Source organism: Podarcis muralis, chromosome 5 (assembly GCF_964188315.1).
Source record: "Podarcis muralis chromosome 5, rPodMur119.hap1.1, whole genome shotgun sequence".
NCBI lineage: Eukaryota > Metazoa > Chordata > Lepidosauria > Squamata > Lacertidae > Podarcis > Podarcis muralis.
In genome coordinates, this window is record NC_135659.1 from 93,797,971 (window position 1) to 93,942,149 (window position 144,179).

Consider the following 144,179-nt stretch of genomic DNA (forward strand, 5'->3'; position numbering starts at 1 on the left):
ATTACATGTGAGAAATGGGGGTTACGTATGATCATTTATTATCGGTGGATTAAAGGCTGGGAATCGGCTGGGAATCGAAGGTAGAACTAGACAGGCATGAAGCCTCCTAATTAAATTGTAATGATGGATCATGGCATGAAACAATATAACAATCAAGTTCTGTAGATGTGGTCAGCTAGGCATGAAGAGCGGGTCATGTTGTTTTCCATGAGCTTAGGATGACTGAACAAGGAAAAGAATGTCCTGGTGTTTAGAACAGATCTGTACAGTGTGTGCAAAAGCAGGGAGAAGATTATAAGCAAGACTTCCCAAAATGCAAGAGAAAAGGTGCAAGACTTCCCCAAAATGCAGCAGTTTTGTGCAGAAGGAGAACTAGCAGTTATATGCAGAAAGCCCCCCTCATGTGGAATAACGACTCACGACAACGTGCTATGGGATTAAATTGGCCACAACTTTATTATGTTTCAGATGTGGGTAGACCTTGGCTCAGGCATTGGGTGTTTATCCCTCCCAGTCCCCTGGCGGGGACCTAGGGAACATCAGAGTTATCCAGTGGGGGGGGGGGATGGGCCAGCTCTGGAGAACATATGTTCAAGCAGAGAAAGCCACCCCCGTTACACCGCCATCGCAGGGGAGAGCAATGACGACCTCTCAGCGTACGGTCAAAGCCTCTCCTCAGAAACCCCTTTAACGGGGAACCCTGGTATCGCTGCTGCAAAGAGAAAGGAGGCATGGGTCACCACTGCACCCCCCCCCCATTCAGGAAGATAGACTACCCAAGGCCTGATACCGCCAAAGTTGTGATGTTTTGCTACGGGAAAGGCAAAACCTGCCAATGCAGGGGAATTCTTTTCCAGCCCTTCAACAGCGACCTTGTCGTAGCAGTGCCCGCGTACCTGTGGAGAAAAGGTTAACCTGCAAAAGAAGTCTTAACTTGAGGGTGGGTAGGGTGGGAGAAGCTCTGGAGCCAACTGACGATTCCCAGGTAAGATCCTCCCTCTATTGTGTGGGCAGGTGGTCCCTCCCCCTACATGGCCTGGTCACCTTGGCAACGCCTCCCCAGGTGGGATTGGACAACTGACTGAGGTAGGCGGAGACCTCCAGGTATCCCACCTGGGGAAGGCGAAGCCAAGCCTGTGCTGATGGAGCCGCACCGGATCCAGGGGCTGCCCGCGTCTACACAAAGGGCGCCCCCCGTTTAATGCGGGGAACGGTCATTCCAGCTTGGCCAGAAGAGGCCTGTCAGGGCTGTGGAAGAATCAGTTAGTTCTTCCTGCAGCCCTCATAGGATTTCTCTGCCTGGAAACCCCTTTTGTAGCTTTGCAGTAGATCACTTGGTGCGATCCAGCCTTCTTAAGTTGGCTTCATTCCATTGGCTATCACGGGGAATGGAGTACAGGTCCTGTTTGCACTCTAACACTCTTGCGGTCAAAGAGGAAAACCAATTGTGCAGATTGCCTAATGGTTCCCCTGATCAGCACCCCACTCTGGCAATTACACTTTCTCAAAAAGCTCCCATTGACACTAATGGAAGCTTTTAAAAGTCTAATTGAGGCATGGGGTGGTTTCCAGGGAAGTCACAACATGCAGGGAAGAAATGTTTAGCCCTCCCACCTTCCCCTTCTCCAGCATCAGGTCCCACCAAGGCAATTGGGCCTTGAAAAAGGTTTCCATTGTCCCCGCTGTGTTGAGTGTGGGGCAGAGTTGAGAAACCAAAGGCTGGATGGTGAGCCATCCCATCATGGCCCAGAAGAGATTGCTGCCCTCTCTGTGGACCACATGCGATGTTGTATCTTTCAGGCAAGAAGTGGGATGGGGGTGGGGAAGTGTCCCCAAATATAGGTAGCAAGAAGTTGCAGGAACCCACGTAACTGAGATGGTCTCATATATTTTTTCCCTATTATTATGCATCTCGACTTATGTAAGTATATGAGTACAGAATGCAATTTATGAAATAACTATTTACAAAAGCTAATTCTCCATTATGTAAGAAGCAATGAAGCTCTCCCCCATGCTTTTTAACATCTATATGAAGCCGCTGGGAGAGATCATCAGGGGGTTTGGGCTGGGTGTTCATCAGTATGCGGATGATACCCAGCTCTCTTTTAAATCAGAACCAGTGAAGGTGGTGAAGGTCCTGTGTGAGTGTCTGGAAGCGGTTGGAGGATGGATGGCGGCTAACAGATTGAGGTTGAATTCTGACAAGACAGAAGTACTGTTTTGGGGGGACAGGAGGCGAGTGAGTGTGAAGGACTCCCTGGTACTGAATGGGGTAACTGCACTTCTGAAGGACCAGGTGCTTAGCCTGGGAGTCATTTTGGACTCACAGCTGTCCATGGAGGCTCAGGTCAATTCTGTGTCCAGGGCAGCTGTTTATCAGCTCCATCTGGTACGCAGACTGAGACCCTACCTGCTTGCAGACTGTCTTGCCAGAGTGGTGCATGCTCTAGTTATCTCCCGCTTGGACTACTGCAATGCACTCTATGTGGGGCTACCTTTGAAGGTGACCCGGAAACTGCAATTAATGCAGAATGTGGCAGCTAGACTGGTGGCTGTGAGTGGCTGCCAAGACCATATTACACTGGTCCTGAAAGATCAACATTGGCTCCCAGTACATTTCCAAGCTCAATTTAAAGTGTTGGAGCTGACCTTTAAAGCCCTAAACAGCCTCGGTCCAGTATACCTGAAGGTGTGTCTCCACCCCCAGCTCTGAGGGCCTTCTGGTGGTTCCCTCCCTGCGAGAATTGAAGTTACAGGGAACCAGGCAGAGGGCCTTCTTGGTAGTGGTGCCCGCCCTGTGGAACACCCTCCCATCAGATATCAATGAAATATACAACTACTGACTTTCAGAAGATATCTGAAGGCAGCCCTGTTTAGGAAAGTTTTAATGTTTGAAGTTTTATTCTGTTTTAGTGTTCTGTTGGAAGACGCCCAGAGTGACTGGGGAAACACAGCCAGATGGGCGGGGTACAAATAATAAAATTATTTTTATTATTATCATTATTATCATTATCATTGATGATATCTGAGTTGGAATACTCTCCCCAGGAAGGCTTGCCTGGAACCATCATTGCATATCTTGGGGGGGGGGGGATTTTTCATCAGGCCATTGGCTTTTATCTATAGGGCCTTTCTGTGTGGGTGGGTGGGGTGTTTTTATGTGTGTGTGTTTTTTAAAAAAATACTGGTTTCAAAGTATCTATTTTGTTTGAATATATTTTTCTTAAAATATTGTAAGTTGCTTTGAGTTGCCATGGCAGAAAAAAGCAACTAATAAATCTGATAAATAACAGTGACTATAACTTGTTCCATGCTTCTTCAGAAACAAATTGGAATACTACTCCCATTGAGGAACTTCATTCTTTCTTATATAGTGGCTATAGTCTGGAGAATTTGTTCTTGTAAAAATAATTGCTGTATTTACTCGAATCTAATGCTCACCTTTTTTGGCCAAATTGGGTTGCGAAAATTAAGGTGCACATTAGATTTAATGGCACATTTACATTCGCCAGAAGAAGAAGAAGAAGAGTTTGGATTTGATATCCCGCCTTTCACTCCCCTTCAGGAGTCTCAAAGCGGCTAACATTCTCCTTTCCCTTCCTCCCCCACAACAAACACTCTGTGAAGTGAGTGCCAGCAAATACTCCCCCCCCAAGGTTCTGAAAATTGAGGTGCGCATTAAACTCGAGTAAATACGGTATGTGCTTACATATGTTCACATGTATAGCAATAATTACTATTATTTTTGTACCATTTAATTGTCCCTTGAATTCCTGTGGCATTGGCTTGCATGCATACATGGGCCCCTTAGTGAACTGCACATGTTTTTTAACCTTTTTTAAACCTCCCTGCCTGACCCGATGTGCCAGTTTTGTTTAAAAAAACACCACTGGGGCTTCACTCTTGGAATCCGATCTTTTATAAGCTGATAATTCCAAAGCAATTACTGGCGAGCGCTTAGAGTATAAACACAGGGCTGGACCAGTGCAAGTTGGCTGAGCAGAAAATAACTGCCCATGATTACTGTAAAAGGTGCTGAGCTGTCTGTGCTAATAGCTTGGCAATCTGGTGCTGATAGAGGCAGGGGATTCCAGCCAATACAATTAAATTGTCATGTGATAACAGAGGCTTGCTTATCGGAGAGTTAAAATTGAGCAGATTCGTGCTACTGTCTTGAAGGCAGGAAAGGAAAGTGCTGGTGTCCTCACGAAAGATAAAGATTAGGAGGAGGAGGAGGGCAGGATGGTTATCTGGCTCTTCACCTGTCAATGCAGGGTCAAATTATAATTTTTAGCATTTTGACACTTTTTTGATCTACATAGTTAAAGCAAGTTCTAAGACTGGAAGACAGGGGACGCAGGTGGCGCGGTGGGTTAAACGACAGAGCCTAGGACTTGCCGATCAGAAGGTCAGCAGTTCGAATCCCCGTGATGGGGTGAGCTCCCGTTGCTCCCTGCTCCTTCCCACCTAGCAGTTTGAAAGCACGTCAAAGTGCAAATAGATAAATAGGTACCACTCTGGTGGGAAGGTAAACGGCATTTCCGTGCGCTGCTCTGGTTCACCAGAAGTGGCTTAGTCATGCTGGCCACATGACCCGGATGCTGTACGCCGGCTCCCTCGGCCAATAAAGCGAGATGAACGCCGCAACCCCAGAGTCGGTCACAACTGGACCTAATGGTCAGGGGTCCCTTTACCTTTACCTTTAAGACTGGAAGAAGGCGAAATTTCACAGGAGTGTTCAATATGCTACTTCTAGAATGAGTGAATCTCTCAGTTTCAGTTTCTCTCAGTTTTTCATTTTTCCAGTTTTAAGTTTTGGACTCCACATTTCCAAATAAGTTTGCAATATATATATCTTTATCTATCTATCATCTATCAATCTATCCTAATGAATATTCATCAGCATCTTAAAACCTATTTCTCCTTTTATACACTTTTTAATGCAACTTTGCCTAATACACACATATTTGCAAGCAATTTCCCCCACGTTACTTGGCTGGAGAACTGCATTTCAAAATTCAGAGAAGTGTGAATTTGGCAGGACAGCTGTGTTTCAGTTCACATATTGTTTCAGGAAATGTGAAGTGAACTGGATTCCTCTCCATCCCTCAGTACTTCATGGTATTAATTTTACAATTGACTGTAATATGCCTCTTCCTACTTGTTATGCTGCACCACTTCTTAGTAATGAGAGCTTGCCAAGTATAAAATATCCAGAGGCAAAAGTAGAACAGGATTTTAAATAGCATAAACCTTGTCCTATTACTGCCTAACATGAAGAGTGGCCCTTTGTTTTTCCTGGACATTTCTCCACCTAGCTGCATCCCATAATAATGGGGAATCACTTTACAAAGCATGTCACTGGTCAAGAAAGGAGGCGATTTGAAGCTTTATCTATTTTTGATAAGACAAAGAATAGCGGTTGGAATTAAGGGTGGGGAGAAAATGAGTTCAGTTTGCCTTCTAAAGCAAAACCTACTTAATTTGCAACCCCTGATCCAATAAGCAAATTGGAAAAAAACCCAATCTTTTTGTTCACACACTTTGTCAGGTCCATGGCATTCAGAAGGGCTTGCTTCCTAGAAGGTGTGCAGAGGCTTGTAGCCTTATTTCTGGAGTGGCAAATCCATGGGTCAGATCCTTATCAGGACCAGCCTTGTGGGCCAGCTCTGACAGTTGAGCGGGCCTGCCCCCCTGTCAATCACGTGGCATGACATTGACATCATGTGCAAACAAACTGCTTTGAAGTCCTGAAGTTGGGACTTTGCAGCTGCTTACAAGACACTGCTGAAAAGGTCGCTTTCTTCCACTGTATTATCAGGGCCCTCTGCTAAAATGATATTTTAAAACCCATCTGTTTTAGCAGGAGAATGTTACCACCCCAGCCCTGGAGCATGTTAAGAGGGCATTCACCCATTCCCACATAACCACAACCTGTCTCGACTCACTCAGAATTAAAGAACAGCTATCTATCATCTATCTATCTATCTATCATCTATCTATCTATCTATCTTTCATCTATCATCTATCATCTATCATCTATCATCTATCATCTATCATCTATCTATCTATCTATCATCTATCTATCTATCTATCATCTATCATCTATCATCTATCTATCTATCTATCATCTATCTATCTATCATCTATCTATCTATCTATCATCTATCATCTATCTATCTATTATCTATCATCTATCTATCATCTATCATCTATTTATCATCTATCTGGGACGTGGGTGGCACTGTGGGTTAAACCACAGAGCCTAGGGCTTGCCGATCAGAAGGTCGGCGGTTCAAATCCCCACAATGTTGTGAGCTCCTGTTGCTTGGTCCCTGCTCCTGCCAACCTAGCAGTTCGAAAGCATGTCAAAGTGCAAGTAGATAAATAGGTACCGCTCTGGTGGGAAGGTAAACGGCGTTTCTGTGCGCTGCTCTGGTTTGCCAGAAGCGGCTTAGTCATGCTGGCCACATGACCCGGAAGCTATACACCGGCTCCCTCAGCCAATAAAGCGAGATGAGTGCTGCAATCCCAGAGTGGGCCACGACTCTATCTATGTATCTATCTATCTATCATCTATCTATCTATCTATTCAACTATCTATCTATCTATCTATCATCTATCTATCTATCTATCTATCTATTCAACTATCTATCTATCATCTATCTATCATCTATCTATCTATCTCTCTATCATCTATCTATCTATCTATCATCATCTATCATCTATCTATCTATCTATCTATCTATCTATCATCTATCTATCTATCTATTCAACTATCTATCTATCTATCATCTATCTATCTATCATCTATCTATCTATCTATCTATCTATCTATCTATCTATCTATTCAACTATCTATCTATCTATCTATCTATCTATCTATCTATCTATCATCTATCTATCTATCTATCTATCATCTATCTATCTATCTATCTATCTATCTATCTATCTATCTATCTATCTATCATCTATCTATCATCTATCTATCTATATCTATATCTATCTATCTATCTATCATCTATCATCATCATCATCATCTATCATCTCTTCACATCAAGCACTGCCCAAATTCATGCCTCTGCCACAAAAGCAGCAACAATAGTCAAAATTCCTTCGAACACCCTGACAAGTTTTAAAAGCTTCTTGGAATGGAAGACACCCTTGGCCTTGCGATAATAAGTTTCATCCGTTTCTCATGTCATCCTCTTCACGTTGTTGCCATCGTGGTCTCAAGCTGACAATTTGCCCAGGAAATGAATCAGTCCCCATTCTCTGAAGTGTCGGTGGAAGAATGTGAGGGTATTTTGTGAACTCTTCTCCCCACACCCACTGTTACATCTTTGGCATCACAGGACCCGAGAACAAGGTTAATTGCATTCCTGTGTTTTGAGCTATTCCAAGTTCCCTGGAATGTATCGTACCAATTTGTAGTCACTGCACTGGTGGTTTCTGGGCCACGTTACAATTTTCCGGGATGATTCTGTTCCATGTGAAGTAGAGCAAGTGGAGATTCCTGCATTGCGGGGGGTTGGACAAGATGACCGTTGGGTCCCTTCCAGCTCTGAGATTCTACGATTCTACCTCACGGTCAGAGGCATATTGACTCAGAATGCCCGTTGCTGGGAATCACAGGTGGGCAGAGTGCTTTTGAGCTTGAATCCTGCTAGCAGGTTTCCCATGGGCATCTGGTCAGCCTGTGATGGGCTGGGACTCGGGCTCAGACTTGGAACCAGAGGAGTCTCAGTCTGCACTGGATCTTCTGCCTCAGGCGGAACCTGAACCAAGACTGGGGCCTGATCCTGAAGAGTCCCAGTCTGCACAGGTTCCCCTGCAACAAGCACCAGCTGGGTTGAGTCAGGGGCAGGAGCCTGCCCTGGCTCCAGATACAGGGATTACCTTATTGCCGTCAGCTGGATCATCACTTACAGCTGCTCCACTACCAGTTTGGTGAGGGGAGGCTGAGGCGGCCCCTGGATCTAGTAACCCACCGACGTCTCCCTAGCTGCAGAGACTAAGGTCTGAGAGGAGAGACCTGAGTACAGTGGTACCTTCGGTTACATACGCTTCAGGTTACATACGCTTCAGGTTACAGACTCCACTAACCCAGAAAGAGTGCTTCAGGTTAAGAACTTTGCTTCAGAATGAGAACAGAAATTGTGCTCCGGCGGTGCGGCAGCAGCAGGAGGCCCCATTAGCTAAAGTGGTGCTTCAGGTTAAGAACAGTTTCAGGTTAAGTACGGACCTCCGGAATGAATTAAGTACTTAACCCGAGGTACCACTGTACTCGCAGGAGGAGTGCTCGCCTTTAGGCAAAACAGGGAGGTGAGTCACCAGGGGATCAGGACCGGCCGTTACCCCAACAGAGATAAAAGGCTGTCAGACCCCGCCCCAGGTTGCGGGAGCAACATTGCTGTTTGCTAGAACCTGCCTGTGACCCTGTGCCTGACCTAGCCTAGTTTCCTGCCTTGACCCTGTCAGACTGACTCTTCACAGAACCCTTGGATTTGGGACCGGACCTGGACTGCGTTGCTTGGGTTTACCCTCAGGCCCAGCACACAGCCACTGTGAGGACAGGCTGTTGGACTAGATGGGCCATTGGCCAGATCCAGCACACTCTTTTTATGTCCTTATGGAGGGCAGCCTGCCAGGTGCTTGCAAAAACTAGGAAGCTTTATTGAGCTGCTAGTGGAACACCTTCTGTAGTTACTGGGCTGAGTTTAGTTTGGTGGGATGGTGAGTTGTACAGAGTTGCCTTACAGCAATACCATGAACGACATGAGTGCTGTTCTTCCCATTTTTCAGGTGGAAAGCTCAGGATGGGGACAAAGTAGCATGCCTAAGACTGCTGAGTGAGGCTGTGGCTGAGGTTTTTAGCCAACGGCCTTCCAAGCTCTCGGTCTTAGCCTCTGCTGTAATGTCCTCTCCTGCCCCATCATCATTCATCCTGGAATTATTTTAGAGCTGATTGTTAATCTAAAACGTTCTCCTCTCAGCTGTGGACAGATCCACACCGTACATTTATACGAACATCCCATGCACCTTTAAAGCACATGCTTTGCTCCGAAGAACCCTGAGAACTGTAGTTAATAATAATAATTTTATTATTTATACCCTGCCCATCTGGTTGGGTTTCCCCAAACACTCTGGGCAGCTTTCAGCATATATAAAATGACGTAAAACATCAAACATTAAAAACTATCCGATGCAGGGCTGCCTTCAGATGTCTTCTATGTATCTAAAAATTCTTTATCTCCTTGACTACCGAAGGGAGGGTGCCACTACCGAGAAGGCCTTCTGCCTGGTTCCCTGTAACTTTGCTTCTTGCAGTGAGGGAACCAGCAGAAGACCCTCAGAAGAGGACCTCAGCGTCCGGACTGAACAATGGGAGTGGAGATACTCTTTCACAGAACTACAGTTCCCGCCCACCCCAAACAAACCATAGTATCCAGGATTCTTTGGTGGGAGTCATATGCTTCAAATGTGCATTCTGTGTGTGTTATAGGCATGTGGTAGATGTGCGGCAAGCTCAGTTGAACTGTTAGGTGCTGGTGCCCATTTTTATCCAGAATCCCAAGTGGTGACACTCAGCCTTTGCTATCGCCACCACCTCCATGTGTTCTGGAGGAAGGGAGAGAGGAGGACCCCTAAGGACATTACTGCTCATACGACACATTTATTTACATTTGAAGGCACAAGAGCCATCTTCCCTCTTATGAGGAACTGGTGTCCCTGACCCCTTTTGGATGAGTCCTCTGCACCATAAGGTGGAGTTCCCTCTCCTCTTTCATGCATATTTCATCCGGGAGCTCGAGAGGTTCGAAGCCACAGGAGGAACAAGTGTGGCGGAGGGGAGTCACTGTTTGCTTTTGATGTCGGCTTCCCCTGGTGGGAAGGCAAACGAACAACCTCTGATCCAACCGTGTTGGGCTTTCTTGTGGAGTTCAGCAGCGTGCCAAAGCAAGCGTTAAGCGCACACAAAACACAGCCTTCCACATAAATATATTCATACAGCTGTACAGGCATTATGCAACTATTGCAACAGTCACAGAATATGAGCAGACTCTGGCTCCTGCTAACAAAAGTCTGCTCCGTTGTCATACATGGCTGAGCCAGTCAGCATCACCCAGCCAGACCTACCTTACAGGACTATTGTGAAAGAGAGAGGAAGGGGGAGGCAAGGAATGCATGTGTAACTCAACAACAAAGGGGCTATCTTGGAAGGTGACCCGGAAACTACAACTAATCCAGAATGCAGCAGCTAGACTGGTGACTGGGAGTGGCCACCGAGACAACATTACACCAATCTTGAAAGACCTACACTGGCTCCCAGTATGTTTCCGATCACAATTCAAAGTGTTGGTGCTGACCTTTAAAGCCCTAAACAGCCTCGGTCCTGTATACCTGAAGGAGCGTCTCCACCCCCATCATTCTACCTGGACACTGAGGTCCAGTGCTGAGGGCCTTCTGGTGGTTCCCTCACTGCGAGAAGCCAAGTTACAGGGAACCAGGCAGAGGGCCTTCTCGGTAGTGGCACCTGCCCTGTGGAATGCCCTCCCACCAGATGTCAAAGAGAAAAACAACTACCAGACTTTTAGAAGACATCTGAAGGCAGCCCTGTTTAGGGAAGCTTTTAATGTTTAATAGGTTTTTGTATTTTAGTGTTTTGTTGGAAGCCGCCCAGAGTGGCTGGGGAAACCCAGCCAGATGGGCGGGGTATAAATAAATTATTATTATTATTATTATTATTATTATTATTATTATTATTATTATTATCATCATCATCATCATCATTATCATCATCATCATCATCATCATCATCATCATCATTAAGAGCTACTACACTTTCTAGTGCAATTCCTAGCACCAGGAATTTGGTTCATGTTGAGGCAGATCAGCTAAAGCAGAACAGAGCAATTGTTTCTAGGTGGGCTGGGTATTGCCAGCAATTTCCAGAGCGGCATGTGGGGCAGAGGGAGGACACTGGATGGTGGTCCTGCTGCTCTCAACCCATCACACTGATGGAACTATAAAGAGTTTTGCAGGAGTCCTCTTGGCTTAGCTCTGTGACCTCTTTTTACTGGCAGGCCTTACATCTGTTCACACAGCAATGCGATGCTGGCATGGGGGTGTGAGAGTGTTCAGCGGAGCAGCGCTCTGGCTGCAGAATAACATCAAGCTCTCCTGCTGCTGCCCTTGTATTTTACTCCTGTAGTCTCTCCAAGCCCCCAGAGATGCCTGTATTTTTAGATTTTCCTCTTTTTGCTCACACGCTACAGCAGCTGTTTATGCTCGCTGAATCTAGGAGATTTCTTTGGATAATGGAGAGCTCAACACTCAGCGGTGGATGCCAGAAATATCTGGGGGAGACAGAGACAGAATCCCAGTTTCCCTGTGTCAAAGTTCTTTTTCTCCACTCCTCCGATCGGAGACGGCAGGACGCAATAAGCTTAAGGCAGTCTTGTCAATTAGTTCGCAGGAAGTTATTGGCCTGCAATAATATCGCAGCTTGCTTGAAGCTGGCACATCAGGGAACTCCATCCTCTTGCAGTGCCCATGGCACTTCTGAGCTGGGTGCAAAGGAGGTAGCTTTTCTGGGTTTCTCTACGTTGGGTGTGGAGGAGGGATTGAGAGCTCTGCCCCTACTCTGCCAACATACTCACCAGTCGCATAAGAAGAGCCTGCTGGATCAGGCCAATGGTCCATCAAGTCCAGCATCCTGCTCTCGTGGTGGCCAACCAGATGTCCATCACAGCCTAGGACCCTTGTACCTATGGGACCGCTTCTCCCGGTATGCCCCGCAGAGGACCTTAAGGTCCACAAATGACAACACCCTAGAGGTCCCGGGCCCTAAGGAAGTCAAATTAGCCTCAACTAGAGCCAGGGCCTTTTCAACACTGGCTCCAGCCTGGTGGAACACTCTGTCTCATGAGACCAGGGCCCTGCAGGATCTGTTTTCTTTACAGACCAGGGCCTGTAAGACAGAGTTGTTCCGCCTGGCCTTTGGCTTGGAATCAACTTGATCCTCTCCCCCTCTTTCCTTTTTCCTTTCTCCTTCTGTGATGGAACTCCTATTTGGGGACTTCCCTGGCTTTTTTCTGGCCCACGTTAGACCGGTCTAGATAGTTGGCCTTGGTGAAGACTTGACGTTTTCATCCCCAAAATGTTTTTGAGTTTCTGCTGAAATGAGGCTGAATTGTAATGATGTTCTAAATCTTGTTTTTAAGTTGTATTTTAATCAATTGTTTTTACCTGGTGTTAGCCGCCCTGAGCCCGGTCTTGACTGGGGAGGGTGGGGTATAGATAAATTAATAATAATTATAATAATAGGGAGGAAGAAATTCCCACTTGCTTGGATGGGAGCTTTCCCTGCCCCGGGGCCATGTAGACTCCAGATCAGGACCAGATCGTTACCATCCCACACTGGCAATTAGTCTCCAAACGGCGCGAACTTGAAGCCACAACTAACATAATGCTCCATTAGCGTGGACCTAAGAAGGGATTCATTTCTTCCCGATTGCAATTTTCATTTCGGGTTGAGTTCCTGAGCCGAGCTCATCCATATTCATCAGGTTCCTTTCTGCTGCTTCTCTTCCACTGCCTTTTCTGGCAGGAACCGCTGGCTCAGCATCGGCACACTTTGCTGGGTTTGTCTCTTATGTGACACTGAGCTAATATTTGCAATTTCCCCTGGCCCCTTTGAACAAGCTCATAAAAACAGGGCTGGGGGGGGGGGTAAAGGAAAGCGCTCTAAAAATCCCAGTAGATCCCAAGGGAAGCCCTGCCACACAAGGAGCCTACAAGCCCTGCTTAGTAGATCTCTGTCCTCTCTGCTTCCAAACTGCGGTGATCCCAGGTTGTGATTGATGCCATCGCTGCACCAGTCAAGCACCCCGGTTGAGACTCCTGCCGTGAGTGGGAATGACTCAAAATGAGCAAGGGTCAAACTAAATCGGAGAGTTAATATAGTGTTGTGCAGGTGTGGGGAACCTCAGTTCTGGAGAGCAAATGCAGCCCTCCGTGTCTCTCTAATCTGGCCTTTGGGACTTTTCCTAGGTCACACCTTTGCACCCTCTGCCACTGTTTTTGCTTGGCTGGAAACTGCCATTGAATTCTGATGTACAGTGGTACCTCGGGTTACATACGCTTCAGGTTACAGACTCCACAAACTCAGAAATAGTGCTTCAGGTTAAGAAAATTGCTTCAGGATGAGAACAGAAATCGTGCTCTGGCGGTGTGGCGGCAGCAGGAGGCCCCATTAGCTAAAGTGGTGTTTCAGGTTAAGAACAGTTTCAGGTTAAGAACGGACCTCCGGAACGAATTAAGTACTTAAGCTGAGGTACTACTGTACTTTCCAACATGTCCCAGAGGAAAACTGGGGAGTGCATCTTTCTGGGCCTTGCTCCTGCACGAGTCACATGACCTGTGCAATAGCACGCCTCCCCAGCACACATGTTGTAGGTCCATGATCTCACGGGAGCCAGGTGACTCACACAAGAGCATGGCCCCTCAAAATGGCACATCCCAATTAAATCAGGACAGTTGAAGGGTACACTCTAATAATGCTTCTTAGTTACCTAGATGAAAGAGAGAGAGGAGTTGGCGAGTCTACCTAGGCCATTGCACAAAAGTAAACATTTGCATTTAATGCTCTGCCCAATATTACCTCTGGCCCTGCCCACCAGAACGGCAACTCACACAGAGGCACAGAGGGTGGACTCCTCTGAGGTGAGCAGAGTTTTTCCTGTTTTTTCCAGGGTCCAGAGTTGCATGTGTTTCCCATTTTAATTTAGGAACAAAAACACATTCCCCAGCTCTCAGGCTTGCAATTCTTTGGTGTAAGCTGGTGCAGCCTTTCTTCAGCAGTGATTATTCATGCTCTGTTTCTTGACCCGCAAGCTTTATTCTGAAACTTGGAGCTTGCCATTATGCGCTTGTGACAGCATCTCATCCCCTGGTAGATGTGAAATTTGGGGCTTCATTATCTTCCCTCAAATGAATGCAGCAGCTTCAAGAGGATGCATCTTCTTTCATCCAAAGAGACACCCAGGTTAAAGGGTTGGTTTTAATTAGTCGCTAATGACTCCAATCTTAGCATCTAATGGAAGAACAATTGGGTGTAGGTCTGAGACTTGAAGCCATGTATAGATGTCTGTCCAACCTTCAGATGCAGCTTGAAACAAAAAAGTTGCAAAAGATTATCCGGGGGAGGGCGGAATAAAATTAATAAGTGCCAAGCAAAGTTGGTCATCTTGGCTAGAACAAAATCTTGACACAGAAGTAAACTTTTGGGCAAATTTGCACAGCACATCTGTCAACCATAAAACACCAGATCAACCGTATATTTTCACCCACTCAGATTTTCCCCTTTGCACGAAGGCATCAAACCAAAACTGGACATGCAGAACCTTGTCAAATAAGTCCGCTTACCATTTAACTGGCAGTGCAGCATTGAGGCATGGAGTGAGCCCGTTGCCATTTCTGTAGGATGTGGAACACAGAGCAGTCAAATACAACATTCCTAGAGTGGACGTAAAAAGGGGATGTCTGGACCAGCCAGTCGGAACTTCCTGTTGCCTCCTAGGCTGGGACAAACTTCCTCTACATGTGACCAGAGGTGGACGTGACCTTACCTGTGCAGGTAACAAAAGCACAGGGCTGGCCACCACATCTCTCTCTCCTCCATCTTGCTTTCATCGTAGAAGCATCAGCTGCTTAGCCTGAGATGTTCACTTGGCCTCCAACCAAGAGAGGACAAAGGAACTATCCCCTTATGGGATAGATTCCAAGTGTATATATTTTGTAACTTAAGTCTGCCTTCTGGGATCCATCTGTGAACAGAATGTGTGAGTAAACTATTTTATACAAGACCTTGTCATGTCTATTCTTTTTTAGGAGGGGAAAAAGGGGAATTACCAGGAAACTTATTTTAGCGGTTAAAGCAAGCCTGGCAACAAGTTATCCGCTGTGTAAGTTTAAAAAGGGAATGTTACTCTGCTAAATTATAGAACGTGGTAACGCAAGTTGGGAAGGATATTATTAAACAATATATCCTCTCCTGCCTCCCTGAACATTCCCACAATTTCTGCCTCCCTGCTGGGTCCTCAGCTGCCAGGAGATATAACAGCCTCTCCCACCACCTGAGGAGCATTTGGGTTTGGTCTGGCTGCTAAACTGGCTAGTGACAGCTGGCCCAAAGGGTGGGCATGCTCAGTCCCTTCAGGTTTTTGCTGGGTCTCCCACCCCCTTGGGCTGTCTCCTACCCATCACAGAGGTAGGTTGTGTATCTGGCCTAGCTATGGATTATGATTGGCCACCATCTGGGGGGCTGAGGAGGCATTTGTCCTTCAGGTCAATTGACCAACCTGGGGGTTTCACCTACCTCATAGTAATCGTCACACAATCATCACAAAAGGCATTGGGTAAAAGCCTTAGTCTTGGTTGGAGGGGAGGTTTGAATATCCTGTTAAAGGGATCCTGCAGGGGCTACGCCCATAGCACCCCTCAAGGTGATCTGTGTGGGGTCGTTCCTATTTAATGTATGTCAAAGGTCAATCTTAACATGGGTTCAACCCCTTAGAGAATCGGACCACAAATTGGCTGGTCAATACCGGTTATACCCAGTGCCTAAGCCAAAGCCACTTATATCTGTAATCAATAAAGCTGTGGTCTAGCTTGAACCAAAGAATACTGTTAAGTGTGGTCATTTCATCTTGGGTTATGGCGGGGCAGAGGAAGCAACCGTTCATGGCACCTGGGCCCCAACTGCCAGTTGTACCAAATAGATGTGCACTAGGGAACGGGAGCACAGGATTAAATCCATGTCCCCTAAGCTGATCAGCTGGTCTGTACTATTACCATTTTATCAGATAAAGGCTGGGTACACAATGTTCCGACTGCTTTATTTGGCTGGGACATTGCATTGCAAACCCCTGTGCATTTTTTTACTTGCAAAGATATGTGTACCGGGCAAAATTGCATATAAACGTGTTAGGAGAAACGTGCTGGTTAATTTCTGTTACCCAGAATGAGTAGCTGATGTGGATGTGAGGGTTTTATGTGGCCTGGCATATCTTGGCTGACACAAGCTCAAACTGTTGGGGCAGTTGATGGTATTCTGGCTAAAACTGCAACCTAGAGGGCGCTCCTGATCTGTATCGGCTCACCCACCAGGTTTGATGAGGCAGCAGAGTCTTGGCACTGAGAACTGGAAGTCCTGGTTTTGAGAAATGCTCTGCTGTGTATCTTCCAAATGGGATCCTCATAACAGTGGGTCCTGGTTGTGCTTGGGACCTAAGAGCTCACCCAATAGGGTTTAAATGGGGGGGAGGAGCAGGAAGTCCTGGCCATTCCCCAGGGATCACGCCAGGCGGTTTTAGTCATTAGCCAGTAGGTGGCATGATCCCAGGGGCTTTAAAAATGGCAGCATGACGCAAGCAGGGACACTTGCTTCTCACTGCTGAACACCCACCCTCCCTCCCTAGTTTAGGTAGAGTCGCTTGGCCTTGCTTTGGTTTGGGTCGCCTGTTTTGGAACAAGGGCTGGGCAGGAATTTTTCCATTTGGCAGATTGGCTTCAGCCATTTGGTTTTTGCCTACCCCTTAGCAAATTGTCACAACTTGTAAGGTGGCGGTTAGGCATTGACTCGGTTGGATTGTGGGGAGGGAAGGTGCGACCATCACCTGCCCCTCCAGGAACTGGGTATTCCATTAAAGGAATCTGGGGGTACTGGATCTTGTCCGAAGTCCGCTTGAGGGGCTAGGGCCATGCCAGGACCACAGGAACCCCAGGGTGAGCTTTGGTTGGTCCTCATCGACCTTGCTCCCTCGTTTGGTTTACCCCATTGGATGATCATAACGAGAGGTGGAGTCAGTTATAATGGGGAGTCAATGCCTAAGCCAATACCGCTCACATGATTGTATTTCAATAAAGTTGTGGCCAAAAGTTGCCCCCAAACTTAAACTAATATAAGTGTCCGTGTGTATTTATTTTGGGGGTGGGTCTTGGGGCCTCAAGATGCAACAGGCCTGGCCTGGCCCAGCCCCTGGATGAAGTCTCCATCCTGGGCCCCATTCCTGTGCCTGACAACCCTCAGGCTAGGACCAGTTTGTCCTGGGTAATCAAGGTGAGCACATGGAGCTGAACATCATGAGATCCAAATGGCAGAAGAACTTCTGTGTCCAGGATGCAATTTCCATTTGTTTCAGCCCAGAAAATGTTTTGATCGTTTTCTCTGTCAGTCAGAAGGCAACATAATATGGAATTGTGGAAGGGAACAGAAAGAATGAGCCATTTCCCAAGCTGAAAACTAAGGCCTCTTCTGAAAACTGATATCTTGAAGCTCCTTTTTTAAGTAGTAAATTTAAAGGGCAAATGGTGATGATCAGGTTTACAAGTAATTTCTCCTAAAGCAATTCTAAAAAAGAGTTTTACAAGGCAGATGATTTCTTCCTAAGGTGTGAGGGAGAAGTATATTGCATGTAATTTATCATTCCATTTTATCCCATCTATGTCAAACACCCCTTTTCAAAATCTACCTTCTGTCACCTTCTTTTCCTCCAAATCTCCCAATTTTTGGGAAGAGCAGGAGCAGAGGTTGGATGGCCATCTGCTATGGATGCTTTAGCTGAGATTCCTGCATTGCAGGGAGTTGGACTAGATGACTCTTCCAACTCTACAATTATATGATTCTATGATTCCTTATACTGAGGCAGGACATTGGTCTACCTAACTAAATATTGTTGACACTGACTGGCAGTGGCTCTCCAAGATTTCAGGCAGAAGGTCTTCACAGCCCTCTCTAGAGATGCTCAGTACCTTCTGCGTTCAAAGCTCTGCTTCTGAGCTATGCTCTCCCCACCAGTTCCTGAAAGTCCAGTGCTTTGATAGAAGCCTTGTTGGGGCTACCAGTTCAAGTAAGACAACTCAAAGAATGACACAAGGCTACAGTTACTCGGAAATCCTTTATTTCAAGTCTGTTCATGAAGCTTCAACAATTGCTTCTCTTAATCGAGAAAGATTTGGCCCAGAATCACAGGGGAAAGTCTGGAGGAGTCATCCTCACATTCTTATCTCCCTTTCGAGGATTCTCTTCTCCGTCTTTGCTTTTGTCATCTGAAAAGTTTTAAGTGTTAACCTGAGTTCACACCGCCAGATAAAGACCAAGCAGGCATGGACTGAGCTTTGTTTGGGCAGGAAGTGTAGGACCCACATGATGCTCCGTCACAGAAGATCAAGCCACACATGTTAGCAGTGGAAATCCACCCCCCTTTTCCATCACTATAACCCTACTCATGTGCCAGCAGTGGTGAACAATGGATTATATGGGTGCATATGCCCCTTCCACCAGACCCACCCATCAAATATGGCTTGACCCAAGAGTTTAAGATGCAACTTCTATAGGGCTGGGCGATATATCAATCTATCACCCAAAACTGGTTTGAAGAGCATGTCGCGATATTGGTTCCATAGTTTTTGACCCAGCAATATATCACAAATCATGGGATGTGTGTTATGCAAAATCACAATGTGGGTAAAATTGTGAAGCCAGCATAGCTCCATCCTTATTTCAGATATTGTGATAATGTGTATCATTCTATCACAATGTTTGTCTGGTGATATATTGTGATTTTGAAACCCAACCCTAATCTTCATAGTGAAGGACTCTTAATAGATAGGTTTCCATTTCAATTCCTGATTGCATTTATTCTGCACTGGGGGCGGAGGGTGGAAATCCACATTGTGCACCTAGGAAATGTGATTTGTACTGGTGAAATGTATTATGCAAATTACACCTGACACTTTGGAAACAAATGGAAGGAACGGGGAGGAACAGATTAGATGCAATCTGTGGCACCTGGTGCCTTTGCTCCACTATGTTGGCAGAGTACAATGGTTTCTTGTCAAACAGGATTCCTTGCTGGCTACGAAGAAGGGATCTTAGCAATTCCAGTGCCTGCTCCTGCTCAAAGGTATTGTCAGTACCATTTTGGATCCCCCAAGTCTTTCTATGGAAGCAACACAGCAAATGTGTTTACAAGCAAAGTTATGGGATGCTGCTTCTAACTACTTTAGCTGCTCTCCCACAGAGCAGCCCATGCTGTGTAAGGAAGAAGGGGCTTCCCCATTCTTGGCATGACAGAGGAAAGCGCTCTGTGAACTTGTATAACTCCAGCTGACACTGCCAGAAACAGGGACCCTGTAGCTTTGTCGGTCTCTGAGCTTCAGCTTCCTCTCCCATTGACTTTATCTTTCCTTAGCTTCAGAGCCGCAAAGCTGATGCTTCCGATCTCAAGAGCAGCACACTGCAGCTTTTGCTTGTCTATTCCTTTTCACATTGCCAGCGGAGAATCCGAACATTCCTGCAGTGCAAACAAAGCTCCCTGCAAATACAAAAACTAAAAAGGCAGGAAGAAGAGTTCGAGCCAACTCTTCTTCCAGGCATGGTAGTTTAATAAGTGTGCAAAGATGGGATTCCCCCACTTGCAGCCTAATGTGGTTTGGCCCAGCAAAAGCTGTACCAGGTGTCTCTTCTGATCATATGGACCAGCCAAGATGTACAGTCCAGTGGTGGCCAGATGTGGTATGTCTTTCCTCCAGTTTGCTCAGTTTCATTACGAAACTGAACTCTGAAGATCAGGAGAACTTGAATTCATATTTTTCATTTCCACCAAGGCGTGCCTCCGACAAAAATCTATCCTCTTCACCTCCACCGCTCCTTGCCAGTTATTCAAACACTCCTCAACAAGACCCTTCACTCGGCCTTGTTTGGTTCTGAAGAGCTTCAGCTCATTACCCAGCCAGTGCTAAACTTCTCCAATGACTTGCCAGGAGGGACTAAGTCCATTATGTTAAGTGCCTCTATTTGCACTTTCTTTAAAGGAACACAGCTGTGTTCTCAGGAGTATATATGACAACAGATGCCGTCATGCTATGGATAAACTTTAATTGACCAGCCCCACCCCTCCCGCCCGCCCCCAAAGAGATATAGAAGATGAAGATGGCTTAGGCAAGTGATGCAACCTTGGAAGGCATCGTTGGAGCTCCCCAGGAATGGTTCATGCGCAGACATTACAGCAAACCGTTCGTAGCAGCCTTCTCCAGCATTCAGCTTTGCCCCTTCCAGGTGGATTGGAATCGGTTGAATGGGATGCGACGGATTCCTTTCCAGAGTTGTTTGGATCCTAGATCATTCCTGCCAGCCAAGGAGGTAGGAAAAGGCCCACAGTCCCCAGCAAGCAAACAATGATGAACATCCAGAGGAAAATTCTGTCAATGACCATCGCCACGTACTTCCAGTCCTCCTTCACCTGGAATGAGAGAGGGGAGAAGGAAGGACACTTACTGTACATTCAGAAAGCAGGAAGAAAGGCTGTAGGTGTTTGCCAGTTACTGGTTGGCCAAGAGGCACATAGACTTTTCTGTGTCTGTGATGGTGATGTCATCTAAGGCAGAGCTGCCACCAGAGTTGGCAGTGTGGGTAGGCAAACCCAAGGTTGGTTGGTTTTGGCCATGGGGAGCCTTGCCTTATATGACATCCTATTGATTGATTGATTGATTGATTGATTGATTTTCAAAACCACAGTTTATTCAAAAGAATCCAGGGATGGTTATCAATTAAAAAAACAACCCATTGAAAACCTTCGGACAAAAAAAGTATCAAATACAATCCATTTCTGCAAGTATGAGTGGGATGTGTGAGTTTGCATTTTGTCTGTAAGTTGCCCAGAGTGGCTGGGGAAACCCAACCAGATGGGCAGGGTATAAATGAAATCTATTATTATTATTATTATTATTATTATTATTATTATTATTATTATGACATCTTCTCTCCTATGAATCCGAGACAAGCCATAAGAGTCACTCAAAACAACTCCCTGTATAAGCACCTTTTGTTGAATGATTGCTGGATCTGCTGCCAGCTAGCAAACAGCAGCTGCCAAGTGTTGAAATATAAGACTCAAGCCTTTCTGAGATTTGGTTGCAAGTATCACCGCAGCATTATAATACACTAACAAAACAATGAGGTAAGAGGTATTCCTCCTACCACTTAAGGATTGAAATCAATAATTATTTGGAGCTTACTTATAAGGCCTGCAACCCACCTGGCACAGGGCTTTCTGAGCCACTGGTCACCCACAACTTGGGAAAATGCTTGTCAGGAGTGCGTGCAGGAGCCAGGCCCTGTGACCAGTAGGGCTTTGCAAGATTGGGGCCTTCCCAAGTTTGTTCTGGAGAGGCAAGGTGCGGCCGCACAGGTGAGGCCGCTTGGTAATTCACTGCACCTGGTAGCAAGAGCTTGGAAGTGATATAAGGTCAGCATTTCCCTTCAGCTCTTTGCCACAGCAACACGTTTCCTGCCCAGCTGCATTTGGCTCCTTGCTTCCTGATCCTTGGACCTCAGCTCCTTGACTCCTTGCCCCTCGGACCCTTGACTTTGTGACTCCCTGCTTCCTGACCCTCGGACCCCTGGCTTCTGGACTCTAGTTCCTGCTCCCACCCTGCCATCTTGCCCCCGGTCCCGAAGTCCTCAGCCGGGACTTCAATTGCCCATAGACCAGACCGTAACAATGCTGGTCTGTACACTCAACTCCAGGCCTTCAAAGAGTCTTTCCCAGGCCTACCTAGAGATGCTAGGTAGAACCTGTGACCTTCTGCATGCCAAGCAGGTGCTCTGCTCCTGAGATACCTCAAAGGTTATTCGCAAACGTTGACATGCCAGTCACCCACATTGGTGAACCTTCTGTCGCAGTGGAAAAAGTCGAGCTGTTATAGAACATATGTACCGTATTTTTCGCCCTATAGGATGCACTTTCCCCCCTCCAAAAATGAAGGGGAAATGTGTGTGTGTCCTATGGGGCGAATGCAGGCTTTCGCTGAAGCCTGGAGAGCGAGAGGGGTCGGTGCGCACTGACCCCTCTCACTCTCCAGGCTTCAGGAAGCTCTGCACAACCCTTGGGAGACCGGCGCGACTTCGAAGTCGCACCGGTCTCCCAAGGGTTGTGCAGAGCTGCCTGCATGCTGAAGCCTGGGGCGTGCTGAAGAGCGTGCCCCGAGCTTCATGCAGCTCTCTGCAACCCTAGGGAACCAGGCGCGACTTCCCACCGGGCTCCCTAGGCTTGCGGATAGCAGCCTGTTCTGGGGGCTGGGGTCAGGGGAAGCTCGGGCTTCCACCGCCCCAGCCCCGCGCCTGGGGGAAAAATAATTTTCCCCCTTTATTCCCCCCCCAAAAAAAACTAGGTGCGCTCTATGGGCCGGTGCGCCCTATGGGGCGAAAAATACGGTAATATATAACTGAATCATAGGATTATAGACTTGGAAAGAACCATGAGGGTCATTTAGTCCAACCCTCTGCAGTGTAGGAGTCTTGAACCCACAACCCTGTCTCAAGCGCTACAGAGAGAGAGAGAGAGAGAGAGAGAGAGAGAGAGAGAGAGAGAGAGAGAGATGATAGGTATAGAGATATTCCAGCCATGAAAAAGTGAAAGCATTTTTTAAAAAGAAAGAATAGTTCTACCTAGGGACATCCTGTCAGTTACATATTTCCCAGCTGTCCTTCTATACATTTAAGGAAATGCAAAAAGTTTGCAACATTGCTGTCAATCATTTAGTTCTATTGACCAAAAGTCTCTTCCCATCTAGCATTTGGTGCTTTGACTGAAGATGTTTGGCACCCCCTGGAGAATGGCCACTTCTTCCAAGCCTTCCTTACTCAAACTTGCTCAGATGTTTGTTCCAAGGAGGAACCTCAGTTCATCATCATCATTATTTTAAAAAATATTGTTTACTTATTGCATTTTTTAAAAAGATTAAAATAAAAAGCATACAGTTTAGGTTGTGCCTGAGGTAATGTGAAACTATGGCCAGTACTTCTTAATGACCATTTCTCTTTGGTGATTCAAAAGAAAGCAGATAGTTGCTATTAGCACAATAAGCCACAGATTCTGCCTATCATCGTTCAATATTGGGAGCTGCCTTTGTTTCCTAAATCTTTCTAATGAAATTTGGGAAGAGATCAGCAAGTTACTGGCTGAAATGCCTGTGTTCTATTTTTACGCACACCAAGCAGAAGAAGCGTGGGGCTTAATGGGATCTTATATCAGACAATTTTCTCAACTGCGGATACAACATTGCTCCAATAATGGAATCCTACCACATACAAGGGCGGGGGAAGCACTCATTGCCTTTTAACATTAACAACAAATACTGGGAATATTCCCATACATTCTCCATAATGTCACTGAACTATGATACTATCGACATAGATTTTCTTTCCAGCTAAGGTTTTGAGGAAACTCTCTGCAGATTTTAACATTTTATGTGGTTTTTATGGTATGATTATATGTGAAATAGTTGTAAATGGCTCTGGTAATTTTTGTGAATAGTGATACACACACACATCACCTGGGAAAGCCCAGTCGGTAGAGCATGAGACTCTTAATTTCAGGGTCATAAATTGCTCACTGAAAGGACAGGTCGTGAAGATGAGGCTCCAGTACTTTGGCCACCTCAGGAGAAGAGAAGACTCCCTGGAAAAGACCCTGATGTTGGGAAAGATGGAGGGGACAAGGAGAAGGGGACGGCAGAGGACGAGATGGTAAGACAGTGTTCTCAAAGCTACCAGCAGAGCTTTGACCAAACTGCGGGAGGCAGTGGAAGACAGGAGTGCCTGGCGTGCTCTGGTCCATGGGGTCACGAAGAGTCGGACACGACTAAACGACTAAACAACAACAACAAATTGGGCGAAAGATTCCTGCATTGCAGTGGTTTGAGCTAGATGATCCTAGTGGCTCCTTCCAACTCTACAAATAAAATCAATCAATATATCTATTGATAAATTGTGTTTGGCCTTTGGCTGTGACCTCTGTCCTGTTGGTACAGAACAAGACTTGGAATGGAGAAACCTGTAATTGCTCCAGGCTTTGTGGAGTCCTGGCTAGGCTCATGGGATGGAGCCATCATATCAACTTGGTTGAGGGCTGAGGTCAACTGCTCTGGTTCCCTGTACTATCATAAGGACACAAAGGACAGGGCCTTCTCTGTGGCGGCTTCAATGTGATAAAATGCCCTTCCAAGGGCAGTCCACCTGGCTTCATCTCAGCTCCTTTTTCCAGTGAGCAATTAAAACCTATTTTTTTTAGCATGCCTTTGAGGGTGCTGCATTTTAACAACAGTTTTCTGATGCTGCTTTTTAAAACTTTGATAACCAGTCCATGCTGTCAATTGCCTATCCAAGGAAGGTAAGGGCATCCATGGCTACAATTGATGATAGCTATATGCAACCTCCAGATTCAGGGGCAATATAGCACTGACTAGCAGCTGCTGAAGAATAACTGGGAGAGGGTTATTGACTTCATGACCTGATTGTGGGCATGTCAAATTGAGTATCTGCTGCTGGCCACTGTAGGGAACAGGACATTGGACTAAATAGATCACTGGTTTGATTGGTCAGGACTCTCTTTATATCAGTCTTCTTCTTAGTTTATTTTTAAAGTTTAGAAACATTGTGGTTGAATTGTATTTTCTACACCTCTTTAGAGTACGCCTTTGAAACCCAGAAGGGCTACAGCTCAGTGGTAGAACATCTGTCTGGCATGCATAATGTCCTAGCTTTAATCCCTTGCATCTTCAAGTAAGGCTGAGAGAGACCCAAGTCTGAATCCCTGGAGAGCCACTGCCAGCCAGAGCTTGATGAACCAGCCAAGCTTGGGATAAGGCAGTTTCCTATGTTCCCAAGTGAGACAGTAAATGGAAAGGTAAAGGGACCCCTGACCATTAGGCTGACTCTGGTGTTGCAGTGCTCATCTTGCTTTATTGGCCGAGGGAGCCGGCGTACAGCTTCCGGGTCACGTGGCCAGCATGACAAAGCCACTTCTGGCGAACCAAAGCAGTGCATGGAAACGCCATTTACCTTCCTGCCGGAGCAGTACCTATTTATCTAGTTGCACTTGACATGCTTTTGAACTGCTAGGTTGACAGGAGCAGGGACCGAGCAACGGGAGCTCACCCCGTCGCGGGGATTCGAACCGCTGACCTTCTGATCAGCAAGCCCTAGGCTCTGTGGTTTAACCCACAGTGCCACCCATGAGACAGTAAAGGATGCCCAAATTCTAAACTGGAAAGAGGGTTCAGAATTTCTTGAAACAGCTACCTGAGTTAAACTACTACGTCACCCTGGGAAGAGAGCACAAGCTATTTGTCCTCCTCTCACCCTTTAAGAAGCCCCCTCCCAAGCATTAGCCCCTGCTATCCACATAACCAGTCTTCTGATCTGTCATTCTGTCCAGCTTGACAGTTACCACAAAAGCGGCTGTGTAAAATCATCCGTCACCCTCACTTCCTACATTAATTATTACCATGCCACGGTGTTGCTGCTTCTTCAAATCTCAAAACGCCAGGAAAAATCATGTCACATCAAGATGGTGCTAACGTCCGAGTGAAGCATGTTGTGATTCTGCTATCAGCTCTTGGAATTATTTATGGCGCTTAAGTTATCTGGCAAATTCCCCTCTTTGCTCTGCTTGCAAATCGTTACCAAAAAACGTGCTCTGGTTTCTTATTTTAGGCTGTCAAGTTACAAGTGCAAAAATAGGGCAGCAGCTTAAGAACTGCCCCCTCCCCAAAGGACACAGATGAGCATAAACCCCATTTTCCAATACAGTAGTACCTTGGTTCTCAAAATCCCTTCCGGAAGTCCGTTCCAAAACCAAAGCGTTCCAAAACCAAGATGCGGTTTCCCATAGAAAGTAATGCAAAATGGATTAATCCATTCCAGACTTTCAAAAACAACCCCTAAAACAGCAATTTAACATGAATTTTACTATCTAACGAGACCATCGATCCATAAACTGAAAGCAATAAACAATGTACACAATCAATCAATCAGTAGCTGAACTGGGTTCCACACAGTCACAAAAACAAAACAAAGAAAGCCACAAAACCAATGTGAAAAAAATAGCAAAAACAGACAGACCTCAGTGTAACACTCAAAATGGAAGTATGGCACTCAAATCGGAAGCATAACACTCAAAATGGAGGACGTTCGGCTTCTGAAAAAAGTTTGCAAACCAGAACACTTACTTCCAGGTTTGCAGTGTTTGGGTTCCAAGTTGTTTTGAGTACCAAGGCATTTGAGAACCAAGGTGCCACTGTACGCAAGTTTAGAAGTGTATAATTCAAGTGAAATGCAACAGCTCTCACCGTAGTGAGGAAGACTGTGAGCAGGTGAGATTTGTGCTAGTCTCCTGCCCAGGTTCTAACTATGGATGGGCAACTTCACAGCTCTTCCAACCCTCTCTACTTGAGCTGGATAGCCCTTCTGATAAAGGACTGCCATCTATAAAGCAGGACAAAGGGCCACCCTAGTTCAAAACAATGAATTTCAGTAAGACCATATAAGCCATTCCATTCAAAGGCTCCATCACTATCACTAATACTAAGAGATCTTAAGTGGGTCCTAGTTTGTTTGAGAGTCCACTTCAAGGTCAGAACATAAGAAGAGCCTGTTGGATCAAGCCAATGAGGATATGATACCCATCTTCAAATATCTCAAGGGCTGTCACATGGAAGAGGGAACAAGCTTGTTTTCTCCTGCTCTGGAGGGTAGGACTCAAACCAATGGCTGCAAGTTACAAGAAAGGATATTCCGAATAAACATCAGGAAGATATCGCTGTGGGCCATCGATTGATAAAACTGAAGTGGTGGACTTGGCATGTCTATGACTCTAACGAGACCTGACTAAAATTTTGGCAGAATTTGGTTTCAGCTTCTTACATCCATGCTTATTTAACTTCATCAATGTCTGCATGTTTCCCCAAGAGTCAAATTAAATTAATATCAAGCCTACTAGACATGTTCTCTGGGGGGCAATTAACCCTCCCCCCGTACTTTTTAGGATGGAGAAATCAGTTCACAGAGGAGAAAAAGAGCTACTTATATTTCAAAAGAACAGCTTACAATTCAACTTGATTTGGAGGTCTGGAACTCGGCCCTTTATTCATTGTAATGAGACTTGGAGGAGCGGGGAACTGACCAGGATAAAAGTCTCTGCTTAGAAGAGAAGGAGTTTCAAAGGGTAGGTGCCACCACATTAAAGGCCTGTGAGTTTGGAATGCACCTCCTGATAAGATGGTACCTGCAGGATGCCCTTTCTGGCAGAGTGCAGTGATCAGTTGAGTATTTAAAGGGTGAGATCATCTTGGCCCCAGACTGTATGGGGCAGTGATGGCCAAACTTGGTCCACCAGCTGTTTTGGGACTACAACTCCCATCATCCCTAGCTAACAGGACCAGTGGTCAAGGATGATGGGAAGTATAGTCCCAAAACAGCTGGATGGCCAAGTTTGGCCATCAGTAGTATAGGGCTTTGCATACCAGTTCCAGCACTTTAAACATAGTTCAGTACCCAATTTGCAGCCAGTGTATCTCAACCATCTTTTACCAACAAACACTAGAACAAAAATACCTCCCTCAAGGGGTACTACATAGCGTCCTGTTGTATACATTTTTTTTCCAAATTGCTGTCCATTTCTCCGCTTCCTGTAGTTCTTTGTATAAGCAGCTTTGCACAAAATCTGGCATTCGGGAAGACTCCCCAACAAAATGGCAGATGAACAGTCTTGGTGGGCCATGGTCAGACATGCTAACAGGGGACCTGTCTTCTACATCTCAGGGGACCCCATGTTAGTTGGCATACGGAGCAGAGGGAAAGCATTTACTTTATTCGCAAGCAATTTCCTCCAAAGAAAACCCTCAATACTATTAGGAGCATAATGATGGGAGTGAGGACGGGTGGACTTGCCAGTTTCACTTTCTCATTTTTCCAGTCTCAAGTTTAATTCTCCACATTTCTATATCAGCTTGCTTTTTTATTATTATTATTCATCAGCATTTTGGTGCAAAATTCTCCTAATCTACACATTTTTTGTATGTGACGTTACCTAACAAACCCATTTTTGCAAGGCAAAGTTTTCTAATATGACGTATTTCACTATGTAATTTTCACCAATATATGCACCTATTTACAAATTTTACCCAAGCACGTGATTTTTTTGTACACTTGGCTGGAGAATTGCAAAATTCAGAAAAGTCCTGTTTTCAAAGTTTGGCTGATTTTCACTTTGTGTGTTTCAGAAAGCGTGACTTACACGTGTTCACCTTTAAATGTGAACTGAATCACTTCTCTCACCCATCTCTAGTTGAGAGTCACCAGGACTAGAACCAAGAACCTTTGGGCCTGGACTCTCCTCCAGTGAGACACAAGACTCCTGGGACAGTGATTTCCATCCACTCAGGTAACCCATTGGCCCTCCCCCACTTGGTAAGCCTATTCAAGTATCCAGGTCAAACATGAGCTTTGGGATGCTGGGTAGAGGCCATTTTGAATGAGAGACCAGAGGACCTTTAAGAGACACCAATTTATTCAGCCCAATGCGTTTTGATTACAGACTTCGTCAGGGGCAAAGCAACTCTGTATTTTCTATGTGCTCTATTGCAAAGTGATTCAGCAGAGCAAACAGAAAATAAACACTGACAAATGTTGCAATCCAAATGCAGCGGGCTGAATAAATGAGATTTTTTTGGGTGAAACTCAGAGGTCCTTTCCTGCTTCGTTACTGAACTGCTGACGTTCCCACCCTGCTCTTTCTCTGTCGTCTGGATTTCTCTCAAGCCCTTCAGCTAGGGAAGATGTTCCCCACATGTGGTTGGACTAAATCCGGATTAAGGGGTTTTCCCAGGACAGCGGAGGGTGTGTGTGCTGTGTCCCATTGGTGAAGTGGTGGTGACACTCTTTTCTGATAGGAAATGCTCTGGGGATTGGGACAAAAAATGGGGAGGGGGTCAAGGAGGGTCAGTTGCAAGGGGGGAGTGAGAAATGTCCCTATTTTCATCCGAGGAATGTTGGAGGGTATGCAGGAACAGACCCAAACAAACCCAGGTCACTAGTCCCTAGCAAATCTCAATTGCACAAGGCCATTTTTGGAACACCCTATTGCTTCCTGTCTTCTGGCTTTGTTTTTTCTTTTTAAAAACAAAAACAAAACACCTAACAACAACAAAAAACCTCAAGCACTTAATTAGAAGAACCACTTACTTTTAATACAACCACATTCCCCTTGTGGCAGTGAGGCTTCTGCGGAATACTGATCAGGAACTTAAAGACAGGCACATCCTGATAAGTGATGGCTTGTTAAATTCCCCCCTTTCAGACCAATCCTTCCTATGCATATTTATGTGAAAGTAAATCCCACTGAATTCACGGGGATTGAAAGTTAGATGAGATGAGATGATGGGAGATACGTGGCTGTATTTCCCATTTTTAAATGGAAGCTAAATGCAGCTGGGAGGGGCAGGAATTGGCTTGGATGCTCACTTAACACCTGCATACTTCCTCTTGTTGGGCAAATAGCAGTTTTGAGGCTCATTTTCTAAGGGGAAAGGGGAAACTTTCTAGGTTAAAGAAAAAATGTTAAAAACCAAGGGGAGTCCAGGTCCATGTTCACCCCATACATTCAGAGCACTGTGATACAACTTTAAACAGTCATGGCTTCCCCCAAATATTTTTGGGAGCTTAAAAGCTGTTAGGCGACCCCCATTAGTTGTTGGGGCCAAAAGGATGATCAGTTTTCACACATGCCAGTAATTAAAACGGAGAGGTGGACAGTAGCATTTATCTTGGCTCTGACATTGTTTTCTGGTTTTGACTGCAGACAAGCATCAAGGGCATCTAGGAAACTTTGGGTTGCAGCCAACTAAGTCCTACTCAAAGTAGACCTATAAAAATGAATGGAACTAAGCCAGTTATTAATGGACCTGTTCTGAGTACAACTGATATGTGGGATATAAAGCTGTTGGTCAAGTGCAACATCCCGAGAGAGGACTAACTGCCTCTATGTGGCAGGCAGTTTTGTCAGTTGAAGAAGAAGAAGAAGAAGAGTTTGGATTTGATATCCCACTTTATCTCTACTCTAAGGAGTCTCAAAGCGGTTAACAATCTCCTTTCCCTTCCTCCCCCTAAACAAACACTCTGTGAGGTGAGTGGGGCTGAGAGACTTCAGAGAAGTGTGGCTAGCCCAAGGTCACCCAGCAGCTGCATGTGGAGGAGCGGAGAGGCGAACCCGGTTCACCAGATTACAAGTCCACCGCTCTTAACCACTGCACCACACTGGCTCCACACTGGTTGGTCGGTGCTGCAAGGAGTGTTAACTGGTAACTGCTCGGATGCAGTCTTCTCATGACTCACTACTATCTAGTAAATAGTTTATCTGTTATGTAACCTAAGCCTGCCTTCAGGAACAACTCTGTAAACCTGAACCAAACTACAAGAAAGAAGATTCCACCTAAACATTAGGAAGAACTTCCTGACAGTAAGAGCTGTTCAACAGTGGAATTTGCTGCCAAGGAGTGTGGTGGAGTCTCCTTCTTTGGAGGTCTTTAAGCAGAGGCTTGACAAACATTTGTGAGGAGTGCTCTGATGGTGTTTCCTGCTTGGCAGGGGGTTGGACTCAATGGCCCTTGTGGTCTATTCCAACTCTATGATTCTATGATTCTATGAATCTGATAGTAAAGTAGTTTATGTTAATATGATTCAGATTCATGTGTGTTTTCTTTAAGAGGGACAGAAAGGGATTATCAACCAGGAAGGTATAGGACTCAAACAAGTTAGCAACCTGCTTGTCGCTGCATAGACTCAAACTGGGGATCGTTTAAACTCTGCTAAATTATATAAACATTTCCACATAATACTGGATGCTGTCTTTTTGTCCCAATAGCCTTTTGTATCCAGGCATTCTTCTTCTTTTGAAAAAGCCCAATAACCTTGCCTTTAAAGAGTCAGATGCCATCAGGCTGTTTTTATAAGGACGACATCATTTCCTGTAATGGGGGAGAAAAGCCATTTTGCAGCCAGTTAATTCTGGTGCTCAAGCATAATGGCTGCAAAGGTGCACAGGATGAATAAGCCAACTGTCCTATTTCCAGTTCAGACAAGAACATTTCATTTCCTCTCCAAATGATGGATTGCTTCCATTTATTATGCAGGACAAGACTAAACCCCCAACATTTCCAAGGGAGTTGGGAACTCAGGCTTAATGTCTGCCACTCAGATATTAGACAGGCTGTGTGTCCTCTTTGGTCCCAGTGAGCAAACACAGAGTTCAGCATCCTGAGAATCTTAGTTTTCCTTTTTTAAAAAAGAGAGAGAGACAGAGAGAAAGTTGTTTGTCCTTAAGATTGGGTCGGGAACTTGTGATCCTGCCTATGTTGCTAGACTAGACCCCACATCATTCTAGATCACTGGACATGCCAACTGGGGTTGATGGGCCACAGGTTCCCCAACACGCACCCATGCCCCAAGACAGAATGAACATAAAGTTAAGTGGTAAGTTTCATAAGCCAAGCATGTCTGGATGGGTGGTTACATGGTTTATTTATTCCTAAGAGCAGTTATGGTGTTGGAGGAGACTCTCAAGAGTCTCATGGACTGCAAGAAGATCAAACCTCTCCATTCTGAAGGAAATCAGCCCTGAGTGCTCACTGGAAGGACAGATCGTGAAGCTGAGGCTCCAGTACTTTGGCCACCTCATGAGAAGAGAAGACTCCCTGGAAAAGACCCTGATGTTGGGAAAGATGGAGGGCACAAGGAGAAGGGGACAACAGAGGATGAGATGGTTGGACAGTGTTCTTGAAGCTACCAACATGAGTTTGGCCAAACTGTGGGAGGCAATGGAAGACAGGAGAACCATGAGGACTAGATTCTTGCTTTATTTGCAGAAGAAGGGATGCAGCTCAGCAGCGGAGCACATGCTATAGGTTCTAGGTTCAATTCACGGCATCTCTAGGTAAAGTGGAGAAAGACATCTGTCTCCAGGTAATGGTAAAGGTAAAGGAAACCTGGATGGTTAAGTTTAGTCAAAGGCAACTATGGAATGTGGCACTCTTCTTGCTTTCAGGCCGAGGGAGCCAGTGTTTGTCCACAGACAGCTTTCCGGCTCATGTGGCCAGCATGACTAAAACACTACTGGCAGAACAGAACACCGTGACAGAAACCAAAGCACACGGAAATGCCGTTTACCTTTCCGCCACAGCGGTACCTATTTATCTACTTGCACTGGTGTGCTTTCGAACTGCTAGGTTGGCAGGATCTGGGACAGAGCAATGGGAGCTCACCCTGTCACGGGGATTCAAACTGCCGACCTTCTGATCAGCAAGTCCAAGAGGCTCGGTGCTTTAGACCACAACGCCACCCACATCCTCACACCTGTCTGTAACACTGGACAGCCACTGCAAAACAGAGTAGAAAACACTGAACGGTATAAACCGGCTTCTTATGTGCTTCCTAATTTGCACAATCCATACAAATTTCAGAATGTAGTTTTCTTGGGGTAAAATCTGAGTTGCATTGGTGCAAAGGGTTGACATTTTTTTGGGAGGGAAGGAAAGCATTGAGTTAATTCTGATGCAAAATATTTATACAAGCCAGCGCAGGCTTACCTGACAGAGTTCAAGTCACTTTTCTGGGGAAATTACTTTAGTCCCTGTGGCGTTGGAAGCTAGAGAAGCAATTTTCCCTTTTCAGAAGCAACCCAAGAACAAAATAAGCATTCTAATATTATAGATTCTCTCTCTTTCCCAAAATAAAGTTGATGGAAACTCAAGGCCACCGGTGGTAAGTTATTTCCCTCCAATTCGAGTCCTCACTCACACACTGGGTTGTTTGTTTGTTTGTTGTTGTTTATTCTGTTGTATTAATTGTGCAATGGGCCTGTCCTATGCAACACCAAGCGTCACGACGCGTCACACGAGGGAGAGGCATCGACAGGCTAGAAAAACAAGCACCTGAAATATTGCATTTTTCATCACCCAACCTTATGTTGCCAATTAAAGGCAGCGAAAAAAGAAGAAAGTGTGGGATCAGGGAAACAATAACAGCATAATGATTTCTTCAATAACGTTATGAAAGATATTTATGAGAAATGCGTGGCAAGATTTCCCCCAGCAAGCAAAAATTAAAAAAAAAAAACTGGAAAAGAAGAAAAATAAAAGATTGCTTCTTTTATGAGTAATCAGGGGGGAAGCAACGCAGAACAAATTCTATTGTGTGACTTCCAATGAATGGGACTAGTTCTATTATGATGATGTCTGCAAAGCGAGAACGGCAGTTGATGGATTTTCTGTTTCTTGGGTAGGAGGCTATTACTGTGTTCAGATCAAATCTGACTGGGCAGGTGGCGACTGGGCAGTTCAGGATTTCCTTAGATGAAGGGGAGCAAAGGTTTTTCATCTGAGGGTGGCATTCACCCTTGGCCAACCCCCCAGGGGTCTTATCCCTGTGGTGAGGGTTGGCAAAAGTGGTGGGGAGCCACACCCCACATACTCGCAGGCACACACACCTCACAGGGTTGTGCAAGCCACACAGACCCCAATCCTCACTCCCACTCATCGGATGATGGGGAAAGGGGAACTTTGCATCTCCATTGGGATACTGGGCTGATCAAGGACAGTGCCATGTCTACATTTTTTCTTCTACAGCCACCAAAATCAGTGGGGCCTTGGGGGACCGGGGGGGGGGGGAATCAACAGGGGAGGCCAGACCAGGCCCCCTGTCTGGTGGTTGGCCAGCCTTACCTTAAATGAAATTGTTATTCAGATGTTTGGTCAGTAAGTAGATTTCTGGTCAGTAAGTAGATTTCCCAGAGGGCTACTTTGAGAAGGGCTACCCTCTGTCTTAGGGACACGGGTGGCGCTGTGGGTTAAACCACAGAGCCTAGGACTTGCCGATCAGATGGTCGGTGGTTTGAATCCCCATGACGGGGTGAGCTCCCATTGCTCGGTCCCAGCTCAGCTCCTGCCAACCTAGCAGTTCCAAAGCACGTCAAAGTGCAAGTAGATCAATAGGTACCGCTCTGGCAGGAAGGCAAATGGCGTTTCCGTGCGCTGCTCTGGTTCTCCAGAAGCGGCTTACTCATGCTGGTCACATGACCCAGAAGCTGTACGCCAGCTCCCTTGGCCAATAAAGCAAGCTGAGCGTCGCAACCCCAGAGTCGGCCACGACTGGACCTAATGGTCAGGGGTCCCTTTACCTTTACACCCTCTGTCTTAAGGTCAAGATGCCACAGAAGTCACTTTTGCCAAACCTGTTGCTGCTGCTTCTTGACTGGCAAATGAAATGGAGCTAATAAGCATCTTTTAGTGGCCCGGATTTGGCCCAGGGACTTTCAGTTGCTAACCTGCAATTTATTTTGGCCTGGTTTAGATGATGGACTCTGCTTTCATATGCTAGTGAACATGCATGGATGGGAGGTGCAACTCTGTCAAATCTCTGTGACCCCACTATTTTAAAGGATGAAAAAGTGCAAGGTTTTAACCATTTGTTTTCTCAGTTTTGCTGAATGCTATATAGCACACTTTGGTTGTCTCGGAGTGGGGTTTACTTGCAAGTTGCTTCAAAAAAACTGAGACACAAGAAAGGAAAGGAGGGAGGAAGAACTCCTGCTTTGTGGCTGGCTGCACAACATGCACAGGATTGAATTCTCATAGCCTTTAAAAGTTTGGCCCTTTGCTATTTGTGGCAGCAATGAACCGCAGCTCACAGGGCCACATCATTCAAAGTCCACAAGGCATAGCTTTCTCCCAATTTCATTTACTGCAATCTTTGCAGCCTTCAGTGCAGTTCCAAGCAGCTCCTCACCACAGTGCTGGAAATTGTCCCAGAGTATGGTTTGAAGTGGATGTGAGGCTTTGGGTTTGGTCAGTTCCAGGATGGGTGACCACTTGGGAAACATATATAGGACTCCTTGATTTTCATGGAGGGAGAAAAGTAGGATATAAATATAAGAAGATAAAAATAGCTGGCTATATATATATACTTCATGGTCCTATCACTCACGAGGGAAGTTTGATTATTGACAGATATACAACAAAGTCCAATTTCAGTCCATATCACTTCTGCAAAAAATAAAATAAAAATCTGTGCTGCCCTGTTTCTGCATTGATCTGTGAATTCTTTTTTTAATTGGCACAAAAATATGCATTTGACTATGTATTTGAAAATGCATTTTCTCTCAAAATGTGCACTTCTGAATGTGTTTTCCCTCACAGCCTTCTCTCTCCCTCTCCCTTCCTGTATTCCTCTCTGCCTGTCAGTCATGCCATCGATCTGGACATTCAGGAGGCTTTTGAAATTAGGCCAGGGTCCCCATGCATCTCTGGGGCCAAAGGTTGCCCCCTCCACCCAAGCTCTGTTCTGAGAGGCGGAAGCTCTCCTCGATCTCTGGCAGAAGTTCTTCCCCCAGTCTCTCTGAAGCCCTTTCAACTGGAGATTGAGCCAGTTGGTTGTCTCCATACAAAGCATTTTCCCTAGCAGGGAGATCAGGGTTGGGGGAATCTCAGGTCCAGGTACTCTTCCCACACTGACTCTGCTCCACACTCACCTTGAGTGCTTTTGCCAGCCTGAGATGTATCCTTGCACTGTGATAAGGCCTCTTCTTTGCCTGGGTAGAGGATGGAGAGAGGTCTGTATGTATAGAACCCTCTGACTTTTCTGCAGTTACAACATAGCCTAGCCTACAAAGGTCAGAGTCGCATCTTTACTCCACCTGCTTCCCCCTCTGGCCCTGCCCTAAAGACAACCTGTCCTCTGACAGCTACTGTACATCCAAGCATGGGGGAAATCAACCAATAACCACCTTCTTCTGCCAGCCAAAGTCAGCTGTTTCTGATTAAGCCTGGAAATGTCCTACTCCAGCTACCGCCTCAGTGCAAAGGATGGCTTTGATAGTGCTGTGCCACTCACCTGACATCCTTTGGGCTGGAGAGGGCTGGAGAGGGGAAGGGGTTAGGCAGACACAAGGTAGGCATGGTGCAAACACATCAGCAGGATTACCAGCCCACAACCCTTGACAATGACAGACCTCAGCATATATATATTATAAACCCAAGCAACACAGGACTTCACCTCTCCTTGACGAACTTCTATCAAGGAGAATTGGGCAGTGTCAGTCATTAGCTGCTAGCCAGATTTTGGGGGGCAGTGAATGTAGCATTAAGGAGACTGCACAATCAGTGCTAGTGTTTCTGCTTCCCCGATGGAGCGATTTCCCCTCTCTTCCGCCTTGCACACTCTCCCAGGGGTGGTCCCAACCCTCCAAAGCAGAGGTGTGGGAGGCGTACGGGGAGAAAGCCCCATTGTACTAGCAAGGGGTCCTCCCACTGGCTTCCGCTAGCAGAACAGGGTAGCTGAATCCAGCCCTCCATTTCTTCTTGTTGACATCGGGCGGGAATCCGACTTTGACATTCCCAGTTTGGATCATCCCAATCAAGCAGAGAAACAATCAAGCTCAGCACAGTGTCTCAACCATCAATGGTAAGCAAGTCTGGGCGAGGTGATGGGAGCGGGGTGGTAGAGAAAGGTGGTGAAGCCCAAACTGAAATGTCATGCTCTGATTATAACTCTGTTTTGTTTTTTAGTTAGAGGAGGAGGGTTATCTTGCTATGAAGAGTGAAGATGGATTATGGAGAAGAAACCTGTACCAGTATTAGCCTGTAGAGCAGATGTTATGACGGACAGTGGTTATCACAGAGGTGGCTGTGGGAGGAGGCGTGAAGCAGCCCATAACTTTATTTAATTCCAGCATTTCTTTAAAGAATCTCCAACTTGTTTCACATTTGCTGCTACTGGTATTTTAAAATTAATATTTTTGTTAGCTTCTTAGAGGTTTGCTGTCGAGTAGGCAGTATATAAAGGGACGCGGGTGGCGCTGTGGGTTAAACCACAGAGCCTAGGGCTTGCCAATCAGAAGGTCAGTGGTTTGAATCCCTGTGACGGGGTGGGCTCCCGTTGCTCTGTCCCTGCTCCTGCCAACCTAGCAGTTTGAAAGCATGTCAAAGTGCAAGTAGATAAATAGATACCGCTCCGGCGGGAAGGTAAACGGCATTTCCGTGTGCTGCTCTGGTTCGCCAGAAGCAGCTTAGTCATGCTGGCCACATGGCCCGGAAGCTGTACGCTGGCTCCCTCGGCCAATAAAGCGAGATGAGCGCCGCAACCCCAGAGTCAGCCACGACTGGACCTAATGGTCAAGGGTCCCTTTACCTTTACCTTTAGGCAGTAAATAACATTGGTTAAATAGATACAACAAATAGCATTTTGAATAAAATTCCAAGAGTAGGTCACTGTTCTGACCCCTCCAGTACTCTTTTTAAAAAAACAAAACAAAAAAAAAACTATGCAGGGCATGGATTTGGCTAAAATTGGATTTGGCTAGATGTGGGGTAGAGTCTATGTATCTCGTTAACCTTCCCCGCCTTATAATCCAAAGCCTGGTCTGATGTATTTAAGGACGGGGGAGGGGGGAATTAGATGAATGTGTCTCCTGGAAAATCTGAAGGCCTCCTGGAAAAGCCAAGTGATCACCCCATTCTGATATAGTACTTTCTAGCAATGGGCAGGCAAAGAAGGACTCTGAGGACACTGTCGGGATTCACAGAATGCTGTGTGAGATAGTAAGTCTGCAGGCTTTGAGTTTGCTAGCTGATGGAACTGGCTGGTGCAATCAGCCTGCAATATTTTCTATGGAAGTGCTGGGTCAGAAAGACTCAGCAGTAATGTGCTGTCAGTTAATTGGCTGTCATCGGTTTAAAAGGGAAACCTGTCCAGCAGTAAGGGGGTGGTGTAGAAGAGTGTGGTCAGAGAGGGAGAGATAGAAAGATCTTCCTATTTGCCTTAAGGTGCAGCCAGGTACTCTGTTTGACTGTATGAACTGCTCGTGTATTTATAGCCTGTAGATTATTGTGTATATATAGCTCACAATAAGTATACTGTACTGCACTGAAGAACCAGGAACTCTAAGCATTTCTGCTAAAGTGTCGCGGAGAATTCACGACAGACACCAAGGCATTGTTCCAGACCCCCCTGGCTCTACTGTTCACATGTCTCTAGATCTCAACATGCCCCTGTGTTGATGTCATCAATGGTATGATGAGATTCTTGGAGACCTTGAAGTGTGCTCCACTCTTCTTACTGGGAAACTGAAGCGTAGTTTCCACCACAAAATAACTTAGCGCAGCCACTTAACTTTCTCCTAAGAACTGGACTGTGCTGCGTGGTGTTTCTTCCAAACTCAGTTGCCAGAGACACTTTTGTAAACAGTAGACAGGGGTGATAATAATCCCCTGTCTTGTTGGTGGCTTATCTATGAAGGCAAATACGGTCAAACTCAGCCTTTTCAGTTCTCTCTTTTGCCTTTTTTTTGGTTTTATCTGTTTCTTGCAAGGTGCAGGCTTTCTGTTCCCAGATAATAGCTTTAGGGATAATAGCTTTAGGGATGGCTTATTACGCTCAGCTATATTTTGGTGCTCAGTCCTACGAAAGAGTTGGGCGCCACCGATGGCCATTGAAAGCTCCTGTGCGTGGCCATTTCCAGTCATAGTGCTCAGCACTCGATGGGGCATTCCAGGTGAGCATCTGAGAACTGAGGTTTGCTCCCCCCACAATCTGATTTGCTTTCAATGGGTGTTGTCGTTCTGGCATCGCAGTCCGTTTTCCTCCTGGCCTTCTTAAAACAAAACAAAAAAACTCACGACAGCTACTGAAGCGATCACGACTAACTGCAGTGGGCTAAACATAGACATAAAGAAGCACAGAGGCAAGACCCAGCACCAGTTTCTCAGTGCTGGGGACTCTGCAGGGTCAGGCCCCAGCAGCTGGAAAGGCTGTAAATGACATGAAGCAGAAGAGGCAGGCAAGAGTGGAGTTCGTATGCCTGACAGGGAGCAAGAAGTCAGAGCTAGGGGTCATACAACTCAGAGCTGAGCAGGATACAGATGGGCTGGGCTGAGCTAGGCTGAGCAGGACAGGTGTGGGGGCAAAGCTGTCCGAGGAAGAATATGGTCCCTCGGGGGGGCATCCCAGTTGTTTTGTTAGTGGCAAGTGTCCCAGAATGAGAGAGTTCTGCAGGCCTTGGCTTGTAGCATACGCTCCAACATTTCTCCAATGAAAATAGGGACATCCCATTCCATAAGGATAATTTTACTATTAATACTCCACCTATCTTACAGGGTTGCCCCAGCTACTCTAGTTGCCTTCTAACATATAAAAAAGCATAATAAAACATTAAACATTTTTTTTTTAACGCTTCCCTACACACGATTGCCTTTAGAGGGCTTGGGGGTCAGATAACTCCATACCCTCCAACATTTCTCCAATGAAAATAGTGGCATCCTAAGGAAAAGAAGGCTGATCGCTGAAGAATCAATGCTTTTGAATTATGGTGCTGGAGGAAACTCTTGAGAGTCCCATGGACTGCAAGAAGATCAAACCTATCCATTCTGAAGGAAATCAGCCCTGAGTGCTCACTGGAAGGACAGATCCTGAAGCTGAGTCGCCAATACTTTGGCCACCTCGTGAGAAGAGAAGACTCCTTGGGAAAGACCCTGATGTTGGGAAAGATGGAGGGCACAAGGAGAAGGGGACAACAGAGGACGAGATGGTTGGACAGTGTTCTCAAAGCTACCAGCATGAGTTTGACCAAACTGCGGGAGGCAGTGGAAGACAGGAGTGCCTGGCGTACTCTGGTCCATGGGGTCACGAAGAGTCGGACACGACTAAATGACTAAACAACAACAACAAGGAAAAGTGGGACATTCCGGGATCAAATCAGAAACTGGGATGGCTTCTGTAAATCACGGATGTCCCTGGAAAATAGGGACACTTGGAGGGTCTGCCTTGGCTGTAGTTATGTGGCAGGTTACAGAATAGGAATGGCTCTTGTGAATCACCTGATCCAAGCCAGCCCCACAAGGGGTGACATGAGGCAGCAGCCTTGGGGAGTCGATTTTGTCTATCACGAAAGGGCAGCAAATTGCTCGTTATTTAATTTTGATCTTGTATTTTACCGATGAGGAGAGGAGCTGGTTAATATTTTCTGCCTCAGGTGCCAAAACAACTTCGCCAGCCTTGAGCGTCAAGTGCCTTAACTTGGGAGTGGGGCGATAAGGCGGCATATACCATTGTGCCTCAGGCAGCCAAATATCTTGAGCCAGCCCTGAACCTGCCTTTCAAGCCCAGGAAGATCCAGGTCCACAGTGTCTCTTGCCTGCCCCAAAATGCTTGCGGACCTCTCCTTTTCACCAGCATTCCTGCTGGTTCAGAAGGAGTGGGGCTCTGTATCTAATCTAAGGGGCTCTCTGTTTGAGCTCAGTGGTACTCAGCACCCAGCACTCAGTGAACAGCACAGTGTATTGCCAAGTTGAAAAAATCCAGTTGGTTAGAGTCTCAACTGAGCTACCAAAGTGAAAATGTAACATTATGGAGGTTGGGTATGAAGAGGTGAGTTTGAAGACATTCCTTTGAGATATTTCTGTTATTCCATCTCACCAGCCTTTTCAGGGACCTTATAAAAAGAGGACCCACATGACCGTGAATAAAACTCACGAATTACCCAAACTGTAAAAACCAGCCAACAGGTGAGTGAACCATTCGTGATTGATACCCACCAGGAATAATCAAATTTTGTATTTTCCTTTTGAAGGATGCAGACCCTATTGAACATCCTATTCAGAATAGAACTGACCCAGAATCTCCCCATGTGAGCATTCATGTGACCTTCATCCCAGATGAAAGTATTCAGGGAGAGAATTTCTGCAATTTTCAGGGAGCCTCTGTGAAACTTGTAACCATTTCAGGTCGCTTCCCCCTCAAAAAGCATTTTTCTTACTTGCAATATTGTGAAGTGATGTGTTCCCATGGGGCATTCCAGCCCACATTTTCATGGGAACATCAGCCCAGCTGCCAGACTTCAGTTGCAGTGGCAACTTGATGTCATTTTTAAGTGGAAGGAAAAGAAGAGGAAACCCCAATGACCTCATTAAAAAACAAAACTTTTATATTCCCCCACCTAAACGCTTGGACATCCCTCCCCATTCTTCCACAACCACTGGAATTCTGAGGGGGCAAAAAATTGGATCACAATCGGCTCAGATCTCTCCCACCAAACCCTGAGCTTTTGGAGTCTACCAGACATTGCCCACATGCTTTTAAGCACTTTCAAGTAGAAAGGGAAATGAGATAGTATTAGAGAAGGTTGAACTTCTGTATATGAAACACCCTGATGAAGGACCTGATAGATTTAAGCACCTTGGATATTAAACTTTCCCCCTTAATCCTTGCTTCCCCTCTCCCGCTACTCATAAGTTCAAGCAGGAAATAAGAACTGATTGCAATTTTTAAGCTATTCACTTAAGACCAAGGGTGCAGTTGGAAGTGTACAGTATGAATGAATGGGCCCATGTTATCATACTAATGTACTTGTAAGGGAGCTACGACTGACTCCATGTGTAAAGATTATGTGGTGCGAAGCCTCGGATGTTAATGATAGGAATTAGCTCTGTGCTGAAATGAAGGGGTGAGATTCCACAAAAAGCTTTGTCAGAAGCAGAAAGGAGCCCTTCGATGATTTTCCTGGGGCCACTGCAAAATAAACTGTTCAATACATAGAGTAAACCCTGAGAGGCTATAATCTACCGTGTGGCCATTACAGGACAAGCTCCCCCCCATAGGTCTTGTTTACTTGTAGCACCATCATACATATCAAACAGTGATCAGCTACGTGCTGCTATGATTTCATCTTCTAGAGCACCTAATCCCTGATTGGCTAGGATCACTTGCAAAGGAAACAAAATAGAGGGGGGAAATGATGTTGAAGAGGCAGCAAAGGAGGAAAATGACTGAGGAAAGATTGGTTGTGAACAGCTACAAAAATAATAATAATAATTGAATGAAAGCTGCAAGAGTGGGGACACACATAATCTAACATTATTACGATTAATGAAGGTGGAAAACATTCAGCTGCACACTAGTGGTACTAATAAATTGGATCCCGAGTCACATAACTTTGCAGCGAAAAGGTGCTGATGCAAACAAGTTACGGTTATTCTTTTACTTACTGAAAAATCTGCGTCTTCTGCTCTCAAGTGGTCTGCAATATAATGGACCCCCTCCACAGCCAACTTCAAGGCTGGCGACATCAGCAAAAGCTGCTGGTCTTTCGTGCCAAGAGTCTTGCTCCCTTGCCCTGAGGTGCTGGCTGACTCGGGTTTTTTACATTTGCATTTACAGTGAATGGGTTTGGCTTTGGGCTGCTCCTCGTTGAGATGGCAGCGCTGGGAAGCTGGGGACCCGCTGGATTGCCCATTGGTCTGGGACGACTCCTCTTGCAAGTAGCAATATTGGATGCTCCTCGACCGGCAACGTATGGTCCCTTCTTCTGCTTTCACTGGGCTGCTGTACATCTGCTGGACACTGAGCGACCTGCCTTTGGAGATTGAGCTGGACTGAGAGTCTCCCAGAGGGTGACAGGGAGGTTGGAGGGATGTACAACTGGCCCGAATCGGCTCCGGGTGCAACATGGAATACTGCCCAGATGGGGACTTGCACACCGGAGGTAGTTTTGCTTGGTCATCGAGATGGGCACAAAAAGAGGACGTGGGAGATTGCTCGTTGCTCTGAGGGCTGTTGGATGACGAGGTAGTGAAGTTGGGTTCTACTTCCGTCTCGGACCAAAAGCGTTGAGAGTTGGCTATCTTGTGCATGGACTCGATGAGCTTCTTGCAGTTGTCCTTCACTGTTGAAGGACGCTTCATGAAGAGAAGGCGTGGGACGACGTCAAGGAAAACCTTCCTCACCCAGTCCGGCATGGTGTGAGTGCGAGGGGAGCGGTGGTGGACATTGAGCACAAAGACAGTGATGATGATGGACAAGGTGACAAAGATCATAGTGAAGAGCAAGTACTCTCCAATCAAGGGGATGACCAATGAGGTGGAAGGAATGATCTCGGTGATAAGGAGGAGAAAGACAGTTAAAGACAGGAGGACTGAGATGCAAAGAGTGATCTTCTCCCCACATTCCGAAGGCAAATAGAAGACTAAGACAGTCAAGCAGGAGATCAGAAGGCAGGGGATGATCAAGTTGATGGTGTAGAAGAGAGGAAGGCGTCTGATGATGAAGGAATAGGTGATGTCAGGGTAGATCTCCGAGCAGCACTCATACTTCTTGATGTTATAGTTGCCCACAGCATTGATGATCACCCATTCTCCACTCTCCCAGTAGTCCAATTGGTCTACATGGCGGTGCATGCTCTCCAGATCTATCTTGGCCTTGTCGTAAGTCCACGAGCCAAACTTCATGGTGCAGTTTTGCTGGTCGAAGGGAAAGAAGGTGACGTCGATGCTGCAGGAGCTCTTGTAGATGGCTGGAGGCATCCATTTGATCCGCCCGTCATAGAACAGGTGGGCTTTGGTGAGGTGGGTGACTGCGAAATCCCCATCCGCACTGTGTTAGGAAAGGAGAATAAAACACAGGAAAGAAAAGGATAATCAGTAGAAGGCCTTCTCATGTATTTGTGTTAGCTCAGAAGGAGAGCACTTGCTTCGCACGCAAAAGGTCTCATGTGCAATCCCTGACATTTCCAGGTAGGATAGAGAGAGATTCCTGCCTGAAACCCTGGAAAAACACTTCCATTCAGCTTAGACTTATTTAGGTGGACTCGGTGCAAAGGGAGCTACAGAAGAGGTAAGCGTCTTCTGCAATGCTAGCCTCTAGGGTTGCCATATTTTGAAGAGCAAAAAGGAGGACACTATGACGAGTCTCATTTTAAATACCCCTACTGTATGTAGGCTATAGAAGCTGTGATATATTGGTGAGTGGGGCAGAAGAGAGAGAGTCTTCAGCCACCAGTTATGTCTATGTGTCATCCAGAAATTATAGCCAGAGACATTTTGGCAAATTTTAAAAATCCACCCAGACAAAAATGTTACCCCTGAAAAAGAGGACATGTCCTGGAAAAAGAGGACACATGGCAACTGTAAACTTGTTAGATCCTCAGGCACACAATCCTGGATAACATTTTGTTAAAATATAGATTTCCAGAATCTGTTAAATAGCAATTGCATGATGTAGGGTGGCTTGGTGTGTTCACAAAGCTACCTCTTGAAAGACCTACATTGGCTCCCAGTACGTTTCCGAGCACAATTCAGAGTTTGGTGCTGACCTTTGAAGCCCTAAACGGCCTCGGTCCAGTATACCTGAAGGAGCGTCTCCACCCCCATCGTTCTACCCGGACACTGAGGTCTAGCTCCGAGGGCCTTCTGGCGGTTCCCTCGCTGCGAGAAGCCAAGTTACAGGGAACCAGGCAGAGGGACTTCTCGGTAGTGGCACCCGTCCTGTGGAACGCCCTCCCACCAGATGTCAAAGAGAACAACAACTACCAGACCTTTAGAAGACATCTGAAGGCAGCCCTGTTTAGGGAAGCTTTTAATGTTTGATGTATTACAGTATTTTAATATTTTTTTGGAAGCAGCCCAGAGTGGCTGGGGAAGCCCAGCCAGATGGGCGGGGTATAAATAATATATTATTATTATTATTATTATTATTATTATTATTATTATTATTATTATTATTATCACCCTCTGCCCAAAATACATCTTATGATGACTGGTTGTGTGAACCAGACATAAAGAGCAAATAGTAGCAGTAGTAATGATTACTACTACTACTACTAATAATAATAATTGCATAAAGCATTTCACAGTTTTCAAAACATACATACACTACCAAACATACATTATCTCAACAATTCCCCCAACTGCCCAGTAAGGAAAGTCAATATGATGACCAGCACATTATACAAGGGAGAGGTCAGAGACTCAGCAAGATGTAAATGGGGATTTACTGATTCAGGGTCCATCCTCTCAGCTGCCACCATGCTGTACTACCATCAGGGTCCCCACAGGAACTGCTGGGTTGGAGAGCAAAATTTGTGCATGTCAAATGATGTCTTATTGATCGAAAGATTGCGATGGAATCTTAATGACCTCGCAATGTCGCACATTATGTCTGCATGCTGTGCAAGTTAATTATTCAGTCGGCTTGCAAGTAAATGAAATGTCTGTCTGGTCTCTTGTCTGGAAAAAATACCACGTCCCGTTCATAATTATAACAGCCAAACCCAAGCTCAGCTGCAAAGTCCCAACCACCATTCCCTTCTTAGTTGACCGTGTGCCTATTTTCATCTAACTCTTTGAACTTTTGTGCATGTAAGGTAAAGGAAAAGGGAACCCTGACCATTAGGTCCAGTCGTGGCCGACTCTGGGGTTGCGGCGTTCATCTCGCTTTATTGGCCAAGCGTACAGCTTCCGGGTCATGTGGCCAGCATGACTAAGCCGCTTCTGGCGAACCAGAGCAGTGCACGGAAATGGCGTTTACCTTCCCGCTGGAGCGGTACCTATTTATCTACTTGCACTTTGAGGTCCTTTCGACTACTAGGTTGGCAGGAGCAGGGACTGAGCAATGGGAGCTCACCCCATCGCGGAAATTCGAACCGCCAACCTTCTGATCGGCAAGTCCTAGGCTCTGTGTCAGCAGAGCGCCACCTGTGTCCCTTTTGTGCATATAACTTAGCACAAAACCATTGCACGTTACATTTGGAGAAACCTGATCCTCCATTTCTGCCAAGTTCTCCGTTCTGCCTTCAGATACCCAGAGAAATAATGTGATGCATCCCTGATACCATCCCCCCACCTGGAAAAAGCATACAGTGGTACCTCGGGTTAAGAACCTAATTCGTTCTGGAGGTCTGTTCTTAACCTGAAACTGTTCTTAACCTGAAGCACCACTTTAGCTAATGGGGCCTCCCGCTAACGCTGCCGCGCGATTTCTGTTCTCATCCTGAAGCAAAGTTCTTAACCCGAGGTACTATTTCTGGGTTAGCGGAGTCTGTAACCTGAAGCGTCTGTAACCCGAGGTACCACTGTACAACCGTAAGAATACCCCTGCTGGACCAGGCCAAAGCATCATCTCGCCCAATATCCTGTCTTCATAGTGGCCAACCAGATGCCCTTGGGAAACTTGAAAGCCGGACCTGAGGTCTACAGCACTCTCCCCATTTGTGATGCCCAGCAAGTGGTACGCACCAGCATACTGCCTGTGACACTGGAGGCAGAACATAGCCATCATGATTGCTAGCCACTGATAGTCTCATCCTCCATGACTTTGTCTACAGTGGATGCTCGGGTTGCGAACGTGATCCGTGTGGGATGCATGTTCGCAACCCACAGAGTGATCTGCGCACGCGAGGGGTTGTGATTCGGCGCTTCTGCGCATGCACAAAGCGCGATTTAGCCGCCAAGGTGTGCCCCTCTGCTGGCTCCTGAAACAGACAAATGCCAACAACATGATGATGATGATGACTCTACCTACAGGAAGGGCTAACCCTCCGGGTGCCAGCCTGTAGCAAATGTATCCTCTAATCTGGTCATCAGAATTGACCGCTCACCTACAGTGAAGGAAAGGAGACAATCTAACAGAACGAGCATGGATCAGGGCCCATCTCAATTTCTCAGAAAACCTTCCGTTCTCATCATCTTCTCCTGCTGCACCTCTCATGTGCACACACCAACCCACCCACCCACCCACCCACCCCACCTCTCCTCATTTTCTCTGTACCGAGAAACCACCCCACCCCACATAAAAGCAATCTAATCCTCATGTTGCAGCTGTCGCATTACATCTGTGCATTGAAGCAACCTGGCAGGGTTGGAAGGGAGGGCGGGGAGGCAGGAATCTGTACTTTTCACAAATGTAACATGGTTTCCCCTTGATGAGTTCTGTCTGGGGAGATGATGACTGGAAAAATGTGTGGCTTCTATGTGGAGCAGATTTAATAATTTATTTCAAGTTGAAGGCAGAAGCTCTCTTTTCTGCAGGCCTTTGCTTTCTGATGAGAGCTGTTGCTTCTGCAAAAGTCCCCTGTTCCACTGTGGGTTTGAGCAGGAAACCCAGTCATCAAACAACATTAACATCCCTTCTTCTTCTTCTTCACTCATAGCCGAAACCATAAACACGGTTTTAACAATGAGTCCGTAAGTGACTGTGGAGGCCAATTGTGGATCCACACGTCCTTCCACAGTGGGGACATTGGTTTCTGGGCAGGAGTGGATCAGCAGGAAATCCAGTCATCAAACAACATTAACATCCCTATCTGAATCTAATCCCTCTATTCAGGACAGATGCTCAGTTTGCTACAGCTTTACATTTCTTGAGTTCCTCCCATCTCCTCCTAGGGTGTTTTCCTCTGCTCTTAAAGTGTGGTATAAATATTCATGTTGGGCAAAATATTCCTGCATTGCAGGGGGTTGGACTAAATGACCCTTGTGGTACCTTCCAGTTCTACAGTTCTATGATTCTAAGAAGTACAAAGTTTGGTGGTTATCTAATTCCCCATCCACACACTCGTCTGAGAAGGGTGGACCAGGTATTTCATAAAGGAATTTGCAGGAGACACCATGTTCAACCCGCAGCACACAAAAATAAGGAGAGAAGGAATTAAAACATCTATCAAGAACATTGTAGTGCCAGATTTCCTGCAGTTGCTAGCAGCATGGGTGAGGGATACAGTCAGCCTGCTTTTTGCAGGAGACCTGCTGCACATAGTTGTCAACTTTTACCCTTTTCTTGCAAGGAATCCTATTCGGAATAAGGGAATTTATCTTTAAAAAAGGGAAACGTTGACAGCTATGCTGCTGCAGTGCTCCCAAACTCACTTGTAGAACTGATTGCAACAACTCCCAGATGGATTACATTTTTCTCGAGATTTGGTGTGCATTTTCCATGTGCAAAAAGCATGCACCAAAAAATGGGTATTTCATATAAGCAAAGGACGCATTAATGTAAGAAGGGCATGGCTTATATCAAAAGCATGTGCGCAATGTGTACAATGAAATGGCATGCAATGGGATGAAACAGACCTATCATTTGCCCGTGAGACTGAAATGGGACAGAATTAGCCGCTCGAAATATCCCTGCCACGTCAACACGGGGTTGGACTCGATGACCTTTGAGGTCACCCCAGCTTTATGATTCTGTGATCATATTTTCCATGTCAGAGGTTCAGGGAGGAGATGGAGGTGGAGGGAAGCAAATGAATGGAAGAAAGTGGCAGTTGCGGCAAACCGCGTTGCTCCAATTTTCTAATACTGGAAGCCATTATTACAAGGTTTCCTTGCTTTAATCTAATTTAATTTTTTTACATGTGGGGAAAGCATGGAACTGTGAAGAGCACAATGTGAGCAGGAGTGGGAGAGGGGAAACAGGGGGACGAAGGGAGCTTTCACTTTTCATGATCCAAATGAAAAATGACTGTTCCAGAGAACTTTACATAATTGCTTCCTAGTGTCTCACCACAGGAGGATAAAGGAATTCCTAAAGCAGGTCATTGCCTCCCTTGCATGCTCCCCAGCTGTCTTTTTCTGCTATTAATATCAGACCAGTACACAGAAGCCAGCATTAGAGGTGGTGTTGTCAAAAGCGATCTCCAATGTGCTTCTGGATTTCCACCAGGAGTGGAAAACAACCCTCTGCACCTCCATGGTTTGTAGCAGCAAGACAGAATGTGCAAGCGAAAGAGAAGGAAGGGGGAGAGGGGGAAATGAGACGTTTGACAGGCAACCAGTCACACTGAAAGATGAAGGAAGAAAAGAGCAAGTGTGGGCCTGTGGTTGGACTAGGAAGACCCAGATTCAAATCCTGACTCAGTACAGATGGGTGAATCCATCATTTTCAGTTTCTCCCAGGTTCCCCTTTTTCCATTCTTAAGTTCAATTCTCCACATTTCCGTGCCAGTGTGCAATCTCTCAGCGCTTCAGTGTGGATTTCTCTTGATATCCTTGTGTGTGTGCAATTAAGTACAGTGGTACCTTGGGTTAAGAACTTAGTTTGTTCTGGAGGTCTGCTCTTAACCTGAAACTGTTCTTAACCTGAGCTAATGGGGCCTCCTGCTGCTGCTACACTACCACTCAGCAATTTCTGTTCTCATCCTGAAGCAAAGTTCTTAACCCGAGGTACTACTTCCAGGTTAGCGGAGTCTGTAACCTGAAGCAGGTTTGTAACCCAAGGTACCACTGTATAGCACTTAAAAAATAGGACAGCCTTAGGTTGCCGATCCCTACTATACAGGGCTATACAGATGTCTTCTAAAGGTTGTAGAGTTAATTATCTCCTTGGCTCAAGGGTCACGTAACTCCATACCCTCCAGCATTTCTCTGATGAAAATAGGGACACCCTAAGGAAAAGCGGGGAATTCCAGGATCAAATCAGAAACTGGGTTGGCTCCTGTAAATCCAGGACTGTCCCTGGAAAATAGGGACACTTGAAGGGTCTGTGCACTCCATTGTCTTTGGGACAGACAGATGCCAACATCTTTCCTGGTCCTTATGCCCTGCTTTCTAATGTTCCCATTACATTGCATTATCTGTGATGTTATAGAACTGTGGCTTTTTGATCTATACACTGCCATGTCCCACCAGAGCATCCCGTGTTGCCATCCTTTATGCTCATGGGTGCTTCTGCACCTCATGAGAGTGACAGGCTGTATGGCACCCTTGAGAGGGGAAAGTGCTCTTGCTGGATCTATAGCTATTGCAAGAGCAGACTCTTTGCATTGTTGTATTATCTCAGCCTTGGAGTTTTCGGGTCCCCTCGAGAGTGGCCTCAAATCTGTTCCTCAGCTTTAAGTTGGGAATGCTTCCCCCCACTAAACTCATTAATGTGTAGCTCTAATTTCCTCTGTACTCAATATTTGCTGAACAAAGGGTTTCTTTAATTGGAGGATATTGCAATTCGAATGTTAACAGTTGTGCCTCTTTAATGTTTAGCCAGGGGCTAGATGATGGGGGAAAGCTGTATTTGACTAACCTAGTTCTGCTTCGGTTTGTATGCATGCAGGAAGAGCACATTAGCGAAGTGATATTTCTGCGCTCGTGTCGACCCTGCGAGGCATTTTAGCAGGAGAACTTCCCCATGGATTGTACCATGCAACTATATTGTCAGGTGACAGTCAAAGAAATAGACTTGTGATCTGCAATCCTTGATTCACTCCCACTAAAATCAGCTGGGCTTGCTTTTCTGAGCAGACTTCTACAGGACTGCACTGCAGCAAACAAATTTGAACCCTGATCCCTCTGGTCTGTCCAGTATTCTATTAAGCTCAGTGCATTGGCTCTAATTATTATTCAATGTGTGTCCCAAAGAGCTCAAGGTAGTGTAGGCGGTTCTTCATCTCCCCATTTCACCTTAACAATAACCCTGTGAGGGAGGTTTGCTTGAGAGATGGTGACTGGTCCAAGCTCACTCAGGGAGCTTCGTGGCTGAGTGGGGATTTGAACCTTGATCTCCCAGGTCTTAGTCCCGCACACTAACCATTGCACTACAAGGGCAATGGGTTGTGTTTATTAGCTCAGTCCTGCATGTTTACATGGTGATCCTTCAGGCAAGCTCCCTGCAAGACCTCAAGCCTTGCAGAAGCCACAAAGGTAGCGGAATAAAAGGAGGGATTTCTAGCCGACCAGTCAGCTGTCCAGCTCACCACTCTAGGGAGATAGAGTCTATGACACTCCAGGTCTGGTAGCCTGCAAAAGGTTTCTGTTGGCTCTAGAAATAGCACCATTTGTTTCTAAGTGTGTATTTATACAAGCCTGTGCAAATGTTATGCAGATCAGTGTCCTCTTTTCTATGATAATGATTATGTGTAAGGAGCCACCCAATTAAAGGTGCCAGAGCCTGAACTCAAGACCTTCTGAGTGCAGGGATATCTTCCACTCAGCTATGGCTCTTTACCAAATGGATCCTGCCTTGGACCGGTTCCTCCTCCGCGTCCTGCTTCACTGAGATTTCTTGGCAGTGCATTGTTAATCTGCAGTAAATACCTCAGTGTAAATGCCTGCCAAGTCCCCCCAGCCGTTCCTACAAATGGAATTGTCTTAATAAACCAAAACACAATGACTTTTGCCTGCTGACTCTGCAGTTGTCTGTAAGGAATGGTTTGGCTGCTGTTTCATAAAGCAAAAAACGCTCCCTCCCTGTTGACAGCAATGAGCAATTTCGGCTGAGGCAGAGGGTGTTCTAGATGGAGAAAGAGTTGGCGGGAGAAGAGACGGAAGGGGCAAAAAGAGCACAGGGCAAAGGTGGCCCTTTTTGTAACTGAGATCAGAGTTTTGGCACAGGGCAGGGCCAGCAGGTGGAAGAGAGGACAAGGGAAGAACTGACCAGAAGTGTATTCCTTTTCCCAGAATGAGCTTCTAACAGTGTTCAGTGAATATGCATTGCACTGCTATTATAGAAAAACAGCCTTACTGGACTATGCCAGTAGCCCATCTCATCCAATGACCAACCAGATGCCCACAAGCAGCCTGCAATGGGCAAGAGAAAACCACTTCCGAAGTAGAAAGGAGGTGGGGTTGTGGGCTTCACCCTTCCACCATGCTCGCGGGGGCTGGCTCTCAGCCTCCACGCGATTGAGGGAATCCCCGATTGTGTCATCCCCTGGCCAGCCAATCAGCTGGCCTGGGGGGCGTGGCCTGCTCCATTTAATGCAGGGGCGGCTGGGGATATCCCTCTTTTCTGCTTTCAGCTGCTCCAGTTTCCCACCCTCCCACCCTTTAAGATTTTCATCTTTGACCTTACTATGGACCTTGGCTGGTCGCCATTAAGGGGCCTGGTAGGAATTTTTTCCACTTGGCAAATTGGCACCAGCCACTTGGTTTTCGCCTACCTCATAGCAAATCCTCACAGCTTCCTTGGTATTGGCGGTTAGGCATTGGCATTGGTATTGTTATGTAAATGGAAGGGGGGAGGAAGCGCCATCACCTGCCCCACATATTGAAGGGTAGTCTGGTAAAGGATTCCGGGGGGCGTGGCCCTGTCTGAAGCCTAAGGAGGTGAGGGCCTAAGGCACGCCCCCAATCGGTGACCCCGGGGGAGTTCCTAGTTGATGTGCATCAGCAGGACTCCCCCTACTGGTGGTTAACCCTTCCCGGACTTCAAGCAGACAGGCTGAAGCCAGATAGTTATTAGGACCAATGCCAAACCAATACCACTCATTACCTGTAACCAATAAAGTTGTGGCCAATTTTAGCCCATTAACCTAAAATATCTGTGTCATGTGTCTTTATTTCCACCAGGGGGAGGCGGGAACTCGCCACGCAAAGAGAAGGAGGGGAAAGAGCAATGGGAAGATGTGCACGCCTCCTCTGCACTGGAAGGAGTGCCGGAAATAGTGTTAGTGCATGCGTGGGCACACACTCCTGCCCACAGCAGCGTCTGTGGAAGGAAGGATATGACGTTTTTTATGTATGCCACTACAGCAGCAAGAATTCTTCTGGCAAAGTATTGGAAGACACAAGAACTACCCACTCTGGAAGAATGGCAGATGAAGGTGATTGACTATATGGGACTGGCAGAGATGACCGGCAGAATCCGGGACCAGGGGAAAGAGACAGTGGAAGAAGACTGGAAGAAATTTAAAATATATCTTAAAAATTGCTGTAAAATTGAGGAGTGTTAAGATGTTAAGGAACTAAGAAATAGAGAATTGCAGCTGTAATCAATAAGTTAAAGAAAAAAGAATCTAATGAAAGTGATTTAAATAATTAATTAATTGGAGGAGTTGCTGAAGAAATGTAAAACAAGGATGCAGAAAAGGGGAGGTATGGGGAAGTCCGGGAAGTAAGGTGTATGAAAATAAGATTATGAAATTATACATGTTTATATGTCTGTATGTTTTTGTTTTGTGTATTGTTTGTTTTTATTATGTGTTTGGAAAATCAATAAAAATTTATTATTAAAAAATAAAATACAATATTAAAATATTGAAACATTAAAATATTAAAATGCAGCCTCATCACAGGAGGAGAAAGGAAAAAGAAAAAAGAAAGAGGGGGAGGGAATCAAATTGGCTCCAAGCCAAAGGCTAGGCGGAACAACTCTGTCTTACAGGCCCTGCGGAAAGAAATCAGATCCTGCAGGGCCCTGGTCTCATGAGGCAGAGCGTTCCACCAGGCTGGAGCCAGAGTTGAAAAGGCCCTGGCTCTCGTTGAGGCTAATCTAACTTCCTTAGGGCCCGGGACCACTAGGGTGTTGCTATTTATTGACCTTGAGGCTCTCCGTGGGGCATACCAGGAGAGGCGGTCCCGTAGATACGAGGGTCCTAGGCCATTAAAGGTCAAAAGCAGCACCTTAAATCTGACTCTGTACTCCACCGGGAGCCAGTGCAGCTGGAAAAGCACTGGGTGAATATGCTCCCATGGCAGAGACCCCGTGAGGAGCCTCGCTGCAGCATTCTGCACCCGCTGGAGTTTCTGGGTCAGCTTCAAGGGCAGCCCCGCGTAGAGCAAATTACAGTAGTCAAGCCTGGAGGTGACCGTCGCATGGATCACTAATAAAGATGCAATGACGGAAGCCTCACTGGCATAGCCCTCCATTGGCACAGGCCTTTGCCAAGGTCTATGGCAGGGTTTGTGTGTGCTGCTATTCACTGAGCCTTCGAACTAATCTAACAGAGCTTGCCGAAGAGAAATCCTACCGCATACTAATTCCCCCTTAGGATATTAATTTGGCTTTAGATTCTTCATGAATCTTGACAAGTATATATACTCCCTGGAACAAGCCTCGCCAGTTACTGATTTAATTTGGTCCTCTTGAGAACGACGGTAGAAGCTTTTGACAATAATGAGCCAAGATGAGAAGATAACTGAACAACTATGGGGATGCGTCCCTGGAAGATACAAATCTCAAATCTCAGTTTCACTTCCCCTCGTCTTTATTTCTCCCCGGCGAAAGAAACACGAAAGGCTTCGAGTTGTGTTGTTATGTTTTCTTTATAGTTACGGCCAAACTAGATGTGACCCAGAAGGCCCTGTTGTTGCTGTTGTGACTGGGTGAAGAGGTGTGGTGGGAGGCAGCAGCTGGGGAATCCCTGAGGGAACCCCCGGGGAAGAAGGCTCAGAGGCAGGGGATTGGTGGTGGGACGATGATGAGTGGTCAGAGGGAGAAGGGGGAGGAGACTGGGAGGAGGAGGTGTTGGGAGCTGGAGAGGCAACAGGGTTTAGTGAGCAGGAAGAGGCTATGACAGACAGCAGTCTAGAACCAGAGGCAAGAGAGGACGAGCGGGGTCAGGAGACAGAGATGAGGCAGGCTGCTTAAGAATCTAGGGAGTCTCCCCACCCTCTTGAGACCAGCTCCACCCCTATCCCCCGTCTCCAAGAACATGAAGAGAAATGAAGAGGGCGGAGCAATGAGAGGCAAGACGAAGGAACCTTAGGCTGATGGGAACGGAACTGGCGTAGAGCTTTAGAGAGATGTGGGAAGGCAAGGACCTTCATACTGGGAAGCGGTTCCCTCACTGCAAGAAGTGAGGTTACAGGGAACCAGGCAGAGGGCCTTCTCAGTAGTGGCACCCGCCCTGTGGAATGCCCTCCCAGCAGATGTCAAGGCAATAAGCAACTATTTTACTTTTAAAAGACAACTGAAGGCAACCCTGTTTAGGGAAGTTTTTAATGTCTGACGCTGTATTGTTTTTAATATTCGGTTGGAAGCCGCTCAGAGTGGCTGGGGAAATAATATATTATTATTATTATTATTATTATTATTATTATTATTATTATTATTAGGTGCTTTATGGTTTTCTGGCTGACCTACACCTGACTCCATCTCCTGACAGACTGTGGTTTTACCAAACTTCTGAGATGTTCGTGCACACAGATGCAAATTTCATCAGAACAGCCACAGCGGAAAGGGTTCCCTGTGGAGCAGTTGTCCACCCGAAGCTGACGTCCTTGAACCACCCTTTTCCTCACAAGAGGAAATACATAGGAATCCGGTATCTTTCTCCACAGGTGGAAAAGAAGTTGGGGGAGGGAGTATGGTTGTTGTGATGGCCTGGGAGTCTGATTCAGAAGCTGAACCTGAGGAGTCCCAGCCTGCACAGGAGTCCCCGCCTCCAGGGCCGGCTGAGCCGGGGCAGGGGCTTGAATCTGAAGGGCCTGCACCTGTGCCGGATCCTCTGGCTCACCACTCTGGCTCCGGAGATCATTGAGGGCCCATTGCCTGCAGGTTCGCCCCTCCCAGCCCTGTCAGAGGAAGGTGAAGCTGCCCCTGGGTCCAATAACCCTCCAGCCTCTCCTGAGCTGCAGAGGCTCAGGGCAGAGAGGCGGAGGGAACTAAGTTCTCTGAGGAGGAGTACTCGCCTTAAGGCCAGGAGAGGTGGGTCACCTGTGGGCCGGGACTGCCCCTGGCCTCAGAGGAAATAAAGGCCAGTCAGCCCAGTCCCAGGTTGCAGGAGCAACGTCGCTGGAAACCTGTTTCTGCCAGCACCCAGACCTGTTCTTCCAGAGTTCCCGACCACACCCGGCTCCTTGCTTTGGACCCCGCTTCACCCTTGGTGGACAGTCTCCAGACCCTTGACCCAGGACCGGACTCTGACCACGCCTCACGGTAACCTCTCCCCGGGACCAGCACAGTTGTGATCAGATAAAACTGTTTTGAATTGTTTCTTCCATTTCCCCCAACTCCATCCGCCGGCCGACCAAACTTAAGCAATCTATGGGCAAAGAGATTGCATTTGAAAGGGAAGAAGAAGAAGGAGGAGGAGGAGGAGGAGGAGGAGGTTCTCATGGGTGAGATGTAAGGCTTTTGTAGTGCTTACCAGTAGTGGCTGGTGTCCATTGGGAAGGAGAGGATGGAAGGAAAGGAAACAAGTAAAAAGTGGAGCCAGAGTCTATAGCAGGCAGAGCAACTCCCTGATTGGTTGCAATTAAGATGCCAGGCAGGTGGGGGTCAGCTAAGGGCAGACTAAGGTGGGTGGCGCAGTACCCTGTTTGCCCTTATAGATCAGCCTCCATCGGTTCTTACTTTACTTTCTATTATTATTATTATTATTATTATTATTATTAGTAGTAGTATTAGTATTAGTATTAGTATTATTCATATACTGCCCTATACCCGCAGGTCTCAGGGTGGTTTCAATGTGGCCAGTAGGTTGTTAGGTGTGTCCTTTGTTTCATTCTACAAATAACCCCTTCAGTAGTCCACACCCTGCAGCCTTCCTGGGTGCCCACGCTTCTTGAAAACCCTGTGACACCCTCAGCTGGGCTTTCCTGTAAGCATGGGAAGGTCTGAGAGCTGCCTATTGTGTGTCCGACAGCTGTTGGTTGTTGTTGTTTTTAAAGTAGATGCTGCTGTTTAGTTGTTGTTTTAAAAAACCACCCTGTGTCGGAGGCTTGATTTTAAGGCAAAACAGAGGACTTTCCTTAAAAACAAAAGCAGCAGCCACACCAATCTCAGGCACTCACTAGTGCAGGCATAGACAAACTCTGCCCTCCAGATGTTTTGGGACTACAACTCCCATCATCCCTTGCTAACAGGACCAGTGGTCAGGGATGATGGGAACTGTAGTCTCAAGACATCTGGAGGGCTGAGTTTGCCTATGCCTGCACTTGCGAGACTCCTTAGCTTCTAGTGCTTCAATTAAAACCCAGTGGTGAAGTTATTGTGGGGTGAGTCTTTCTGTGTGGCATTTTCCAGATCTAGAATCTCAAGCAGCCAGGGAGACTGCAAAGAACTGGGGGGAAGTTGAATGGAAAGAAAACACACAAATACCAACCACAACCATCACCTTGCAATGATAAGGTGAGCTCAAGACCACATAGCCAGTGAAATTCTAACATGCCCCCAGAAAGAGGCAGAAGAATGGAAGCCTCTTTCGTAGGAGAAAGGAAACGTTTGAGAAATTAGAGGTTTGGGCACAGCAGTAATTAAAAAACAGTCTGCAGAGAAAGAGTTAAGCACCCTTACTGCTGCTCCGCACACATTTTCAGCCCCCGCCCCCATCTCTACTTATTCCCCACAGATGCATTTCAGTTTTAAAAGTCAGGAAACTGTTCACAGGCCTCCCATAGCTTGCCCTTGACATTTCTGACGTGCTTCACCCTGGATCTTAGAGCAGGCAGCCCACATCAAACCACGTACAAAAATATCCATTTAAGAAGGAAATCTGAAATATCAAATGTGCAAACAAAGAGAACACCTTCCTTTCCAGCTAAGCTGTGGATATTATGAGACCAGCTCTAAGACATGGTTTTGCAATGGTTTTCCACACATCATCCCTTGAACAGCAATCGGAAAGGAGGGCAGATTTTGCATTTGCACTGATCTCTCGCCTTTTCACAGAGATTGTAGCCGAGGTAGCTAACCATTTAAAATAAAACTACAAAACAAATGTAAATAACTAAGCTGAAATCACTGCGGACGTTTCTGTGTGAAAGCACAGAGGAGCAAAACACTCAGAGCCTGCTTTAGCTAAACTATGGAATGGAAACTATCGTTGGGTTGACAACGGTGGCTCAGGAACAGTCTGCTTCCTGTTGCAAAGGAAGGCAGAGATTTTCCTCAGTCTGCTTCCTGTTGCAAAGGAAGGCAGAGATTTTTCTCATCCTGGACCACTGGATTCTGAAACAGCAGGAGGAGGGAAAATGGATAAACTGTCTTCAAGAGCCAGTGTGGTGTAGTGGTTAAGAGTGGTAGACTCGTAATCTGGTGAACCAGGTTTGTTTTCCCGCTCCTCCACATGCAGCTGAGAGACTTCAAAGAAGTCACACTTCTTTGAAGTCTCTCAGCCCCACTCATCTCACAGAGTGTTTGTTGTGGGGGAGGAAGGGAAAGGAGAATGTTAGCCGCTTTGAGACTCCTTCAGGTGGTGATAAAGCGGGATATCAAATCCAAACTCTTCTTCTTCTTCCATGGTGACTAGGCCCAGGCTGCCTCATGCCCCAATGGACCACAATGTGAAGAAGATATGAAGTTGGATGCTTTTAGGGTCTCTTGGTCTGAGGGGGCCCTAGTGAGACCCTAGGAACATGACAGTCATCCCAAGACAAAGAGGTGGTACTTCTAGACAGTCAAGACCAGAGGTATGATGAACTTTCTGCCCCATGACCTGTCATTTCCCAATACAGAACCAAAACTTTTGTTATGTGGGAAAAGGGCGGGGAGAACCCACCAGCAAGTTCATTTCTACTAACCTTCACCTGAATTCACCTGAACCTCTCTTCTGTTCAGAATAGAAACCTACAAGTCATGTTTCCTTAACTTTTTGAGGTCAAAATACTATACAGCTGGTAATGGAGTAAGACTTTAACTATAAGGTTAGTGGAGTTTAGGTGGACTAATGGGAGGTTTAGCTATGGTTAAATTGCAGTCAATTTCAATCTTGCATGCTTTAATCATTGCATGTAATAGCTACTTTAACTGATGCTTTAATAGAAGACCTTACACTTTATTTCCCCATGTAATCATTTCATCATTATCCTCACCCCACTGTGCCACATGAACTCCTCCTTATATTTTCCTTTCCTCAAGATTCATTTAGGTATAATGTGCTTCTGTGTTTCCTTTGAAATTCTTTGTGGATTATGCCTATATCTCCCATAAAGTGATAGGCATTCACTGGTTCCCTACAGCGAATTTTTAAATATATTTTCCAAACTGACTATGGGGTAACCAGCCTTGTATAACCAACATGCATAAATCTAATTAAGGCATGAAGGGGTTAAGACCATAGAGAAAGCTCTCCTGCCAGGCTTATCTAGGTCACTCCTCCTCACTTGGGAAAAAGGGTTATCAAGCCTTTGTTCTTTCCATTCCAGCATTTGAACCCTACCAGGAAGGAAGTCTGGGCTGGTTGCTCCAAGCCAAGACCATGTGGCTTAAGCAAGCCATCTTTGTGTTTATATACAAATATTTTAGAAACATCTACCACTCTGGAACCTAAGTTTTACTGCCTGTGTTTTCTTAATAGAAAAGCACATGCACGTGACCTTTGAATAATTTGTAAGTAAATTATTTAAACTTAACAGATGTGTGAATTCTTTCTATGCTAAGGGTAGAGGGGAACTTTGAAAGGAACTTAAAGGTAAAGGTAAAGGGACCCCTGACCATTAGGTCCAGTCGTGGCCAACTCTGGGGTTGCGGCGCTCATCTGGCTTTATTGGCCGAGGGAGCCGGCGTACAGCTTCCAAGTCATGTGGCCAGCATGACTAAGCCACTTCTGGCAAACCAGAGCAGCACATGGAAACACTGTTTACCTTCCCGCCAGAGTGGTACCTATTTATCTACTTGTACTTTGACATGCTTTTGAACTGCTAGGTTGGCAGGAGCTGGGACCGAGCAACGGGAGCTCACCCTGTCACGGGGATTCGAACTGCCGACTTTCTGATAAGCAAGTCCTAGGCTCTGTGGTTTAACCCACAGCGCCACCCGTGTCCCCTGAAAGGAACTTAGAAGGGGATCTTTTAAAGGACTTACAGTCTATGATCTCTCACCCAAGAGTACTTGCCCCAAACCTGGATCTGAGGCAGCCAAGGAATTTGCTCCTTTTTTGCAGAGCAAAACAATCTACATTTTACGTTTGTACCAAAGTCTAGTTTCGACATGCGAACGACACCCTCTGTCCTCCATCCATGATGATTGTTGGAGGATGCTTTCCAGCCAGCCAAAATCTCTCAAGGAGGGCATGAAAGAGGGCCAATAAGGGGTGTGGCTAAGGAGGGGGTGTGGCCTGAGGAGCATCCCAGTGGTCAGATAGACCCAGATTTGACCTCAAGCTCCCAACCCCTGATGCATAGGACTGCAAGGTTAGTTACATTAAGCTCAAGTCTGCTGTGCATTTTCCCTGCAATGTTTTGTCCCAGATTCATAGTATCTAAATAAACGTTTGTTCTGCTATAATGAGCTACTGATTCCACACTGACCGGAATCGTAATGCTAAATCCGAAACAAATCCTCTGGTCCCAACTCCTGTTTAGACTGAAGCTCCATGGCATTGAAAGGCAATATTTCGATACGTACGAAGATTACAGAAACAAATACTTCCCTTTCTTTGGCTCTGATCCAGGAAACAAATCATATAATATTAAAATGCTGCTGTTTCATTTAGCATAAGGTATTCTCATGTACTCATGGATTATTAATTACACAGACCCTGCAGAGGCTATCAGAAGTAAATCTTTAGCAAGAGATGGCCGATTTAAAAAGAAATGATTTGTTCTCGTTTTGGCATGCTTTAATTCCAAAGTGGCTGTTTTTGAACAGATATTTGGGATTTAATATTTATGCATTGGCTATAGTGGTTTGGGTCCTTTTAAGAGGCAGGTGATCTATGAACAAAAAGTGGGGAATGCAGCTTTTTTAAATTTGTTAAACCTTACATCTCACGGCAACTCTGACGGGAAGGGGGCGGCTTTATCCAGTCTCCACCACATCCAAATCTATTACTCCCCACCCACCCACACATCCATATAACCACCTCCATTTCCTCAGATTTAAACAACATTGTAGGGAGATTGGGAACATGGGACTTATAGTTTACAGACAAGAGGCTTCCCTGGTCCACCGACAGGCTCGGTGCGCTGGACTTGAATCTTGGCCTCCTTCCAATGTTGCGCATCGTACACATGATGTCACAGGTGGGCCCCAGTGCTGAGCATTCCCCAATGTTCCCAAGCCAGCACCTCTGACTGAGAGCCCAACCAGACTATATCCAACAGGCCCTTCTGAGGGAAGATGGCCTCACAGATGAGCTGCTTTTAACATTGATCAACCCTTCTCTCGTCAAAAAAACCCCCCAAAATGCTTCCGATGAGACATTGGGTTTCTGGAAAGCTTTTAAAGCCACTTTTCCAAAGCAATGGCACCTTACTTGTTGTAGAGAACAATGTCCGGCCTCCAAATGAGCTCAGAGGGAATTCGTATGGAAGTCACGTTTTCGTAGTCTTCGGGATCCCAGCGTAGCTTATAATCGTGCCACTCCTGCAAACCCAAACAAAAGTCTTATATATATATTAAAAAACTGGCATAGTTAATTGGACTAAAAAGTGAAAATGGAACTAATTAGCATCTTGAGAAAATGAATTACCGTCCGGCAATTTGCAGTATTAAGCGTGGGTATGAAACACTGCATGCTAATTTGTGTAACAGGATCCCAACTGCAGCCAGCTCTGTTCCAGCCCCATTTCCCAGGGAGACAAACCCCATTCTGTGTGAAAGGGAGGGTTCTGAGAGACTTCAAATGAAACCCGCCTTGAACAAACAGTGCCAGCCTCTGTGGTCTAAACCACTGAGCCTCTTGGGCTTGCCAATCGGAAGGTCGGCAGTTCGAATCCCTGCGACGGGGTGAGCTCCCGTTGCTCCGTCCCAGCTCCTGCCAACCTAACAGTTCAAAAGCACACCAGTGCAAGTAGATAAATAGGTACCGCTCTGGCAGAAAGGTAAACGGCGTTTCCCTGAACTCTGGTTTCCGTCACGGTGTCCCGTTGCGCCTGAGTGCTGCAACCCTATAGAAACCTTTGACTAGAGTTAACCATCCAGGGGTCCTTTACTTTTACCTTACTGCTCTGGCATTGCTGTACAGTGGCCATCAAACATGGGGCAAACAGCAGGAGGAAGGGGCTGGGAGGAAGGGGGTGCAAGATTTCCAGGTCAACAAGGCCCCTTTTTAGAGTCAGGGTGGGTGTTAACTAGGGCTTGTGTGAGCATGCCAAATTCTCCTTTTGCTTGGCTTCTCATTTCTCCAATCTTGCATTTAGTTCTCCACATTTCCAGACCAGTTTGCAATTTCTTTTTAAAAAGGTCCTCCTGAAAACTCATCAGCATTTTCCAGCAGGAATTCTACCTGATATACACATTTGTATGCATTTTTGCCTATTTCACTTTTTTTTGCAAAAGCAATTTCCCCTAATGTATTTCATATGTTATGTTATTCATTTAAGGCATTTAAAAAGGTAAAGGTACCCCTACCCGTACGGGCCAGTCTTGACAGACTCTAGGGTTGTGCGCTCATCTCACTCAAGAGGCCGGGGGCCAGCGCTGTCCGGAGACACTTCCGGGTCACGTGGCCAGCGTGACAAGCTGCATCTGGCGAGCCAGCGCAGCACACGGAAACGCCGTTTACCTTCCCGCTAGTAAGCGGTCCCTATTTATCTACTTGCATTTATATGCTACTTAATCACCAGCATTTCTAAGGAAAGCGCATGAAAAATAAACCAGGCTGAGCATAAAACAATAAGCAGCCTTCACCCAGTATACCTGAAGGAGCCTCTCCACCCCCATCGTTCTGCTCTGACACTGAGGTCCAGCTCTGAGGGTCTTCTGCTGGTTCCCTCATTGCGAGAAGCGAAGTTACAGGGAACCAGGCAGAGGGCCTTCTTGGTAATGGCACCCTCCCTGTAGAATGCCCTTCCTTCAGGTGTCAAGGAGATACAAGAATCATGTAACTTTTAAAAGACATCTGAAGGCAGCCCTGTACTGGGATGTTTATAACATTTGATGTTTTTAATTATATTTTTAGATATGCTGTAAGCCACCCAGAGTGACAGGGGAAACAGCCAGATGGGCTGGGTATAAATAATAAAATTATTATTATTATTATTATTATTATTATTATTATTATTATTATTATTAGCCTATTGAAATAAGAAAGTAATTGCTATGTGCCTGAAGTTCAGCAAGGAAGGTGCCACAGGCAGAATGCACTGAGTGCATATATTTTCACTAGTATGCAATTTTTATGCAACCTAGCATATGCATTTTTGTACGCAATGCTTGGTTGGGAGAGCTGCATTGCATAGTCACCCTTGTATAGACTTTGCACCTGAGATATGTCAGCTGGTAGCTAGAACTGAAATCTTTGCTCTTTCGTCAATGGTGCAACATTCCCTTCCATTTTGGGTTGCCTCGTTTCCCCTCTTAATTCCACATTGTTTTTTCATTGAAGAAACACATCAGTTGGCCAGTTGAAAGCAAATATATGAACACATTCCAGTGCTGAGGTCCTGAGCACTATTGAAATGAAGCTGTGCAACTGCATTCGTATTTGCCCTTGAAAACGTCCCACTAGATTATACCCTCTATTTTCTCGACAGACAAAAAGTGAGACATTTGTAAGGGGGGGGGGACTGAGACATATGGGATAAAACATCTTGGTTAACTCACTTGTTTCACCCACACGTTCGTGGTCATCATTTGGTTTTTTTCATCCTGCAGAGGGGGAGAAAGAGGGGGGAAGTCTTGAGTTTCAACAAGAACAGCCACTGTCCACAAACAGCTCCTGAAATAGCAGCTTTCGTTGCTGCCGTCCACTGTTTTTTGCAAGTCGCAAGTCATCGCAGTAATAAATGTATTTAAGCATCAGCTAAAAGAATGAGAAGGGTGGCGCTGCAGGTTAAACCACAGAGCCTAGGACTTGCCGATCATAAGGTTGGCGGTTCGAATCCCTGCGACGGGGTGAGCTCCCATTGTTCGGTCCCTGCTCCTGCCAACCTAGCAGTTCGAAAGCATATCAAAGTGCAAGTAGATAAATAGGTACCGCTCCAGCGGGAAGGTAAACGGCGTTTCCGTGCACTGCTCTGGTTCGCCAGAAGTGGCTTAGTCATGCTGGCCACATGACCCGGAAGCTGTACGCCGGCTCCCTTGGCCAAGCGAGATGAGCGCCGCAACCCCAGAGTCGGCCACGACTGAACCTAATGGTCGGGGGTCCCTTTACCTTTACCTAAAAGAATGAGAAGTTTCCAAACCTCTTAGCTTCATGTAAAACAGAATGCATCTGCTTCTCTGCTGCTCAGCAAGCAAGCCTAAAAGCCTGATCCAGAGGCTGTGGACCCGGGGGCGGGGCTAGCCGCCCATGGCGAGTGGCGAGCATCCCAGGGGGCGGGGTGAAGATGTCACCCCCCCTCAGGGTGACACCCGGGTCATGCCGCACGCACCACACCCCCTTCCTCCGCCAGTGGCCTGATCTCATGCAGTTTCTCTAACAGCTTGCATTATTGGGGTTATGATTCTATTAGCCACTGAAGGCTCCAGGAGGGCAGCACTTTAGCCTGGCATCCATCCAGTACGTTTCCGAGCACAATTCAAAGTGTTGGTGCTGACCTTTAAAGCCCTAAATGGCCTTGGTCCAGTATATCTGAAGGAGCGTCTCCACCCCCATCATTCTACCCGGACACTGAGATCCAGCGCCAAGGGCCTTCTGGCGGTTCCCTCACTGTGAGAAACCAAGTTACAGGGAACCAGGCAAAGGGCCTTCTCAGTAGTGGCACCCGCCCTGTGGAACAACATCTGGGGAGCCACAGGTTGAGAACCACTGCCCTAGAGAGTCACTGCCAATTGGTGTAGACAATATAGTGGTACCTTGGTACTCAAACAACTTGGTACCCAAACACTTCAAACCCAGAAGTAAGTAAGTCAACATCAACTTCGTTGGACTGGTCATGTTGATCAGATGCCTGATTATCGTCTTCCAAAGCAACTACACTATCCCGAACTTAAAAGTGGAAAGCGTAATGCTGGTGGTCAACAAAAGAGATTTAAAGACTCTCTCAAGGCAAATCTAAAAAAATGTAGTATAAACACCGACAACTGGGAAACACTGGCCTGTGAGCGCTCCAGTTGGAGAAGAGTCTTTACCAAAGGTATCATGGGCTTTGAAGACACTTGAAATCAGGACGCAAGGGAGAGAAACATGCTAAGAGGATTTTGAGTGCCACACTTGAGTGTTACGCTGAGATCTGTCTGTTTTTGCTATTTATTTTGCATTTTAGTTTTTGCGGCTCTTTTTGTTTTGTTTTTGTGACTGTGTGGAACCCAGTTCATCTACCGATGGATTGATTGTATGAGTGCAGTACATTGTTTATTGCTTTCATTTTAAGGATCAATGGTCTCATTAGATAGTAAAATTCATGTTAAATTGCTGTTTTAGGGGTTGTTTTTGAAAGTCTGTTTTAGGGGTTGTTTTTGAAAGTCTGGAATGGATTAATCCATTTTGCATTACTTTCTATAGGAAAGCATTCCTTGTTTTGGAACGCTTTGGTTTTGGAATGGATAAAGTTTGAGAACCAAGGTACCACTGTACTGAGCCAGATGGACCAATTGTTTGGCTCCATGTAAGGCAGGTTCCTATCTTTCTGTTCAGGTCCCCACCTCCTTTATTTGTTTAAGTACCCGTTCAAAACAAAGAAATAACATTTCTTGTTATTTCCCTCCGGCAGGATAGCTGCATAAGGTGCTAAGCCAGTATACTGTGCTTTTATTTTCACCCCAATAAATTTATCTTGATTGGTATTGGAATAGTGTGATCTTTATCCTGTATCCAAATGGTCCATTAACTCCCTATAAAGAGGCAGATTAATTCTTTACTCTTGGCATTTCGCTGGTCTCCTGACAATGCTCTCCTCCCCATTTCCTTCCATTTGTTTTAAGTGGGGAAGATAATTTGGGAGAGGGCCAGATCAGCTATACAAAATCAGCCTTGATTTGTTTTTTTTTAAAAATATCAGCCAGGAAGGGATGGTTGCAGGTATGATTAGGAGATGAGGTTTGGGCGGGGGCAGACCAAAGTTATTCATCTGAGGATTTTAAAAAGGGATTTGGAGGACAAAAATTGGCAGCTCCTTTTTTATTTGTTTGTTTGTTTAAATAGAGTCTCTCAAAGGATTGGAAGGGATAGGTGTAAAGAGTGTAAAGTGTAAAGGTAAAGGGACCCCTGACCATTAGGTCCAGTCATGGCCGACTCTGGGGTTGCGGCGCTCATCTCGCTTTATTGGCCGAGGGAGCCAGCGCACAGCTTCCAGGTCATGTGGCCAGCATGACTAAGACGCTTCTGGCGAACCAGAGCAGCGCACGGAAACGCCGTTTACCTTCCCGGCGGAGTGGTACCTATTTATCTACTTGCACTTTGACGTGCTTTCAAACTGCTAGGTGGGCAGGAGCAGGGACCGAACAATGGGAGCTCACCCCGTCGCGGGGACTCGAACCGCCGACCTTCTGATCAGCAAGTCCTAGGCTCTGTGGTTTTACCCACAGCGCCACCCACATCCCAGTGTAAAGTATAGACTCAAATAAACCAAAGGATATGCAAATATTAAAATGTTTAGACAAAGCAGAGCATAGAGATGGATGGATCTGTCAAAATTTCATGTTCTCTCAGTTTCTCATTTTTCCAGTTTTCAGTTTCATTTGCTGCATTTCCTCCTCAGTTTGATTTTTAAAAAAACAAACAAACAAAAAGACCTCATGAAAATTCAGCAGCATTTCTCCTAGTAGGTATTTTTGCAAGCAATTTCCACTGACTGCTGGGGGGGGGGGGAGGTTGGGGGGGAGGGAGGAGCAGGGAACTGGATCTGAAATGAACATTCACAAATGTTTAAAATGCAACATTTCTTTTTCCTGATGCCATTCTGCATTATCCATTTTTAAAGCAAAACCGAAATTTGCATCTGGATGTGAAAAACGTAACTCAGCATTTGGAATCTGTGTACATTAGATGGGTTAGCACGTCTTGATTTTGTTTGATGTTGGCAGGCTTTAGATATAGTGCCAAATACTTATTGTAAATAAACAAAACAGAAAGTTTGAAAATCACCATAATCTATCACTCCATATTTTTTAAATATTTTATTTTCAAATTTTATAATCACAATATTTTAAAATTGAATACTTTCCCAAAAATACAATATAGGCTTCCGCCCACCCCTCCCCTGGATTCCAATTTTCTCCCCCTGATTTCTTGTATCTTATTTCATTTTTCCGAATCCCTTGTTTTCCCTCTCATTTATCCTAATTTCCAATTATATACTTTCATAAATGTTATATCAAACCTGCTAATATTTTAATATATTTACAGTGGTCTAATCTATCACTCCATATTGCCATACACTAACTATGGCTTGGCAACCATCAAATCCTGCAATGTATCAGATTAATAATTAAATTGCATTAGGGAGGTCCAATATAGATGTCCAAACTTTGCAGAATATTGGACCATTGAAAGAACTACTTGAGAACATTCCACACCCAAAGGTTTGCAGAGGAGATGTCGGCAGTGAGTTCATTTCAACTCCAGTTCAAACTGCGGGCTAAGCACCATGTCCAATGTATATCTGATGATGCCCCTTGAGGTATAACTCTGTTGGTGAGCGCACAATTATCTCTCTAGCCTTGTCTAGAATTAATAAGAGAGAAAATTGGGCTGACAGGTCCAAAGAAGCCAGTCTCGGGGGTCAGCAGTTAGTACTCAGGCTATATTATTGTGGCTGCTGAATGAAAGTTTTTACGGGACAATCATAAATTTAGATCCATGGCGCTGGAGGGGGCTCTCAAATAGGAGACGATGACAGCTGGACTCTGGTGATTGATCCCCGAACAACCAGGGACATCTGCCAAACTGAAAGCCATGGATACCTTCCAGTAGGGAGTATTGTAGCCTTGTTATCCGATAAGCATGGCTGGCATTGTCAGGTGACACAAGAGCCCAATGGGAGTTGAACCTGGAGGTTAAATCTCCAGGATCCACTGAGGCTTATTAGACTGAACCACTAGCTTCCATTGTAACAAATGACATATACCCTTTAACATGCCATAGAGCAGGGCTTGGCAAAGTTGTTGTGGCTTGGGGTGCGGTGGCCCGGAGTGTGTGTGTGTGTGTGTGTGTGTGTGTGTGTGTGCATGCACGCATGCGCAAACGCTAATTCTGGCGCTCCTTCCAGCACAGAGGAGGCGTGCGCAGCTTCCCATTGGCTGCAGGAGCTTCCTGCAGCCAATGTTAAGCCGGCCAGAGTCACAGAAGGCAGTCCCCGCTCTGCTCTGTGCCACGCACGGGAGCTGACTGAGCAAGTGGCAGGTGTCCCCAAGTAGATGGAGGGGGCCCATGGGCCAGTTAAATGACCCCCATGGGCCTTAGATTGCTGACCCCTGCCATAGAGGAAAATAGGGGCATGCTATTTTAACATCAAGGGACGTGGGTAGCGCTGCGGGTTAAACCACGGAGCCTAGAACTTGCCGATCAGAAGGTCGGCAGTTCAAATCCCCCCGACAGGATGAGCTCCCGTTGCTCGGCCCCTGCTCCTGCCAACCTAGCAGTTCGAAAGCACGTCAAAGTGCAAGTAGATAAATAGGTACCGCTCCAGCGGGAAGGTAAACGGTGTTTCCGTGCGCTGCTCTGGTTTGCCAGAAGCAGCTTAGTCATGCTGGCCACATGACCCGGAAGCTGTACGCCGGCTCCCTTGGCCAGTAAAGCAAGATTAGCGCCACAACCCCAGAGTCGGTCACGACTGGACCTAATGGTCAGGGTTATTTTAACATCAAGGCTGACGTTAAAAGCCCAGACAAACAATGTGCTATTGTTGAAGTTTCCACTCCACCTGTAATACCCTCCAACATTTCTCCCATGAACATAGGGGTATTCTATTCAATAATGATAATGATAATATTTTATTTATACCCCATCCATCTGACTGGGCTGCCCCAACATAACTCCATGCCATCCAACATTTTTACAATGAAAATAGGGACATTCTACCACACACCCCAGGGACACAGGTGGTGCTGCGGGTTAAACCACAGAGCCTAGAACTTGCTGATCAGAAGGTTGGCGGTTCGAATCCCCGCAACAGGATGAGCTCCCGTTGCTCGGTCCCTGCTCCTGCCAACTTAGCAGTTCGAAAGCACGTCAAAGTACAAGTAGATAAATAGGTACCACTCCAGCGGGAAGGTAAACGGCATTTCTGTGCGCTGCTCTGGTTCGCCAGAAGCAGCTTAGTCATGCTGGCCACATGACCCGGAAGCTGTACACCGGCTCCCTCAGCCAATAAAGCAAGACGAGCGCCGCAACCCCAGAGTCGGCCACGACTGGACCTAATGGTCAGGGGTCCCTTTACCTTACCACACACCCCAAACATTTCTCCGGAGAAATTTCTCCTGATGCGCACAGGTTTACATTCGGTTTTGCCTAAGGCACACATTTTTTTTTTTGCAAAGCAATTTCCCCTACTATAATGCATTTGTCATGGATGCTTTAGTTTAGACTCTACAATCCTATGATTCTATTATTTTGGTCTGCCTCAGTACATGTCTATTTGTGTCCATTACTTCACTGGAGAACTACACTGCAGAAGTCAGGGAATTTCCAATTTTCAAAGGACAGCTGAGTTTCACTTCTCGTATTGTTTCAGAAACTGCAAATTAGGTAGGTTTGCCTTTGGACGTGAACTAAATCAGATTTCTCCCCCATCTCTACATGGCTGCGAGCCTTTATTATATGCCTGCTGGACGCAAGTGTATTTCTGCAGCCACACCAAAGCCAGGATCATAAACCAGCAGTCCACAGACAAACATAATGTCTGCTGCTTATTTGTTTAGCCAGAATCACACTTCCCTCCCAGAGGAAACCTATGCTGTGAAATGGTTCTAAGTAGTAATATTTTCACTTCCAGACTCTCAGACAAATCTTGGATAAAAGCATGTGCTGAATGCTTGGGGAGAAACCATTATCACCCCTATCTCTTTTTTTTTAAAAAAAATGCCTGCTTCTCATCACAGACATTGAAGGGCAAGGGGGTACACACACAGTCTCCATATTTTCCTCTCGTTCTCTCTCTCTCTCTCTCGCTCTCTCTCTCTCTCTCTCTCTGTTCTCCAGTCACTTCAGAATGAGTCTGCTATGCTCATCCCATACCCTCCAACATTGCTCTGATGAAAATTGGGATGTCTTATTCAATAATAATAATAATAATAATAATAATAATAATAATAATAATAATAATAATAGTTTTATTATTTATACACTGTCCATCTGACTGGGTTGCCCCAGCCACTCCGAGTGGCTTCCAACATATAAAAAACATAAAACAACAAACATTCCCTATATAGGGCTGCCTTCAGACGGCTCAGAGGTCAGATAACTCCATACCCTCCAACAATTCTCCAATGAAAATAGGGACATCCTAAGGAAAACCACGGGACGCGGGTGGCGCTGTGGGTAAAACCTCAGAGCCTAGGACTTGCCAATCGCATGGTCGGCGGTTCGAATCCCCGTGGCGGGGTGCACTCCCGTCGTTCGGTCCCAGCGTCTGCCAACCTAGCAGTTCGAAAACACCCCCAGGTACAAGTAGATAAATAGGGACCGCTTACTAGTGGGAAGGTAAACGGCGTTCCGTGTGCTGCGCTGGCTCGCCAGATGCAGCTTGTCACGCTGGCCACGTGACCCGGAAGTGTCTGCAGACAGTGCTGGCTCCCGGCCTATAGAGTGAGATGAGCGCACAACCCTAGAGTCTGGCAAGACTGGCCCGAACGGGCAGGGGTACCTTTACCTTTACCTTTTAAGGAAAACCACAGAGCCTTGGGCTTGCTGATCAGAAGGTCGGCAGTTTGAATCCCCACGATGGGGTGAGCTCCCATTGCTCAGTCCCTACTCCTGCCAACCTAGCAGTTTGAAAGCACGTCAAGTGCAAGTAGGTAAATAGGTACCGCTCTGGCGGGAAGGTAAACGGCGTTTCCATGCACTGCTCTGGTTCGCCAGAAGCGGCTTAGTCATGCTGGCCACATGACCTGGAAGCTGTACGCCAGCTCCCTTGGCCAATAAAGCGAGATGAGCGCCGCAACCCCAGAGTCGTCCGCGACTGGACCTAATGGTCAGGGGTCCTTTTACCTTTTAAGGAAAAGGAGAACATTTTTGGATCAAATCAGAAACAGGGGTGGCTTCTGTAAATCTGGGACTGTCCCTGAAAAATAAGGACACTTGGAGGGTCTGTTATCCGTCTCTTTCAATATCTCTTCCTTCCCTTTGTTTCTGATTTCCACTACTTCCCAGACAGGTGCTTAAGCCGCCCACTGGGAAAGTGTAATTCAAAGGCGGGGGGGAAGTGATTGCCCAGGAGAAACGGGCAAGGTTGGAAATGATTATCTTTTTTTTATGGCTCACATTTTGTCCAAGCTGGAGAAGCATATGGGGCTTGCAGTATTTGCCTCGTAGGGGATGGGGAAACCTGTCAATTTCAGCTTCTTGTACTTTCTCATTCTCCCACTCTTGAATTCACTTCTCCATATTTCCACATCAGCTTCCAAGTTGTTCAAAACAAAACAAGTCCCCATGAGAATTTAGCAGCCTTTTTAGTGCAAATTTCTCCCAATAGACACATTCTTGTATGCAGTTTTGCTTATCGTAATGCATTTTTGAATATTATTTTCATTTGCATAAGCATTCTTACACACACAATTGCTTGTCTTGAGAATTCTGAGAAATGCGAATTTTGAAACTTCGCAATGTTTCAGTTTGAACACTGTTTCAGAAAGTGCAAATTATGCAGATATGCCTTTAACTGAGAGCGGACTTAAATTTATTCCCCTCTCCCAGTGTTGATGTGGGGAGTGTGAGCCCCCAGTGCCCTTCTGATCCCAGGAGAAAGAACTGCACAGCAACTCTACCTTGGGGTAATCTCACTTTAAAGGCCTGCATGAGTAATGAAGATTTTATATTTTCTCTCCTTCTCTTTTTCCAGCCAACCTGCAAAGGAGGTCATGTACAAACAACTCGTTCAAAACTAGGCTGCTCCCCCATTAACTTGAGCACCAAATTAATTCAGACTGCTAAAGGCTGGCACTTTCTCAGCTAAGGGCACCCCTCTGTCCTTTGCTGGCTACCGCTGTGTCAAACAACCACTGCTGTGATCCCTAACATCCAAACACAGCCAGAGGTGTTCTAATATGCTTGGATCGAACAAGGATTTAGAATGAGGGCTAATCCCAGTACTATTTCAAACAGCCCAAAATGCCTCTAAGCCAGAGCCAAACGATGGGTTGCAAAAGAGATCTGTGAACAGAGCAACAAAGGTCTTTGACTAGTACGGCTCCATGTTGTTGTTGTTTAGTCGTTTAGTCGTGTCCAACTCTTCGTGACCCCATGGACCAGAGCACGCCAGGCACTCCTGTCTTCAAATGCCTCCCGCAGTTTGGTCAAACTCATGTTGGTAGCTTCGAGAATGCTGTCCAACCACCTCATCCTCTGTCATCCCCTTCTCCTTGTTTCTTCAATCTTTCCCAGCATCAGGGTCTTTTCCAGGGAGTCTTCTCTTCTCATGAGGAGGCCAAAGTATAGGAGCCTCAGCTTCAGGATCTGTCCTTCCAGTGAGCACTCAGAGCTGATTTCCTTCAGATTGGATAGGTTTGATCTTCTTGCAGTCCATGGGACTTTCAAGAGTCTCCTCCAGCACCATAATTCAAAAGCATCAATTCTTCGGCAATCAGCCTTCTTTATGGTCCAGCTCTCACTTCCATACATCACTACTGGGAAAACCACAGCTTTAACTTTAACTTACTTTGTCAGTAAGGTGATATCTCTGCTTTTAAAGATGCTGTCTAGGTTTGTTATTGCTTTTCTCCCAAGAAGCAGGCGTCTTTTAATTTTGTGGCTGCCGTCACCATCTGCAGTGATCATGATGCCCAAGAAAGTAAAATCTCTCACTGCTTCCATTTCTTCCCCTTCTATTTGATGGGACCAGTGGCCATGATCTTTGTTTTTTTGATGTTGAGCTTCAGACCATATTTTGCACTCTCCTCTTTCAGCCTCATTAAAAGGTTCTTTGATTCGTCCTCATTTCCTGCCATCAAGGTTGTGTCATCTGCATATCTGAGATTGTTGATGTTTCTTCCGGCAATCTTAATTCCATTTTGGAATTCATCCAGTCCAGCCTTTTGCATGATGAATTCTGCATATAAGTTAAATAAATAGGGAGACAATATACAGCCTTGTCATATTCCTTTCCCAATTTTGAACCAATCAGTTGTTCCATAACTGTAGCTTCTTGTTCCACATAGAGATTTCTCAGGAGACAGATGAGGTGATCAGGCACTCCCATTTCTTTAAGAACTTGCCATAGTTTGCTGTGGTTGACACAGTCAAAGGCTTTTGCATAGTCAATGAAGCAGAAGTAGATGTCTTTCCGGAACTCTCCAGCTTTCTCCATAATCCAGCGCATGTTTGCAATTTGGTCTCTGGTTCATCTGCCTCTTCAAAATCCAGCTTGCACTTCTGGGAGTTCTCGGTCCACATACTGCTTAAGCCTGCCTTGTAGAATTTTAAGCATAACCTTGCTAGCGTGTGAAATGAGTGCAATTGTGCAGTAGATGGAGCATTCTTTGGCACTGCCCTTCTTTGGGATTGGGGTGTAGACTGATCTTCTCCAATCCTCTGGCCACTGCTGAGTTTTCCAAACTTGCTGGCATATTGAGTGTAGCACCATCTTTTAAAATTTTAAATACTTCAGCTGGAATACCATCACTTCCACTGGCCTTGTTATTAGCAGTGCTTTCTAAGGCCCATTTGACTTCACTCTCCAGGATGTCTGGCTCAAAGTCAGCAACCACACTACCTGGTGTACCTGGGGCGCTGAAAATGGGGATTGTTAACCCTGCTGCAAAAGGCACCATCTGGCAAGTTTATAGCAATCGGTGAAGAACTTTTAGACTAATTTTGGGTGAGTTCAAAGCAAAAGAGGAACGTGAAGACTTCCGGAGGCGGCGCGAAAAGGCAATGGCGGTCCTCCTCTTGTGCTGAGGGGGAAGCTCTGTGGAATCGGGTCGTCCGCTACGGCAAAGCGGAGACCCGCACCGAAAAACCACAGGCAGCAAGAGCCTGTGGCCGTGGGACTCGGCGGGCGCCGAAAGCGACCTCCGAAACGTTGAAGAGACCCCGTAAGGAGCCTCGGATCGCGGAGGGGGTTGCGGCGCTGTGAGTCGATCGCTACTCTGCAGAGTGAAGCCGCGCAGCTGCTGTCACTGAGCGCTGACCTTTTTTCCTCAAAATTCGGAACCAGAAGCTACAACCCGTGAGTAAAGAGGGACTTTTACAATTGGGCTCTAAATTTAAAGAAAATTGGCAGAAAGCGGAGAGACGTTAAAAGGAAGTCCGTCTCCCGCTGCTATTTAAACTACAAAGCAAAGAGCTGGAGGAGTGGAGCTTTTGTAGAGGCTTTTTAAACCATCTGATCTGAGCATCCACTGGAACTACCTCTAGACGAAGAAAATATATATTTATTGGACCTACTTTCTATCTGAACTGTGTTAATTTTCTCCTGTGGGAACTACAAATCTGGACTGAGAAACCCAGGTATTTGGGCTGCCTAAAGAACAGAAGAGCTGTCAGTTTGCAAACTTGGCTATTGTGTATCTGGACTGGTAACATTCTGAGCTTTTACAGACTTGTTACTTTGAAATACTAGCTAGCACTTGTCAGAAACAATGTTATGTTACTAATACCAACTCTGCTAAACACTAGTTTGAAGGTCCTGGGACTTTAAAATCAACTTTATTGATCTTATTTGATCTGACTTCTTCCCTCAAGACACTTCAAGCCCCCTCTAGAGGATTTGGGACCAATAGTAGTGACATTATTCTACTTTCTCTTTCCCTTCCTCCTGTTTGACTGTTTATCTCTGGGCTGCTATTTTCTCATGGGAACAACCCAGACTGACCTTGACTTTTAGATAACTTTGGAATGAGTGGCACAAGAAAAAGAGGACCAAGAACTAGACAAACAACTTTAACCTCGGCCTTACAGACACGTAGATCATCTGTACCTATCATACCGTTGGCAGCGGAAGAAGAAACTGAGCAGCTGCAACTGGAAGATATGGCCTCAGGAACAACTGCTTCAATTCTAGAGAAAATTTATGAAAAGTTGGAATCTTTGGACAAAAGAGTAGAATCTTTGGACAAGAAAGCAGATGAACAAACAGCTAAGATTGATCAAAATACAGCCTGCCTAAATCAAATAACTGGACAAGTGGCACAGAATGTACAAGCAATTGGGCAGTTGACTGAGGACACTATAGAAAATCGAAAACTGGCTGAGGCTACTAGTCAAAAAGTTGAAAAACTAGAACAAGAGGTAAAGCCACTCTGCAAACAGGTTGGAGAGCAACAGACATACTTATCTATGATAGAACTTCGGAATCGGGAAAATAACTTAAGGATAAGGTCAATACCAGAAGCTGAGGAAGGGAATCTAACTGAGTTCCTGACCAAAGAGTTTTCCAAGTTTTGGCTTATTGAAGAGAAGGATTTTAAAATTTTGTCAGCTTTCAGACTTGGGAAATTTGCAAGGAAAGACAAGCCCAGAGACTGTTTGATAACCTTGAGATCAAAGGAGGAAAGGGATAAGATTTTGGGCCTGCACTACGGAAAGTCACTGGACATTTTGGGCAGAAGAATTGAAATTTACAAAGATATTCCGAGACAACTGCTGGACCTTAGATCTGAATATTTTGAACTGGCCAGATTGTTGAGGAGCAACTCAATCATCTATAGGTGGGAATTTCCTCAGGGATTATCCTTCACCTTTAGAGGGAAGAAGGTTAAAATCAAAACAGTGGAAGATAGAGACAAATTTTTGACTGCTTACGGAGAGGACCTACAGAAAGGAATTGAAACACCTTTTGGGCCTGGAGCACCTGCTGTACCTACGCCCTTGGACACTGAAGACTCAGAGAAAAAGGAACCACCCCTTGAAAAATAGCAGATTCATCCAGGATGTCTCTGCAACTCCTGAGTTGGAACATAAATGGCGCTAACATTCCGGAGAAAAGGAAAAAAATATTTCATATTTTGAAAAAAGAACAATTGGACATTATTTGTTTGCAAGAAACACATGTGACTAGGCTACACAGAAAAGTGTTAATAAATAAAAGATTAGGCCAAGAATTTATATCCTCGGACCGAGTGAAGAAGAGAGGAGTGGTGATCTATGCGAAAGAGAGCCTGTCACCTAAATTCCTTTTTAAAGATGAACATGGAAGAATTTTGGCAATTGAGATACAACACCAAGGAGAGAAGTTTTTGATATTAGGAATTTATGCACCAAATGAGGGGAAATCAGAATTTTACAAGAAGTTGCATGAGAGTGTCCTGGACTATCTGGACTATGACAACATCATTATGATGGGAGATATGAATGGCGTGGTCTCAACCAATATGGATAAGTCTCAAAACCAAAATGTGACAAAAGATGGCAGACTACCTAAGACTTTTTTTGAACTGACTGACAATATGGACTTGATTGACATTTGGAGGACAAAGAACCCCTTGGGAAGAGAAGGAACATTCTTTTCTGAAGCCCAACTGACATGGACAAGAATCGACCAAATATGGATATCTAGAGGTCTGGCACCTAAGACCAGAAAGGTGGAAATCTGCCCAAAGACCTGCTCCGACCATAATGCGGTAAAGATGGACATGACACTATTACCAACCGGCTCCTTTAGATGGAAAATGAATGACAACTTGTTTAGAGATCAGGAAATTATTAAGAAGGCCCAAAAAGCTTTGAAGGATTATTTTGAGATAAATTTGAACACTTCGGTGGAAAAAAGAACTATCTGGGACGCAAGTAAGGCCGTGATGAGGGGGTTCTTGATACAACAGAACGCTGTAAAGAAAAGGACACAAAATGAGAAAAAAGACAAGATCTTGGAGAAAATTAAAGAACTAGAGAAGAAGTTAAGATCTAATCCGAAGTCACAGCCGATTCTGAGAGAAATTAAACTATACCAAGCACAATATTCTAAACTGATAAACCAGGAAATAGAGTGGAAAGTTAAACTAATGAAACAAAAAACATTTGAATCTGCGAATAAATGCGGGAAACTGCTAGCTTGGCAATTGAAGAAAAGACAAAAACTAAATACAGTTACTAATTTAGAGATTGAAGGAAGAAACATTCAGAACCCCGTGGATATTAGAAAATGCTTCCAGAGATACTTTAAAAAACTATATACACAAGGGCCGCAAGATGAGGCTGAGATTAAACAATTTTTGGAAAAGAATGGACTACCAAAACTGTCACAAGAAAATAGATCAATCCTGAATTGTAAAATAACACCACAAGAGATTGAACTTGCCATTCAGAACATGAAATTGGGCAAATCTCCAGGGCCAGATGGGCTGACCTCCAAGTACTACAAGATATTGAAGGACTATTTGATACAACCATTGATGGAGGTCAGCAATGAAATTATGGAGGGGAAGAAGGCGCCGGAATCGTGGAAAGAAGCCTTTATCACATTGATACCAAAATCGGAAGCTGAAAAGACACAACTTAAGAACTACCGTCCCATCTCCCTTTTAAATGTGGATTACAAAATATTTGCAGACATTTTAGCAAGTAGATTTAAAAAAGTTCTAAATGAAGTAATCCATAAAGATCAGGCAGGCTTTCTCCCAGGTAGACATTTGTTTGCTAACACAAGGAACATTATTGATATTTTGGAATTCTTGCAAACAGATGTCAACATAAAAGCAGTGTTAATTTTTATAGATGCGGAGAAGGCCTTCGACAACATCTCTTGGAAATTTATGAAAGGGAACTTAGAAGGGATGGGAGTGGGACGGGGTTTTGAAAATGGGATTGACGCAATTTATTCAGAACAAAAGGCTAAACTGATAGTTAACAATGTGGTTACAGAAGAGTTTAAAATTGAAAAAGGAACACGACAAGGTTGCCCTATCTCCCCATTGTTATTCATCTCAGTTCTGGAGGTGCTCTTGAATATGATTAGAGGAGACCGGTTGGTGGAAGGAATACAGGTCGGAGTGAAACAATATAAACTTAAAGCTTTTGCAGATGATCTAGTTTTGACTTTGCAGGAGCCAGAATCTAGTACGAAAAGAGTATTACAAATAATTCAAGATTTTGGTCGGGTGGCGGGATTTAAATTAAACAAGCAGAAAACTAAGGTAGTGGGGGAAAACCTGACAGATGCAGAGTCAGAACGGTTTCAGAGAGAGACAGAGTTAAATGTGGTCAAGAAAGTTAAATACCTAGGGGTGAACATAACAGCAAAAAATCTGAGTTTATTTAAGGACAACTATGAGAAATGTTGGTCAGAAATTAAGAGAGATTTAGACAGCTGGACAAGACTGAAACTTTCATTGTTAGGCCGAATTGCTGCTATCAAGATGAATGTATTGCCAAAAATGTTGTTTTTGTTCCAAACATTACAGATTGTGGATAAGACAGAGTGCTTTCGGAAGTGGCAGAGAGATATTTCTAAATTTGTCTGGCAGGGCAAAAAGCCCAGAATTAAGTTTAAGATACTAACAGATGCGAAAGAAAGAGGGGGCTTTGCCCTGCCAGACTTAAGGCTTTACTATGAATCAGCAGCTTTCTGCTGGTTAAAAGACTGGCTACTTCTCGAGGACACTGATGTGCTGGATCTGGAAGGTTTTAACAATGCTTTTGGTTGGCATGCATATTTATGGTATGACAAGGTTAAGATTAACAAGGTCTTCAAGAATCATATTGTCAGAAAAGCAGTGTTTAATGTCTGGACAAAATATAAAGACTTACTGGAAAATAAAACACCAAGGTGGCTTTCACCATTGGAAGCTAAGGCCCGAAAAAGATCCAATATGGAGGCCAACTGGCCAAAGTATTGGGAAATACTAGAAAAAGATGGAGATAACTGGAAATTGCAGAGTATGGAGAAAATGAGAGATAAAGTGCGAGATTGGTTACATTACGCTCAGATTAAGGAAGTTTTTAAACTTGACAAAAAGTTAGGGTTCCAGGTGGAGAAATCGAAGTTGGAAACGGAATTGTTAGAGCCTAAGACTAAGGTACTTTCAAGAATGTATAACTTGCTGTTAAAATGGAACACACAAGATGAAACGGTAAAATCAGCCATGATAAAGTGGGCACAGGACATTGGGCATAATATCATGTTTGAGGACTGGGAAAGGCTGTGGACTACTGGGTTGAATTTCACTGCTTGTAATGCTTTAAAAGAAAATGTAATGAAAATGATATATAGATGGTACATGACCCCAGTCAAACTTGCAAAAATATACCACTTGTCTGATAATAAGTGTTGGAAATGTAAAGAAAATGAAGGAACATTCTTTCACCTCTGGTGGACCTGCCCTAAAGTGAAGGCTTTCTGGGAAAAGATATACAATGAATTGAAAAAGGTATTTAAGTATACCTTCTCTAAGAAACCAGAGGCCTTTCTTCTGGGTATGGTGGGCCAAGGGGTGGTAAAGAAGGACCGAACATTCTTTATGTATGCAACAACAGCAGCAAGGATACTTCTCGCGAAGCACTGGAAAACACAAGATCTACCCACACTGGAAGAATGGCAGATGCAACTGATGGACTATATGCAACTGGCCGAGATGACCGGCAGAATCCGAGATCTGGGAGAGGACACGGTAGAAGAAGACTGGAAAAAATTTAAGATTTACTTGCAAAAACATTGTAAACTGTATGAATGCTAATCAGGATGCTTGATTATAAACAATTTGGCACCATTAAAATAGATGAAGCGAAGTAGGAAGATAGGTTAAAATGTAAGAAAAAACAATCTTTATTTTGGATAAACATTTGGTTAAATTTAATTGATAGTTAGACAGTAAGGATGGAAGTAAGGTGATAATTTGCTGGACTAAATTCTTTTAACATGGAAGGTAGGGGCGGGAGATGTGAGGAGGTCACAAGAAGATAAGAAAGTATGTTATGTTTTGTTATAACTTGGTTTGTCTATTATATTGTAACTTAAAAATTTCAATAAAATATTTATAAAAAAAAATAAAAAAAAAGCAAAAGAGGAACGTGAAACTTGCTCTACTCTTCTGCAACTTTGAAGTGTGGTGAATTTTGAGGGCAGGGGCAAATGATATACAACAAATTGAAGAAAATGTTCCATTTAACATTTGTTAAAAAACCTGAAGCATTTTTATTAGGGATTGTAGGGAAAGATTTGCCAAAAAAGCTGAAAAACATCTTCATGTATGCAACAACGGCAGTGAGAGTTCTAATAGCACAAGGATGGAAGACTGAAGAAACCCCAACTAAAGAATCATGGCAAGAAAAATTGATGGACTATGCAGAACTGGCAAAACCGACATATAAGCTACGGGACAAGGATAACTGTGACTTTAAAGATGAATGGGAACCCTTTACAAAGTATTTGAAGACGCAACAAAGCAAACTGGACTCCTTGGCTGGTTTTGAATAAACATTCACAAACTTTTTATTGATAATAATCAGCTAAATAGTTTGAGGAACTATACAACTGTGTAACATGCACAAAACAGCATTTTTAGAGAAATCAAAGACTGGGCCTGAGGGAAGTCGGGGGTGGGGGTGGGTGGGTTCTGTGGGGGGAGGGAGGGGTGGGAGGAAAAATGGAGGGGAAATAAGGATGTTTCTGGAAGATATGTTTTATTTTTAATTTTGAATAAAAAATAAATAAAATAAAGAATTTTGAGGGCAGGGGCAAAAATCTATCGGTGCTTTCTGTGGGCTAGTGGCCAAGATTTTGTCTTCCTCAGAATTCCCTGGAATGACTCTCCATCTGGGTTCCCTAGTGTAGTGTCATGGGCACCAGGATGCTATGAGACACCCCCCATGGTGTCCATTAAGATCCCTTTCTCCCTCTTTTTTTAAAAAATGAAGGTGTTTCTTTTGGCTTTTCTGTTGCTTAAGGGACTGTTGCTTTTGGTGTGAGGGGTGTTATGTATTCAGTGGTCTGTGTTTGCCTGAGCTTGAGTCTGGACTAAGGATTCTGAGCTTCTGTGTTCTGATTTGATACATGATATCCAATCACAGAACATTTGGGCCTTTGCCATTGGCCCTTGAACTCTACATCATGATTCACAGCTTGGAAGTTTAGACAGCCAATCACGTTGGGAGTGGGAATGGCCCAGGCCTTCAGAAATGTATATAAACAGCAGTTGCTTTGCCCCTGTTCAGATCGTGAAGCTGAGGCTCCAGTACTTTGGCCACCTCATGAGAAGAGAAGACTCCCTGGAAAAGACCCTGATGTTGGGGAAGATGGAGGGCACAAGGAGAAGGGGACAACAGAGGACAAGATGGTTGGACAGTGTTCTCGAAGCTACTAACACGAGTTTGACCAAACTACGGGAGGCAGTGGAAGACAGGAGTGCCTGGTATGCTCTGGTCCATGGGGTCACAAAGAGTCGGACATAACTAAACGACTAAACAACAACATTGCCCCTGTTATCCAGTTATGTAAAGGTTCTTACTGTTCTCACTGTGTCTTGCCTCATGGGAACCCACATACACTTCAAGGGGTTGCCTGTTCCCTTGGTTTGTAGGAAACCTATTCTTTTCACAGAGCTATGGTTTCCAGTGTTCCCTGGAAAGCAGTGTTGACGATTCAACCATTCTGAAAATTGTAGCTCTGTGGGCAGAATAGAGGTTACCCCTTAACAAACGACACTTCCCAGGATACTTTGTGGGAAGCCATGGCTATTTCAAGGGTTATGACACTGCTTCAAAATTGGCAGTGCAGATAAGGCCTAACTTGCTTTCTAAGGGGTGTAGTCGCGCTGAACTTTAGCTGAATCAGGGCCATTATCTCTGATCACAGACATTGCCACTTCTGCAGTTTATTGATTCATTATTATTTTTTCCAAGCCCAGCATTTGCTGTATGTCCAAGGCAATTTACTAAAACAATTAAATTAGTTCATCCAGAGTGATTTCTTATTGTGAGCCAGAGTGCTCTTTGGAATGTCGATGGCTCACAAATTACATTTCTACATGGTTAGCATGTGAAACACATGGCAAGACGGGGGGGGGGGGAGAGATGAGAGAAAAGAACAACCTTTCTAGCTAGAACTTGTTGGTACTGGAGGACTGAAACACGATGCATTCAATTTCCTGTGAAATTCAGCACAGTGTTAAGAGCTGCTGTAGAACAGTGGCTTGCAATATAATCTTCCATGCCTCCACCCACTCAGTTCAATGGGACCTACAGCCAAGTAGGTGTGTAGATGTGTGTGGTGAATCATAGGCTCCCAGTATGTTTCCGAGCACAATTCAAAGTGTTGGTGCTGACCTTTAAAGCCCTAAATGGCCTCGGTCCTGTATGCCTGAAAGAGCATCTCCACCCCTGTCATCCAGCCCGGACACTGAGGTCCAGTGCCGAGGGCCTTCCGGCGGTTCCCTCACTGCGAGAAGCCAGGTTACAGGGAACCAGGCAGAGGGCCTTCTTGGTAGTGGCACCTGCCCTGTGGAACGCCATCCCAGAAGATGTCAAGGCAATAAACAAACTATTTTACTTTTCAAAGACAACTGAAGGCGGCCCTATTTAGGGAAGTTTTTAATGTCTGACGCTGTATTGTTTTTAATATTCAGTTGGAAGCTGCCCAGAGTGGCTGGGGAAAACCCAGCCAGATGGGTGGGGTATAAATAATTTATTATTATTATTATTATTGTATATAGAATCATAGAATTGTAGAGTTAGAAGGGACCACAAGTCTCATCTAGTCCAACCTTCTGCAAACCAGGAATCTTTCACCCGATGTGGGGTTCAAGCCCACGACCCTGAGATTAAGAGTCTCCTGCTCTACCAACTAAGATATCTCAGGAGAACAATCGGAGCCTTAGAGACTGCTGGAAGACCCTGGTTCAAATCCTGACTCTGCCTTATGCAAGTTACCAGCCCTCTGCAGGCAGCTGATTTGAAATCTAGATGATAATAATAATAATAATAATAATAATAATAATAATAATAATAATAATAATTTATTATTTGTACCCCGCCCATCTGGCTGGGTTTCCCCAGCCACTCTGGGCGGCTTCCATAGAAACCAAAAAACACTAAAATATCATACATTAAAAACTTCCCTGAACAGGGCTGCCTTAAGATGTCTTCTGAATGTCAGGTAGTTGTTTATCGTTTTGACATCTCGTGGGAGGGCGTTCCACAGGGCGGGCGCCACTACCGAAAAGGCCCTCTGCCTGGTTCCCTGTAGCTTTGCTTCTCGCAATGAGGGAACCGCCAGAAGGCCCTCGGCACTGGACCTCAGCGTCCGGGCAGAACGATGGGGGTGGAGACGCTCCTTCAGGTATACTGGACCGAGGCCGTTTAGGGCTTTAAAGGTCAACACCAACACTTTGAATTGTGCTCAGAAACATACTGGGAGCCAATGTAGGTCTTTCAAGACCGGTGTCAAGATCTTGCTGGTTTACCCCATTCCCCTCCTGCAGGTTCTCTCATGTAGGGGTCTTTGTGTAGGGGTCTGAACTTCCGTAGGCTGAACCTTGAGAAGGGGGCTTATAAGTGGGCTTAGCTTGGAGGATTCTGATCTGCCAAGCATTGAAATTTGATCGACCATCTGCACAGGATTCTTGTCTGTCAGCCTCAGTCCCCCAACCCAGCTGCAATGAGGATTATGAAAACAAAAAACAAAAATTAAGGCCACGTTCCACTATAATATTTAAACTGTCATGGCTTCCTCCAATGAGTTTTGACAAGTGTAGTTTGTTAAGGGGGTGGAGAGTTGTTAGGAGACCCCTGTTCCACCCACAGAGCTACAATTTCCAGAGTGGTTTAACAGTTAAATCAGCTTCCCAGGAAACTCTGGGGATTAGCTCTGTGAGGCGAATAGGGGTCTCTTAACAACTTGCAGAATTGAACTGAATTTCTGCCCCATCCCCAGGGAGAGGAGAAGGAGGTGTGATCACTGCCCTCCACAATCTCCACCCAAGATCATTCTCTGGTTCAGCCAGTTTGCAGAACCCTCCCGCGTATGCACTTTGCATGTCTAATATATATTTGCATTTCCCCCCCTTCTTGGGAGGTTAAGCTGGGACAGCACTTCAAAGCATATGTATCGATCGAGGCCCTTCTCCATAATTTAGGAAAGTCTATCTTGGTTAATGTACCACCACCATGCAACCCGCTGAATTATTCAGCAGCAGCTTAAACTCTGGAAACCGCAGATGGGTCTGGACTTTCCACTGTGATTTCCCAGACATGAGGAAATGGGAGATGGGCATTTCCCTCAAAACTCAGACTCGGCTGTAAGATGATGACAGTTTATTAAATGTCTTTCCTGCCCTTTCTCACAAAGGAGCCCAGGCTGAAAAACAGCAAAGGATGCAATTTAAAAAAAAAAAACAAACAAAAGCACATTTAAAAGAATATTTTGAAATGGTTGGTACAATTTGTATCAAAAGACAGGACATCTCACCATAGTAGGGAAGACTGTGAGCAGGTGACTAAGGTTCCTGCTCAGTCTACTTTCCAGGTGATAAGTGTTGATGGGCCTCCTGCTCTCCCTTTTTATTTTTATGGACCAAGTTTACCTTCAAATAGAGAGCCCCTGTGAATTGCACCATTTTCTGTGAAGCAAGACACATGGGTGACTCTAAGATGGCACACCCGGCTTGTGGCAAGAAAGACATAGCTGTCAACTTTTCCCTTTTCTTGCGAGGAATCCTATTCGGAATAAGGGTATTTCCCTTTAAAAAAGGGAAAGTGATGGCCTGGGATTCAGACTCGGAGGCTGAACCTAAGGGATCCCAGCCTGCACAGGATTCCCCGCCTCCAGAACCAGCTGAGCTGGGGCTGGGGCATGAGCCTGAAGGGTCCTCACCTGTGCTGGATCCTCAGGTGCAGGCACCAGCTGAGTCTGCTCTGGCTCCAGAGGTGATGGAGGACCCATTGCCTGCAGGTGCTCCAGTCTCAGCCCCGTCAGGGGAAGCTGAGGTTGCCTCTGGGTCCGGGAACCCTCCACCCTCTCCTGAGCTGCAGAGGCTCAGGGCAGAGAGGTGGAGGGAACTAAGTTCCCACAGGAGGAGTGCTCACCTCCAGACCAGGAGAGGCGAGTCACCAGAGGATCGGGGCCGTCCTATGCCTTGGGGCAGATAAAAGCCGGCCAGCCCCAGTCCCAAGTTGCAGAAGCAATATTGTTGGTTTCTAGTTCCTGCCTGAACCATGTCCTGCTTTCCTGCCTAAGCTCCTGAACTGCCCTGGCTCCCTGCTTGCATGCCTGTTCCTGACTTTACCCAGCTTCAGCTACTACGGACTGCCTCCACATTGCATCTTTGACCACGGACCGGACTTGGACCTCGCCTCTTGGGTAACCCATGGGACCAGCACAGGGAAAAGTTGACAGCTATGGAAAGAGCAGACCTCCAAGGCTGTGTGATGAGTACCCAGAGGAGGTGCATCAATGAAATTCCTTGACAGTGTCTTGTTTTAGCTCTAAAATCCATACCCCACTTTCCAGCCAAGGAACAGAGGTTCTGACAGAAATGTCCTGTAGAGGCTGGTCAGACCAGGGTGAAGGGTGGGAGGAGATCAAGGAGTTAGAGGCTGTTGACCCCAGGGAGGAACCCAGCAGGCTGGGATGGACCATGTTGGGGCCCCATGGGGTACCAGACTTGTCTGGGAAGGACATGGCAGGTGGAGAGTCTGATCCTGGGAAGATTGACCCATGACAGCCCCATCCGAAGCCCCTGCTGTGCTCCCACTTGGATGAGCCCTCCCCGTTCACCTGCTTCTACTGGCAAAACTCCACCTTCTGCTGGTGAGCCACCACATGCAGAAGAGATGCTTGGTGACAAGACTAGAGCCAAGTCAGCACTGCCTCTGTAGAGACATTGAGACACCAGCCCTGGTGTGAGCAGAAGGAGTTTCCATCGGCGTACCCAGTCCAAAGATGCAACCCACTTGTCATACTACTTTATTTGTTTGTTAGCTTGCATCATTTATGTCCTACCTTTCCCCCCTCCAAGGATCTCAAGGTGGTTGACCCCTTCCTCATTTAATCCCCACAACAACCCTGTGAAGCTGAGAGTCCATGACTGGCCAAAGGTCACCTATTGACCCTCATGCCCGAGTATTCTTTCAAACCCTGGTCTCCCAGGTCCTATTCCAATACAGTGGTACCTTGGTTCTCAAATACCTTGGTACTCAACCAACTTGGAACCCAAACACTGCAAACCCGGAAGTAAGTGTTCTGTTTTGCGAACTTTTTTGGAAGCCAAACGTGCTCCGTTTTGAGTGTTATGCTTCTGATTTGAGTGCCACACTTCCGTTTTGAGTGTTATGCGGAGGTCTGCCTGTTTTTGCTATTTATTTTACATTTTTGTTTTTGCAGCTCTTTTTTGTTTTTGTGACTGTGTGGAACCCAGTTCAGCTACCGGCTGATTGATTGTGTGACTGCAGTACATTGTTTATTGCTTTCATTTTATGGATTAATGGCCTCGTTAGATAGTAAAATTCGTGTTAAATTGCTGTTTTAGGGATTGTTTTTAAAAGACTGGAACAGATTAATCCATTTTGCAGAACTTTCTATGGGAACGCACACCTTGGTTTTGGAACGCTTTGGTTTTGGAACGGATTAAGTTTGAGAACCAAGATACCACTGTACTCTAACCACTAGAGGAAGGCACATTTGGCAAATTCTCACCATGATCAACTCCCACACAGAAATCTATGTCCCCACTGTGGAAGGACGTGTGGATCCAGAATTGGCCTCCACAGTCATTTACAGACACACCGTCAAGACCATACTCATAGAAGACAATCTTACTCGGCTACAAGTGATCACCAAAGAAGAAAGAAGAAGAAGAAGAATTCCAATACTCTAACCATTATATCACACTGGCTCTCAATAAAACCAGTAAGCATGTCAACTGCTTATTTTGAATCAACTCCTTTGTTTGCTTAGCCATGTCTAATGCCTGGTGCACCACACTGAGTTGAGCTTTTCACATAAAATATCTTCCAATTGGAGTTTTTCACCAGCGGGAACCAGGTCATAAATATAAACAGAAGATTTATATGAAATTTGTTTTCAAGTAGCCTGCAGTTACCTGCCGCTGTTAGTTTGCTTTGGAAGTGGTTCTTAGTTTGGACTTCATTTCAGTACATTCAGGCTCACCATCAGCAGAAACAACTGCCAAGTATGTAAATCCCAACACTCTCACTAGTGACATCGCTGCATCAGGTACTTCCTTATCCCATTCTCAATCACTGCCACGGCTAGAGATCCAGAGGAAATATACGACATGTTAGCATTGTGGCAGATCACAGTGGTGTTCACATGTTTCATTCAACGAAGGTACAATTTGTATACGTAAGTAGTTGAGCTACACACTTGTAGCATGTGTGGCAGAGCTGTAAATGTGAAAATGGCCCGGTGACTGAATACACAAATGCTGGGCTAGTGTGTCTTATGTGTTGAATTGCTCCCCAAGTCTGATGAGGATATATTTAGGAGGACTATCTAATCCACTCTTCAGCATAGAGGTGAAACGCCCATCTCTCCTCCTTCCTGTATAGTTCCCAAGGAACGAGCTCATGTAAGAAGACACACCCTACAATTACGCAGCGTGGGGTTGAGCTACTACAGAGCAGCCGTGCTTCAGCGGGGGGAAGGAAAGCTTTTGCATGGCTGCAATCGTGGCTGTTGGCACGGTGAGCTTCCTTTAAAAAGGTTGTTCCGAAGCTATTATCTGAAAAGTCTGCCCGTCGAGCGATGAATCATCCCTTGCACATATATAAAGGTCATTATAATCATAGGACAAATCGACGCGAAGGTACATAAATTTGCCTTTATCATTCCCGCATTTGCCTGGGAATATCTGGGTGTAAGGCAACATGACCTAAAATGCCAGCCATCCTTCTGCAACCATCAGTCACTGAGGTTAAAGTGGGGGGGGGGGGTATTCCAGCTGTGTGGGCTACAGACTAGTCCTCCGATCTAAGCTAGACCACACATTGGAAGTAAAGGCTCTTGTGATGGAATGCACCTATACAGTGGTACCTTGGCTCTCAAACTTAATCCGTTCCGGAAGTCCATTCCAAAACCAAAGCATTCCAAAACCAAGATGCACTTTCCCATACAGAGTAATGCAAAACGGATTAATCTGGTCCAGACTTTTAAAAACAACCCCTAAAACAGCAATTTAACATGAATTTTACTATCTAACGAGGCCACTGATCCATTAAATGAAAGCAATAAACAATGTACTGCAGTCACACAATCAATCAATCAATCAATCAGTAACTAAACTGGGTTCCACACAGTCACAAAAAAGAGAGCCGCAAAAACAACACAAAATAAATAGCAAAAAGAGACAGACCTCAGTGTAACACTCAAACCGGAAGTGCGGCACTCAAATTGGAAGCGTAACACTCAAAATGGAGGCATGGCACTCAAATTGGAAGTGTAACACTCAAAACGGAGCACATTCGGCTTCTGAAAAAAGTTCGCAAACTGGAACAGTTACTTCTGGGTTTGCAGTGTTTGTGTTCCAAGTTGTTTGAGTACCAAGGCGTTTGAGAACCAAGGTACCACTGTCTATTAAAGGTCTTTCCATACAGTAGTATGGATTAAGCCAAACTTTCCCCCTAAGATGGCAAGTTTCTGTGCGGAGGGCTGTGTGTGTGTGTGTGTGTGTGTGTGTGTGTGTGTGTGTTGTATGGAAGAGCATTCAGCTACATCATGTTCCACCCCATCTCCAACCCCAAGTTATGCAGCTCAAATACAGTTCCCATACCAAACTAGAAGTGATGTTTGCTGTGCATTTCTAAAAAGCAGTGTGGGACGTCTCACATACAAGCCCATTTAAAGCAGCATCCTTGAGGGTGTTTAGCTGTGCATTTGCTAATGATCATAGCTTACAGACACTGGTTGCCTCTGGCTTTTAAGAGAACAGCAAGGTCACTTCCCCTCCACCACTCACCCCACCTTTGAGTCCATTTCCAATTAACTCCCAAGTTACTCAACATCCTATACATAATATATGACAGAGCAGTTTGGTGCAAAGAGCAAATGAACAATCCTCTCCAATGAGCTCATTAACTGTCTCAAGGCATCTCCCCTTGTGTGCCATCAGAAAGGCAATGTCAATAAAGCTCAGCTCCTGCGACACCAAATCATCTCTGCCATCGCCTTGGCCTGCTTCCCTATACTCAGCAACTCTCATGAGGAAGCCTGCTTTGGTCGGGGTCTATCAGTAAATAGCTCAAATCAAATCCATTATGCAAATCTTATTAAAGCTAAGTTTGCTCAAAGCAATGCATTGGATCATTCATAATTTCAACTGCACTCTTTTTGGGGGAGAGGAGGAATAGAGCCCATCGTAGCCTTTGCAACCAGTTGACAGCAAGCCTATGATCGTTGTTCATAGGAAGCTACCTTATTGCGGGTCAAACTATTTGTCCTTCTAACCCAGGGGTCAACAAACTTTTTCAGCCGGGGGCCGGTCCACTGTCCCTCAGACCTTGTGGGGGGCCGGACTATATTTGGGAGGGGAAATGAACAAATTCCAATGCCCCACAAATAACCCAGAGATGCATTTTAAATAAAAGCACACATTCTACTCATGTAAAAACACGCTGATTCCCAGACCATCCGTGGGCTGGATTTAGAAGGCAATTGGGCCGGATCCGGGCCCCCCGGGCCTTAGTTTGCCTACCCATGTTCTAGCCCATGGTGGTGGTGCCTATTGAGACTGCTGGGGCAGAAAGCAGGGAGCCCAATGGTAGACGAAGCCAGAGCTGCCACGACTGCCTTCCCTCCCATAATTTTTCTACTCTGACTACCAACAGCTCTTTGGGATCCCAGGCAGGGAAAGGTCATTCCCATCCCCTGTCTTGTCCCCTGTTGCCAGATGAAGAACTCGAGTTCGAGTTTCAGTTTTTGCCAGAGTCTTTGATGCATCCATCAGAGCAGCACCTGGACAAGGCAAGGGCTGAAGGCACTGCAGGTGAATTATGGGGCTGAGTCTGAGCTGAAATCTTGCTCTGACGAGTGACACACACCCTATTACTTCCTTCTGAAGAGCAGGGCGGGAATAAGACAAAGCACAGCCAATGACAAGCATCCGAGGACTGGGAAAGCAAGCTAGAACTCCTGCAAGTTTGTTGGGCCTTGTTCGCCTCCATTCTGCTGTCTCCATGTTTTTGGAGATGATGGAGATGATGGAGATGATGGAGATGATGGAGATGATGGAGATGATGGAGATGGAGATGGAGTCAGCGCTGGTTCAGAATCTGGCTTACTATCAGCACCTCCACAGAAGGAGGAGGCACCTTCCTGGCAGGAGGAAACATTGGTGGCTCCAATTTAGGAGATGTCCAATAACACAGAGGCAACCCCTGTCCTCTGTCAACCTACTTGGACCCTCCCTGAGATCCACCTCCTGACTCCCTGAAACACTGGCCCCCTCCTCCAGCTCACACATTTCCTGATTTCACCTCTATCATCCTGCTAGGACCTTCTCCCTGATCTCCTCCTACCGCTCCTCGGGATCTGACTGGGCGAAGTTAGAGGGGCAGGGGGCAACTGCTCTGCCTGAATCAAGTAAATAAACAAATTACTCAACTAAAAGTCAAAATAATCAGAATATTTGAAATCGAAATGCTCACTGAGGTCACTTGGATGATGTTGTGTCGCATTCTGGCAATCCGGCTGAGCAATAGGCATAGCTTCCACAAACTGACCAATCGCATTTTAGGTAGCTCAGTCCTGCCCCCCTCCAACATAAATCCCATACCCACCCATGACATCTCCATGGGGCTCATGAGATCACCTGCTAATTGGAGATGACACAGAAAGAACCCAGAATCTTCTGCATGCAAATCAGATTGGTCAAATTCATGCTGTTCTGTTTTGGTTGCAATGGTTTTACTAGGCTTCCCCCTGGCCCCATAATCACAACTTTTAAACTTGCTTTTAGAACTATTTGATTATAATGTTGTAACCCCAACCCCCGGAACCTTGTGGCGAAAAGTGGGTAAGAAATATTACGGATAAATAGATGTTCTGCTACTGAGCTACTGTCCCAGTTGCATAGTGAGATTGGTTGATTGGCACCCAATAAGGCCACGACTGGGGGTGGGATTCAGACTCCGACATCTGTCGTCCACGTTGGATTCAGACACAGACTCTGTCATTTTAGGTCTCGATAATAAATCAAAACTAATTCCTTACATAGAAAACGTGTTAAGGACTAGCAGAGGAGATAATAGCCTGTGTTAAAAGAAGACCAGCTGTGCCTAGTTACATATTCTCCAGGCTACTACAATAGGAAGGGAATTTGTGGGAAACTGCTGCGTTGCAGCTGTTAGGGCTGGAGGTTTTCTCAGTACTTTAAAAAGGACAAAGTATGTCCTGTCCATTTGTTACGGGTAACAAGGTCCTCAACATGTCCCCGCACCTACTCAATTTTCCCCTCGCATCAATCATCAGCCACTTACTCAGAGAGTTTCATGGATGAGGGAGGATTTGCATCCGAGTCTCCTGAATCAAACCACTGTACCACACTGATTCACTTTTTAACACTCTGCGTTTGAATGCTCTGGATTTGCAGGGAGCCGATAGCAGTGGCATAGCGTGGGTTGCTGATGCCCGGGGCTAGCAAGTTGCCACAGGAGCACTCTCCCACCTGAACCAAGCAGGGCCCTGCTGCACCACCTGCCTGCCCATGCAGGGGGGAACCCAGCCGGCCAATGTGGCCCTTGGCAGGCGAATCCCTCCAGCAACCAGGTAGAGGAGTGCCAGGCCGGGCGGTGCTGGGGTCGCCCCTTGCCCAGCTTCCTCCATGCACGCCCAGGCTGCTCTGCCACCTTTGCCAGGGTGGGACACGGATCCCTGTGAAAGCTGGCGCTGGGGGGCACCTGATTGCACCCCCTCAGAATTTTGCACCCAGGGCCATGACCCCCCCAGTCGCCCCACGCTATGGCACTGCCCGCATGGAAATTTGGAAGGCCAGAGCATAAATGTCCAAATGCAAATTCACATCTGGGAGACCCCAAGCGATCGTTTCTTCCACATCCCCCTCCACCCGCACATCATTAATCCATTAGTTAATTAATACCTCGCTTAACTGCCGAAGCAGCTTCCAGATTGTGCATGCACACACAGCCACTTCCCGGTTGTACTTACGACATCTATAAGCTGTGCAATGGACAGTCCAAAGCGCACAATGACCACGTCCGAAATATTGGCCACTGGCCGGGACCACTTGTTGTACCCAGAGAAGAGTTTCTTCAGAAGGCGCTCCTCTGCGTGGGCTCGGGTTTCGACGTGGCTGAACGCTGCGGAGAGAGCAGAAGATGTGTGTGCACGTGTACCCAAATCATTTATTCAAAATGGGATAAGTATAAGAGATATTTACAGAATAATAACAGTGGTACAATATCTACGGCAGCGTTTGAATGACCCATGTCTAAACGAACCGTTAAGAAACAAGCAAAAAGGTATGAATTGTTGTAAGAAAGTATTAGAAAATACAGAAAGAGTAAGGTAATAATGATAAGTACATTCATCACCAGAAAGGTTCTATGCATCGGGAAAGGATAGGAAGTCTATTCTATGTTAGTAAAAAGATAGGGGAAAAGAGATTGCATAAACTTAATTTAAATTTAATTTACGTAGACAAATGTAAGATTATAGGGACGCAGGTGGCGCTGTGGGTTAAACCACAGAGCCTAGGGCTTGCCGATCAGAAGGTCGGCGGTTTGAATGCCCGCGACGGGGTGAGCTCCCGTTGCTCGGTCCCTGCGCCTGACAACCTAGCAGTTCGAAAGCACGTCAAAGTGCAAGTAGATAAATAGGTACCGCTCTGGAGGGAAGGTAAGTGGCATTTCCATTCACTGCTCTGGTTCGCCAGAAGCGGCTTAGTCATGCTGGCCACATGACCCAGAAGCTGTACGCCGGCTCCCTTGGCCTGTAAAGCAAAATGAGCACCGCAACCCCAGAGTCGGTCACGACTGGACCTAATGGTCAGGGGTCACTTTACCTTTATGTAAGATTATTAGTACACAATTGTTCTCATCTTGGTATATTGTGTATGTTACCTATGCATTCCAATAAAGTATTTAAAACGGGGGGGGGGGGGACACAAAACAAAGCAAAACAACCATGTGTACCTAAAGTTATAAAATGAATAAGGGAAAGCATAGGTTTCTCTAAACTACTTTGTGCATGCTCTTCTGCCCTGGAGCTCAGTGCGATATACAGACCTTATTAGGCTGACAACAACCCTGGGAGGGGCAAGGTGAGAATGGCAGCTGCCCCACCCTTTTGTCTGCTACTGCCTGCTGGTCTTTTATGCAGGGCTGTGAAACTCAACTCTGCCATGAGCTCTTGGCTGGCTCATGGGTATAGCTGAATGTGTGAACGGGCTCCACTGAGAAAGCACCACATGGGCATTCTCTCTGTATTGTGGCAGCTCCATTCACTCAAACATCTTGATGCTGCAGATGCCATGGGATGAATGGATGTGGTACAGAGTTAGGGATGTGTTGGGGAATGCCTTCTGCACAAATGTCAATACCAATGGACCTGATCCGCAGCACATGTGGATCCTTCGAATTTCACATCTCTGGGTTTTGCCCTGCGCTTCTCAGCTCAAAAGAATACTGCAAAATGCTTTTTAAAATGCATGTTTTAGAATAAAATGCAAGGTTTGAGAGCAAATACATTCAGAAATGCATATTTTGTGAGGAAAATGTAATCAGAAATACCACATGAATATGAATTTGTGTGTGTTTCTTTTTAAAAATCACCACATGAATGCATGTGAAATTGATGTAGATTGGGAAAAGGCTGATCCACCCATCCCTATGCAGAAGTTATTTATATGGGGATGTCTCTAGGAGAGTTTAGGGATGCGGGTGGCGCTGTGGGTAAAACCTCAGCGCCTAGGACTTGCCGATCGCATGGTCGGCAGTTCGAATCCCTGCGGCAGGGTGAGCTCCCGTCGTTCGGTCCCAGCGCCAGCCAACCTAGCAGTTCGAAAGCACCCCCGGGTGCAAGTAGATAAATAGGAACCGCTTACCAGCGGGAAGGTAAACGGCGTTCCGCGGACAGCGCAGGCTCACCAGATGCAGCTTTGTCACGCTGGCCACGTGACCCGGAAGTGTCTGCGGACAGCGCTGGCTCCCGGCCTATAGAGTGAGATGAGCACACAACCCTAGAGTCTGGCAAGACTGGCCCGTACAGGCAGGGGTACCTTTACCTTTACCTAGGAGAGTTCATTCGCGCAGGCAAACCAATGCTTGATCATATATTCTCACCACTCATTGACTGTATCACCAGGTATTGACTTGCATGTGTGAACCTGCCCTTCATTGGAGGCCACCAGAGGGCTGTGCACCAAATTATGCCAAGGCCTGAACTGGGTCGATTTTGGGGATCTGGGCATCATTCGAGTCAGATAGAGGTCCAGCGCCGAGGGCCTTCTGGCGGTTCCCTCATTGCGAGAAGCAAAGCTACAGGGAACCAGGCAGAGGGCCTTTTCGGTAGTGGCGCCCGCCCTGTGGAACACCCTCCCACCAGATGTCAAAGAAATAAACAACTACCCAACATTTAGAAGACATCTGAAGGCAGCTCTGTTTAGGGAAGTTTTTAATGTGTGACATTTTAATGTACTTTTAATCTTTGTTGGAAGCCGCCTAGAGTGGCTGGGGAAACCCAGCCAGATGGGCGGGGTACAAATAATAAATTATTATTATTATTATTATGACAGCCTCAGGTTACTGCAGGTCGGGTCTCATGACCCAGAGTGATATGGGTCTGTCGGGGGGGTGGGGGACGAGACAGGCAAGAGGAAAATGGTGGAAGGGCTGAGAGTAGAATGGACCTAACACACCAGGTATGTCTTATTGGGAAAACATTGGAGTGGGGAGGTGGAAGACTTTGGGTGCAGGGTGCGGTCTTTCAGGCTTGGATGTGGGGTGTGGACTTTCTGGCCTGACCTGTCCTCCCAATGCCCTGCCTCCAGAAGCAGCACTGCACAGGATAGAATCCTCCCCATAGCAGCGGATAATTGGAGGATTCTACCTTGTGGGGTATAGGGACGCAGGTGGCGCTGTGGGTTAAACCACAGAGCCTAGGACTTGCCGATCAGAAGGTCGGCGGTTCGAATCCCCGTGACGGGGTGAGCTCCCGTTGCTTGGTCCCTGCTCCTCCCAACCTAACAGTTTGAAAGCACGTCAAAGTGCAAGTAGATAAATAGGTACCACTCAGGTGGGAAGGTAAACGGCGTTTCCGTGCGCTGCTCTGGTTCGCCAGAAGCGGCTTAGTCATGCTGGCCACATGACCCAGAAGCTGTACGCCGCCTCCCTCGGCCAATAAAGCGAGATGAACGCCGCAACCCCAGAGTCAGCCACGACTGGACCTAATGGTCAGGGGTCCCTTTACCTTTACCTTGTGGAGTGCTGGGTGGTGCTTCTTCCCAAGGCACCTCTTCTGCAGGGAAAGTGCTCACAAAGGATCAGCACCACACAAAAAGGGACTGCTCCACCCACCAGCTGGTAAGCAGAGGGTTCCATCATGTGGGTTGCAGGCTGCTGCTCCTTCATGAGGGGCCTCCCTGCAGGGAACGCAGTTACGAATGATCAGCACCCCACAGAACTGAACCCTCCTGTTCTTGGTCTGGAGAGGGGGAAGGAGATGCATCAGTGCCTCCTCCTTCCTCCCCTCTACTCGTTATGTTTAATTTGGGTTTTTAAAAACCCTAATTAGTTCCACCTCCAAATTGCTGGATATGGGGTGGAGTGGATGAGCCCCCAGTCAGATGCCTCCCAAAAGACAACATGTTTATCCGAGTGCTTCTGGTTATACAGTAAACGGTGAATCTAGTGTTCACAAATAGTATGTGGCACAGCTCTTCCAGTGAAGGACTGTACCACCTCGAGCTGCAGAGTGGAGGAATGTTGGAATGCTCTGCCACTACAAAAGCATTTCCTGCATGAGGAAAGCTAGGAAGTCGGCATGGTGGAGGAGCTATGCTGAAACCCTTCTTCCTGACCTGCTTGCTTTCCACAGGCAGGGAATGTTTCCCTGTACGCAGTGGCATAGCGTGGGGGGTGCAGGGGGGCCGGCCACACTGGGCGCAACATCTGGGGGTTAGGGTTAGGGGGCGCAAATCCACGGGTTAGGGGGCACAAATTACTTGCCTTGCCCCGGGTGCTGACAACCCACGCTACGCCACTGCCTGTACGGAAACCTTCAAAGGTGGGATCCCATATCTGAGCCAGCAATCAGAAAGGGCTACGATCCAACACCAGAAACAAAACCATCTTAACTGCCAGGTGCCATCACAGGCAGGCAAACAGCCACTTACAGCACTCTGGACAGATCCAGGGACTAATAGATGCCACACATGCCAAAAGCGAGCTTGAGAACTGGTGACTAGTTCACACAGCTTGTGAGTACAGTGGTACCTCGGGTTACATACGCTTCAGGTTACATACGCTTCAGGTTACAGACTCTGCTAACCCAGAAATAGTACCTTGGGTTAAGAACTTTGCTTCAGGATGAGAACAGAAATTGTGCTCCGGCGGTGCGGCAGCAGCAGAAGGCCCTATTAGCTAAAGTGGTGCTTCAGGTTAAGAACAGTTTCAGGTTAAGTATGGACCTCCGGAACGAATTAAGTACTTAACCCGAGGTACCACTGTACTGTGGTCACAGAATCATAGAACTGTAAAGTTGGAAGGGACCCTGAGGATCATCTAGTCCAACCCCCTGCAATGAAGGAATATGCAGCTGTCCCATACGGGGATCGAACCTGCAACCTTGGCATCATCAGCACCATGCTTTCACCTGGTGAGCTATAAGTACTGAAGGCAAACATGTCTAGATTCACCTCCCTTCTACGAATACACACATACAATGGCTGTTTCGTGTTTTATGTTCTGTAACCTTTCCTGGTATCTGTCTCGATGCAGGGTGAGTTATAACTATTTTTAAACAAATGGGATAAATTTTAGCTGAAAGCCAGTTGTGAATCATAACTTCCTTGACTACTAAAGTCTTTCAAGGAAGTGGTAAGTTGCGATCCAGGTGTGTGCCTGATTTCCTGATCTTGAAAATATTACTAGGAAGCAAGCCCCATTGAACTCTCCGGGACATTTGCTATTTGTATTGTTCTGGCTGTTACAAACAGCTAAGAAATAGTGGGAAGAGAAGCGGAGGAAAGGCAGGGACAGAGACCAGCAGGCTGTGTGTGTCGCCTTTTGTTCCAGTGTGTCCATTTTGCTACGTATCCAGGAAAGCTTCCCTTAGCCTATCAGGTGGAAAAGTAGATGTTGTGCAAGAAGATCAAACCTATCCATTCTTAAGGAAATCAGCCCTGAGTGCTCACTGGAAGGACAGATCCTGAAGCTGAGGCTCCAATACTTTGGCCACCTCATGAGAAGAGAAGACTCCCTGGAAAAGACCCTGATGTTGGGAAAGATGGAGGGCACAAGGAGAAGGGGACGACAGAAGACAAGATGGTGGGACAGTGTTCTCAAAGCTACCAGTATGAGTTTGACCAAACTGCAGGAGGCAGTGGAAGACAGGGGTGCCTGGCGTGCTCTGGCCCATGGGGTCACGAAGAGTCGGACATGACTAAATGACTAAACAACAACAACAAACATGTTAAAGAGTGGGCTGTAAAAAAGCTCCAGGTTTGACACGGATTTTCTTTATGACCTTAGGAAATCCCTTTTCTCCTATTTTCAGTTCTCCATTCATAAAATAGTCTAGCTAGCCTACATCGCAAGGTTGTTTTTCTTTGTTTGCTTTGGTGGGGGCTAATACACACAAGTGAGCATTTTGCAAATGTAAACAGGCCTCATAAATGATAAATATTCATAGGAGAATTAACCAATTTAGGATAGGAGGCAGGAACAAGGTTTCCAAGAATTCCTTTGATTTGGCCACCCTCCCCCAGTTCTTCTCCCCAAGCAGTTATATCTGAATCAGATAATCAGCTCTCTGGGGTGAGATTTAAGTTAAGGCGGAGGCCCTCACTGGCTCGAAAAGTTTAAGGCTGCTGCAGAACCATTAAGGAAACTCTCTGAAGTGCAACTTGGTTTGTTTTGGGAAGCAAGCAAACAAATGAATAGAGTCCAGCTTGGCTCAGAAACTGCCAAGAAAAAAGGCTTTTGCAATCTTTACAGCCACCTTCCCAAGGCAAGGATGCAGTGGAGGGAGAAAGCCAAGATGTTTGGCACAGAGAGCCACTAAACCACTTCCATTTACACGGGGAAAGTGAACTCCTTAAAGCCAATAAAACTGCTCCAGAGTAAGCAGGCAGCGGATTGCACAGCCACCGTTTCCACTACTGCTCAGCAAAGCTTTTCATGCTTTAGCCTGTCTTGGATTATATTATATTTTCTTTCTTTCTTTCTTTTTGAAGTGGAATGGGAAGGCTATATCTGGGGGATAATAAGACACCCTAGAAGGAGAGAGGGAGAGAAAACAGGTGCTGAGAGCAGGGAGGGAAGGGGGGGGAGGGGACAGAAACCAGACAATTAAAAAAGGGAATGACTTTTCACAAAAAACAGACTTTGCAACTTGGAGTGTAAATCAAATGATGCATTTAGCAAGCAACTTGTTTACTATTTAGATGCTAGGTGGCACGTTTTTTCTTTTATTTTGTTTATTTAACGTATTGCAACCTGCCTTTTGGGGATACCTCCCCAACCCCAAGGTGGCTAACGAACTTGCCACTCCTTCTAGTGCTTTTCTGAATGTATTGAGATTGCGATTATGGTGCAAACAATCTTTTCAACAGTCGTGCAAAAGTAGGACTGTATCCTCACCACAAACATATTGCAGACTGGAGGGAAGGTTGAGGCTGATAGAGGCATTTGTTGTTGTTTATTGTTCCTAGTAAGTTTCTTGCTGAGGTTAAGACTTCTCAGTTTATACTCTAAGGTGGGGTTTGAGGACCCTGCTCACACAGGCAAGGGTTCTATCCTGCCTTCATTACATCCTCTCCGACATCTAAACCCCGATACCTACTCCCAAAGTCACAGTGGCTGGCTGTGGTTGTTTAGCAGCAAGCCAATGCACTCTGCACATGCTCCAGGGAGCCCATTCTCCAGCCATTCATCAGATACCAAGTAAATAAATAAACAAACACATTCCAAAGCAGCAGCGGTTAAAAAGGCTGAACAATCTGTAATGCTCCCCAGACAGAGGGGCAAGTTAGCTCTCGTCTACCCCCCTGCAAATTCAGAGGGACCTGCAAAAGGATAATATCAGCCGGTTCCAAATCTTGCTTTGCCTGTGTCTCTCTTCACCTAGAGCTTGACTGAAGCCCAGGCATCCTAGATCTCTGTTTCAACAGCACTCAAGGGAGTGCTGGTGAGGTGTAGCAGGCAAAGGGCTTGTCTACGCCAGCCTTGCCTAGCCTGATGCTCCCCAGTTTTTTGGACTACAAATCCCACCATTGCTGGGTTGGTGGGGGTTTAAGTCCAGGGAAAGGTGCAGGTGTCCTCTGTACGCTGAAGGTCCTATGTTCAGTCTCTGACACCTGCAGTTGAAGGGAGCAGGTAGGAAGTGATGGGAGAGGCTCCTCTCTGCCTCCATCTGGAGAGATGGTCCCGTTCAGCCCTATATTGGGTTGATGCTGAGATCAGGCAGTAGAGGCTTATCCATAAGGGTGAATGAATCTCTCCATCCCACAACTTCAGCCTGCCTGCTTTCTTCCTTACAACCGGTCGAGAGGGTGACACTGACTGCCAGGGTCCTCCTCAGTCTCAGTGTTAGAATCATGGGGTTTTAGAGTTGGAAAGGGACTACAGCAGTCATCTAGCCTGATCTCCTGCAATGCAGGAATCTTTTTGCCCAATGTGGGGCTCAAACCCACAACCCTGCCATTAAGAGTCTCATGCTTCCGCCGACTGAGCTGTCCTGCAAGAAGCCCCCAACATCTCCTGGTAGGGCAAGGCACTATTCCTTGCCTGAAACCTTGGAGAGCCACAGAACAGCATCAAAGTCTGGACTGGGCTGGATGGACGAATGGTCTCACACAGTATAAGGCAACTTCCTGTGTTCCTGACCTTGTACAACTCTGCAGGGAGGCCAGACTAACATTAATTGGCTTTATCTGTGGCTGGTCCTGGATTGCTCCCCCCTCCCTCCCCTGTTGGTCTCCCTGCCCAGCATTCATAAAGGACTTCTGCTGCCCCACCTTACCTGGTTCTTATGGAGCTTTCTTTCTGGCTGAAACTCACAGGATGACCTTGACCCCTGCTGCTGCGTCCCAGCCTAATCTACCTCACAGGGTTGTTGTACAGATACAATGGGGAAAGGTTTGTGCGTTTGCTTGAGGGCTTCCCCCGTGGGAAGGAAGACATCCAGATGAGGCAAGCTACATTCCGAGAGTCGTTTGAGGGGGCTGGGTTCTAATCTCCGCTCTGCCACAAGGCTGATGTGCTGACTTTGGACCAGTTTCGCCACATAGGCTACCTCAGAGGGTTAGTGCTTTTAGGAGAAACTACCCTGAGTTTTGTTTTTAAAACGAACGGGAAAGGATTTATTGCAACATGAGAGCCACCCAGCATGTGCAAAGTGCAATCTTTCCATACTGCTGACGCTGACTAGCCCTGATCAACCCTTGCAAATAATAATAATAATAATAATAATAATAATAATAATAATAATAAAGGGTCGTATCTATTCAGAGGAGCCGCATGAGAATTAACCAACCGAAGCCCATTAATTTCAATGGGTCTACTCTGAGTAGGAGTAGCACTGAATGCAACCCCCCTCTCCGCCCCAGCACATTTATATGCCTCCAGCAAGAGGCAAACAATACTCTTCGAGCAGTTATCCCAAGGCGTTTAAAAGAAAGCAGGGAGGAGGTGACGGAGGGGAGAATTTTAGGAGAATTTCTCTTGCTGCAGAGCGACAGGCGCACGGGGCCGAGGTGTGGTAGAGAGAAATCGGCACACACCAAAAAAAGCGTGAAACTTACCAGGGAAGAAGTTTGCGCAGAGCAGTAAGAGGAGATGCTCTTGAAACGCGAGAAATCCCATTCTGGAGAGCCCTCGCCGACGCAAAGCCATCCCCCTCGCTCCGCTTTTGGTCAACGCACCCATTCGTTTCGCGTCAACTTCGGCCCCCTCGCCATCCTCGCCTGGTCCTGATCCATGGCTCCCGCGCTCGCCCGACCGCTCTGCCTTGAGCAAGAATGAACCGGTGTCTGGGTCCGGGTCCCCCGCCTGCTTCACAGTACGCCCACTCCCAACAAAAACAGAACCCCTCCCGGCAAACAAAAAAACAGCGTGTGCCGCTAGCCCTCTTGATCCTCCGGGTGGCCCCTCTCCGCCCGGATTCTCGGCGCTGCGCTGCGCAGCAGCAGCCCCCGAGCTCGGCGAGGTCGGTCTGCAACTGTTGGTCCCTTCCGCGGGATCCTCGATCTACTCAAGGCTGCTTCGCTGCTTTCGCCTCTTGCCTCCGCTGTCCTGCCTCTGCTGGGCTGGGCTGAGTTTTAGGGATGCGCTTCTCTCTCTCGCCACACCGAGATTGCCTCTCCCTTTTGACTTCTCTGCGCTCAGATTGGGCGGCGAAGGCGGAGGGAAGCCGGTGGCATCTCTCCCCTCCCCGGGCCGTTGTGGGCTTCACCAGGCGGGACCGACCCCCCATCCTCTTCTGAAGAGGCTGGGGAGGGGAGAAAGGGGAGGGACGGAAGGAGGAGATCCCACGATTCCCACCACAAGCCACGCGCAATAACCCTGGAGAGAAGACCAGGGATTGTGTTTAAAAACTGGGCGGGGAGCGGGGCGCTCCCAGAACTGGGGATGGAAATATATATATATATTCTTCCTCTCCAGATTTACACCTCACATACATAATTTCACGCTCCCCGCATCTTCTTTAAAGCTACAGTGGTACCTCGGGTTACATACGCTTCAGGTTACAGACTCCACTAACCCAGAAATAGTACTTCGGGTTAAGAACTTTGCTTCAGGGTGAGAACAGATATCACACGGCGGCGGTGGTGGCAGGGGGCCCCCATTAGCTAAAGTGGTACCTCAGGTTAAGAACAGTTTCAGGTTAAGAACGGACCTCCGGAACGAATTAAGTTCTTAACCCGAGGTACCACTGTACTTCCTGCGCCGTTCCACCGATTAAAAAAAAGAGAGAGAAATCGTGCAGTCTCAGGTTTTGATTGTTTTGCACTGGATGAGACGCGATCCTATGCACGTTTACTCAGAAGCAAATCCCGTCCGTTGACTCCGATGGGACTTACTCCCCGGTAAGCGTGTACAGGATTGCAGCCTTCCCGGATTCATCTTTTAACTCTGAATATTTGTTTATAGCAATCCCATGGAGCGAGGGGAAAGCATAGGATTTGAGTTCCTGGTTGAAGCAGACACCGTTTTAAGACAACTTTCGTGGGTGATCCGCTCGTCGCTGGCTGTCTGCGTGCACACACGCCCGTTTACTCCGCATCCAGCGCGCTCCTGCTGCCGGTTTGGGGAGCCGTGTGTCCACACGGCGTTAGCCACATTTCCATTCTAACCTGCCGTTCCGGATGAAACAGTCCGCTTTGATGCGTTTATGAATCGAGGCTGTGCACACGTTACCAGCTTTTAAAGCGCAGCCGGGTCGTTCTGTTTCTCAATTCGGATCGAACCCGGCTTGGCGGGGTCGGGAGGAGACTCATCAAAACGCTCTATATAACAAACAAACAAAAAACAGGCTAGATGAAAGATAGATTGTGGCTCACACAGTGTGTACACTGCTTTCCAAACCAGTGGTGAAAGCAAGCTAGATGCAGAGTAAACAGGAGTGTGTACACAGCTGGATAAATGGCCTAGCTGCCTTTTAAGCTGGCATTGTGTACACAGCCTTAGTCATTGGCGGCTGCATGAAACCTGTATGGATCCCAATTGCTGGGCTGGAACCAGTGAATGAGGGCAACTGGTAGGTTTCCTCCAAGCACCTGATTGGCTGTTGTGGCTGCTGCGCTTGCAGGATGGAATATACCTCTTTGATGATAGCTGCATACTATCTCCAATATTGAAGGTGGCGTGCACCTGAATTCCAGGTGCTGGGAGTCACAAGTGTGGAGAGTTGTTGTCGTACTCTGCTCCTACTTGAAGATTTCGCACAGACGCCTCATTGGCTGCTGTGAGAATGGGATGCTGGACTAGATGAGCCTTGGGTCTGATCCTGCAAAGCTCTTCTTAGGTCTGTAAGATGCATTACCTCCTATAAGATAAGGAGGGATTACTAATGCCTCTTCTAAGGCTGTGTGCAGATATAGACTTTGGAAACATACCCCCACTGTGTGCTTTTGTACATAGTGGTTTACAGCTGTGTCCACCTTTGTACAATAACTTCATCTAAAGTTCCAGTTACAGATAGGTAGCCGTGTTGGTCTGCCATAGTCAAAACAAAACAAAAATCTTTCCAGTAGCACCTTAAAGACCAACTAAGTTAGTTCTTGGTATGAGCTTTCGTGTGCATGCACACTTCTTCAGATACACTGAAACAGAAGTTGCCAGATCCTTCAACCAGACTTAACACGGACACTGGCACCAGAGCCTGCAATCAACCCAGATGCCAACTTTGCTGCCACATACACCCGGACAACACCATTACTGGCCCCAACAACATCACACATACCATCTCGGGACTATTTAATTGCTCATCGTCTAACATTGTGTATGCCATCAAATGCCAACAGTGTCCTTCAGCTCTCTATATTGGACAAACAGGCCAAACCTTACGCCAAAGAATAAACAGACATAAATCTGACATCAAGAATCACAAGACAGAGAAACCAGTAGGAGAACACTTCAATCTCCCAGGACATTCTATACAAGATCTCAAAGTAGCTGTTTTACTACAAAGGAATTTCAGAAATAGACTGGAAAGAGAAGCTGCTGAATTGCAACTCATTACCAAACTTAAAACCATGGAGAGACCTGGTCTGAACAAAGACATTGGATTCTTATCTCATTATACATGACAAAGCCATTTTTCACCTTCTCACCCCTTGCTTTTTCCTGTAAGACCTATTGCAGTCGTTAAGAGTCGTCAACAGGCTCATCACAGCTATCTGCCAATCACCCATTCCCACCACCCTTCTGAGTAATACCCCTCCCCACCTTCTCACTATTTAGAAGGATCTGGCAACTTCTGTTTCAGTGTATCTGAAGAAGTGTGCATGCACACGAAAGCTCATACCAAGAACTAACTTAGTTGGTCTTTAAGGTGCTACTGGAAAGAATTTTTTTTGTTTCATCTAAAGTGGCAGCTACTGACTATGTCATCAGCACACACGTTTCAAACAAGTGTCCGGCAGTGCTCTTCTGGGCTGCATCAACAGGTCAAGAGAAGTACTAGTCCCACTCTGTTCTGCCTTGGTCAGACCCCACCTGGAATGCTGTGTCCAATTCTGGGCTCCACAATATAAGAAGGATGTTGGCAAGCTTGAACATGTGCAGAGGAGGGCGACCAAGATGATCAAGGGCATGGGTAGGCAAACCAAGGCCCGGGGGCCGGATCTGGCCCAATTGCCTTCTAAATCTGGCCCAAGGACAGTCCGGGATCAGTGTGTTTTTACATGAGTGGAATGTGTCCTTTTATTTAAAATGCACCTCTGGGTTATTTGTGGGGCATAGGAATTTGTTCATTTCCCCCAAAAAATATAGTACAGCCCCCCACAAGGTCTGAGGGATAGTGGACCGGCCCCCTGCTGAAAAAGTTTGCTGTTCCCTGATCAAGGGTCTGGAAACCAAGCCTTATGAGGAAAAGTTGAGGGAGCTGGGTATGTTTAGCCTGGAAAAGAAGAGACTGAGAGGAGATAAGATAGCCATCTTAAAATATCTGAAGGGCTGTCACATGGAACAGGGAACAAGCTTGTTTTCTCTTGCTCGGGGTATGGGGGGGAGCAGGACTCGAACCCATGGCTTCAAGTTACAAGAAAGGAGATTCCATATAAACATCAGGAAGAACTTTCAGTAAGAGCTGTTTGACAGTGGAACTCTCAGTTATTGGAGGTTTTTAAGCAGAGTTTGGATGGTCACCTATCATGGATGCTTTAGCTGAAAGTCTTGCATTGCAGGGGGTTGGACTAGATGACCCTCCGGGTCCCTTTGAACTACCATTCCATCGATATTCCCTATTTCCCCCCCTCCCCCTTGCTCAATTAGAATTTCCGCAGACTTTTAAAAAAATCCTCTCTTTCTCTCTCCGTCTCTCTCTCTTGCAGTCTTCAGCTGGAAATGAGAGTGCTGGTCTACTGATATACAGAGGACATGTATTGGTGTTAAGAGTTACAGTACTGCTTCATGTTTTGCCTGTTTCATCCATAGGCAAGTTAAATATGATGCAGAGGAGTGGAACAGCCCTGTAATGTCAGTAGCCCTGCCCCAATAGGAGGTGAGCTGAGAAAGCTCTCTCTATGTGCACATGGAGGTAACAAGCGTTTGAGAAGCAGCTGCTCAGCACACAGCAGATTGTAACAGTTCCAGCAGAATGTGCTCTAGACTGACAAATAAGTGTATGACGCAGGAATGATGTCATGTTTACAGCATCCCCCAAAAGATGCTTGCATCCAGCAATGGGATCCACATTATCATCCAGTGTGCAAACGCAAACTTGCCGAATTTACGCTTTCCACAACATTACGTGACGAACCAAAACAGCAGCAGGCCACCAAAATTTGCAATTGTCTGAATTTTGCCATGAAGTTCTCCAGCCAATTAATCTGTATGAACATATGCCAATAAATTCATACATTGGTGGAAATAATTTATAAAAATGCATTCTATTAGGGGAAAGTGCTTTGCAAAAAAAATGCGTAGAGTAGGAAAAATTGTGTATACTAAGATAAACTGACAGTAAAAAGCTGATGAATTGTCAAGTGATGTATTTCCTGATGCAGATTGAACTCTCGAGATTTCAAGCCACTTCAAGATTCTAGTTCTCCACAAGCAGAGATGCGAAGTTTATTTTTTAAAAAACAACAACAACAGACAGGTGGAAACAGCTGCATAGGTTTGGTTTCAAAGAACTATGCCTACACCATTTTAATATGTAAATTAATTGGAAATAGCTTGCAGATATTTAATTGGCTTAGGATTTCATATAAGTTAAGTGATGAATCAATATGTTTAATTTTAAAATTAAAAGATATAAGGATGTTAATGTTTTGGTTAAATTTCATAAGAACTTTGATTTGGAAAACCGTTAAAAGGAAGTGCATGGATATTCAACCAAGGGGAAGCGAGGAAGTGACTTAACAATGTTAATAAGTGTAATTTTAATAAGGTTATGATCCATGTTTGTTTGTTTTGTTTATAGTTTTGTGAAAATCAATAAAACATTTATAAAACAAACAAACAGACAGACAGACAGGTGAAAACAGCTGCATAGGTTTGGTTTCAAGGAACTATGCCTACACCATTTTAATATGTAAATTAATTGGAAATAGCTTGCAGATATTTAATTGGCTTAGGATTTCATATAAGTTAAGTGATGAATCAATATGTTTAATTTTAAAATTAAAAGATATAAGGATGTTAATGTTTTGGTTAAATTTCATAAGAACTTTGATTTGGAAAACCGTTAAAAGGAAGTGCATGGATATTCAACCAAGGGGAAGCGAGGAAGTGACTTAACAATGTTAATAAGTGTAATTTTAATAAGGTTATGATCCATGTTTGTTTGTTTTGTTTATAGTTTTGTGAAAATCAATAAAACATTTATAAAACAAACAAACAGACAGACAGACAGGTGAAAACAGCTGCATAGGTTTGGTTTCAAGGAACTAGGCCTACACCAGAGCTCCCCTCCCCCTTTCCGGCAGCAGACCCCCATCCTCTTGTGCTCTTAAGTTAAATGTGTTAGAGTATTCCCCATGGACCTCTGCTATATTATCTCCAGATTCCTCTAAAACGATTGCCTGAAATCCAGGCTAAGTGATTGCCAACAATGAAATGGGGTTGGGTACTAAGCATGCAAGACAAAGGGACACATCTATTTACTTAACAAAGTGGTAGAGGCAGCTCTTTGTCATGTCTTGGTCACAGCACCGTGCAAGATATAAAAGTAAACACAGCGGAGTGGTCTTTTATATACACGGCACTTTTCCTTTCCTTTCTTTTCCGTTCCTCCCCACACCCTGCAATTTAATCTTGGACCTATCATTATTATTTTTTTAAAATACATTAGTAAAAATACAACATTATAAATGTGTTATAACACCATGACACTCAATGGTGTTGTAGAGCTGAAATCGGAACTCTGTTACATTTTCCATTGTGAACTTTAAAACGGTTTCCCCCCGCAGCATTTTCAGAGTGTTTTTTAATAGCTGTGTAGATGAAGACCAATAGCAGGCCTTGGGGTAGCTTGAGAATCCCTTACACCTTGAGAGAAAGCAGAGCAGGGAGAAGTAGATTTGACATGTATGGAAGTGAGAGCTGGACCATAAAGAAGGCTGATCGCCGAAGAATTGATGCTTTTGAATTATGGTGCTGGAGGACACTCTTGAGAGTCCCATGGACTGCAAGAAGATCAAACCTCTCCATTCTGAAGGAAATCAGCCCTGAGTGCTCACTGGAAGGCCAGATCCTGAAACTGAGGCTCCAATACTTTGGCCACCTCATGAGAAGAGAAGACTCCCTGGAAAAGACCCTGATGTTAGGAAAGATGGAGGGCACAAGGAGAAGGGGACGACAGAGGACGAGATGGTTGGACAGTGTTCTCAAAGCTACCAGCATGAGTCTGACCAAACTGCGGGAGGCAGTGGAAGACAGGAGTACCTGGCATGCTCTGGTCCATGGGGTCACGAAGAGTCGGACACGACTAAACAACTAAACAACATCAACAACAACAATTGTGTAGGGTTTGCATGCTTTAAAGTCCCATTGGAATAGCTCAGCATCCTCATTAGCAGCTAGTGCTGAGCCAAACATGACTTCCACTTTTGGGGGGGCACCATTATCCATAAATTATTAAGGGGGGAAATGCCTTCAAAATTATCAAAGGGGGCAGAAAACGTAGGTGAAATTCTCAGGGTGGGGGTACAGGGCCTTTTGACGCACTTGCCTCACCTTTGAGGTGGCAGAGTTGTGTTTCTGAACGTCCTTTCCTTTGTTCTGCAAAGTGCCCTGTGCTTTGCAGCCTTCCTGGGTGCTTGCTTTTCAGCTAAAGCCCAGGGGAAGACGTGAACGAAACCAGGAAGCATAGGCAGCCAGGGAGGCTGCAGGACACTGGAGGATTAATGTATGAAAAGAAAGACAATACACACCACCGACAACCACCTTGCAAGGATAAAATGAGCTCAAAACCCTGCACACACACTAGAATTCTCAAGAAATCCTAAAGCACCCTGATAAATGGGCAGTCAAATGGGAGCCCATTGCACAGAGAAAGAAAATGCTTGATTTTGGCACAACCCTGTGAACAGCTTCCCGATCCTGCCTTATAAAAGACCAAGGCCTCCTCAGCAGTGGCTGCCAGAACTCACTCGTTGCCCAACACAGAGCCATAACCAGCAAATATTCTCAACTTATCCAAAATAAGCTGCTCGACAAACATCGCTCAAAGCTGAAATGCCAATATTCCTTTAATAAATAACAGAGCAGGCTTGATTAAATACTGAAAATTCCAATATTTATGTATGCAGCTACAGCGACAAGGTTACTGATTGCCCCAAATTGGAAAAGCAGCAGCATCCCAACTAAAACAGACTGGTTATCTAAAATGAGGGAATACTTCCATATTGCCAAACTAACTGGGAGGATAAGAGGAGATATGGTACAAAAAGTGAATAAGGAGTGGGCTATCTTTAAAGAATACATCAAAATTTATGTGGAAAAAGTAGAATTTCTGACAGATATTGCGTGAATCCAGAAAATGATTAGAGAGAAAGGAGAGTAAAGTCAAGACTGAAGAAGAGATTAAATAAATAATGAAATGTGTTTAAGCTAGTTGGGAAAATAGTGTAACAAGAACGGCTAGAAGTCAAGTCACTTGGTGGGTGTCCGTATGGGGTAGGTGTGTAGGTATGTTGATATGTACAGTATAGGTAGATATTATATAGAGTAATATATGTTTTATGTTATGAAAATAAGGTAGTGTGTTGTGTTGTGTATGTGTATTGTGTAAATGTATATGTATGTGTTTTATATGTTAATAAAATTTAAATAAAATAAATAAATACTGAAAATTCCAAATCGTCGTTATCCAAAGTAGACTCAATTCATGAAGGAGAAAGGATCTTCTTCCTTGCCCACCTGGCCAAACTGGTGATGAATGCCCCTGTCCTAAATTCATTACTTCGAAGCAAATCCTAGTGAAATCAGTGGTACCCATAGCAATGTCATAAGCCACATGTGGGGAACCTTTTGCTCTTCAGAGACTGCTGAACTACGTCTCCCATCAGCCCCAGGAAGCATGGCCAGTGGCCCTGCATATGGGGAGTTGTAGTTCAGTAACATCTGGTCCCAGGGCGGGTTGGAACAATTAAACACAATGTTAAAAGCTGTTGTTGTTGGCACCCATCTGTCTTGAGAGACAATGGAGTGTGCCTCCAGGCGTGAAGCCAAACCACTGGTGACCTCCCCGGGGTGCAAGCCTGGGCACTGTGTCTGCAACTTACAATTTTGGTGGTCCCTAAAAATATATATACAGTGGTACCTTGGTTTAGGGGACGCAGGTGGAGCTGTGGGAGCCTAGGAATTGCCGATCAGAAGGTCGGCGGTTCGAATCCACGCAACGGGGTGAGCTCCCATTGTTTGGTCCCTGCTCCTGCCCACCTAGCAGTTTGAAAGCACGTCAAAGTGCAATTAGATAAATAGGTACCGCTCTGGCGGGAAGGTAAACGGCGTTTCCGTGCGCTGCTCTGGTTTGCCAGAAGTGGCTTAGTCATGCTGGCCACATGACCCAGAAGCTGTACGCCGGCTCCCTCAGCCAATAAAGCGAGATGAGCGCCGCAACCCCAGAGTCGTTCACGACTGGACTTAACTGTCAGGGGTCCTTTACCTTTATCTTACCTTGGTTTAAGAACAGCTTAGTTTATGAACAACTTGAATTAAGAATGCGGCAAACCTGGAAGTAGGTGTTTTGGTTTGTGAACTTTGCCTTGGAAGCAGAACATGTTCCGCTTCCCGTTGAGTGTGTTCCATTTGTAAATTGAGTCCCCTGCTGTTATGGGAAAGCACGACTTGGTTTAAGAATGCTTTGGTTTAAGAACAGACTTCCGGAACGGATTAAGTTCATAAACCAAGGTACCACTGTATCTCAGGTGTCAAAAGCCAAGGTGAAGCACTGTGTCTTCCGTGTTCAATGAAAGCTGTCCAATGAAAGTGCCAGATGTGCATTTATGGGGAGGTTTTTCCACAAGAAATGCCCTTTCCCAGGCCACATTATTATTTAAAGGTAAAGGGACCCCTGACCATTAGGTCCAGTCGTGACCGACTCTGGGGTTGCGGTGCTCATCTGGCTTTATTGGCCAAGGGAGCCGGCGTATAGCTTCCGGGTCATGTGGCCAGCATGACTAAGCCGCTTCTGGCAAACCAGAGCAGCGCACAGAAACGCCGCTTACCTTCCCACCGGAGCAGTACCTATTTATCTACTTGCACTTTGATGTGCTTTCGAACTGCTAGGTTGGCAGCAGCAGGGACCGAGCAACAGGAGCTCACCCCGTCACAGGGATTCGAACCACCGGTCTTCTGATTGGCAAGTCCTAGGCTCTGTGGTTTAACCCACAGCGCCACCCGCGTCCCCATTATTATTTAGTTATTGCATATTTCTCCCTGGTTTCTCCGAGGAGCTCAAAGTGGTGCATACATTTCTCTCCCCGCCCCCACAACAACCCTGTGGGGTAGGTTTGGCTGAGAAGCAATGACTGGCCTGAGGTCAACAAATGACCTTCATGGCCGAGTGGGAATTTGAACCCTAGTCTTCCAGCATCGAGTCTGACACTCTAACCACTACACCCCATTGGCTGTCTGGATTCTTGCAACCGACTCTTTGTGGGACTCCCTCTGGAAGAGAATTTGAAACTCCAGCTGGCCCAGAACGCAGCAGGAAGAACGTTGGTGCTGGTTGCTCCCCCATGGGGCCATTTTGCACCTATCCTGCAATGCAATGCCTGCACTGGTTGCCAACCTGGCAGAACCCAAATGAGTAGCGATTACCTTTTAAGATCTAGATGGCTGGAGTCGATGATACCCGAGTTGTCTGCCTTCTTCTATAAGAGACATTCACTTTCATCGAGATCACGAAGGATGGTCATTCTCTGTGCCGCATCCATACTGGAAACATGATTGTCCCACCACTCCCCCCACCCCGAAACCCGCTGTTTACCGCTGAATCAGAGCCAACGTCACTCCGGAGAAAACCCGATCGACATTTGCTCTGATTCAGAGGGTTTTCCCAGGGGAAAACTGCATTTCTGCTTGTCCTGCAGAGGTTTGCATGGCCTGAGGCTCAGGTAAAGCCTTCTGTCTGCTTGTGAAAACTTCTTCTTTTAAACAAATAACGCGGCCAGCTTTTAATTTGCCACGTCGAAGTGATTTTATTGAATAACGTGTTTTCATCTGCCGTGCCCATCTCCGTTATGTTTTTAGGATTGCATTTTTAATTACCTCAAGCCTCTGGGGCGAGAGCCTATGGATTAGAATTAAATAAATGAATGAACGCCTTCGCTTTGTGGAATAAATATGGAGTGACTACGGAAAGAGAGAACCCAGAACGATGTGCGAATGCCCTGCCACACGCTTAAGGGCCTGTTAAATTCTTCATGGTTTTCTTTTTGGCTTCACATTTATTTATTTAAAGGTGTCTGGGTTTTGGTTTTTGTTTTATCCCAGCCAAAAGAAGGCTCCCAGAGCAGCTTAAAAAAAAATCACTTGGAAAAAAGAGAGAAAAAGACAGCCGCTGCCTTTAGGCTTACAATCTAAAGAAGACATGAGAAAACAAATGGAACATCAGTTGGGGGGGAGGAGGAGGAAATAAGTAAACCCAGGTTCAAGGTCTTAGTTGCATGCTCAGATAACCAGCTGGAATGATGAGGGTGGTGATGATGATGATGATGATGATGATGATGATACTGCCTATCTGACTTGGTTACTCTAGCCGCTCTGGGCGGCTTCCAACAAATTAAAAACACAGTAAGTTATCAAACGTTAAAAACTTCCCTATATAGATGGGAATACACCGCCTTATTGTGCATTGCATGGGCAGGGTGGTGGCAATTGGGTGAAGTCTATTGGCTTCTCCTCTGTGACACACTGCAAGGAGACCATGCAGCCCCTTCTCCCCTGTTTCTCTTTCTTCTGCTAGGTAAGTAGTTTAGGATGCTCTTGTGAAGCAAGATCAAAGGATGTAGCTTGTGAGTTTCCATGCGACTTCTGCAGAGAGCAGGAGAAGCCAAGGTGCACCAAGGTCAAAGATGTCTGCAAGGCAAGGAATGTGTTTCAGGGCTTTTCATATCCAGATGGTGCAAGAAAGTGAGAGCAGTACTACTGGGTCGAAGGTGAAGGTGCACCAAGATAGACGGCACTACCAATATAAGAAGCTCTGACACAGCCTTCCCCAAACTGGTGCCCTCCCTATGTTTTGGACTACAACCCATCAGGAAGAGGGTCCTGATGTTGTTGGATGACCTCCTAGCAGCGGGACATGGGCAAATTTGTGGAAGGAGCAACCCCTACACTGTACAGCCAATTCGTTTTGAGTTTCCATTCAGGGACTGAACCCACAATTTTGGCCTTATCAGCACCATGCTCTAACTATCTAATAAGACTAGACAGCAATGCACATAGTACTGAAAGCCACCATGGTGTAGTGGTTAGAGTGTTGGACTAGGAGCTGGGAGACCAGGGTTCAATTCTCCACTCGGCCCTGAAGCTCACTGGGTGGACCTTGGGCTAGTGTCAGGCAACAGAGGAACCAACACCCAGGTTGCCAGGAACAGATAAAGTCCTTACTATCTGCTTTTATTCAATATTTACAGAGAGAGGCTTGGGAATGCAGCTTCTTGGAATAATGGTGTTGTCCCGAGCAAATCTCCACTCCCTTCTCTTCCACTTCTTCATTCATCAACAGCATCACCACCCCTACAGTTGTTGTTTAGGGCCATCTGTCTCTGAGCTCTTTGCTCTCCTACTTTTAAGGCTCACCGGGTTCTGGGAGATGGAGGGTCTGGAATGCTTCCTAGTGATAACGTGTCAGCCAGCTGCTCCATCTCTACCTCCTCCTCCTCTCCCATTATTTCCCAACTTTCCCCCTCATCTGCCTCGGAGCTGTGACCTCCCTCAACCCCCTGCTGTAATTCTGAACTGTCTTCTTCTTCTCTGGAAGGGTCAGGCTGGGGAAGCGGTCTCCAGCATTCCTCCTCTGCCCAGTCCCTGACATCTAGTCACTTTCCCTCAGCCTAACCTACCTCACAGGGTTGTTGAGAGGATAAAATTGGGGGCCGGGGAGGAGATCTATGTACACCACCTTGAGCTCCTTGGAGGAAAGGCGGGATATAAATGAAATAAATATCTAAAAATTAACACAAAATTCTCAGTGCTCCCATTAGCCCTGAACATTGGGACATAATTCCAGGAGCTCCGTAGACCAAAACACCATGGCAGTGGCCATGGGCTGCTGTATTGTGCCCAGCAGCCAAGATCACAGCTGCTCTTTTAATTCAATTTAGTAACACCCCCAAAATGAGCATAACGAGCCTGGCAGTGAGCTCAGCTATCCGGATGCCACCTTTGAGCTTGGGGGCCAATGCGAAAACTCCTTTTGAACCCTGACGCGAAGGAGAATTTCTGGGGCCAATTGTAGAATGAAAGCAGGCAGGCCAGACCTGGCCAGACCTCTGCCCCCTTTGCCACACTTCTGCAACGGGGGAAGAAACATTTTAATGAGACTCAGTTGAGGGGTGCTCCTGTTTGATATGTACAGATCACAGCTGACTTTCACGCCGTCTCTAGCTAAGTGAAATGATGTTCTGGAGGTGAGGGAGGAGAATGATTTCCTTCACGAGTAAGAAAGGTTTGTTCCCCTCTGCTCGTTCCAGAGAGGTGAGAAATAACATCTGAAGGTCTTCTCATTATGCACATTGTACTGTTTGCACTAATATGTGAGATTTTGCAAAGTGTGTTCTATGGATAGTCAGGGTCTCTAATAGGCTGGGGCTAGAAGGCAGGCAGGCAGGCTTTTAACTCCCTCCACCTCAATGAAGTCAGGTTCAGTGCTTCCTGAGCTGGTTACCTAGGGAACAGGTAGTGGATGCAACTGTAGCCCCCAACAGGGCTATCAAGAGTGCCGCTGATGGCAGATGTTGGCATTTGGCATCCTTCAGAGAAAACACATATTAATTCAGGCCATAGGGAGATTAACAATGATTTATTTATTTACTTTGCTTCTTTTAAGAAAGGGATTATATACATAGGGAGTTAGATTTGGCTTGAGGAAGTAGAAAGGCCCATCTGACAGCTTCACATCATCCAAAGAATGGGTTGTCTCCAACACTGATATTGCTCAGAGTCATAGAATGAACAAACATAAGAACAGGCGGCTGGATCAGGCCATCTAGTCCAGCATTCTGTTCTCACAGTGGCCAACCAGATGCCTGTGGGAAACCAGGGAGCAGAACATGAGCACAAGACCCTTCTCCCTTCCCATGGTTTCCAGCAACTGGCATTCAGAAGCATTAGTGTTTGTGACAATGAAGGCAGAGAATTGCCATCATATGGAAGTATGGAAGTGAGAGCTGGACCATCAAGAAGGCTGATCGCCGTAGAATGGATGCTTTTGAATTATGGTGCTGGAGGAGACTCTTGAGAGTCCCATGGACTGCAAGAAGACCAAACCTCTCCATTCTGAAGGAAATCTGCCCTGAGTGCTCACTGGAAGGACAGATCCTGAAGCTGAGGCTCCAATACTTTGGCCACCTCATGAGAAGAGAAGACTTCCTGGAAAAGACCCTGATGTTGGGAAAGATGGAGGGCACAAGGGGACGACAGAGGATGATATGGTTGGACAGTGTTCTCGAAGCTACCAGCATGAATTTGTTTTTTGTTTTTTTTAATATTTTTTATTACGTTTCTTTTCGTAGTTTTATACATTCCAGATAGTACAGGAGAAACCAAATACAAGAAACAATTTTTTGATTATTTTTTTTTGAACGTAAAAAAAGGAAAAAACCTTAATGAATTTATAAATATATAAACATTCCACTTTCCGTAAATCCTCTTTTGACCTCCCCACACCTTCCAAATCTGTGTTCTTTGTAATAACAATATCAGCAATTTGTTACCTTATTTCAAACCTTGTTGCAACTTTCAGTTATTATGTCTCCGTATAATAATAATAATAATAATAATAATTTATTATTTATACCCCGCCCATCTGGCTGGGTTTCCCCAGCCACTCTGGGCGGCTTCCAACTGAATATTAAAAACAGTACAGCATCAAACATTAAAAACTTCCCTAAAGAGGGCTGCCTTCAGATGACTTCTAAAAGTAAAATAGTTGTTTATTGCTTTGACATCTGCTGGGAGGGCGTTCCACAGGGCAGGAGCCACTACCGAGAAGGCCCTCTGCCTGGTTCCCTGTAACCTTACTTCTCGCAATGAGGGAACCGCCAGAAGGCCCTCGGCGCTGGATCTCAGTGTCCGGGCTGAACGATGGGGGTGGAGACGCTCCTTCAGATATACTGGACCGAGGCCGTTTAGGGCTTTAAAGGTCAGCACCAACACTTTGAATTGTGCTCGGAAACGTACTGGGAGCCAATGCAGATCTCTCAGAACTGGTGTTATGTGGTCCCGGCGGCCACTCCCAGTCACCAGTCTAGCGGCCGCATTCTGGATTAATTGCAGTTTCCGGGTCACCTTCAAAGGTAGCCCCACGTAGAGCGCGTTGCAGTAGTCCAAGCGGGAGATAACTAGAGCATGCACCACTCTGGCAAGACAGTCTGCGGGCAGGTAGGGTCTTAGCCTGCGTACCAGGTGGAGCTGGTAGACAGCTGCCCTGGACACAGAATTAACCTGTGCCTCCATGGACAGCTGTGAGTCCAAAATGACTCCCAGGCTGCGCACCTGGTCCTTCAGGGGCACAGTTACCCCATTCAGGACCAGGGAATCCCCCACACCTGCCCGCCCCCTGTCCCCCAAAAACAGTACTTCTGTCTTGTCAGGATTCAGCCTCAATCTGTTAGCCGCCATCCATCCTCCAACCGCCTCCAGGCACTCACACAGGACCTTCACCGCCTTCACTGGTTCTGATTTAAAGGAGAGGTAGAGCTGGGTGTCATCTGCATACTGATGAACACCCAGCCCAAACCCCCTGATGATCTCTCCCAGCGGCTTCATATAGATATTAAAAAGCATGGGGGAGAGGACGGAACCCTGAGGCACCCCACAAGTGAGAGCCCAGGGGTCTGAACACTCATCCCCCACCACCACTTTCTGGACACGGCCCAGGAGAAAGGAGCGGAACCACCGTATAACAGTGCCCCCAGCTCCCAGCCCCTCTAGACGGTCCAGCAGGATGTTATGGTCGATGGTGTCAAAGGCCGCTGAGAGATCCAGCAGAACTAGGAAACAGCTCTCACCTTTGTCCCTAGCCCGCCGGAGATCATCAACCAGCGCGACCAAGGCAGTTTCAGTCCCATGGTGAGGCCTGAATCCCGATTGGAAGGGATCCAAATGGTCCGCATCCTCCAGGCGTGCTTGGAGTTGTCTGGCAACCACCCGCTCAATCACCTTGCCCAAGAATGGTAAATTTGAGACTGGGCGATAGTTGGCCAAATTGGCTGGGTCTAAAGATGTTTTTTTAAGAAGCGGTTTAATGACCGCCTCTTTCAGTGGGTCTGGGAAGGCTCCCTCATAGAGGGAAGCATTCACCACCCCGCAGAGCCCATCGCCCAGCCCTTCCCGGCTCGCTTTTATCAGCCAGGATGGGCAAGGATCCAGGAGACAGGTGGTCGGTTTCACTTGTCCAAGCAGCCTGTCCACATCCTCGGAGGTAACAGATTGGAATTGATCCCATGTAACAGGACCAGACAGAACTCTAGCACTCTCCCACCCTGGCCCTGCTCCCACGGTGGAGTCTACCTCCTTCTGAATCTGAGCGACTTTATCTGCAAAAAACTTTGCAAAAGCATTGCAGGAGATCTTGGGGTCCCTACCAGGCCCCGGTGGTGCAGGTGGTTCCGATAGATTGCGAACTACCTGAAAAAGTCTCCTGCTGCTGTTTTCTGCAGATGCAATGGAGGCGGTGAAGAAGGCCCTCTTCGCCGTTGCCATTGCCACTTGGTAGGCTCGACGTTGAGCTCTAGCCCGTGTCCGGTCTGATTCAGAATGAGTTTTCCGCCACCGGCGCTCTAGCCGTCTCAACGATTGTTTCATCACCCTCAGCTCCGGGGAAAACCACGGGGCTGTCCGGGCTCCATGCAATCGGAGAGGGCGCTTCGGAGCCAGACAGTCAATAGCCCTGGTTAACTCCGCATTCCAGCGGGCCACCAGGGAATCAGCTGAAAGGCCATCAACTTGGGATAAAACATCCCCTACCACTCTCTGGAAACCAATTGGATCCATTAAGTGGCGGGGGCGGACCATCCGAATCGGCCCCACCTCCCTGCAGAGGGGAAGGGTCGCGGAGAAGTCCAGTTGCACCAGGAAGTGATCTGACCATGGCACTTCTTTTGTTTCGCTTTTAGATAATGTCAGATCACCAACATCTGTAGAGGTAAACACCAAGTCTAAGGCATGTCCGCGGCTATGAGTTGGGCCAAACTTATTCAGGGACAGCCCCATGGAGGCCATGCTTTCCACGAAGTCCCGAGCGGCCCCTTGTAAGGTCGTGTCGGCATGGATGTTAAAATCCCCCAGGACAACCAAGCTAGGTGTCTCCAGGAGCATATCCGCCACGACCTGAAGCAGCTCGGACAGGGAATCCTTGGTGCAGCGGGGAGGTCGGTACACCAATAGGAATCCTGTACTGCCCCTATTGCCCAACTTCCAGAACATGCACTCAGAAAATTGGGTCTTCCCAATAGGACGCCTGGTGCAAACTAATGACTTCCTAAAAATCACTGCAACCCCCCCTCCCCGCCCACATGACCTGGGTTGCTGTGCGTAAGAGAAACCTGGTGGGCAAGCAGCGGCAAGGGCAGGCCCATCTGCCTCATCCAACCAGGTCTCTGTCACACATGCCAGGTCAAATCCTCCATCCACAATCAGGTCGTGGATGGCAGTGGTTTTATTCATCATTGACCTGGCATTGCACAGCAACACTTTCAGGTCATGTGGGTTTCCCTTGCTGATTCCAGTATCCTTCCAGTCAGGACCAGACCTGGAGGCAGGGATAGTCCTCAACCAACGACTAAACCTGCCTCCTCGGTAATGACATGGTCTGGTCTTAGCGTAACTCCTCCTCCGGCCTGTGATCACTGAGATCGGGTGTCCCAATACATTCCCTCCTGTGGAACCTGCCCCAGCCATTCTATTGGCTGAGGCCCACTCCCAGGCAGCCCTGACCCTTCCCCTTAAAAGGCAAAATACAAACTATATAATAACTTAACAGAATAATAAAAATAGAAGCACAGCAAAAAACAATAGTGCTAAAATTAAACTGTTCCCCACCCTAACTAAATACTTAACCAGCCGCAAACAGAAATAAAATTATAAAATTATAAAACATTATAAAAAACAACCACCACCATTTAAGGTGCAGCAAATTAAAAGCAGTTAAAGCATTTAAAACCATTTTGTCACTTGCTGCAGGTAGCTGCTCAGGCCTCTAAACTGTAGTGGTGAGTGCAGGCCCCGCCCCCTAGGCCAGATGGAATTGGCAGGAGAGGGAGCGGTCCTCCCAACACTCAAGCAGGCAGCAACAGCAGCAGTGTCCCAGAGGCCTTGATGGAGGCCCTCAAGCTGTGGCGATGAGTGCAGGCTCCGCCCCCTAGGCCAGATGGAGTTGGCAGAAAAGGGAGCGGCCCACCAAACACTCAGCAGAGCAGCAGCAGCAGCAGTGATGTCCCGGAGGCCTCTCTCCGGCCTCGTATGCTGTGGCGGTGAGTGCAGGCTCCGCCCCCTAGGCCAGATGGAGTTGGCAGAAAAGGGAGCGGCCCACCAAACACTCAGCAGAGCAGCAGCAGCAGCAGTGATGTCCCGGAGGCCTCTCTCCGGCCTCTTATGCTGTGGCGGTGAGTGCAGGCTCCGCCCCCTAGGCCAGATGGAGTTGGCAGAAAAGGGAGCGGCCCACCAAACACTCAGCAGAGCAGCAGCAGCAGCAGCAGTGATGTCCCGGAGGCCTCTCTCCGGCCTCGTATGCTGTGGCGGTGAGTGCAGGCTCTGCCCCCTAGGCCAGATGGAGTTGGCAGAAAAGGGAGCGGCCCACCAAACACTCAGCAGAGCAGCAGCAGCAGCAGTGATGTCCCGGAGGCCTCTCTCCGGCCTCTTATGCTGTGGCGGTGAGTGCAGGCTCCGCCCCCTAGGCCAGATGGAGTTGGCAGAAAAGGGAGCGGCCCACCAAACACTCAGCAGAGCAGCAGCAGCAGCAGCAGTGATGTCCCGGAGGCCTCTCTCCGGCCTCGTATGCTGTGGCGGTGAGTGCAGGCTCCGCCCCCTAGGCCAGATGGAGTTGGCAGAAAAGGGAGCGGCCCACCAAACACTCAGCAGAGCAGCAGCAGCAGCAGTATTCAATATGTTGTATCTCAATTATAATACCTTTAAAATAAACATAATATGTTTGGTTCACTTGTCATCTTTTCTCATTTGTAACTTATTTTACCATTTGCTTAATCAAATTTGCTAAAGCATAACATTTCCAATAACATGCACTATCTTAAGATTCATACAACTTATAATATTTTTGCAAATAGTCTTTAAATTTTTTCCAATCACCCTCAACTGATTCTTCATCCAAATCTCGGATTCTGCCGGTCATTTCAGCTAATTCCATGTAGTCCATCAACTGCGTCTGCCATTCCTCCAGCGTGGGTAAATCTTGTGTCTTCCAGTTCTTTGCGATGAGTATTCTTGCTGCTGTGGTAGCATACATAAACAACGTTCTATCTTTCTTTGACACTTTCTGGTCTACCATGCCCAGCAGGAAGGCCTCTGGCTTCTTAGGGAAGGTATACCTAAATACCTTTTTCAGTTCATTATAAATCATTTCCCAGAAGGCCTTCACTTTTGGGCAGGTCCACCAGAGATGGAAAAATGTCCCTTCTGCTTCCTTACATTTCCAACATTTATTATCAGACAGATGATATATCTTAGCTAGCTTGACTGGGGTCATGTACCACCGGTATATCATTTTCATAATATTTTCTTTCAGGGCAGTGCATGCCGTGAATTTTATTCCGGTGTTCCATAACACAGCTGGGACCGAAGATCTGCGTCCCTGAATCAAAGTTGTTTGTACAAGCTGTGCCTGCTTTTTTTCTTTTTCCTTCTCCTTAGCTTCCTTTGCTTTGGCTGCTCTTGTCTTTCCTGTACCACTCATCAGTCAATGTTCAAGGTCAAATTATTGTTGTTCCATGGGAAAGGCAGATCCAGTTTAAAAACAATTCAAAGAGATAGAGTAAACATAAAGCAGTTCCCAGGCCTTTATATTCCCAAAATCCTCTAGGGGGAGTGCCACCAAAGTTCAGAAAGAAGAAGGCAACTTTTCCGCCATTAAAGTCCCTTTTGTGTTAAAAGAGCACAATAGTCCCAGAACAGTAATAGTAAAAAAGGTCCTGCAAAATGTTTTTAACTTTTAACAAAGTTTCAGAAAGGTGCCTGTAGTTTGTATCCAATCCAACTTGTTTAAGCTCAAAAGTATCACTTGCATCTCTAAAAGTTTGTAACAGTTCCGCAGTTAAACAGTTTCCCCTCCAGCAGCCCAACGATTTGGAATTTGACTTTCAATAGCCCCCAACCAAGAGGGGTCAGTCCAATTTTTATTCCAAAAATTTACTCACAAGAAAGTCTGTCTTTCCTCTTTAGCAATCACTTCTGAAACTTCTAAAAGTGCATGAAAGTCCCTCTTTAGCGCTTCCCTTTTCAGCTGCTTTCCGCTTCTCAGGTCTTTTGCTTTGATCTTAAAAGCAGTGCCGGAAGGCGGACTTCCTTTTTATCGTCTCCCGGTTTCAGCCAATTTTAAGGTAAAATTTGTTCCCCGCATTTAACGTCCTTACTCACGGGTTTGTTGTTTCAGCCAGATCTTTTAAGGAAGAAAGGTCGACGCTCATCTGTGACAGCCGCGCGGCTTCGCTTCCGCAGAAAGAGCGATGAACTCACAGCACCGCTACCCCTCCTTCACTCCGGAGCCCCTTCCGCGATTTCAGGGTCGCTCCAGGTGCCCGCCGAGTCCCACGGCCACGGGCTCACTCTGCCCGTGGTTTTTCTTAATGGGTCGTCGCTGTGCCGTAGCGAACCGACCCTTTCCTGCGGAGCCCCTCTTCAGAGATCGAAGAGGACCGCCATCACAGTTTCGCGCCGCCTCCGGAAGTCCGCTACCAGCATGAATTTGACTAAACTGCAGGAGGCAGTGGAAGACAGAAGTGCCTGCAATGCTCTGGTCCATGGGGTCATGAAGAGCCGGACACGACTAAATGACTAAACAACAACATTGCCATCATGGCTAGTAGCTACTGATAGGCTTATCCTCCATGAATCGATTCAATTGGTCTTTCAGGTCCCTTCCAACTCTACAACCCTATGATTCTATTATTCCATGGATTTGTTCTGCCTCCCTGAACATTCCCACAGGATTCAATCCCATGCCTGCAAACTCAGGTTGCTCCGTTGCAATTCATTGGGAGGTCCTGCGCAAAAAACCCCGCTTTCCCCAAAAGATTGGGCTTTTTACAATCCTAGAATTGTAGAGTTGGAAGGGACCCTGTGGACCATCTAGTCCAGCCCCCTGCAATGCAGGAATATGCAGCTGTCCCAAAAAGGGATCGAACCCATAACCTTGGCATTATCAGCACCACGCTCTAACCAACTGAGCTACCCAGGGTGTTAATAAGGAAAGTGAACAGCAAGAATGCCCTGGAAAGTGTGGGATAATACTTCCTTCAATGTAACACCATCTAACTTCCCTGCAAAGAAACCAGGATGAATACTCAATGAGTAAGTGGACTGGAAGTGCCTATGGATGCACTATGTTATTATTATATTTATTTATTTGTTGTCTGTTTATTTGTTCAATTTGTCATCCTACGTACCTATGGGACCACCTCTCCTGGTATGCCCTTCAGAGGACCTTAAGGTCCACAAATGACAACATTTTGGAGGTCCCAAGTCGCAAGGTGGTTAGATTGGTCTCAACTAGGGCCAGGGCCTTCTCAGTACTGGCCCCGACATGGTGGGACGCTCTGTCACAAGAGACTAGGGCCCTGCGGGACTTGACATCTTTCCGCAGGGCTTGCAAGACAGAGCTGTTCCGCCTGGCCTTTGGTTTGGACTCAGTCTGACCCTTATGTTGCCCTCCCCTTATGGTCTTGATCTATGGGCTACTTTTAAAATGAAGCTGCATTTTAAATTGCATTTTAACCTGTATTTTAAATTGGTTCCCCCCATTATGTTTTTACTGTAATTTTACTGTTGTTAGCCACCCTGAGCCCGGGGAGAGCGGGGTATTAATAAAATTTATTATTATTATTATTATTATTTGCCGCACAGCAGCCCCTCAGCAGGTTACGTAATTTAAAAACGGAGCACGAAAACCAACATCCATTGAATGAAACAAAGCCAAGAAAACAAATCTAAAACAAAAACAGTTGATACTAATGAATTAGGCCTGAGACCGATATGGCAGCTAGCCTGAGCGAGGTGCTTGGTCTGCAGCAGAGCTAAGATGGGAATTTGAGCTCAAGCTCTGAAAAACTACACTTTCTCTTTGCAAAATACCACTGGTGCTGTCATGCTCCATCTCCTTCCAGCCCACACTAAACGGCCGCACTGGTTCTCAATAAATCTGGCGCGCAAGGGTTGGCTTGGGGTTAATCCTATAAATAATTTTGATTAAAAAATGGAATCCCCTCTGGGAGATATTCATCATGGGGTTGTCATTCCATGGAAGAGAAAAGGTTTAATCTCTCCCACCGATCCCCACCCCCACTGGCTCCAGAAGATAGCGCTGGGGGGGAGGTGAAGGAATGCGTTTTACAATGGCTGGTTCTACCTTGAACTGACCTTGCTAAATCTCACTGTCGGCTCTTTTCCCGCATCACTGCTCCTGGAAGAGAATTTCCCATCACTTCCCATCTATGCATTGAACGCCAGCTGTAGTTCAAGGTTTCCTTGAGGGTCAGGACCCATGGTTCACCTCTTTAAAACTTAACCCATTTTGCTTGCTTCACCTCCTTTGAACGGAAGTTTTGCTTTTCACAAGCATTCAGGTTTCTTCAAATATTGGGGAAGGCAAGTAGGTTGGCCAGGTGAAATATATAATGTAACGTGCGCGGGTGGCACTGTGGGTTAAACCACAGAGCCTAGGACTTGCCGATCAGAAGGTCAGCGGTTCGAATCTCCGCGACAGGGTGAGCTCCCGTTGCTCGGTCCCTGCTCCTGCCAACCTAGCAGTTCGAAAGCACGTCAAAGTGCAAGTAGATAAATAGGTACCACTTTGGTGGGAAGGTAAATGGCGTTTCCGTGCGCTGCTCTGGTTCACCAGAAGCGGCTTTGTCATGCTGGCCACATGACCCGGAAGCTGTATGCTGGCTCCCTCGGCCAGTAAAGCGAGATGAGCGTCGCAACCCCAGAGTCGTTTGCGACTGGACCTAATGGTCAGGGCTCCCTTTACCTTTACCTCGGATTAAGTACTTAATTCGTTCTGGAGGTCCATTCTTAACCTGAAACTGTTCTTAACCTAAAGCACCACTTTAGCTAATGGGGCCTCCTGCTGCTGCCATGCCGCCGGAGTACGATTTCTGTTCTCATCCTGAAGCAAAGTTCTTAACTTGAGGTAATATTTCTGGGTTAGCAGAGTCTGAAGCGTATGTAACCTGAAGTGTCTGTAACCCGAGGTACCACTGTAATGTAATGTAATGTAATGTAATGTAATGTAATGTAATGTAGCAGTACAATGCATATCTATATCTATCTATCTAGCCATCTATCTAGCCATCTATCATCTATCTATCTATCTATCTATCTATCTATCTATCTATCTATCTCTATCTATAATCTATCTATCTATCTATCTATCTATCATCTATCTATCTATCTATCTATCTATCTATCTATCTATCTTCTATCATCTATCATCTATCATCTATCTATCATCTATCTATCTATCTATCATCTCCTGCATTTGGTGAAGAACAGCTTTCAGTGTATTCTCATATTTATTTGTTCAGCCAGAAGACTAAGCAAGAGTGCATGTGTGCGTACAAACCAAATATCATCTTACTTTCCAGCAAAAATTTCCAAGCTTGGAGAAAGCCACCCGGCGCGGAGCAGAGCCTGCTGCCCACTGCTGCTGCTTCTGAAGCAGCAGTGGGCGGACTCCGCTCCGCGCCACCCATACCCGGAGTATAAGACGACCCCCGACTTTTTAACCTCTTTTTGGGGTTAAAAAGTCAGCTTATATGCCGGAATCTATGGTATTTTTCTTTCTCTAAGCGTGCTTTAATGTATGTAGTGCACATATCTGGCAGGAGGAGGAGGAGGAGGAGGAGGAGGAGAAAGCCACCAGACTAATTATAGCTGATCAATTATCAAATGCGCAAGACAAATCCTGCATTTCTCTAAGCAAAGCTGGCCACACAAGTAACATCACCGATACATTTTCGTGTGAGAAATGGCAGTTTCCAATGACCCCCAACGCGTCCTGGAGAATCAATGAGAAGCCCAGTAAATCAGCAGTGGTTAGCTCCCGGTAAAGATTAATCACATTGCTAAGTGTGAAGGTCAAGGGTTGACTCAGCCAAGGATCTTGAAAAGCTAAAGGAGGGCACAATATTTTGCACAGTCTCTGGCTCCTTATTGGTGCAACGCTCTGATCCGGCCACCCACGGATTTGTCAAGGCAAGACTGTCTGTTTGATATTCCAAGGTCTTTCCAGGCTCATCAAAACATTATTAACCTGAAACACATCCTCACCACCCAGTTATAAACATCTATTGATTTCTTTGGGGAGGCTGAGTAAACCAGAGTCTTTGTTTAAAAGCCAAAGGAGATATATTTAATACAAAGCATCACGGCACTATGCTAAGGAAAGCTACGCTCTGGGGCTAGTGGAGGTGGGTGACTGGGGCCCCGGTAAATCCTGGCTTTGTGTGACACACAGGAGCCCCGTGCCATTAAAGCTGGTCAGTGCAGCTGCAGTAGGTTCATGAGATCACAAGTAGAGGCCACTGAACCAGGCCAAGGGTCCATCCAACCCAGCATCTCACTCTCACAGTGATCAGTTCAAGACATTTTGCTGCCTGAGGCAAAACAGAAAATGGCACCTCCCGCTCCTGAGGCAACTGGAGGTGGCTTGAGGAAGCCCTGGAGCACTGAAGGCGGGGGGGGGGGGGAGGAGTCCAGAGAGGAATAGGTGCTGGGTGCAGGTGACAAGCACCATTCAGGGGTCTTCAGAGTCACGGAGAATGAGGAGGAGGTGAGTCTTGGTGGACAGATGGCTGTTGAGGTTCTTCAGTGGTGGGATCACACAGGAAACAGCTCTGGTTCCAAGGTAGCAGTGGCGATGGAGAGGCCTTCCCCTACATGGGGGAACCGGGATGGTGGTGCCACCTATGCTGCCCCAGCCTGCCTGCCGCCCGAGGCAACTGCCTCACCATGGCTAATGGGTGGGCCGGCCCTGCCAACCAGATGCCTGTAGGAAGTCAGCAAGCAAGATGTGAGAGCAGCAGCACTCTTCCAGCCAGCGGAAGCAGGTGAGGTGTAGCTGCTACATCGTCGCTGCTTACCCATACAGAAGCCATGCCACTGCACCACTGGGAGAGCCACCTGCGAGATCCACCCCGATGGCACATGCATGATCAGACTGCCAACCAGATCAGACCCACAGTGAAAAACGTTCCCACGTGTAAAATGTGTTAAGATAATTATAGAACAGAAAACAGGGGAAGATGGAAAGGAATTGCTGAAATAATTAATAGAAGTGGAATACAAAAAGGGAGGCGTGAGGAGGTCGTGGAAATATGTGAAAGAAAGATAAGATATTGAAATTTCTTTTTCCTTTTTTTCTCTTTTTCTTTTTTGATGTGTTTTTAAATTGTTTTTGTTTTGTCTTGTTAGTTTTTAGTGTTATGTAGTGTCTTTGTATTGTAATGTATTGGTTTTTTCTTGGGTTTTTTTTTTTTTTTTTTTTTTGGTAAGTGTTTAAATTGTTGCAAAAGTAATAAATATTATTTTTAAAAAAGAAAGAAAAACGTTCCCACGCAGCCAATGCAACAGGAAATAAATTTCTAAAAAATAAAGGGAGAAATCGGGTCCTCCCTTAAAGAGGGCACATATTGCGGTGAGACCTGGAAAACCGACACCCTGTGTTGTGGGTGGGTATGACTGGTCAGCCACAACACCCGATTGGTGGGTCCCTCGAAGCTGGGTGGAATCTGGCCAATGGGTCGCAGTCCAAACAGTTCGAGGGACCTATTTATGCCCATGCACATGACCCAGAGCTTCCTCTTTCGGCGCATGCATTCGGAACACCTGCCCACCTCTCCCTACGTTTAGGGCTTTGCGCTTGACCTTGCTATGCCATTGTGTGTCATCTGTCATTGGGACAGGGGCAAGGCAGGATTTCCCCCCACTTTGCTGATTGGCTGTTGCCATTTGGGTTTCGCCTGCCGCATAGCAAATTGTCACAACTTGTAAGGTTGCGGATAGGCTCTGGTTCAGGTGATAGGGATGGGAGAAGGCTCTCGCCATCCCTATGTGAAGGGTATTCTGATAAAGGTCAACCCCTGAGAGGGGGTTGTGCCCGTGCCTGAGTGCAGGGGGACATTTGGGTGGGGGAGTTAGCCCCTTCCCAGCTTTCTGCTTATCCAGGTGTTCACCCTTGGCTGACCTACGCTGGTGCCCTGGTTCAATGCTTCCTGCATGGCAGGGAGCTAGTCGAACCAGAGCCTATGCAACCAGTCACTTTCTGTCATCAGTAAAGTTGTGGCCTAAATTCTGCCAAAAACCAAAACCAAAATTTGAGTCAAGTGTGAATTTATTTAGGGGGGAGGTTTCTGGGTTTGAACACGCAAGGGGGTACGCATTTAAAAAATGAATATAGGTAGGCAAAAGATAAATAAAATTTGAGAATTGCATCAGAACATTCAGGAAATGCAAAAGCTTGTGGATAACGAACCTCTGAGGAATGTGGGGTCAGGTTGATCGATATCGGAATTTGGACAGATGGAATTCCTCAGCCATCCCTGACCTTCGTCAGGTTTGTGACGCTCGTCCCATGGGTTTAAACAGCCGAGCACCAGCAGGCAAATTCTGCTGGGTGGGAGCTCCTTTTGTAAATTTGTTTTGCAAGGAGCCAGTCGCATATGTGGCAAATTATACTGAATCAATAATAACTGCATCCCAGTATTATTTACTCTGGCCTTCACGGCAAATTCTATTTACCGCTCCTCTGAGATATTAGTAGCAAACAACTCCTGGGAGGAATTGGATCAGTATTTTGCAAAAGGTCAGAACCAATCAACCCCGCACCCCATCCTTTCCCATATTAGATTTTTTTCCCCCTGCTGCATTACAGTCCTTGATTCCCTGTAGCTGAGGTTTCTGAATACATGTGGTGAATAGAAGCCAGGCTAAATGAGACGATGTAGATCCTGTCTTTTTAATAGTTAAACAGCTAGAGAATGAGGGGTTTTGGACCACAGCCCTGGGGGAGAGAGAGTTAGCCCTCCCCACAAATCATTTTGCCAATATAGATGTCTCTAATACTGCTGTTTGTCCCTTATTGACTTGGGGGGGGGTGAATTTCCACCAGGAAAACAGCATGGAGTAAACTGTTAATCCCTCTCCTCCAAGACCACAGTCCTGACCCAAATCAGACCCACTCCCTGGTGCTTTGCAATGAGGTTTTCTTTTTCTTCTCGGGATTTAATTGGCTCAGCAAGGCCAAGGAAAGGCACTTTGACCATCACCTGCTGGCAACAGAATAATCACACTTCACGTTCAGCCTTTTGTAGAGGCTCATATCATGCCTAAACTGCTTTAAAACCTCCAGCATCAAGTCCCAGGGATTCTTGTCCCACAGGGCAGCCCCCACAGACAAACTTGTAAGACCCAAACGCAAAACCTATGTTCACTCTTAAAAACAAATCGCTAAAATCAATGTTCAGTCTGAATTCTTGGATTTCTGCTACTTTGATTCAATAGATGCACAACGGACTTAGGGGTTCGGCACATGCATTCTTTTCAAAGCGTGATATTTTAAAATTCTTTCCCCCTCCCCTCCTCTGAATAAGCAGTTTTTGAGAGACTGGAACACAAATCCATTTCACTTTCTTTTATGCCTCATTATTTATTGAAACATTTTCATTATGGCAGACTTTAAAGAAGAAAGGGAGAAAGCAATTGCCGGGGTGCAGAACATTAGATTACAGCATCTGAACTGAAAAATTAATTTTTCACCCTGTGAGTAATGACTAGATATCTTGCCGTTGGATGTTTGGCACAGATCCCCCTTCAGACATAATTTATAGCAAACTAATATGGGCAATAGATCTGCTTCTCCCAATCTTCCATCATGCCCATGTCCCATCCATAGATCATCATCTTATTGTTCCCCCTTTAATAATTGCCTGGATTGTATTTCTCTCTCACTCCCTGCTTTCAAAAGAAACAGTCAGTGCCCTTCAGATTTACAAAATGAGCGAGGAAAAGCTGTGTCTGAATTGGATACCGTGACCTTTAATCTCAAAACACGAATTCCTCTATTAGTTTTTGCCTATTTTTACGGATGCCAAGATGGAAGAGATAAGGGAGTGAACCGTAATTCCTGAGAGCGTAGAGATCTGTTGCAGCATGAGAGATCAGGACCTGGACTCTGCTAGCTTGCTGGGTGTAAAACAAACACCTCGGGTTACAAACACTTCGGGTTACAGGCTCCGCTAACCCGGAAGCAGTACCTCAGGTTAAGAACTTTGCCCCAGGATGAGAACAGAGATTATGCGGCAGCGGCACGGCAGCAGCGGGAGGCCCCATTAGCTAAAGTGGTACCTCAGGTTAAGAACAGTTTCAGGTTAAGAACGGACCTCCAGAACGAATTAGGTTTGAAACCAGAGGTACCACTGTATGTGATTTTTAAAAAAATTCACCAGCATCTTAGTGAATCAGGGGTAGGCAACCTAAGGCCCATGGGCTGGATGCGGTCCAATCGCCTTCTCAGTCCGACCCACGGACTGCCCAGGAATCTGTGTGTTTTTACATGAGTAGAATGTGTCCTTTTATTTAAAATGCATCTCTGGGTTATTTGTGGGGCCTGCCTGGTATTTTTACATGAATAGAATGTGTCCTTTTATTTAAAATGCATCTCTGGGTTATCTGTGGGGCATAGGAATTCGTTCATTCCCCCCTCAAAAAAAAAATAGTCCAGCCCACCACATGGTCGGAGGGATGGTGGACCAGCCCACGGCTGAAAAAGGTTGCTGACCCCTGGAATGTATCCATGAAGCTACATAATCACAGCTTTGAGTAATATACTGTACACATTTTTGCAAGCAATTTCTCCCCAGTTATAATGCATTTTATGATGCATGTTTGATCTTTTCACTACCACATGCATTTTAATGCATGCTCTCCCCGAATATATGCATTTTTGTACAGACAGTTTGGTTGTACAACTGCACTGCAAAATTCAGAGAACTGCAAAATTCAAAGAAGAGTTGTGCTTTGGTTCATGTACTGATTGAGTCAGGAAGTGCAAATCGGGTAGTTTCTCATTAAGGCACAAACAAAATCACAAAAATCTCAATGCTTCCATGCAACAGAGGCAGTTGTCAACTCATCCTTTGCTACGGGCAGCAGAACACCTGCCCTGCTCATAGTACTATGGTGCATTTTCATAAAAGCACCAGCTTTACACCAAACTCAGAGTGGTACATAGTAATCTTTTTCAGATAGGGAGGCCTGTAATATTCGGTAGGATGCTGGAACTTAAATTATTATTGATGTGGTTAACTCTGAGAAATGCTAGACATTGATTTTAGCCAGAATTTGCCATGCTTGGTGACCTAACTGAGAGAAACAGAGTTTTAAAAGGGATGGGCAAATCTGTCATTTTCAATCTTTCTCTTTTCCTCATCTTTCCATGCTTAAGTTTAGTTCTCCACATTTCCAAATCATTTTGCAAAAATAATAATAATAAACAAACAAACCCTCATGAAAATTCATCAGCATTTCAGCGCATATTTCTTCTAACAAATATGTCGTTATACACTCTTTCGCCTAATATGCACATTTTTGAAAAGCAATTTCCCCTTTCACAATGCATTTTTGCATGCTATTTTCACAAATGTGCACATTTTTATCTGCACTTTATTTGAGAGATGCATTTTTGTGCATATTATTTGGCCGGAGGAATGCATTGCAAAATTCAGAGATGTGATTAGGGTCACAAATTGTTTTGGAAAGTATGAACGAGGTAGTTTCACCCATAAATGTGAAATAATTAAAATTTATCCCCTATCCCTATTTGCCCGGCCACAGAGGTGTCCTTAGCTCAGTGGTAGCCTGGTCTGGTAAAATATTCTCCTCTGTTCCCATTATAGAGATCAGCTTCAGGGAAGGAGAAGAGAGTTTCCATGCTCCTATACAGAGCTGGTGGGGTGGAATGGCTAAGGGATTTGTAAGAATTGCAAGACCATGTTTATGAATCACTTTGAACATGCTGTACAAAACAAGTATTTAGTCTAACAGTTGTGCAGAAAAGGGGTCTTCCCCATCCAAGAGATGTAGTTTCTAACCCTTGTTAGAATTCCATATTCTACCAAACTCTTAATAGTACAATTGCCTCCTCCTCCTCTGCATCAGACTTCTCCATTGCTTCCCATCTTCCCCAGGAAAAGGCCTGCGCTTCAATTTAACTCCCCATAGTGTCTTGCTGGCCTCATGTGAACTAGCTGAGAAAATCTGCTTTGCATATGGGGTCAGGAACAAGCAGAAGGCAGAACTCTAATGCGCATTGTGCGATGCAAACCCAAACGTAGGCATGATTAAGCGAGACATGTTCTGCCTATGCCGTTTGAATTTCTTCCCTAGCTGCATTTCAAAATCATGATCAGCAGACAGATGCTGGAGGGGGGGGGGAATCCCATTCAATAAAGCAAAGGATAGCTTTTACTCCTGCAGTCATTTACTTTGAGCTGGCTAAGGGTTATCCCCAGGACTGCTGAGGTACAGCGAGTGCTTCAATACATCCTGTTCCTTCTTTTTTAACCATCCAAATCTGAGAGATATGCTTTGGAGCTTGAGAGAAATAGAGGGAACTCTGCTCTCTTGGGTAGAAGCTCCAGCGGCACAGATGTAGCAGGCAGATAGTAGGCCAGGAACAGAGAGCGATCACTTCTGCATCCTCAAAAAGAGAACAGATGGGAGGGCCAGAGTTCAGTGGGAGAGCAGCTGCTTTGCATGAAGAAGGTCTCAAGTTCAAAGTCTAGCATGTCCAGGTAGGGATGGGAATATCTCTTGTCTGAAATTCTGGAGAGCTTCTGCCTGTCAGTGTAGACCAGTGACGGGGGAACTTTCTCAGCCTGAGGACCACATTACTGTGGGAATGTTCAGGGATGCATGAGAGGATATATTGTCTGATTATATCCTTATCCAACTTGTGTTAACAAGTTCCCCAATTTCAGCAGAGTAATACATTCCCCTTTATTTTAAGCTTTGCAACGGCAGCGTTTGCTCAGGCTCGCTAAAGCCTCTATAATAACTGTTCTGGTAATCTCCCCTTATTCCCTCATAAAATAGAAGAGACGACACAGTCTTTTACAAAAGTATAAAAAGAGTTTACTCACATTCTGTTCACAATCAGATCCCAGAAGGCAGACTTAGCTTAATGAAGTAACATACACTTGGAATCTATCTCTTAAGAAGACAGTCCCTTTGTCCTCTCTTGGCTGGGAGCCAAGAGGGCATCTTTGGCTTACTAGATGTTGTTTCTTCGATGCATGTGGTGAAAGGGAGAGAGATGGCTGCCCTGCCCTGTGCTTTTGTCATTACCTGCACAGGTGAGGCCACGCCCACCTCTAGTCACATGCAGAGGAAGTCTGTCCCAGCCCAGAAGGAAACAGGAAGTTTACCTGCTGGCTGGACAAACATCCCTCCCCATGTGTAAACATGTTCACTCTAGGAATGTTGTACTTGACTGCTCTTGTGTTTCACATCCCACAATTACTTCATGGATAAGGGTTGTAGACCAAGCCTGAACCATGGGGAAATGGAGGCATTGTTGGCTGGTGGCTCCTGTGTCTGGGAGACTGGCCTGCTGCCTGCTTTGGACGGGTTGCATTCCCTCTAAAATAACAGGTTTGGGTCTCCTGGATACATCTTTATCTCTGGAGCTTCAGGAAGCTTCAGGAGATACCTGTGTCTTAACAGCTGGTACACCAGCTATAGGCATTCTTGGACAGGGACAGTCTGGCCATGCTGATTCATGCAACTGGTAACCTTCAGACCCGATTCTCTCAATGTGCTGGATGTGGGGCCACCTTTGGGCCTGATTCAGAAGCTCCAGCTGCTACAAAACACCATGGCTAAGTTGTTGATGGGGACAAACAAGTGCCAGCACAAAACTCCAGTACTCAAAAGCCTGTGCTGGTTGCCTGTAGACTAGCAGGTCAGGTTCAAGGTTCTTGTATTAATTTCCAAGGCCCTTTCTCAGGTACTTCAGACTGGATAGCTCAACTGGTTAGAGCCTGGTGCTGATAATGCCAGTGTCACAGGTTCTATCCCCGTATGGGATAGCTGAGTATTCCTGCCACCAGAAACCATGTGTTGAGTATTGTGAGCCCACTATTATGAAACTCCATTCCAGGTAAGGACAAAAAGGCCTTCTCCCTGTTGAACTTCCAATTCCTATTGAAGACTATTAGTATTAGTATTCCAGTAGGCATTTGAACTGCATTCTCATTTTATAGTTTTAACTGATTTTTATCTTTGCCACTTAGGGCCCATTGCAATTAACTGGTGTATGAATGGTCGGAGTCAATAATACAGGGGGAATATGCCAGCCATGGAAAAAATCAGAGGTTACACACACAGACAACAACAACAAGAAGAAGAGTTTGGATTTGATATCCCGCTTTATCACTACCCGAAGGAGTCTCAAAGCGGCTAACAATCTCCTTTCCCTTCCTCCCCCACAGCAAACACTCTGTGAGGTGAGTGAGGCTGAGAGACTTCAGAGAAGTGTGACTAGCCCAAGGTCACCCAGCAGCTGCATGTGGAGAAATGAGGAAGCGAACCCAGTTCACCAGCTTACGAGTCTACCGCTCTTAATCACTACACCACAAATATATATCCATCTTCTATCCAGGCAAGCAAGAGGCATCATCACAGTTCAAGGACGCATTCCAGTCAGGCAAAAGCAGTTGTGGAGGGTGCAAAGCAGGGCTGTGGTCTGGGGAGAGGGGGTGTCACTGGGGAGGTAGTGTGGCATAGGGAGAGCCCCACAGAGAGGACTGGATGATCACATTTGCTGTTCCCGCACCCCCAACCTGAGGTTCTCTACCCCTTTTTAGACAATGCTGAATTAGATGGACCAGTGGTGCAACATGGTACAACAGCAGCTTCCTGTGTGCACAGATTGACTTTTAGAAAGAATGTTCTGCAAGGGGCTGGACAATATGACTCTTTGGGTCCCTTCTGTCTCTACAATTCTGTGAGTCTATTACTGTAGAGAAGGCTGCAGCCAGGTGAGCTGTGTGGCTGCTCAGTGTGCTGTCCATCTGCTCACTGTTGATGGGCATCTTCAAAGTCCTTCCTGCTCTTCCTTCTGATGACTCTTTATCCTTAAACCAGACTTGGGCTGGGAAGCCCTTTGAAAAAGAGAGTGTCTTCAAATAGAGGACTGTCCTCTGTAAAGTAGGACACATGGCCACCGTGCAGGAGGGGAGGAAGCTCTTAAGGTGAATGAAAGTTCGATGGTTAAAGGAACTCTTTAGTTGGAGGAGGCCAGCAGATGTGGAGAACATGATGCCAGGACTACGTGGGCCTTTGGTCTGATCCAGCCAGTCTCTTCTTCTGTTCTTTTCAGTAAATATTTTAAAACAACCTCCCACAAGCCTCCTGGCTATAACTGAGGCTGCTTCCCAGGGGGGTTGTCATATGCATGCTGAGAGTCTTCATGCCTCGGGTGAATGTTCTTGGCTCTCAGTTCTGAAGGACATTTTGCAGGTTCTGGTGTGATGATGGCGAGCCTGTGCCAAAGGGAAGGCCGGCGGTCCAAAGTGGAGATCGTAAGTCAGAGGCCAAGGCAGGATGGAGCAGGTCAAGGCACAGCAAAGGTGCAGAAAGTCAGGAGGGAAGCAGTTTAGCAAAATATGAGGAGCAGCTTAGAGGAGGGGTTGCAGCTGTGGGCACCACCAATACCTTCTGTGGCATCCCTGGAAAAAAATCCAGTAAATACCTCCTTAAAAATCAGCAGCATGTTCAAGACTGTTTGCTTTTCCTGATCCCATTTGCCCTGGCTCAGCCTCTCCTACTTTGAACATGCCACAAATGCCCACATTTCTTTGGATTCCAGGACTGAACAGCTGCCTTTCCTGCTATCCAGAGGAGAGGAGAGGAGCGAAGTTTTCTCTGAGCAGGTCCAGCAGTAGTTGATGAAGGTGGGTTGTTCTTCCGCATTCATGGAGTGGCTGTGCTTATGCCATTTTTGTGGTCCAGTCTCTTTTCTTACTCTTTTAGATGTGTCAGCCATTTAATGTTTTGCCACACCCTCACGGCAGCCATTTTGCAAATGCTACCTATAAGCGCTTTCTCAAAATGCCCAATGTTCCCTGGAACTGACTCTAAATTACAAGCTGTACCACTACAGAGCCAATCACCATGATCACAGATGCAGATGACCAGAGCAAATGAATGACGCGCAGCCTGAGAGTATTTCAGAACAGGGCTGAGAATTGACCACTGCTAATTCCACTCATCCTGCAGTCATGGAAGTCCAATGCAGACATGGCACAGCTGTGGACAGAAAATGAATTTCCCTGCATGCCAGGGATGGAATTATGTGTGACGTCCAGGTGCTCCATTTCCTTTACAAATTGAGGTCTGGAAAGGTGGAATTTGCAGCGCAGAAGCTTTGGGTGGGAGGAGAGTGCTTAACCCTTCCTTGCCCAGTGGGTTTCCCCCAACTGCTACTTGCTTTTTACTCCCTATTGAACTTCAAAGATTGGGTTTTCATCACAAACATGGGCCTGGAAGCTGAATTGGGTGGGAAAGCAGCTTACCTAGGAGGAGTTGCAGGGGTAAACTAGAAGGAAGGAGACGAGCTAAGCCCACTTCCTCTGCCCATAACATTTCCATAGCAAATTGCACCCTCTTGTTCCCAAGAGGCTAGTCCTTCAGAAGGAGACAGTTGTGGCAAGAAGGAGTCAAATGGCAGTTGGTCTCCACACCAGCAGAGTGGACCCTAATAATCTCATGTTTCCCTCTGAAGACTGCTGGTGATGCACCTCTTGTTGGGATGTGAATAGATGGTAAAGGGGCCCCTGACCATTAGGTCCAGTCGTGGCCGACTCTGGGGTTGCGGCATTCATCTTGCTTTACTGGCCGAGGGAGCCGGTGTACAGCTTCTGGGTCATGTGGGCAGCATGACTAAGCCACTTCTGGTGAACCAGAGCAACGCACAGAAACACTGTTCACCTTCCTGCTGGAGCAGTACCTATTTATCTACTTGCACTTTGATGTGCTTTCGAACTGCTAGGTTGGCAGGAGCAGGGACCAAGCAACAGGAGCTCACCCCGTCATGGGGATTTGAACCACTGACCTTCTGATCAGCAAGTCCTAGGCTCTGTGGTTTAACCCATAGCACCACCCGCATCCCATGAACAGAGGTAGGTGGTGATATTTTTATTAGAAATTATCCTTCCTTTCTCACCTCTGTGAGTTCAGCAGAGTGCCACCCCTTTGCAGCTTAAAAGGGAAGATTAGATCAGCTTTTTAGTTTGAGTAATCCAGGATGCTTTAAGGCAGACTGAATTTTCCTGATATCTCCCCCTTAAAACAATAACCAAACAAACAGTCTTGTAAAAGGTAAAAAATAACATTTACTCACTTGGAATAACTGTTAAAGAGTAGGTTTAAAAAGGTATTTCAGTTACAAAGACCTGCTTAAGTCTAGCTTAAAATGGAATCTGAGCATTGGAGTTCAGACATTTAGATGTCATTCACATTTCTGGCTTAGTGATAAGATGAAGAAGAGAAGAAAGAGAGGAGAAAGAGGGTCTGCCCAGGCAGGAAGTGCCTCTCACGGAGTTCTTTCTAACAAGCTTTGTGAGCTTCAGCATTTGTCATGTGCCTATCTAGCAAAGCATGAATTGCTGGTTCGACTGCACTTTACATATCCCACACCTCTCACTTTTACAAAATATGTGAAACGGTGCCTAACTAAGATGAGGCTTTGCAGAGTGCATCCTCTACTAAGGCATGCTTTCCTTTTGAGCAATTGCAGCCACGTCCCACAGATGTGGGGATGAGAGAGAAGGGTGTCCCTTCTGGAGCAGTTTTACAGCTCAGTGGCTCTTGCGCTGAACACCCTTCTTCGTGCCACAGTTCCCATTGCAATGCAGGTGTTAACTTAATTGATCTGGGTGCTGGTAAAACTGTGAATGTCACAGCAGCCGAGCCAGGCATGATGGCTCACTGCAATACTGGCATCAGATGAGCTTCCTCTCCCGGGTAGCTCTGCCAATGCACCAAACAGGACCTGCTTGGTGCAGCAAACCCACTGGAGGGAAGAGTGCTAATAATGAAAGATTAGACAGATCTGCTGGCTGAATAAAAATGTGTTCCAGTGTAAGGCGCAATTGCTCACTAGCCTATCTACTTGGGGGTCACTTCCAAGCAAAATCGCTGCTAATGAATTTCTGTGCATTAACCGCCGTGGTGCAGTGAACCCTGTTGCCTAGTTGTGCGACTCGTAAGCCATTGCAGCAAATAAAGCATCAACAAAACAACAATTTAGATGATCCTAGAGGAAAATCAAAGTCACGCCTTGCAACCAGCTCAACCTTTATTACCAAGAAAACCGCATCAAAGCAACCTGTTCCTGGGTGTGTGTTTCAAGACTTTGCCAGTCTTGGGAGAAGAACATGGGAGGAACCTACTGGATGAGGCCAGTGGCCCATCTAGTCCAGAGCTGGGAGGCACGTCGAGGGTCATCTGAGGCTGCTATGTTTCCTGGGGACAGATTTGCAAATCTGGGGGCATTCTGGGGATGGATTTTGTCCAGGGACAGATTTGCAAATCTGGGGACTGTCCCCAGGAACTGGGGATGTCTGGTAACCCTAAGGTAGAAGTAAGGTAAAGTTAAAGGGACCCCTGAACATTAGGTCCAGTCGTGGCCGACTCTGGGGTTGCGGCGTTCATCTCGCTTTATTGGCCAAGGGAGCCAGCGCACAGCTTCCAGGTCATGTGGCCAGCATGACTAAGCCGCTTCTGGCGAACCAGAGCAGCGCATGGAAACGCCGTATACCTTCCCGTTGGAGCGATACCTATTTATCTACTTGCACTTTGACGTGCTTTCGAACTGCTAGGTTGGCAGGAGCAGGGACCGAGCAACGGGAGCTCACCCCGTCGCGGGGATTCAAACCACCGACCTTCTGATTGGCAAGTCCTAGGCTCTGTGGTTTAACCCACAGCGCCACCCGCGTCCCTTATAAGGTAGACGTAGCTTGGCCCAAATGGGCTGATCAAGTGGCTCTAATGAGGCCCACAGGCCAGAGATTCCCCACCACCGCTCTTGTCCATCACGAGATCCAACCGACACACAGCAATGAAACCCTGGACTCCGGCTGCCCCCCTCACCTCAAGAGCTGCAGCACGGACACAGCATCTCACAGGATCTGGCCACGCTGTATTTCAGAACGTCTGCGTTTCTCCTCTCCTTCATTCCTTCCCTTGTCACGTTTGTTCGTTTTGCGTTTGCCGTGCTAAAGCATCTGAAACCAAGTGACAGATAAGGTCATATGCAAGTTTGTGGCTACAATGACCACATTTGGAAACAAGGCACTAATGGGGCGGGGGCCATTGCGGAGAGAAAGATGTCGAGAAGGCAAAATGACAGCTTAATTAAAGGACCCCATTTCCCCAGGCAATTAGGGACTTAATATTACAAATGATCCAAACTTCTGTTTTGTAAATGCCGGCTATTACAAAAGGATGGGGAGGAAACAAGAGAGACGCAGGCAGGCTCCCTTCCCCGGAGATCTAGGCAGATGGATTTTAAATTAGAGAACAGAAACATGTCTCTTTAGACAAGTTTGTTCTCCAAGGAGATCTTTGGTTTCATTGCACAGCTTTGGAGAGCTAAATTCGGCTTCTGCCCTTTCTTCACCAAAAGGACAAATGTATCCCAGGTTGCGCATGATAGGAATCTGGGAAGGATTGACTGACAAAAGATTATCTCCATGCTCAGAGGCAAGAGTTTGGGATGCTTTTGGTATAGGCATCAGCCGCAGCAGCCGGGAACTAAAATGCAGAGCCAGAATGCAAATTGCGCCCACCCTGTGAGGAGGAACGGGACAGAAATCCAATGCAGTTTACCCAGTTCAATCATCCTTTGAAATTCTCAGAATTTTGTAGGGTGGTTCTCCAGCCAAGCAATGTGTACAAAAATGCATATATTAGGGCAAGGTGTCCATAGAAATGCATATATTAACATACAAAAATGCATTACATTGGGGAGAATATTAGGTGAAATAAGCTTGGGGGGAGCATACAAAAAACCCACAAACTGGTGGGAAAATGTGGGGAACTGAAAATAATAATAATAATAATAATAATAATAATAATAATACGCCGCCCATCTGGCTGGGTTTTCTTCAGCCACTCTGGGCAGCTTCCAACAAAAGATTAAAAATACATTAAAGCACCAGCGAGTAAAAACTTCCCTAAACAGGGCTGCCTTCAGATGTCTTCTAAACGTCAGGTAGTTGTTTATTTCTTTGACATCTGATGGGAGGGCATTCCACAGGGCGGGTGCCACTACCGAGAAGGCCCTCTGCCTGGTTCCCTGTAACTTCACTTCTCGCAGTGAAGAAACCACCAGAAGGCCCTCGGAGCTGGACCTCAGTGTCCGGGCTGAGCAATGGGGGTGGAGACGCTCCTTGGAAGCACAATAAACTGAGAGAAACCAAAATGGACCGATTTGCCCATCACTGCCTATTAGAGCAGCAATGCTTTCTCAGAGGAATCTAGGGGAAAGTCTGTTGCTTTTCCATAGGTCAATTACATACTGGTGATGTTGCACCCATGTGCATTATTGTATCACTGTCCCTCTAAGAGTATAGTTTGGTTGTCAGCTGCCCAGCACCGAGGGAAGGGGGAGAAATTTGTTCAATTTGCATTGCAAACCTGATTATTTTTCACTTCCTGAAACAATGCACAAACCACAACACAGATATCCTTCAAAACCCTTCCCTGAAATTTGCAGTGTAGTTCTCAAACCCAAAACAGCACACAACAGGCAGCAGTGTGCACGAAGGTGGGACTATTAGTGAAAATGAGGCACAAAAATGTATTATATTAGGGGAAATTGCTTGCATAAATGTGCAGATTGGGAGAAATGCACACAGAAAAATGTGTACAATTTTTCAGAGGATTTTTAAAAATAAAGCTTGCAGATTGATGCGGAAATGGGCAGACTTAAGATTGGAAAAGTGAGGAACTGAAATTGGCCAATTTGTCTTTGCTTAATTGTACCCATTCCATAGTAACAGCCCTGTTGGACTCACCTGTGAATAATAGTGGGTTTTACACTGCGGGCAGCAACCACATTAAATGTTGCAATCCGGAGAATCGAATAACCCAAATAGAGTAGATATGCTCCTCAAACTAAAGGATGCTTGTATGAGAGTTCTGTTCAAGTGCTTCATAGCGATCAATGCTAATATTGTTGGGAGCATAGGCATAATATTAGGTAATTTCTGGGCATCTGCCTAAAGCTGCTGACTTTGTAGTTCACTTAGTTTTACACTGATCAATATGAGTTTCATTGAAACAAGGAGCTAATACAGTGGTATCTCGGGTTACAGACGCTTCAGGTTACAGACTCTACTAACCCAGAAATACTACCTCGAGTTAAGAACTTTGCTTCAGGATGAGAACAGAAATCGCACGGTGGCAGTGGGAGGCCCCATTAGCTAAACTGGTGCTTCAGGTTAAGAACAGTTTCAGGTTAAGAATGGACCTCCAGAACGAATTAAGTTCTTAACCCGAGGTACCACAGTATTCAAGACATGCCCGTGCACCTACAAAAACTGATCGGCATGGATGATGCATCCAGCATGTGCAAAATAATAATAATAATAATAATAATAATAATAATAATAATAATAATTTATTTATACTCAGCTCATCTGACTGGGTTTCCCCAGCCACTCTGGGCGGCTTCCAACAAAAGATTAAAAATACATTGAAACATCAGGCATTTAAAACTTCCCTAAACAGGGCTACCTTCAGATGTCTTCTAAACATCAGATAGTTGTTTATTTCTTTGACATCTGATGGGAGGGCATTCCACAGGGCAGGTGCCACTACTGAGAAGGCCCTCTGACTGGTTCCCTGCAAGATTTTTTGTTTTGAAGGGAAATTCTGGGAGAAGATGATACTCAATTCATGGTACATCTGAGCATCACAATCTGGGCAACTTTGCACAGACTCTGATAATTATGAACACCAGTGACATCTCCAGTATATATGAATCACTGTGGTGAATGTGGTTGAGGGATGTGCACCCCCATGTTCTTCCTGTGATTACACAGTGCCTCAAAAAACAAACTCCTCCTTAGTTCCTTCTAATAAGCATGTTACCTCCCCAAGTTTAGGAGAAGAAATATTATTGAGAGAGAAAGGAAAGTTAGCATCTGGTGTTTCCCATTCAGGATGTTTTTGCGTGTCTGTGTTATTGAAATCCTGCGGCTTAAATCATCTTCCCACTGGTTCATGTACTGGCTGCTATTAAATAATTAGCATCAGGGGACTATTTGCCATATGTCCCACCCACACGTCTCGGATGATGTAATCGTCTTGCTGAGCCTGCCCACCCATTGGGCAAGAGGTATGTGGAGTTGCCCATTTAACGGGGTGGAAGTTGGTTCCTGGTTCCTTATTTGCTGTTTGCTATTTGGGAGGGCAGGCATGCAGCCAAACACCCCAATGTTTTCCCTTCATTTCTCAGACAGCCATTTTGCCACTTCTAGAAGAGAATTGCAAGCCTTCGTGGAGAACTACCAGTGCAGCTGGAATTAAATTTGGATGGGTGAGTAGAATTCTCAAGAAATGTTTTGCCAGTCGAATTTGCTTATAACCCCCTAAATAGATTTGTCCCCCCAATGTCCTGGTTTTGCAATATTTCCAGTTATGGATGATGTTGGATTTGGATTATTGGCCTTTTTGTTTTCAAAGAAGGATTTAAAAGCAAAGCATAGAGCAGCAGTGGGGAACCTTTTTTTCCACTCAAGGGCCATTCTTCCTGCTGGGCAACTTTCTGGGGGCCACATACCAATGGTGGATGGGGGCAGAGGTCAAGAGTGGGTGGAGCTACAGATCTGACTTTGAACAGTAGGCTAATTTAAGCCAGGCAGAACTCAGATATCTCAGTGCATACTGTACAGTTCTCTATCCAGGCAAACAAGGGGCACATTTCAGGCACAAACTTAGGCAAAGGTTCGGAAAGGGTTCATGAAGGGTGTGGCCTAGGCACAGAAGCATATTTGCGGTAGTGTGACCAGTTCGCCCGCACTGGGCGCTGAGCCAAGAGGGTACCACAAAGGGATGCTGCAACAATGATGAGTGACGGAAAGCAAGAGTTGGAGAGGTGCCAAATTTTGACATAGGGCACTGCTGAAATTTAAAAACCCAATGTCTGCCAGTGTTGGGTAGAGTCCCAAAGGCTTCGCCAAGAGGCCAGGAAAGCTGATGTCAGGGACTGGGCAGAGGAGGAAAGGTGGAGACGCCCTTCCCAGCTTGACCCTTCCAGAGAAGAAGAAGACAGTTCAGAATTACAACAGGAATTTGAGGGAGATCACAGCTCAGAGGCAGATGAGGGGGAAAGCTGGGAAATAATGGGAGAGGAGGAGGAGGAGGAAGAAGAAGCACCAGGGGGGCGACAGCTGAAGGACACAGTCTCTTTAGAAAGCATTCCAGGAGCCCCTCTCCCAGAACCTGGAGAGCATTGAAAGTAGGAGAGCAAAGAGCTCAAACGCAGAGGGCACTTTTCTGCAACTGTAGCTGTGGCGCATGAGAGAGGGAGAGGTTGGAGACTCGCCTGGGTCAACACCATTATTCCAATAGGCTGCATTTCCAAGCCTCTTTCTGTGAATATTGAATAAAAAGCGGTTTTCAGGTGGTTCACAATTTAGCGGAACCACCTGCGACATCTGGGCCCAGTATGGGCCACATGATCTCCTGCAATGATTTTGCAAAGTTTTTTGCAGATAAAATCGCTCAGATTTGGGAAGAAGTAGACTCCACCGTGGGAGCAGAGCCAGGGCGGGAGAGTGCTAGAGTCCTGTCTAGTCAAGTTGTGTGGGATCAATTCCAACCTGTTACCTCCGAGGATGTGGACAGGCTGCTTGGACGAGTGAAGCCAACCACCTGCCTCCTGGATCCTTGCCCATCCTGGCTTATAAAAGCTAGCCGGGAAGGACTGGGCGATGGGCTTCGTGGAGTGGTGAATGCTTCCCTCCGTGAGGGAGCCTTCCCAGACCCGCTGAAAGAGGCGGTTATTAAACCGCTTCTTAAAAAACCATCTTTAGATGCGGCCACGATGGCCAATTATCGCCCAGTCTCAAATCTTCCATTCTTGGGCAAGGTGATTGAGCGAGTGGTTGCTGAACAACTCCAGGCACGCCTGGAAGAAGCGGACCATTTGGATCCCTTCCAGTCGGGATTCAGGCCTCATCATGGGACTGAAACTGCCTTGGTCGCACTGGTTGATGATCTCCGGCGGGCTAGGGACAAAGGTGAGAGCTGTTTCCTAGTTCTGCTGGATCTCTCAGCGGCGTTTGATACCATCGACCATAACATCCTTCTGAACCGTCTTGAGGGGCTGGGAGCTGGGGGCACTGTCATACAGTGGTTCCGCTCCTTCCTCCTGGGCCGTGTTCAGAAAGTGGTGGTGGGGGATGAGTGTTCAGACCCCTGGGCCCTCACTTGTGGGGTGCCTCAGGGCTCTGTCCTCTCCCCCATGCTTTTCAACATTTACATGCAGCCACTGGGAGAGATCATCAGGAGGTTTGGGCTGGGTGTTCATCAGTATGCGGATGATACCCAGCTCTACCTCTCTTTTAAATCAGAACCAGTGAAGGCAGTGAAGGTCCTGTGTGAGTGCCTGGAGGCGGTTGGAGGATGGATGGCGGCTAACAGATTGAGGTTGAATCCCGACAAGACAGAAGTACTGTTTTTGGGGGACAGGAGGCGGGCAGGTGTGGAGGATTCCCTGGTCCTGAATGGGGTAACTGTGCCCCTGAAGGACCAGGTGCGCAGCCTGGGAGTCATTTTGGACTCACAGCTGTCCATGGAGGCACAGGTCAAATCTGTATCCAGGGCAGCTGTTTACCAGCTCCATCTGGTACGTAGGCTGAGACCCTATCTGCCTGCGGACTGTCTCGCCAGAGTGGTACATGCTCTGGTTATCTCCCGCTTGGACTACTGCAATGCGCTCTACGTGGGGCTACCTTTGAAGGTGACCCGGAAACTACAACTAATCCAGAATGCGGCAGCTAGACTGGTGACTGGGTGCGGCCGCCGAGACCATATAACACCGGTCTTGAAAGACCTACATTGGCTCCCAGTAAGTTTCCGAGCACAATTCAAAGTGTTGGTGTTGACCTTTAAAGCCCTAAACGGCCTTGGTCCAGTATACCTGAAGGAGCGTCTCCACCCCCATCGTTCTGCCCGGACACTGAGGTCCAGCTCCGAGGGCCTTCTGGCCGTTCCCTCACTACGAGAGGTCAAGTTACAGGGAACCAGGCAGAGGGCCTTCTCGGTAGTGGCGCCCGTCCTGTGGAACGCCCTCCCATCAGATGTCAAAGTGATAAACAACTACCTGACATTCAGAAGACATCTGAAGGCAGCCCTGTTCAGGGAAGTTTTTAATATGTGACATTTTAGTGTATTTTTTATCTTTGTTGGAAGCCGCCCAGAGTGGCTGGGGAAACCCAGCCAGATGGGCGGGGTACAAATAATAAATTATTATTATTATTATTATTATTATTATAAGAACTTTTCTTTGTCTTGTCCATTCCTGGCAACCTGCCTTGGGGGTTGTATCCTCTTCCACCTGACAGCTGAAATCAGTCCCAGGTCCGAGGTTCCCCCACTATTGGCATAAAACCACTGAATTGAGGAAGTTGGTAACTTTATGCAGCTGCTTGAAAATTCGTCAACAATGCTTCATAAGATGTGTTTCTTTCTGTAGCAGCACTCTTGCAGGTCAAATTTCAGAAGGAAGATTTTGAAAATGCCGCATCTATGGTTATCATCTACATTCAGACCAGAAAAGAACAGATCAGAAGAGTCTTGGTTCCACAGCTCAAACATGTTGCTTTGATCTCATCTGTACTGACACTACTTCTGATCGGCTCACAAGATCTCATTGGCTTATAATATCTTGACACCCCATATAAGTAAAAAGAAACAGGGATACAGCCTGACTATCTTTAGACATTATCTAAAAGCTGATCTCTTTGTAACAGGCATGTTGCCTGAGTCATGTCCCCCTGGACATCCAGACTCCTGTAAAGTTTACCCTCAGCCACCCCATGCTTGAGTCCTGCACCCAAC

General features: G+C 46.2%; 1 protein-coding gene across 1 annotated transcript; it reads right to left on the reverse strand.

The window, feature by feature from the left end:
- Positions 1-19,957: 19,957 nt before the first annotated feature.
- On the reverse strand, positions 19,958-100,899 carry CHRNA4 (cholinergic receptor nicotinic alpha 4 subunit). The gene is made up of 6 exons (XM_028735436.2): positions 100,223-100,899; positions 91,408-91,559; positions 62,864-62,908; positions 60,573-60,682; positions 41,938-43,321; positions 19,958-20,309 (listed from the first exon to the last, which is right to left on the reverse strand). Exons 1-6 carry the CDS (start codon positions 100,344-100,346, stop codon positions 20,184-20,186), a joined length of 1,941 nt encoding a protein of 646 aa, XP_028591269.2. The 5' UTR covers positions 100,347-100,899; the 3' UTR covers positions 19,958-20,183.
- Between the last annotated feature and the right edge of the window lie 43,280 nt (positions 100,900-144,179).

Coding starts and splice junctions, on each gene's coding strand:
- CHRNA4 (XM_028735436.2), bottom strand. CDS start 100,346: ATGGGTGCGTTGACCAAAAGCGGAGCGAGGGGGATGGCTTTGCGTCGG. Junction 60,683..62,863: donor CGAACGTGTGGGTGAAACAA/GTGAGTTAACCA, acceptor TTGGGTTTGCAG/GAGTGGCACGATTATAAGCT. Junction 20,310..41,937: donor CAGAAGACGCAGATTTTTCA/GTAAGTAAAAGA, acceptor CTCTCATTCCAG/GTGAAGGAGGACTGGAAGTA.